Source organism: Pelodiscus sinensis, chromosome 6 (assembly GCF_052426305.1).
Source record: "Pelodiscus sinensis isolate ZL-2025 chromosome 6, ASM5242630v1, whole genome shotgun sequence".
Taxonomy (NCBI): Eukaryota; Metazoa; Chordata; order Testudines; family Trionychidae; genus Pelodiscus; species Pelodiscus sinensis.
The window spans coordinates 449532-588945 of record NC_143057.1 but is presented as its reverse complement, the minus strand read 5'-3'; the positions used below and the strand labels follow the sequence as shown (position 1 = coordinate 588945).

At 59.7% G+C, this 139414-nt stretch overlaps 2 protein-coding genes across 3 annotated transcripts in view; both read left to right on the top strand.

Moving 5' to 3' along the window:
- TBC1D2 (TBC1 domain family member 2) overlaps window positions 1-36801 on the top strand; it is a 47665-nt gene extending 10864 nt beyond the window's left edge. Inside the window, exons 2-15 of one of the 2 annotated variants that reach the window (XR_012898877.2) lie at window positions 3074-3494; window positions 4452-4599; window positions 5188-5302; window positions 10133-10269; window positions 10867-11054; window positions 11849-12235; window positions 15381-15491; window positions 16858-17045; window positions 21135-21611; window positions 23668-23788; window positions 29262-29447; window positions 33237-33358; window positions 35211-35473; window positions 36504-36801. Coding sequence is in view for 1 of the 2 variants with exons in the window: in XM_075914996.2 (XP_075771111.2) it covers window positions 3099-3494; window positions 4452-4599; window positions 5188-5302; window positions 10133-10269; window positions 10867-11054; window positions 11849-12235; window positions 15381-15491; window positions 16858-17045; window positions 21135-21611; window positions 23668-23788; window positions 29262-29447; window positions 33237-33358; window positions 35211-35412 (2778 nt within the window). In the remaining variant the exon portion in view is untranslated. Of the gene's footprint in view, window positions 1-3073; window positions 3495-4451; window positions 4600-5187; window positions 5303-10132; window positions 10270-10866; window positions 11055-11848; window positions 12236-15380; window positions 15492-16857; window positions 17046-21134; window positions 21612-23667; window positions 23789-29261; window positions 29448-33236; window positions 33359-35210 lie in introns of both variants that reach the window. The other variant, XM_075914996.2, reaches the window with a different exon arrangement.
- Window positions 36802-50956: 14155 nt separating this feature from the next.
- CORO2A (coronin 2A) lies at window positions 50957-125768 on the top strand. The gene is made up of 12 exons (XM_075914999.2): window positions 50957-51323; window positions 93600-93800; window positions 103223-103339; window positions 107122-107271; window positions 112935-113114; window positions 113403-113519; window positions 114138-114242; window positions 118118-118214; window positions 120735-120847; window positions 121267-121357; window positions 121589-121860; window positions 124776-125768. Exons 2-12 carry the CDS (start codon window positions 93600-93602, stop codon window positions 124905-124907), a joined length of 1575 nt encoding a protein of 524 aa, XP_075771114.2. The 5' UTR covers window positions 50957-51323; the 3' UTR covers window positions 124908-125768.
- The last annotated feature ends 13646 nt before the right edge of the window (window positions 125769-139414 follow it).

Here is a 139414-nt window from a genome sequence, read left to right as displayed (position 1 = left end):
CTGCCCTCCCGCCCAGCCAGCCCTGCCCTGCGATCTCCCCCAGCCAGCCCCACTGCCCTCCCCCCCGGCCAGCCCTGCCCTGCGATCTCCCCCAGCCAGCCCCACTGCCCTCCCCCCCGGCCAGCCCTGCCCTGCGATCTCCCCCAGCCAGCCCCACTGCCCTCCCCCCCGGCCAGCCCTGCCCTGCGATCTCCCCCAGCCAGCCTCAGTGCCCCCGCCAGCTGGTTCCCATCCCCGCAATCTCCCCTGGCCAGCCCTGCTTCCACCGGCTGGTTCCCCTCCCTATCTCCCCACAGCACCTCCACTGCCCTGACCCTGCTTCCCTGCGGCCCATATCCAGCCCCTCCTCCCCCCTCCACAGCCAGCAGTAAGAGCTCACCTGGTAGCCCTCACTATGCCTCTGCCGGGAGCCTGACACATACGGCTGCTGAGGGCTTGGGGAACCCGGCGCTCACGGACAGTCTGGGAGCTGGGGCACCCTGGCAGCCACTCTGAGGCCCGGTATTTTTTTCACGCAGCCCGGTACTGGCCGCGGCCATAGTTTGGGAAACGCTGGACCAAAGCCATTGTCAGAATTCCTTTTGTTCCTAATACATATTTTTAAATTCCTTATTGCCCTTAACTCTGCTGACTTGTACTTTCACCTCCTCTCTAAAGCACGTTGGTTTTTAATCCCTGTGATCTCTTTCCTCATGTGGTTTTTAGGAAGATGCTCTTCAATAATTACACATTGTCATTCATATTTTTCTGTTTACATTCTTCCTCCCGGCTGAGTTGGCTCATAAATGTTTTTGGTTTGTGAAACTAGCCCTATTGCAGCACCATGTAAATATCGTAGCAGTCTGGATTTTATTCATTGTGATCAAGTCATGATTGCTCCTACTTAAGCTACCCTATAGGTAATTCTCTGTTATGTTAATTGACTTCCATTGTATTACCCACAATGCTTCTTTTATACTTTGAGAGATGCATATCTTACCGCCTGTCTGAAAGAAAGCTGCTTATATCTTTGGCTGGTGAGAGATTTTGAAACCTATTTTCTGTACGTACACAGAAGTCTTTCAGTGTCATTTGGGCATGTGTCCTGCAATGATTCTGAAGCCCAATATGGCATAAACTGCTAGCAGAGCTGTGCTATGTGACATCATTTTGGGGAGATACCACGTGCCAGTGGACCTGATGTGTAGTGAGTGTGTCAGGCCTGGTAAGCGTTGCTGTGAAGCAGTGAACTCTCTGATGGTCTGCACTAAGGGATTCTTCGGGTCACAGTCCACCCGTGAACCTGTCGACAGTCCCACCTGCAGTGATGCCGTGGGACGGGATGGAACGTGGACAGTCTCTTCCCTGGACTCTCTTCCAGCTGACTGGCTGCTCCCTGCAAACCGGACCCATCATTCCCTTTCTCTTCCTGAGAATACAGCAAGTCCTCTGCGTCTCTGACCAGATCTTGGTGTTTGGCTGCCTCACAGCTCTGTAGAGCTCAACTAGCTGAGCTTCCTTCAGCCACTCATGATGCATTTTCCCCGCCTCACTCTCTCGCTCTTCACAGTTGCTTTCCCCTAAAGAGATGAGACTTTTTTCCGTGTGCGTTTTCCTTTAGGGTATTTCCTTTTGCTACTACTGGCCCTTGGGCAATTCACACCATTCAGGTACTTACACGCAGCTCAGAAAGGGTATGGCAGGAAGTTGCAGCCTCTGCCACATTCAGACTTGTCGAGAGGCTGCGCTTCGTGTGTTTGCTTCTAACGCTCGCCATGCCATGGTTAGGGATGCAGGAGAGTAGCCAATTAGTCGACTACCCGCATTCTCCTCTCCCCCCTTGCCGCCTCCATTTCAGAGGCAGCAAGGGGGGAGGGAAGCAGGAGCCGGTGGGGGGGGGGGAGCCGGCTTAAAAGCCAGTTCCCCCAGCACTGTCTCGGCTCCCCCCGCCTCTGTCAGAGGCAGCGGAGGGTAGGGGAGGCCGCTCTGGCAGCAGCCCCTGTTGGCAGGGGGCCTCAACTTCCTGCTGGGACTGTCTGCGGACAGAGGCTGCTTTGTGGGCAGCAGCACCTGTCTGCAGGACCCCCAGTGGGGAGCTGGGACCCCCAGGGGACTGGGGTTGCTACCAGCTGGGCAGGCCAGTGGGGGACCGGACCCCGCTGGAGCTCTGCAATTTAAAGCACAGCAGGAGCCGGGGGGAAGGCTGCTCAGCTCCTATTGCCTTTTAAATTGCAGAGCCCCAGCAGGGCTGGTCCAGCGCGAGCGGAAATCCCGTGGGCGGAGCTATTTTAGCAAGGCAGTAATGGGACAGCCCTAGTCTCTCCTCTTGCCCCTCTCTGACTCCGTGGCATCAGGAGCCGGAAGGCGCATGGATGCTGGAGAAGGGGAAGGAGAGAGCCGTGGCGGGGGGGTTAAAGTCAGTGGGATGTGCTGGGGACACGTCACCCCTGGGAAGGAAGGAAGTGATGAGGGGGAGGCAGCAACTTCCATGTGAGGCGCGATGAGCAAAACAGGGACTTGTCATCTTGGAAAAGAGGCAGCGAAGGGGAGCGATGACCGAGGTCTGCAGAACCATGGTGGGTGTGGAGACAGGAAATCTGGACACGCTGTTTCCTCCTAATGAAAGGAACCGGCAGCCGGGGTAAAACAGGAAAAAGGAAATATTGTTTCACATAATGCACAACCCGTGCTTTGCCTGAGGGTATTGTCAAGCCAAGATTATGACAGAGGTAAAAAAGAGAACTTAGATATAGGGCAGGTCCGCCAACGGCTGTTAGTCAGGATGGGTAGGGATGGTGTCGCTGGCCTGTCAGAGCTGGGGATGGGTGACGGGTGGGTCACTTGATGATTGCTGGTTCTGTTCACGCCCTCTGAAGCAGCTGACACTGACCGCTGCCGGCAGACCGGTCCCTGGGCTAGATCCTGTGTCTGACCCAGGCTCGCTGTCCTTATGCTACTGTAGGTGAATGGATGCAGGAGCTAAAGTGTAACGCTCCAGTTTGCAAATATTGGCCCATTACAAAGCTATTCTCAACCGTGTGTTGTTACCCTTATAGGTTCCCTAGTAAGTTTCCCCTTGCAATTCTAATTCCAGGTTTAGGAGATCTTTCCTGGAAGCGATGGGAGAGAGAGCTGAAAGTGGAAAGTGTCCCCTGGCTGGAATTCCAGGCAAGCCAGATGAGTCACATTCGGATGATGACATCAATAATGCAGACGCAGCGAAAGAAAGAGCTGTATTGTTGAGAAATGCACAGCTCAATCCTGGCAGAGAGGGGCCCAGAAAAAAACTCTGTGGCTATTTAAATAAACTTGGGGCCAAGGGGCCAATGAAGGCCTGGAAGTCTCGCTGGTTCTTTTACGATGAACGCAACTGTCACTTACTGTACTGCAGGACAGCTCAGGATGTTAGCCCTTTGGGGAGCATCGATCTCTCCGGCGCTAGTTTTGATTGCAAGGCGGAAGCAGACGAGGGGGTTTTTGAAATCAGAACCCCAAGCCGCGTGTTTATCCTTAAGGTGAGCACCCTGTCTTCTAACAACTGCTGCTGGCTCTTGTGCAATGGAGCAGCTAATGCTGCAGCTGTCAATATGAACGAGCGTGCGTTAAAATGACTCAGGTAACAATTCCATAGCAAGGATTAAGCACGGGCATGAAAGCAGGCTGGCCTGTAGCTTTTGGGCCTGATTCTCCCGCTGATGTTGATGCAAAACCAAGGTAACTCAACTGGCTTCACTGGGACCAGAATTGGACATGGAGTTCAAAAAGAAAGTTAAGTCAAGAGCAGTTAAAGTCCAGGATGTAACATTTCTACTACAGCACTGAGCCGTCCTGGCTTGAGGGGAACTGGACGCTCACTGTGACTATCTAGGGAGAGATGAAAGGCCCTGCCCAGCCCTGTTAACGACAGTAGCGTTGGCTGGAGTTTGTCTGCCAGAATTGTGCCCAAAGGGCCAAGAACGTGTGCAGTGCATCCACGTTTACCTCCGGCGATAGCGCTGGGTGGGGTGTCTTTCCCCACCTGGATTGAGGAAAGGGCTCCTGGGTTTGTGAGAACACAGGGACACCCGGCCTGGCCTGACGCTCAAATTCCAGTCTCTGGGGGAGGCCTCTGGCAAAGAGCAATGGATTGCTAAGTGAGAAAGCAGAGTGAGGATGCAGCCTTTGCAAACTAACTCCCGCAGCTTCTGACTCCCTCGGCATCCCTCTCTGCCCAATGCAGCCGGCCCAGAAACTGTCAGCTATGGCAGGCTTGTCCTTCCGCACGAGAGGTACTTTGGAGACCAGCCATCCACCGTAGCAGACAGCCCGGGCTATGCCGGGAGACCAGGGTTTAGGATTTGCGTGGGGGCGTGGTGCTGCCCACCGTCAGGAGGACTAGAGTAGGGAAGTTGTGATCAGCTCTCAGGGACCTCACAGCGGGCTGCAGCCGGCACGTCAGAGATCCATGTCAAACGTGTTTTGTGTGACCGTAGGCAGTGAGCCGGCAGGCCAGCATGTACTGGCTGCAGCAGCTGCAGATGAAGCGTTGGGAGTTTTGCAATCCTCAGCCTGGGCTTCCTGTGGATGCGGTCGCTGCGGCAGCCCTGCCTGGGAAGAATGAACCTCTGCTCAGTGAAGCAAGTAGGTGCTAAGCAGCAGCTAGTTCCTTACTGGGCCCACTTCTCAGAGCTGGCCCGGCAGTGTCAAACGGGCACCCCTCCAAGTGCCAGATCTGAGCCGTGCTGCGCTCCTGCACCGCTTACGGGCTGGCTCCATGCCCAGCTGGAGCTCCGGCTGGCTAAGGGGTGACTGGGGCCAAAGGCATTCACATTATTATCTCCTATTTTTACCCTGAACCAAGCCCCTTGTGTGACACGCTTCTTACACGCCCTTCCCGTGGTGGCCAGCTCTGGAGGGGCTGCCGGGCCTGCTTCCAGGTGTGCATCCCGCTGGCACAGCTAAGTGAGACGGAACGCGTGGACGAGGTGCTAATTCCCCGTGCTAAGCCGCCTGCTCCATCTCCCAGCTAGCCGGGCCCCAGCTCCTTGCCCCGAGCGCTGTGTAGTGTGAGAGCGTGGCCCCTAAAAGAGCTCGCCTCCCGCCTTGTCTCACTACCAAACGAGGAAGGCTGGCTGGTGTGTGCTGGTCTGTCTTGGCGAGCTGTGCGGGCCGAGGTGACCAGACTTAGTGCCTAATACAAACAGGCAGTCTGAGCCATTTCTCTTGTAGTGCTCACTGCCGGTGAGGAGTTCCTGCCCCCTGTGAAAACCCCTACGGACGTGGGAGGTATGAAGGCAACCCCCCTGCAGAACCTCTCCCTCAAGCATCCGTGGACCGAAATCCAGTAAGTAGCCGTGGTGCGGTGGGTGGGTGGCTGCAGCACGAGATGGGGAAAGCCTTCGGGCAGGGCGGTGGGACTCCCGCGGCGGGGCGAGTCCCTCACAGTGGGGCGCAGGCACTCGGCAGCATTTCCGTCCCCTCTCGGGCGTCCTGGCCAGTGCGTCTCAGCAGCAGGTCTCCAGCCGGGGCTTCTCCAGACGCCAGTGACCGCCAGCCCTTCGCACAGCTGCTGACAGTGCTGTCTGCGGGCAGCGCCACTGAGTGCAGCAAGAGCCCGCTCAGGCCCCTGGCATCTCCCCGCTGATGGCAGGTGCACTGGGCACGTGCAGAAGTCAGCCCTGGCGGTGGCCCCAGAGGCTAACCCTGAAAGGGGCTGAGCAAGTGTGTAATTCCCAGCGTTTGCGCAGCTCCGCGTGGCACCGCTCAGTGCTCACAGGGCATAAGGACATAAGAACGGCCGTACGGGTCAGACCAAAGGTCCATCCAGCCCAGTAGCCTGTCTGCCGACAGTGGCCAGCACCAGGTGCCCCAGAGAGGGTGGACCGAAGACAACGATCAAGCGATTTGTCTCCTGCCATCCCTCTCCAGCCTCTGAAACAGAGGCCAAGGACACCATTTTATCCCCTGGCTAATAGCCTTTTATGGACCTAACCTCCATGAATTTATCCAGCTTCTCTTTAAACTCTATTATAGTCCTAGCCTTCACCGCCTCCTCTGGCAAGGAGTTCCACAGGTTGACTACACGCTGTGTGAAGAAGAACTTTCTTTTATTAGTTTTAAACCTGCTACCCATTAATTTCATTTGGTGTCCTCTAGTTCTTCTATTTAGGGAACTAATAAATAACTTTTCTTTATCGGCCCTCTCCACACCACTCATGATTTTATAGACCTCTATCATATCCCCCCTCAGTCTCCTCTTTTCTAAACTGAAGTCCCAGTCGCTTTAACCTCTCCTCATATGGGACCCGTTCCAAACCCCTAATCATTTTAGTTGCCCTTTTCTGAACCCTTTCCAAGGCCAAAATATCTTTTTTGAGGTGAGGAGACCACATCTGTACACAGTATTCAAGATGTGGGCGTACCATAGTTTTATACAGGGGCAGTAAGATATTCTGGGTCTTATTTTCTATCCCTTTCCTAATAATTCCTAGCATCCTATTTGCCTTTTTGACCACCGATGCACACTGTGTGGAAGTTTTCAGAGAACTGTCCACGATGATGCCAAGATCTCTTTCCTGATTTGTCGTAGCCAAATTAGCCCCCATCATACTGTACGTATAGTTGGGGTTATTTTTCCCGATGTGCATTACTTTACACTTATCCACATTAAATTTCATTTGCCATTTTGTTGCCCAATCACTCAGTTTGGTGAGATCTTCTTGGAGTCCCTCACAGTCTGCTTCTGTCTTGACTATCCTAAACAGTTTGGTATCATCTGCAAACTTTACTACCTCACTGCTTACCCCTTTCTCCAGATCATTTATGAATACATTGAATAGGATTGGTCCCAGGACTGACCTTTGGGGGACACCACTAGTTACCCCTCTCCAATCTGAAAATTTCCCATTTATTCCTACCCGTTGTTTCAGTGGCTCAGGCCAGGACACGCAGCTCCTTGCGGGACCGAGCCCCAAATGCCCGTGGGTAGAGCCCTGCAAGTCGGTGGGCAGCCGCGGCTCATTTTACAGCTGTGGATGTAACATTGTGTGTCCACGCAGGGCTCTGCCCAGGGACTTCTAGCCTCTGCAAGAGCCTGATCCAGCTCCCATCACAGTTTGTGGAGAGGCTCCCGCTGGCTAAGGTGAGAACCGAATCAGGCCCTGCCTCTCCAAGTGCTGATCCAGCAACGTGCGCACGCCCATCGCAGTCCAACTTGGTGAGTGCTTTGGGAGTCAGGACCCCGTGCTCTGCATTGGAATTGGCTGCCATAAGCACCAAAGCCACTCGTGTTGACAACCAGCACTGGTAATGGCCCCGGTGGCTAACAGCGCCAGCCAGCCCGCTGGGACCACACGCCTGGAAGGAGAAAGCTGCACATGCAGGCCAGGACATGCTGATGCATTTCTCAGGCACGGCAGCTCAGCTAGGGCGCTTACTGCGGAAACAGACACTCTCTTAGGAGCCCAAGGGTGGACGTGTGTCCTTAGATCTTCTCTCCGCAAACGGAGCCACTGCTACATGGCTTGTTTCTCCCTGTCCTTCCAAAGCACCTCCTCTGGCATAGCCAGCTACCAGCGTCTGGATGAGTCTAGTGTGACCACATCCACAGACCCACGCGTTGTTCTTAATGTGGCCAGGACAGATTGGCACAAACCAGGGAATGTGCAAGTGCAGTGCAGGGGAGACAGAGAGAGGGACTGGGCTTTGCGGCTGTATGTGCCTTACCGGTCCTTTCTGCCTCCGTCACCAGCACAACAGTCACTTGCAGGACAGACTAGGGGACAGATCCTCTGTTGGATGAATTCTCAGAGCTTCAGGGGTGCCAGCCGGGATCCGGCCCCACTGCCGCCTGTGGAGCTAGAGCCGATTGACACCAGCCGGGGTCTGGCCCCACTGCCGCCTGTGGAGCTAGAGCCGATTGACACCAGCCGGGATCCGGCCCCACTGCCGCCTGTGGAGCTAGAGCCGATTGACACCAGCTGGGATCCGGCCCCACTGCCGCCTGTGGAGCTAGAGCCGATTGACACCAGCCGGGATCTGGCCCCACTGCCGCCTGTGGAGCTAGAGCCGATTGACACCAGCTGGGATCTGGCCCCACTGCCGCCTGTGGAGCTAGAGCCGATTGACACCAGCCGGGATCTGGCCCCACTGCCGCCTGTGGAGCTAGAGCCGATTGACACCAGCCGGGATCCGGCCCCACTGCCGCCTGTGGAGCTAGAGCCGATTGACACCAGCCGGGATCCGGCCCCACTGCCGCCTGTGGAGCTAGAGCCGATTGACACCAGCCGGGATCCGGCCCCACTGCCGCCTGTGGAGCTAGAGCCGATTGACACCAGCCGGGATCTGGCCCCACTGCCGCCTGTGGAGCTAGAGCCGATTGACACCAGCTGGGATCTGGCCCCACTGCCGCCTGTGGAGCTAGAGCCGATTGACACCAGCCGGGATCCGGCCCCACTGCCGCCTGTGGAGCTAGAGCCGATTGACACCAGCCGGGATCCGGCCCCACTGCCGCCTGTGGAGCTAGAGCCGATTGACACCAGCCGGGATCCGGCCCCACTGCCGCCTGTGGAGCTAGAGCCGATTGACACCAGCCGGGATCCGGCCCCACTGCCGCCTGTGGAGCTAGAGCCGATTGACACCAGCCGGGATCTGGCCCCACTGCCGCCTGTGGAGCTAGAGCCGATTGACACCAGCCGGGATCCGGCCCCACTGCCGCCTGTGGAGCTAGAGCCGATTGACACCAGCCGGGATCCGGCCCCACTGCCGCCTGTGGAGCTAGAGCCGATTGACACCAGCCGGGATCCGGCCCCACTGCCGCCTGTGGAGCTAGAGCCGATTGACACCAGCCGGGATCCGGCCCCACTGCCGCCTGTGGAGCTAGAGCCGATTGACACCAGCCGGGATCCGGCCCCACTGCCGCCTGTGGAGCTAGAGCCGATTGACACCAGCCGGGATCCGGCCCCACTGCCGCCTGTGGAGCTAGAGCCGATTGACACCAGCCGGGATCCGGCCCCACTGCCGCCTGTGGAGCTAGAGCCGATTGACACCAGCCGGGATCCGGCCCCACTGCCGCCTGTGGAGCTAGAGCCGATTGACACCAGCCGGGATCCGGCCCCACTGCCGCCTGTGGAGCTAGAGCCGATTGACACCAGCCGGGATCCGGCCCCACTGCCGCCTGTGGAGCTAGAGCCGATTGACACCAGCCGGGATCCGGCCCCACTGCCGCCTGTGGAGCTAGAGCCGATTGACACCAGCCGGGATCCGGCCCCACTGCCGCCTGTGGAGCTAGAGCCGATTGACACCAGCTGGGATCCGGCCCCACTGCCACCTGTGGAGCTAGAGCCGATTGACACCAGCTGGGATCCGGCCCCACTGCCGCCTGTGGAGCTAGAGCCGATTGACACCAGCTGGGATCCGGCCCCACTGCCGCCTGTGGAGCTAGAGCCGATTGACACCAGCTGGGATCCGGCCCCACTGCCGCCTGTGGAGCTAGAGCCGATTGACACCAGCTGGGATCCGGCCCCACTGCCACCTGTGGAGCTAGAGCCGATTGACACCAGCCGGGATCCGGCCCCACTGCCGCCTGTGGAGCTAGAGCCGATTGACACCAGCCGGGATCCGGCCCCACTGCCGCCTGTGGAGCTAGAGCCGATTGACACCAGCCGGGATCCGGCCCCACTGCCGCCTGTGGAGCTAGAGCCGATTGACACCTCCCAGTCACACCCTCCCCCAACTCTTCTCTGTCTAAGGCCATGTCTTCACTCCGGGGAAGCCACAATCGTTCTTCCAGAGTTTGATTTAGCAGGTCTAATTAAGACCTGCAAAATCAAACTCAGAAGGCGTCCCCGTTGGCGCCAGTTCGGCCTTTGCTCCCGCCGGCTCCCGCCGGTCAGTTCTGCCTTTGCTCCCGCCGGCCTCCGGCTGTGGGAATGGCGGGGAAAGTCGAATCAAAGGACGTCAACTCTGCTGCATAATGAATGTGGCTGGCGTTGCGTATCTTTAGTCAACCTTCCCCTGTAGTGTAGACCTGGCCTTACTTTGTTTTCTTTCCTGTCTATGGAAGTCTGGGGGAGAGCAGAATGCCCTGCCTGGCACTCCAGGGAAGTCAGCGATCTGGCTGGCCGCGGGGACCACGGCTCCCTTGTCCTTGGGCTTCCTGTGAGTGTCTTTTCAGAAATACAATCTCCAGTATCTGTGGCGCCAGGCAGCCCCCGGGGAGCAGCAGGAGCGTCTGCAGCGCTGAGGAGCTCGCGGGGCACCCCGGGCCTCTGGCGGAGGAAGGAGAGGTCGAAGGGGAGGCGGAGTGTCCAGGTACTTTCTCCTCGCTGCACTTGGTGGCCTGTGTCCCAGCCTGGGCGCTGTGGTGGGGGAGGGGGTTCTTCGGGAGGGTTGCAATGTGCTCCCGGGACACAGCCCCAGGGCTCCTCGCATGGCCTGGGGCATCACAGTGCAGGGTGTCCACGCGCTGCTCCCCTGGCTGGCACAGCCCTTTGAAACCACGGCGCAGGGCCGGGCCCGGGCCCATTCTGCCATTTGCAGCAGGGGTACCCTGGCAGCACGTTCCTAGGGGCTTCATTTCCCTCTGCCCTCGTTCCAAGCAGAAACCCTCCGCTGGCCGCCAGGCTTTGCTTGGCAGCTGGTCTTCCCGCTGCATGGCCATTTCCGGCTCGCCCCAGCTGGCTCTGCGGAGTCCAGTGGACACCGGCTGGGGTCCGGTCCTGTCGACTCCATTGTAGCTGCAGCCCATTGGCCCCCCCGACTGCACGTGAGCCTGGCGAGGCCGGCGGGTCTACATTAGAGACAGCGGTTCAGCTGGAGCTGGGATTCTGTCACGCTACCGCTGGCCATTAAGTTGGGGGCTGGTTTCACAGAAGTGAATGACGCCTCCCCCTTCCCCGTCTCCCCCAGTCAGGGAGCAGGCCCGCGAGGACAGCCAGGCTGGGCCCAGGTCACACTGGCCTAGGAAAGGCAAGTGGCTGAGCAGTGGTTTCCCTGCCTTTGCTGAGGGGCTGGCTCGGGAGAGACGCTCCCCTGACAAGGTGGCTGTTCTGCAGCAGCAGGTCCTGACTCTCACCGAAGAAGTCAAGTCTCAGAAGGTAAGGCCGGCCTGGGGGCGTGCTCCAGAGCCCAGCAAAGCCGTTGGGATGGCTCCAGAGCCCCCAGCGAGCTGGACCCAGCCCTGGCCTAGGCGCTCGCACGTGCACTTCTTGGCGTGCCGCTTGCAGGCGGGTCATTGGTTCCCCGGTGAGGTCCCAGGCAGCTGTTCCCAGGCGGGGCAGGAGAAGGCTCTCGGCTCTCCGGGAGGTCAGTGTTGTGACCCCGCTCGGCTCGGGAGAGCTCGCCTGGGCTCTCGGGTGTCCGTGAGACAAGAAGCAGGCCCATGCTGGGCAGTTGGCTCCCTCCTTCGTTTACGTGGCATTCTCCCAGGGCGGGTAGGCTCTCTCCCTGGCCACGTGCCACGAGTCGGAGCCTGCTCCAGGGAGGCGCCGTGACAAGGGGAGTGTCAGTAGCCACGGAGCCAGCACACGGCCCCCTGCCCTGCCAGCGCCCCCCACATGAGCAGCAAGGTCTCTGCAGCCAGTCGGCCCCCAGGAAGGTGCCTGTGGAAACCCAGGGCCAGGTGGGCAGCACAGCATCTCCAGCGTGGTGCAGCCACAGGCCTTGGAGCACGCAGTCCCCTCTGTGGTGGGAGCTCCCAGGGCAGGCTGGCAGCACGGCCCCCACGTTATGGACACCCGGGAATTGCTGGTCGTTCTCCGACACTGCCAAAGGCCCTGGTCCCAGCAGCAGGCAGACGCCCCTCGCGAGTTCCCCGCCCCTCCGCCATTCCAAGCCAGGGCTGTGTGGCGGGCGAGGCATGTGTGTGACACGCGGCTCCATGTGCCCCCAGGAGCTGGCGAGGCTTCTCCACAAGGCTCTGGAGGCTGCGCAGCAGGAGAAGAGAGTGTCCAGCACCTACCTGGCTGCTGCAGAAGATAAGGACCGGCTGGAGCTGGTGCGCCACAAAGTGAGGCACATCGTGGAGCTCAGCAGCCGGCTGGAGGCGCTGGAGGCGGAGAAGAAGGAGCTGGCGCACAGCCTGGCTCTGAGGGACAGCCGTGTGGAGGAGCTGCAGAGCCACGTGCAGCTTCTTATGGACAAGAACCAGGCCAAGCAGCAGGTCGTCCTGAAGCTCTCGGAGCAGATAGCCCTGGGTCTGCTTGCGCCGGTGCAGGAGGCCAGTGCTGTTGCCACGGAGACCTGGTGCAAGCAGCAGGAGGAGATTGAGCATCTGAAGGTGCGGAGGCGGGCGCAGCCGCGTCAGCAGCAGACGGGATCTCAGTATCTGCGGGAGCTGGCTGGGAGGGGCGTGTGCTTTGCTGGCCCAAGCTCGGGCAGTTTGCACGGGCGGGGCCGGCTCCGGCCTGCGCGTTCAGGGTTTGTCTAATTCAAGCAATGGGGAAGTGGCAGTCAGGGCACCATTTCAGATTTTGGTAGGGGCTGGGATCGGGATGGGGGGCGGGAGAAGAGCGAGAGCGTGGGAGGGCAGACTGAGGACAGCGGCTTCAGCAGTTACTGAGCATGCTCAGTGCAAGTGGGGGGGGCTGACCCTGCCCACCCTCCCCCCCCACACTTGACACCTCTTTCCCGGACTCCTAAGGCTCTGGGAAACTCTAGGTTTTTGGCAGATAACTTAGCAATTAGCTGGCAGGAGCACTGATCTAATTCCTATATGAGAGAAACTTAAGTCAGTTTTAGACCCGCTCGTCTCTAATGCTGACATTTCTGATAGCTTGTGGCAAGTCACTCAAGAGACACGGGTCAGCCTTAAAATCGTACTCTGTCTATTTTAGAAAATGCATTTGTGTGTTCAAGAGCTCCTCCTAAACGGTAGGAGCTAGGGTCCCCACGCTGGGCAGGCAGCTCCCTCTTATCATCACTTAAAGCAAGAGCAGGCTTTTTGTTGTGCCAGTACAATGGGATGTGCCTGGAATTGGATTGTTTCTCATAAACTGGAACGGGAGGGATCAGGTAGGAGGGAATGGCCAGAGATGGGGGCCGGGACCAGCGGGGGTGAGAAAGGGACAGCTGTCTACTATGTATTTCAGAAAGCTTGTGTGTCTATTTGTTTTGTCTGTCTGTCTGTCCCCCAGCCGGGGAACATGCACCCCTCCCCTGGCTGTGCCCACCCCAGCCATGGCCAGGCACTTCTCACCTCCCCCAGCTCCTGCAGTGCGAGAAGGCGGAGGTTGTCCTCTCCCTAGGGCAGCCAGGTACTGACCCCCTCCTCCCCAGCCCCACCCGAGAGCAATGAGTTCAGTGAAGAAACACAAAAGTGCTTTGAGTTCAGGGCCCGAGTGGCACTGGCGAAATCTAGTTTGGAATTGTGATCCTGTGGCGACGGGCAGAACTTGTGGACTGTCTCCGCTCTGGGAGGGCCAGTGGGTGACAGCAGGGGCAGATACATCTGGGCTCTTTATAAGAAGAGCAGAGCAGCCAGACGGGGTCAGACCAACGGTCCATCCAGCCCGGTGTCCCGTCTGCCCAGAGCGGCAAGGCCAGGTGCCCCGGAGGGAGGAACACAGCAGGGAATCAGCACGTGATCTATTTCCTGTCGCCCAGCTGGCAAAGAGACATTGGGGACACCAGCCCTGCCCATGCTGGCTGACAGTCACTGGTGGACCTGTTCTCCTTGAGCTTATTCTGTTCTTATTGGAACGCTGTTACGGGTTAGGCCTTGCCAGCCTCTCCTGACAGAGCTCCACAGGTTGACACTGAAGAAATAATTTGTCTTGTTTGGTTTAAATCCGCTGCCTATAAATGTCGTGAGCTTCTTGTGTTATGCTAGTGAAGGAAGAAACAACCTTTACTTACTCTAGTTTTCCAAGATTTCCTAGCACTCTGACATAGCCCTCCATCCCTTACTCATTTCTTCTCCAAGCTGAACAGTCCCAGACTTGCGAATCTCTCCTCGTATCAAAACAAGTGATCCTGTAGCATTTTACAGACTAACAAAACTAGACAGACTCATGAGAGTTGATGGGTAAAACCCCACGTCCTCGGGTGAATTGGAGTCGTGTGTCATATCCAGTGTCTCCTCATATGTTAGCTGTTCCTTACCCCGTCTCATTTCCGTGGCTGGTCTCTGGGCTTTTTCCAAATCCAGTGTAATGTTTAGCTGGGGTGACCAGACCTGCACGCAGTGCTCAAGGCATGGGCGTACCATGCTTTTCTATAGAGGCAAGATGATATTTTCTGTCTCATTCTCTGTCCCTTTCCTAATGGTTCCCAATATCCCGTTAGCTTTGTAGATTGCCACTGCACATTGAGCAGATGTTGTCAGGGAACTATCCATAATAATTCCAAGATGGCTTTCTTGAGTGGTCACGGCTATTTCAGACCCCATCATGTTTGTGCGTGTAGTTGGGTTTGTATTTTTCCACGTGCATTACTTTGCAGTTATCAGCGCTGAATTCTGCCTCTCCTTGTGTTGCCCAGTCACCCAGGTTTGTAGCAGTGACTTTTGGGCTTAACTATTTTCAGTAATTTTGTATCCTCTGCAGATTTTGCCACCTCCCTGTTTACCCCTTTCTATGAGAAGTTTAACAGCGGTGGTCCAAATGCGGCTCCCTAGAGCACCCCACTATTTACTCCTGTCTTTTCAGTGGAGTACCCAGCAGTGTTTTCATGAGGAATCACAAGCCTTTTGTTACCTGACTCACTTGTTTCTAAGCCCCATTTCTAAATAAGCTCCCTGCCCCCAAGGCAAAGCTGCAAGCAGCTCAAACTCTGTGGCAGTTAAGAACTGCCTCCGGAGCTAGGGCATGTTCTTAAAGCAGACCTCAAGTGTGAGATCCAGGGGTTCAGACTTTAGGGGGAGTTATTGGCCTCCCTAGCCCCCCAATACATGGCACCCTGGATGGCAGCCTAGAGCTTGTTTTGCCTGACTCAGCTGAGTCATCCTCCATCCAGCCCCGAGCTCTTCCTCTAGGACTGCCTTGATTCAGCCTACCTCTGCGTGAACAACGTTTCTCCTCGCAGCCTGGCTCAGCAGGCAGGTCCCAGCTCCATCTGTGCGGTTCTAAGGGCCGAGACGCACTGCAGCCAACAGTGGCCTTTTGTTGCCTGTGTTGACAGGGTGTTTGCTGGTGCCTAGAATGTTTCAGGCCTGAGTTTTTAGAAGTGAACAAACCCCAGATCTGGCTGCTGCCTGTCGTCTTGCAGCTTTCCCCAAGCGTTATGCTTGTTACAGGGCAGAGTTAAGGTGGTTTGGGGGCCCTGACTCTGCATTCCAGAACTGAGCGTGTGTGGTTTTCTTTTTAGTTTCGCTTTAAGTTTATGTTGCTGGGACTCTGAGGCTTTTGGGCGCCCACTCTGTGATGTATTTTACCTTGAATTATGGAGCCATCCTCATACTGGTGTGCCTGCTCTGCTATTGACAGGATGACTTAATTGCCTTCAGAACTCAGAACCAGTTCCTCAACTCGGAGATCCACCAGGTCACGGAGCTCTGGAGACGCGCTGCTGAGAGGGAGAAGGCCCTGCGGATGCAGGTGAGCTGTGGAGAGCAGTGGCAACTAGTCCCTGGTTTAGTTACTGGAACCGGTGCAGGGGTTTCCTTTCCTCCCGGGCCCTGGTCCCGATGCACAGTAATCGACGAGAGTCGTCTTCTCTCGATGGACTCCCCTCGCCCCTTCCCCAGCACGGGCTCCCTGCTCACCGCCCCGCGCAGCAGACAAGCAGACGCTGAGTTCTGTTCGGGCGCAGCGTTAGTAGAGCTGGGGCCTTGCAGAGTTAAAGTTTGGCTCCCCTACGAATTGCAGCTCCAGGCCAGACACAACGTAGCGTCTGGTGGGGCGCTGGGGTGCGCGGAGGCAAAGGCCCAGTCCAAGCTCCATCTGCTCCAACAGCCTGTTGCCAACAAGGCCGGTGCGAGGACGATGCTTCACGGAAGCTCAGCTGCCCACAGGGAAAGGCCCCTTCAGCCCCCAGGAGTAAGAGAACACAAGAGCGGCCAGGCGGGGTCAGACCCAAGGCCCATCCGGCCCAGGGTCCTGTCGGGTGCCCCAGGGGGAGTGAACGGAACCGGGAATCCTCCCGGGATCCCGCCCCAGTCGCCCCTTCCCAGCCCCTGGCAGACAGAGACCAGGGACACCCTCCGGCCCAGCCTGGCTAAGGGCCATCGCTGGCCCTGCCTCCATGAACCCACCTAGCTCCTGAACCCGTTACTCTTGGGCCTCCACGGCCTCCTGCGCCCGGCGCTCCAGGCTGGGGGTCGTGTCCCTTCCGGCGCACTGGTGTGTGTCTGAGCCACTGCGGTCGTAGCTCTGGACGCCCACTAGCCACCGAGACACCTGGCCCTTCCCGCAGCCTGCTGAGCCTGTGGCCTCGGCGCCAGTGGCGTAGTGATCACCCCTCTTCCTCCCTCCCCCTCCCCCTTCTCTTCCCCCCTCCCTCCTCCCCTTCTCTTCCTCCTTCCCCCCTCCCTCCTCCCCTTCTCTTCCTCCCTCCCCCCTCCCCCTTCTCTTCCTCCCTCCCCCCCCCTCCCGCCCCTCGCACACACTCCCCCTCCCCCTTCTCTTCCTCCCTCCCCCCCCTCCCGCCCCTCGCACACACTCCCCTGTGGCGTCCTGCTTTGCCACGCACCAGCGCCCAGCTCACCAGCCCTCGCCTGCCCCGGCTGAACTGCAGGGAACTACGGCCAGCGCCCGGGCTGCTCTCCCTGCCACTCCCCCACTGCAGTGGCCTTGCTGTGGCTGCTCCCCCGCCAGCGCGCTCCGTGGCGCACCACTGACTCAGGGGCCCCCAGGGCGGGGATTCCAGGGCAAGGGCAGGCAACGTGGCTGCTGGCCAGGTCGGGGCTGTCGGTCCTGTGCATCCGCAGCACAGCCCTGCTGACGGCCCCTCGCTCTCTCCCAGTGCACGCGGCTGCAAGCCCACGGCTGCCAGGTGGAGAGCAAGTACCTGATGGCGCTGCGCAGGCTGCAGGAGGCCTCCCCCGGCCTGGCCAGCGGGCACGCGGAGCTGGTGAAGAGCCTGGTCCAGGAGGCGCTGCAGTGGGATGCAGAGGAGGGCGCGGCAGAGGCTCTTCAGCTGAACCCTGTCAGGTGAGGGGCCAGCCACTGCTCCCGTAGGGCGCCGCTCCGGGCAGGGTGAGTGCAGAGGGGCCCCGGCTCCGAGCAGGCCCGCGGTGGCTCCTGCCAGGTGTGCAGAGGTGGCCTGGCTGGCTGTTCAGTGCAAAAGGTCCGTGGTCTCTGGGGGCGGGTGGCAGGACGGGCAGCGAGTGACGGGCCACAGGCCAAGTTGGGGAGCGGGACAAGCTATTTCCCATGGCGGGTGGGGAAGCCCTGGGCTGGTTCCCTGGGGCCGGGGGCAATCTCCAGCCCTGGAGGTGTGCAAGTCCCGGCTTGACCAAGCCCTGGCTGGGCTGCTTGCGTTGGGGCTGGCCTGGCCTGTCTCCGGGGTCTCTGGATCTGCACATCTCCCACGGCCCGGTTTCCGGCAGGGCTGGCCGCTCAGGGCTACAGATGCAGGAGTGGGAGGACGCATCCCAAACCCAAAGCACTCCCCGTCCGCTGCGATGTAGCCGGGCTGTGCGGTAAACCCAGTGGGCCCCAGCGTGGTGCCCGCCGAGTGACCAGGGCTGGCCCGAGCCATTCCTGCACCCTGGGCACCCGGCAGCCCCAAAGGGTGGGGACCACTGGGTTAGCCGGACAGGGGCTGTCAGAAATGCTGTTCTCTGAGCTCACCTCACCACCAAGGTTGCTCCCCTCGCCCTGCCCACCTTGGGGAGCGCTGCCGAGCCAGGTGCTTCTCCGCCTTCCCAGCGGGCTGCACTGCGCAGGCTCCCAGCATCTCCCCCGGTTAGTGGTGGAAAGGGGGCTGGACGCAGATATGCAGCAGGGCACAGAAGCTGTCACTGTGTCCTTCGGGGCCCAGCCCTCGGGCGACTGCCATTCCAGGCCCGTGGGAAGTAGGGATGTAAAACAGCAGGGGATTAGTCCACTACTCATAACCCTGGGATTCCCGGGTAGTCGAGTCAACCACTCCCACTTCCCCCTGCCCCACTACCTCTGTATCGGAGAGGGGAGCAGGAGCCTGTGCTGGGAGAAGGGCGCGGGGAGGCCGTAGCGCTGCGGTTCTGCCTTTTACATGTAGCAAGAGCCGGGACCTCCCCGCACTGCGGCTCTGCGGTTAAACGTGGGGGGAGCCGGGCCGTCCAGACCTCCCTGCGCCACGGCTCTGCGGTTAAACGTGGGGGGAGCCGGGCCGTCCGGACCTCCCCGCACCGCAGCTCTGCGGTTAAACGTGGGGGGAGCCGGGCCGTCCGGACCTCCCCGCACTGCGGCTCTGCGGTTAAACGTGGGGGGAGCCGGGCCGTCCAGACCTCCCCGCGCCGCGGCTCTGCGGTTAAACGTGGGGGGAGCCGGGCCGTCCGGACCTCCCCGCACCGCGGCTCTGCGGTTCAACGTGGGGGGAGCCGGGCCGTCCAGACCTCCCCGCACCGCGGCTCTGCGGTTAAACGTGGGGGGAGCCGGGCCGTCCAGACCTCCCCGCACCGCGGCTCTGCGGTTAAACGTGGGGGGAGCCGGGCCGTCCGGACCTCCCCGCGCCGCGGCTCTGCGGTTAAACGTGGGGGGAGCCGGGCCGTCCGGACCTCCCCGCACCGCGGCTCTGCGGTTAAACGTGGGGGGAGCCGGGCCGTCCGGACCTCCCGGCACCGCGGCTCTGCGGTTAAACGTGGGGGGACCTGGGCCGTCCGGACCTCCCCGCGCCGCGGCTCTGCGGTTAAACGTGGGGGGAGCCGGGCCGTCCGGACCTCCCCGCGCCGCGGCTCTGCGGTTAAACGTGGGGGGAGCCGGGCCGTCCGGACCTCCCCGCACTGCGGCTCTGCGGTTAAACGTGGGGGGAGCCGGGCCGTCCAGACCTCCCCGCACTGCGGCTCTGCGGTTAAACGTGGGGGGAGCCGGGCCGTCCGGACCTCCCCGTGCCGCGGCTCTGCGGTTAAACGTGGGGGGAGCCGGGCCGTCCGGACCTCCCCGCGCCGCGGCTCTGCGGTTAAATGTGGGGGGAGCCGGGCCGTCCCGGCCTCCCCGCGCCGCGGCTCTGCGGTTGAACGTGGGGGTAGCCGGGCCGTCCGGACCTCCTTGCGCCGCGGCTCTGCGGTTAAACGTGGGGGGAGCTGGGCCGTCCGGACCTCCCCGCGCCGCGGCACTGCGGTTAAACGTGGGGGGAGCCGGGCCGTCCGGACCTCCCCGCGCCGCGGCTCTGCGGTTAAACGTGGGGGGAGCCGGGCCGTCCGGACCTCCCCGCGCCGCGGCTCTGCGGTTAAACGTGGGGGGAGCCGGGCCGTCCGGACCTCCCGGCGCTGGGCTCTGCGGTTAAACGTGGGGGGAGCCGGGCCGTCCGGACCTCCCCGTGCCGCGGCTCTGCGGTTGAACGTGGGGGTAGCCGGGCAGTCTGGACCTCCCGGCGCTGGGCTCTGCGGTTAAACGTGGGGGGAGCCGGGCCGTCCGGACCTCCCCGTGCCGCGGCTCTGCGGTTGAACGTGGGGGTAGCCGGGCAGTCTGGACCTCCCGGCGCTGGGCTCTGCGGTTGAACGTGGGGGTAGCCGGGCAGTCTGGACCTCCCGGTGCTGGGCTCTGCGGTTGAACGTGGAGGTAGCCGGGCAGTCCGGACCTCCCGGCGCTGGGCTCTGCGGTTGAACGTGGGGGGAGCCGGGCAGTCTGGACCTCCTGGCGCTGGGCTCTGCGGTTAAACGTGGGGGTAGCCGGGCTGTCCGGACCTCCCGGCGCTGGGCTCTGCGGTTGAACGTGGGGGTAGCCAGGCTGTCCGGACCTCCCGGCGCTGGGCTCTGCGGTTAAACGTGGGGGTAGCCGGGCCGTCCGGACCTCCCGGCGCTGGGCTCTGCGGTTGAACGTGGGGGTAGCCAGGCTGTCCGGACCTCCCGGCGCTGGGCTCTGCGGTTAAACGTGGGGGGAGCCGGGCTGTCCGGACCTCCCGGCGCTGGGCTCTGTGGTTCAATGTGGCAGGAGCCGGGTTGCCTGCATGCCTGGCTTCTACTCCATTTAACTTGCAGAACCGCAGCGGCCCCTTAACAACTAATTCACAAGTTGTGTCGAGTCCACGATTAGTCGTTTACTTGCATCCTGAACGTGAAGCAGCAGTTGAGCTGAGAGCGGCCGCTCCTGGACTCCCTGCCCAGCTCTCCAAGCCCGTCTCCAGGTGGAACGAGGGGCAGCGTCTGACCAGCCGGGGTGCTGCTGCAGGGGCAGCTCCTAGAATCACGGGGCTGGTTTTAATCACTCCTTAAGGCCGAGCTGGAACTGCTGTGGCGGGCAGGCTGGCTGGCTACCCCAGCGCAGCCCGAAGGCCTCAAGCCAGGGTCAGTGAAGGGGGGTCTGGGCCAAAGCCAGGCTGTGGAGGGGACACGTCGTCCGTGAGCTGGAGCTGGGTGTTGTCCGCGGTGGGTGGGGAGGATGCGGGGGATGAGCAGAGGCCAGGAGGAAGCGTCAGGATGGTCTGTCTCCACTACAGCTCAGCCAGGCTGTGAGCAGCAGGTGAGCCCAGCCCAGGTGTGAGCAGCCGCACTGCAGCACCCTCGAGTGGCCAGGCCCTCGCCGGGGGCCCTGTGCCTCACTCGGGCTTCGGGGGCTTAGCCCGTGGGTCTTGGTGCCGGGGGACTGTGGCAGAACTTGTCTGCCCTGAGAAGGCGGCAGGGCCCTGGGGGCCACCGGCACTTGAGCGGGTTGGTCTGTGTCCTCCCTGCAACAGGCTGGGTGAAAGCGGCTCGCGATCCCTAGCCCGGGCCGGCCTGGCTGGGTGCAAGGGAGGGGTTATGTGTCCAGGAGATCAGTACCGTACCTTTGGCAAATGCCTGTCTGGTGGTTCAGCTTGTCAGCTGCTGGGGAAGACCGTGGGCCTGCTGTGCCCTCTTCCTGGGCAAGGCTGGCACGGTGATTTGGGGGCATGGAAGGACGGGGCGCAGCGTTGGTGCTTGGGATTCAGGAAGCAGAGACTCCGGACGAGGCCAAAGCTGGCTTTCTCGCAGGCGCTGCCCGGGCGGGCGGGCGGGCGGGGAAAGGGCGGCGGGGCGAGACGTGGGCAGCGTAGCCTCCTCTGACCCCGCTTGCCCTGCGTACCTGTCTGTCCAGCATCTCGCGTGAGTTGCAGCCCTGGTCTCTCTGCCCCTCCAGGGAGTGTGACGACTACGGGTTCCTCACCGTTCCCGAATACGAGGTTGAGGACTGGAAGCTTCTGGCTAAAATCCAGGCCCTGGAGATCAGATCTAACCACCTGCTGAGCCACGCGGCGGTGGAGAAGCCTCTCCGCGAGAGGTGGGCCGCCCTGGCTGACCTCAGCCCCTCCGCAGAGCTGAAGGGCCTGATCCGCTGTGGCATCCCCGCGGAGCACCGCCGCAGGGTCTGGAGATGGGTGGTGAACCGGCACCTGGCCCAGCGCCACCCCGGCAAGCACTACGAGAGGCTGCTGCAGCGGGGCGAGGGCACGGAGCACCCCGCCTCCCGGCAGATCGAGCTGGACCTGCCTCGCACCCTGACCAACAACCGGCATTTCACGTCCCCCTCCTCCCGGCTCATCCCCAAGCTCCGAAGGGTGCTGCTGGCCTTCTCCTTGGAGAACCCCGCCATCGGCTACTGCCAGGGCCTGAACAGGTGAGGCTGGGCGTGCACCGCCGGCGCGGCAAGCAAGGCGGCTCGCCGGGGCTCAGATACCCCAGCACAGCAGCCAGAGGGGCCCGCAGGGGGAAGTGGGTGGGCTTTTCCGCGCAGAGGGGGGCCGTCTCCCTGCCGGGGGAGGCCGGGACGGCGGATGTGGGGTGAAGGAAATGGCTCCTGTGGGCCGTGGAGGGCAGTGTCGCCCTGCCCTCGCACCACTGCAAATGCTCCTTGAAACACTTTCCAGCCCCTGCCGGAGATCCCGAACAGGAGACAGCGCCGGCGCCTTTCCCGTGCGAGGTCCGACTGCGGCTTCCCTCTGGGCTGGGAGCGCTGCTGAGGGGAGGTCCCAGTCTGACCGGCCGCAGGTGGTGCTGGGGGGGCGCTGGCATTCCGGTGGAGCCAGCACGGGGGCCGTGTCGTCTCGGGCTCGTCGGCCACATGGCCCCTCCCAGGAGCAGGGTGAGGAAGGCCGGGGAGGCTGGACGTGGCGGCTTGGCAGCCGGGATGGCCTGGCTCCACTGTCCTTGCTCTGCGCTTTCTGCCTGCCCCCCTGTGCCCGCCAGCCCCTGTGCCCACGCCATGGGAAGGGCCAGGCCTGGAGCGGGGCGATGACCGAGGCTTGCCACGCGTGGGGCACGGCTGTGCTGGTGGCTCTCCCCTCGTGGCGTAGCTACTGGGAAGCACCGCGCCTCCCCTTCCCGCCCCCAGCTGTGTGTGCTGTGCCCAGCGCGTGGCTGCCGAGGGCTGGCTGGTGTGCTCGACAGGCCTGGGGCTCTGCAGGCTGCCCCTGGAAGGCCCTGTCCAGCGCACAGCACCATCCGCTCCCCTGAGGCTGAGCCGAGCGGAGGGGCAGGGCCGAGGCGATGGGAGGGAAGGGGCGGGGGTGAATGGGGGCTGGGAGAGGCAAGGCCCCAGCCCTGCTCCTTCTGCCCGTGGCCCGGCTCCCCACGGGCGCCAAGCCCAACCCCTGTCGCCGGGGCAAGCCTCCAGCCCCCTGCAGAGCTCCCCGGCTCAGAGCACGGGTGGCAGGCGGCCCCAGCCTCAGCAGTGCCGAAGCCCAGTGGCCCTCCTGGAGCTGGAGGCAGAATGCGGGTGGGTCGTGCATCCCAGGTTGTGAAGGCAGGGCCCCCCCGCCCGCTGCCCGAGGAGGGAAGTGGAGCCCTGCCCTGATGCGAGTGCAACGCCGCTGCTTGGCCCTGCCTGGCCTCTAGTGCCTGCTCTGGAGTCGGCTCCCCCAGCCCTGCTCTCGGGGAGAGGCGCGCTCACTGCCTGCCTGGAGATCCAGAGCTCTCTTACCCCTCAGGTGTGAGTCGGTGTTTATTACAGGCCGTTAGTCAGCCTAGATTGGCGGTTTGGCTGTATCACAAGTGGTGAAAGTAACTTCAGACTTCCTGCGGGTCCTGTCCTGCTGCAACGCGGGTCCCTGCCAGCTCTTTTGGGAGCTCCCTGCTGGCGTTAGCCAAGCTCGCGCAGCTCTCGCTGGAACAGCCACCAGGGCGCCCGCATCCTGTCCCCTCTGCCTAACACTGCAGGCTGCTGTAGCAGGAATGGATCGAGTAGAAGGAAATGCAGCTGTACACTCTCTGTCCTACGGTGCTGGGCTGTGTGACTGTGCGACATGTATAAATCAACTGTATTTGTAAATGTACAAGGGAGTGCTGCACCTGTGCACGTCAGCGTCCCCTACCCTCGGGTATGTGAAATACTGGGCCCGATCCTGCAGCAGAGGACTTGTCAGCCCTAAAGAGAGTAGGACGTTAACGGGTAGCTAGTTAACCGGTGTCCCAGCGGGGCTCAGTGGGTCCCACCCCGTCCCACAGGATCCCACTTAAATGCTAACTGGGATTTTACATCCCTAAAAGGTGGTAACTGGAAATTCAAAGAGCTCTACAACCAGGCAACACACACAAGCCACACAATTGATTTAATGCAAAACCTGAAGCCAGAAGACCAAAGCCTGCCAAGAATCTCTGATTGGCCCCCCAGTGCTGCTGCAGGTGGGTCCAGCTCACAGGTGATGCCCTTTGTCTCATGGTGGCTGTCCATACAGGTTGGCAGCCATCGCTCTCCTGGTCCTAGAAGAGGAGGAAAGTGCATTCTGGTGCCTGGTTCACATTGTGGAGAATCTGATGCCGGTGGATTACTACAGCAGCATGTTGCTAGCGTCACAGGTGAGCAGGGGATCCAGCTGCATCGGGGTGTGCGCACTGTTAAAGGACATAGTCAACTCTCGCAGCCTGTCCCCTGGCAGAATGCTGGGTGCTGTGCAACCCTCCGGTGGGAGCCAAAGTCAGGGTTCCTTGGCACCACTGGCATAGCGCCCGTGAGAGTCTGACCCTTGCTGCCCAGCAAATCCTTGGGACTCGCACAAGTTGGAACCATAGAGGATCAGGATTGGCAGAGACCTCAGCAGGTCACCGAGTCCAGCCCCTCCCAAAGCAGGGCCGACCCAACTCAATCAACCCGGCCAGGGCTTGGTCAAGCCGGGACTTAAACACCTCTAGGGATGGAGACTCCACCCCTCCCTCGGGAACCCAGCCCAGCGCTTCCCCCCCCCAGAGAAATAGTTTTTCCTACTAACCAACCTAGACTCTCCCACCACAACTTGAGCCCATTGCTCCTCGTTCTGCATCCATCACTACTGAGAACAGCCTCTCTCCAGCCTCTTTGGAACCTCCCTTCAGGGAGTTGAAGGCTGCTCTCCAGTCCCCGCTCTGTCTTTCCTTCTGCAGGCTAAGTAAGCCCAGTTCCCTCAGCCCCTCCTCATAGGTCATGTGCCCCCTAATCATTTTCCCTGCCCTCCGTTGGCCTCTCCAATTTGTCCACATCCTTTCTGTGATGGGGAGCCAAACTGGCTGCAGCACTCCAGATGTGCAGAATAGGGGGTGATGGTTTCCCTTGCTGTGCTGGCAACGCTCCGGCTAGTGCAGCCCAGTATGATTGCTGCAGGGCCTGTAGCAAGGACTCTGCACGTGTCCTTGTTTGAACGTCTTGAGATTTCTGGTGGCTCAATGTGCCTAGGTCACTCTGCAGCCTGTCCCGGCCCTCCAGCGTCCCTACCTCTCCCCAGCTCAGTGTCATCCGCAAACGTGCTGAGGGCGCAGCCCAGCCCCTCCTCCAGCCATTAATGAAGATGTGGAACAAAACCGGCCCCAGGGCCAGACGCTGGGACACTTGGCTTGGCACCGGCTGCCAGCTACACATCAAACTGTGGATCATTATCCATGGAGCCCAACGGTCTAGCCAGCTCTGTCCAGCTCACCATCCATTCAGCTCAGCCACGCTTCTGTAACGTGCTGCCAAGAATATTGTAGGCTGGATGGACCCTTGGCCTGACCCAGTGCGGCCGGTCTTATGATTTTGGTGTTGCTATACCCTGGCTGGCAAAGCTCTGCCGTAGCCAAGGTACGTCATGCCCACAGCCAGGTATCCCCCACAGGAGCCAGGCAGGGCACTCAGAGGAGACACTCAGGCTCCGCCCCTGGCTGTGCTTTCTCCTCAGCGGTACCTTCTCCGACCAGGGGTCTCCGGCCCCGCCCCGCCTGTCCCAGAGCAGCTCGAGGGATTCTTGGAGCGCACCGCTGCACTCTGGTGGCAGCAGAACCTTGTGCTGGTCTGGAGCCGCCCGCAGACGTTTTCACAGCCGAGTCCAAGGTCCCGCGGCACCTTCCACTGGACGCTTGTCTGTCGGCAGTGGAGGGCAGTTCCAGGGGTTTCCCCCACCCAGTCCCCGTGGCCCCTAAAGCCAGACAGTCTGACGCCATTTCTCTAAGCACCACTGTCTGCCTCAGCGTCACGCACCGCGGCAACCCTGGCGTGCTTGGGGTATTCCTCCTCCCACTCCTGGAGTTGTAGGGCTGGGCCTGCAGCAGCCACAGGACTCGAGCCAATGTCTCGCCGGTAACGGGGAAAGGGGAAGGCGCCGGCGCCTTACTGGGTCCCTTTACCACTTTGTGCTTCTGGCACAGATCACAGCTCCTGCAACCATCTCTCAGTTCCAAAAAGCGAAGACCCGCAGAAATGCAGCTTCAGCTCCACACACGCCAGCCAGACGCCCTCCACACACGCCAGCCAGACGCCCTCCACACACGTCAGCCAGACGCCCTCCACACGCGCCAGCCAGACGCCCTCCACACGCGCCAGCCAGACGCCCTCCACACACGTCAGCCAGACGCCCTCCACACACGCCAGCCAGACGCCCTCCACACGCGCCAGCCAGACGCCCTCCACACGCGCCAGCCAGACGCCCTCCACACGCGCCAGCCAGACGCCCTCCACACGCGCCAGCCAGACGCCCTCCACACACGTCAGCCAGACGCCCTCCACACACGCCAGCCAGACGCCCTCCACACACGCCAGCCAGACGCCCTCCACACACGTCAGCCAGACGCCCTCCACACGCGCCAGCCAGACGCCCTCCACACGCGCCAGCCAGACGCCCTCCACACGCGCCAGCCAGACGCCCTCCACACGCGCCAGCCAGACGCCCTCCACACGCGCCAGCCAGACGCCCTCCACACGCGCCAGCCAGACGCCCTCCACACACGCCAGCCAGACGCCCTCCACACGCGCCAGCCAGACGCCCTCCACACGCGCCAGCCAGACGCCCTCCACACGCGCCAGCCAGACGCCCTCCACACACGTCAGCCAGACGCCCTCCACACACGTCAGCCAGACGCCCTCCACACGCGTCAGCCAGACGCCCTCCACACGCGCCAGCCAGACGCCCTCCACACGCGCCAGCCAGACGCCCTCCACACGCGCCAGCCAGACGCCCTCCACACGCGTCAGCCAGACGCCCTCCACACGCGCCAGCCAGACGCCCTCCACACGCGCCAGCCAGACGCCCTCCACACGCGCCAGCCAGACGCCCTCCACACGCGCCAGCCAGACGCCCTCCACACGCGCCAGCCAGACGCCCTCCACACGCGCCAGCCTGCGCTAACTTCAGCAAGTCGCTCCAGTCCTCAGGGATTGCAGGCTGCTTGAGCTCCCCCATGAGGAGGTTCCCCCACAGGAGAGTCGCTACACAGCAGCCTGTTTTGCATGAAATCTCCCCAGCTGGGACTGGATTCTAGCCCCGTTCTTGGCCCTTCCTAGTGGGATATCATTTCCCTCTGGGGCCACTGAAATACTAGGCTGCTCCCGTTCGGGCAAAAGTCCTTTTGCACAAAAGGGCCAGTGTAGACAGCTCAGATTTGTTTTGCGCAAAAAATCCCTGATGACGAAAATGGCGATTGGGGCTTTTTTGCGGAAAAGCGTCCTGCCAATCTAGACGCTCTTTTCCGAAAATGCTTTTAACAGAAAACTTTTCCATTAAAAGCATTTGCGGGAAATCATGCCAGTCTAGACGTAGCCCTGAAAACACAGAGAAAATCTCTGGGCACAGTGTGAGCTAGTAAAGGGGGAGGGGAGGCAGAGATTCAAACAAAGCAGTTCAAACCCAAACCACAAAATAAAGAAAAGTTACCCTGAACGTGACTAGGTCTACTTCTCCTTGTACTCCCAGTCCCCTCTCTGCTCAGTCCACTCCCTGCTCCCCATTCCTCAGGGACACGGCGTCCTGCCTGGGTTTCCATCGCCCTGTGCCTCCCGACTCCTGGTTTCTCTCCCGCACCGCGAGCAGGCAGGGAACCTAGACCCAGTTCAGATTTCAACCCACTGTCCGGAGTGTTTCTCCAGCCCCCGGCCAGCCCCTTTGCTGACTACCTGAATGTGACCCCTTGCCCCCGTGCTGGTCAGCGCTCCTCCTGCCCATTGCAGCCTCCCTTACTGCCGTCTCCCGTGACCCACGGAGCCCGATGGTCCAGCCAGCCTCAGAACCATACTTCCCTTGGGATCTGGCTGTGACGGGACCTTGATAAGGCATAGTTACTCTGCTATTTCCAACCCAATGGCAACAGAAGTGAAATCCAGGACCCCGACCAGCGTATCCCCTTCAAACCCTCCCCATTCCGCTGGGATTCTGGCTGTGGGCAGTTCTCTGGCCGACTCCGAGAGAGCTACAACAGTGACCCTTTCACCTGGCCGCGCAGGTTCCGACCTGCCACGATGTCCCTTGACGAAAGTAATGAGAGCGCCCATATCGCACCATCTCTTGCATTCAATCCCATTGCGCTCCATGGATTTCTCACTTCCCTTTTACGCCTCAGTCCAAGCATGATCTGTACCAGGGCCGGCCCGAGGCACTCTGGCGCCCCGGGCACGGGTGTGTGGCGCCACCCCCGGGCGCATGCGCGGACCCACCCAGGGAGCGGGCCCACCCCCGGGGCGCACAGCGCACGGCCCAAGTCCGGCCCAGTGGTTGCTGCTGGCGCGCGCGCCGGGCCGTGTAGAGCCCCATGGCTGTGGGGGGAAGGGCGTTGCTGGCCAGCGCAGCGGGAGCCGGGCGCGCGCCGCCTGATGGCAGCTGTAAGGGATGCCGGGCGCCTCTTACAGCTGCCGTGAAGCGCCCCCCATCAGTTGGAGCCCTGGGCAGCTGCCCGGCTCGCCCATGCCTCTGTCCGGTCAGTCCCTTCCCTGAGTCGGCAGAGATCAGAGGCATTTACATCCGCAGTGGCTGCGCTGGACTGAGGATGGCAGTGTTGGCGTTCATTGGGTCAGCCTGTGTGTTCAGAGCAGGGCTACTCAACTCTGGAAGCCCCGGGGCCACGATGATACTCACAGCACATGCCGAGGGCCGCACCTTAAGAGTGGTTGCATGGACATGCAAATATATGCAAATATATGCAAATATCTTATTGCACACTGACGGGCATGAATACAAAGATTAAGGCAGGACTACACAACACTCAGGCCCATTTCAGTCAGTTCTGCTGGTACTAATCAAATGCAACATTGACCCGATTTCTACCCTGTGACAGCACTTGGACTGAGCAATGTAACGACTAAAGCGCATCTCAGCAGAGGACCATCCCATTGACGCCTTTTAGTTCTGGCTCCCGCCCTCGGGCTGCGTGTTGAGCCCCGTGTCAATCCAAACTGCACCGCGGGCCGCAAACAATGGGCCACGGGCCACGTGTTGAGTAGCCCTGGTTGAGTCCCAGGATTGGCGTGTGTTGTGTTCTTGGCGTGTTTATCAGATTCAGACCCTCTGCCGCCTCCGCCGTCGGGCTGCCCAGGCTCAGCTGTGCTCGGTGCTGCCTGAAGAGCTCTTGGCAGTCCCAGCAGGGCAGTGGCAGAGACCCTGCCTCCCGCACGCAGCCGCCGCCAGGGCCCGGGAGAAGGATCCACATGCAGCCAGCCCTGAGACTCAGCAGCTTGGGCTGGGGAGGCCCAGCAGGGAAGCTGTGGCCGCAGACGGGGCTGGGTGGGTCTTTCGGGGAGTGTCAGGTACGCCCAGCAGGAGGGTGCAGGAACCGGCGCTGCCAGGCCATGCTGGGGGCCCCGTGCTGGCAGCTCTTCAGCCCTCTGGGAACGAGTGTGCCGGGGGGGGGGTACGAACTCGGCCTGCCCTGCTCACGCCAGGCAGGGCCTCGGGCTCCCCTGCATGGCCCTCGGGCTGCCGGCCTGTGGAGCACGGCGCTGCCCCAGCACAGCACTGACGTCCCAGGCCAGCCTGCCCCGCAGCTCACGAGGGAGGAGGCAGAGCCCGGCCAACCACGCACCTGCCCTGGCTCACGGCCTCCTGCTTCTCAATCCCAGGTGGATCAAAGGGTCTTCAAAGACTTCCTGTGGGAAAAGCTGCCCAGGCTGGCGGCTCACCTGGAGCGGCACCGCATTGACGTCTCGCTGATCACCTTCAACTGGTTCCTGGTGGCCTTCGTCGACAGCCTGGCCAGCGACATCCTCCTGCGCGTCTGGGACGCCTTCCTGTACGAGGGGACGAAGGTAGGAGCCCCGAGCCGCGCCCGCCTGGAGGGGACACGCGCAGGGCACACGGGTTCAGAGCCGCGCCCGCCTGGAGGGGACACGCGCAGGGCACGCGGGTTCAGAGCCGCGCCCGCCTGGAGGGGACACGCGCAGGGCACGCGGGTTCAGAGCCGCGCCCGCCTGGAGGGGACACGCGCAGGGCACACGGGTTCAGAGCCGCGCCCGCCTGGAGGGGACACGCGCAGGGCACACGGGTTCAGAGCCGCGCCCGCCTGGAGGGGACACGCGCAGGGCACGCGGGTTCAGAGCCGCGCCCGCCTGGAGGGGACACGCGCAGGGCACGCGGGTTCAGAGCCGCGCCCGCCTGGAGGGGACACGTGCGGCGGGCACACGGGTTCAGAGCCGCGCCCGCCTGGAGGGGACACGCGCAGGGCACACGGGTTCAGAGCCGCGCCCGCCTGGAGGGGACACGCGCGGCAGGCACATAGGTTCAGAGCCGCGCCCGCCTGGAGGGGACACGCGCAGCAGGCACATGGGTTCAGAGCCGCGCCCGCCTGGAGGGGACACGCGCAGGGCACGCAGGTTCAGAGCCGCGCCCGTCTGGAGGGGAGACGCGCAGCGGGCACGCGGGTTCAGAGCCGCGCCCGCCTGGAGGGGACACGCGCAGCGGGCACACGGGTTCAGAGCCGCGCCCGCCTGGAGGGGACGCGCAGCGGGCACGCGGGTTCAGAGCCGCGCCCGCCTGGAGGGGACGCGCGCGGCGGGCACGCGGGTTCAGAGCCGCGCCCGCCTGGAGGGGACACGCGCGGCGGGCACGCGGGTTCAGAGCCGCGCCCGCCTGGAGGGGACACGCGCGGCGGGCACGCGGGTTCAGAGCCGCGCCCGCCTGGAGGGGACACGCACGGCGGGCACGCGGGTTCAGAGCCGCGCCCGCCTGGAGGGGACACGCGCGGCGGGCACGCGGGTTCAGAGCCGCGCCCGCCTGGAGGGGACACGCGCGGCGGGCACACGGGTTCAGAGCCGCGCCCGCCCGGAGGGGAGACGCGCAGCGGGCACGCGGGTTCAGAGCCGCGCCCGCCCGGAGGGGACACGCGCGGCGGGCACGCGGGTTCAGAGCCGCGCCCGCCCGGAGGGGACACGCGCGGCGAGCACGCGGGTTCAGAGCCGCGCCCACCCGGAGGGGACACGCGCGGCAGGCACGCGGGTTCAGAGCCGCGCCCACCCAGAGGGGACATGCGCAGCGGGCACGCGGGTTCAGAGCTGCGCCTGCCCGGAGGGGACACGCGCGGCGGGCACACCCTGCGCCCCTCCCCTCGCACACGGCACCACGCACCCCCCTCGCCCTGGCACCCTGCGCCCCTCCCCTCGCACACGGCACCACGCACCCCTCACCCTGGCACCCTGCGCCCCTCCCCTCGCACACGGCACCACGCACCCCTCGCCCTGGCACCCTGCGCCCCTCCCCTCGCACACGGCACCACGCACCCCCCTCGCCCTGGCACCCTGCGCCCCTCCCCTCGCACACGGCACCACGCACCCCTCGGCCTGACACCCTGCGCCCCTCCCCTCGCACACGGCACCACGCACCCCTCGCCCTGGCACCCTGCACCCCTCCCCTCGCACACGGCACCACGCACCCCTCGCCCTGGCACCCTGCGCCCCTCCCCTCGCACACGGCACCACGCACCCCCCTCGGCCTGGCATCCTGCGCCCCTCCCCTCGCACACGGCACCACGCACCCCTCACCCTGGCACCCTGCGCCCCTCCCCTCGCACACGGCACCACGCACCCCTCGCCCTGGCACCCTGCACCCCTCCCCTCGCACACAGCACCACGCACCCCTCGCCCTGGCACCCTGCACCCCTCCCCTCGCACATGGCACCACGCACCCCTCGCCCTGGCACCCTGCACCCCTCCCCTCGCACACGGCACCACGCACCCCTCGCCCTGGAACCCTGCGCCCCTCCCCTCGCACACGGCACCACGCACCCCTCGGCCTGGCATCCTGCGCCCTTCCCCTCGCACACGGCACCGAGCACCCCTCGCCCTGGCACCCTGCGCCCCTCCCCTCGCACACGGCACCACGCACCCCTCGCCCTGGCACCCTGCGCCCCTCCCCTCGCACACGGCACCGAGCACCCCTCGTCCTGGCACCCTGCGCCCCTCCCCTCGCACACGGCACCGCGCACCCCTCGCCCTGGCACCCTGCGCCCCTCCCCTCGCACACGGCACCACGCACCCCTCGCCCTGGCACCCTGCGCCCTTCCCCTCGCACACGGCACCACGCACCCCTCGCCCTGGCACCCTGCGCCCTTCCCCTCGCACACGGCACCACGCACCCCTCGCCCTGGCACCCTGCGCCCCTCCCCTCGCACACGGCACCACGCACCCCTCGCCCTGGCACCCTGCGCCCTTCCCCTCGCACACGGCACCACGCACCCCTCGCCCTGGCACCCTGCGCCCCTCCCCTCGCACACGGCACCACGCACCCCTCGCCCTGGCACCCTGCGCCCCTCCCCTCGCACACGGCACCGCGCACCCCCCTCGCCCTGGCACTCTGCGCCCCTCCCCTCACACACGGCACCACGCACCCCTCGCCCTGGCACCCTGCACCCCTCCCCTCGCACACGGCACCGAGCACCCCCCTCGCCCTGACACCCTGCGCCCCTCCCCTCGCACACGGCACCACGCACCCCTCGCCCTGGCACCCTGCACCCCTCCCCTCGCACACGGCTCCACGCACCCCTCGCCCTGGCACCCTGCGCCCCTCCCCTCGCACACGGCACCACGCACCCCTCGCCCTGGCACCCTGCGCCCCTCCCCTCGCACACGGCACCACGCACCCCCCTCGGCCTGGCACCCTGCGCCCCTCCCCTCGCACACGGCACCACGCACCCCCCTCGGCCTGGCACCCTGCGCCCCTCCCCTCGCACATGGCACCACGCACCCCCCTCGGCCTGGCATCCTGCGCCCTTCCCCTCGCACACGGCACCACGCACCCCTTGCCCTGGCACCCTGCGCCCCTCCCCTCGCACACGGCACCACGCACCCCCCTCGGCCTGGCACCCTGCGCCCCTCCCCTCGCACACGGCACCGAGCACCCCTCGCCCTGGCACCCTGCGCCCCTCCCCTCGCACACGGCACCGAGCACCCCTCGCCCTGGCACCCTGCGCCCCTCCCCTCGCACATGGCACCGAGCACCCCTCGCCCTGGCACCCTGCGCCCCTCCCCTCGCACACGGCACCACGCACCCCTCGGCCTGGCATCCTGCGCCCCTCCCCTCGCACACGGCACCACGCACCCCTCGCCCTGGCACCCTGCGCCCCTCCCCTCGCACACGGCACCACGCACCCCTCGGCCTGGCATCCTGTGCCCCTCCCCTCGCACACGGCACCACGCACCCCTCGCCCTGGCACCCTGCGCCCTTCCCCTCGCACACGGCACCGAGCACCCCTCGCCCTGGCACCCTGCGCACCTCCCCTCGCACACGGCACCGCGCACCCCCGTTGCCCTGGCACCTTGTCGGTGCTGGGGCAGCCGGGCCCACTCCTCTCGCAGCTAAACCTCCCCTCCGCCTCCCACCAGCCCTCTGAGCTCCCCCTGCAGCCCTGCCCCAAGGTCCCTGCTCCATCTCCCCTCTTGCTTCTGGAGCAACAGGCTCTTCTGGGGCTGTCTTGGGTTGGGAAGAGGAGGCGTGGGGCTCTCCCCTCGTGCGCAGCACGTCCCATAGTGCATCCGTGCCGGAGCTCCTGGGCCGTGGGCGGAGGCCGGGCGCTGAGCCCGCTGAGCCCATCTCAACTTGTGCAGGTGATTTTCCGCTACGCTCTTGCCATCTTCAAGTACAACGAAGAGGCGATCGTGCGGCTGCAGGACGGCGCGGAGATCTACCAGTACCTGCGCGTTTTCACCCGCACCATCGGAGACGGCAGGTGAGCCGAGCTGCCCCCGGCCGCCGGCGTGCACGGCTGTTCAGAGCGGCGCCTGCGGGGCGGGGAGGAGCGGCCACTGGCCACGTGCCCAGAAGCCCCCCAGCGCCTCCCCCCAGGCAGAGCCCGGAGGGCCAGTGGCGGGACAGCCGGGCCGGGGTCCCCTTGGTCCTGCTAGTCGCGCAGTGGAGCGTGCACTGCGGGCGCTGACGGAGGCAGGGTTTGGGGGGAACCTCTCCCGAAACAGGGCCTCAGACAAGTCCCACCGCGAGGCGCCCTGGGACATGCCTCTGAGCCTGCTCGGGGCCAGGCCCAGCCCCTCCCAGCAGCCAGTGCCCACCTGGAGAGACGCCCCCAGGCTCCTTCCCCTGCTGGGGCAGAGACTCTCGACGCTGCACGAGGGGGGGCTGACACCCGCGGCTGATTGGCCCTTGGGTGGGGGTCTCCTGGCCTGCCGGTGCCAGGCTACGAGCTGCCCACTGTGCTCCAAGGCCAGGGCAGGAGGGGCGGCGTTCTCGCACACTAGGACCGTGGGATGCTAAATATCGCTTCACGGAATAGTCGCCTACTCGACTCGTCTGTAGTCCCCGGGGGGGGCCGGCAGCCAGTGGGTGCCAGGCGGGAGCCGGTCTGCGACGGGGACCAGTTTAAAAACCAGCTCCCCTTGTGGCCCGGCTGCCTGGCACCTCGCGGTGCTGTCCCTGGGACAGAGGCAGCCGCATGGGGTGGCAGCAGCCCCTGCCTGGAGGGGGGCTGAGCTCTGGGACCTGGTGTGAACCAGAACTCGGGCTGAGCCGGGGTCCCCGCCTGGCTCCTCATGCACGTCAAGGGCAGAGCTGCAGCGGGTGGGTCCTGGGCCTGGTGTGAGCAGGACTGAGCCGGGGTCTCCGACTGGCTCCTCATGCACGTCCAGGGCAGAGCTGCAGGGGGTGGGTCCTGGGCCCGGCGTGAGCAGGACTGAGCCGACGTCCAGGGCAGAGCTGCGGCGGGGTGGGTCCTGGGCCCGGCGTGAGCAGGACTGAGCCGACGTCCAGGGCAGAGCTGCGGCGGGTGGGCCCTGGGCCCGGCGTGAGCAGGACTGAGCCGACGTCCAGGGCAGAGCTGCAGCGGGGTGGGTCCTGGGCCCGGCGTGAGCAGGACTGAGCCGACGTCCAGGGCAGAGCTGCGGCGGGTGGGCTCCGGGCCCGGCGTGAGCAGGACTGAGCCGGCTGCTGACCAACGTGCTGGCGGCAGGCGCGCAGTCCCTAGCAGTAACTGAGAAGGGGGGCGTCTGGGTTAGTCGGGTGACCGGCCGCCCTGGTGCAGCTGGGAGGGGCACACAGCCGAGCACCGTTCGCCAATGGGCCCGGTTAACCCCTCGGTCACACACAGCAGCAAGAGGGGGAGGGGGCTGAGAGGCAGGAGCTGGCTCCCACGGAGCTGCCTGCTCATCACTGCCCCGCCCCCGCTGCCCCCACATGGGTATGGGGGGGAGCTGGGGCTCGCGAGGAGCCAATTTAAGACCACCCCCCCGCCCCCATCAAGCACTAGCTCCCGTGCAGCCGCCTGGCCCCCCACCTGGCTGCTGTCTCATACAGAGGCAGCCGCGCCGGGGAAGAGCCAGCTGGAGAGATGGCTTCCCACAAGCACCGGGTCCCCCCAGCCCTCGCGGGAAAGCCGCTGCTAGTGCAGAGGAGGAGGCCGTGCAGCCGGAGAAGGAGCTGCTGGCTTATTTCTGTGTCCCAGGCTCCCTGCGAGCCCCGGCTCCCGCCTCTGCCCCGTGTGTAGACGTGTCTGGTGGACCCGGCAGCAGACGCGCGTGGGCGTGTCGCTTGCCGAGTGCCGCGCGGCTGAGCCCACTGGTCCTCTCCCGCAGGAAGCTGATGGGCATCGCCTTCCATGACATGAACCCCTTCCCGATGAAGGGGCTGCAGAGCCGGCGCGCCGCACACCGGGAGCAGCTGGAGGCAGAGCTGCGCCAGCTGGAGCGGATCCGAGCGCAGTATGTGGCACAGCGAGCCGAGCAGGCAGCCTTGCCCCTGGACGGAGCTGCCAGTGAGGAGGAGGAGGAGATGTAGCCCAGCTTATTGCTGCGTCCCTGGCCCGACGCTCCGCACAGAAGAGATGGGAACTCCGGAGGTGAGCAGGCTCCGTGCAGCGGGTACTCCCAGAGGCTCTGTGGAGCTCAGCTGGGAGGCCTGTGTCCTGCCCACGCCTCCCAGCACTCAGCTGCAGGCTTGGAGCCATCGCTGGGCCTGCTTTGGGAAGGTCCCGTCTCCCTCGCTGAACTGGCCCATCCGTTCCACCCCGCCCTCCTAGACAAGGGCCCCGCCTGCAGGCCGTAGACCAGAGCAATTCACAAGGTCCTCGGCCTGCTCCAAGCCGGTAAACGAACCGCTCGGTCACTAACGCTTTGGCCTCATGCTACTTCAGTTCTGAGTTCCCTGCGGGTTTTCCCTCTTTCCCATCACTCTGATACACATCTTAGTTTGCAATAAGTTGCTGTGCGCAGTATTGTCCATCTACATACATAAGAAACAATCCGCGTGGCCCGCTGCAGGTTGTGCTTAGGGTCACGTGTGCACAATAAGGTGGGAAACTAAGCATCACAGGATGCTTATTGATTGATAGTACCTAGCATTGTTACAAGGAGAAGAAAAATTGTTCTTGTTGACCTCTGAGGACAGGACAAGCAGCAATGGGCTTAAACTGCAGCAAGGGAGGTTTAGCGTGGACATTAGGAAAAAGTTCCTGCCTGTAAAGGTGGTTAAACGCTGGAATAAGTTGCCCAGGGAGGTTTAACTTCCATTTTTTAAACGATGCCTTTTGATCTCTCCCTGTTTCTTCAGCATGGTCCAGAATGGCAGTTGTCCCTTTGACTTTTTGGCTTGATTTCCCAGCAGTGAGACAACCTATTCACCACTCGGCTCTATGTGCTCAATAGAACTGGTCCAAATATTCCTGTCAAAAATGGGGGGGTTTTCAAAATGATTTTTTAATTGGAGACGGTTGCTTTGGCACCAGTTTTCAATGGCCAAATGCAAATTGAAATAATACAGACATTTTCATTTGGAATGAAATGTGGGTTTTTTCAAATCCTGACAAATTGTGAACAATGTAAATCTTCTTTATTCCCCTTCCACTCTTTTTTCTCCTCTTTTGCCACTAGATGTAATAATATGAACAATGTCCACAGTTTTCAGCTTTGAAAAAAAGAGACGGGACAGTCAAAGGAACATTGGAGGGCTCTAACTCTGCAACTTCTCAACAAGGGAGAAATTGTGGATGAATTCTGAAGTCAGTCAAAAAAACCCAAGAGAAAAAGGTTACAGTGAATGTAGATGTTCATCTATTGTACTCGGGGGGAAAGGAGAAATTGGTAGAAATAGGAAAAAGCTAGTCTCTGAAATCTTGAAAAATCTTGTGTTTTCAGCAGTGGAATAAAAATGAAAATTTTGAATCACTTGCATGATTCTGGGAGGCCAGACGCTTGAATTGTGAACTTTTGCAGTTGGCAATTTTGACCACAAGAGCATCCCTATGCTAGAAGGCAGGGGTGTGCCTGGTACCACGCAGAGCGTTCTAGCTGGCCTGACCGCACCATGCAGCTACACTACAGAGGTTTTTTTTAGAAAAACAGCCGTTTTTCTGAAAAAATGTCAATTATGTCCACACCTCAATCGCGTTCTTCTGAAAGAAAATCGAAAGCGCAGAGGGGTTTTCCTGGCATTGGTAATCCTCATTCTACGAGGAAGAAGCCTTTTTGTGGAAGAGCTCTTTCGGAAAAAGGCGTCTGTGGATGGGGATGAGGGAGTTCTCTGGGAAGAAGAGGAAATAGGAGAAAGCACAGGCGGCCACTCTGTCCATAGCAATCACAGCTGACGTGCGCGATAGCGTCCATTCAGTGTGGGGACACTCTTTCGAAGCAGCAGATCTTTTTTTGATGTGCGTTGGTAGTGTGGGCGCGCTCTGTTGGAAGAAGTTTTTCTGGGAGATCTCTTCCAAAAAAGCTTGTTCCCAAAAAAGCCTGTAGTCTAGACACAGCCTCCCTCTGGCTGTACTCTGTATCTAAATGGTGTCGTTGGAAAACTAAGAACCGACCATGCCCATTCTGGCGTGATGCCTGTTTGCTCAGCCCACAAAAGACTACAGCGCTGTGCTGGGATTGAGACCAAACTGTGTCCAAGCCAGGCATGTTGGGCGAGTTGATAGCAGCACTTTTCCACACAAAGGAATGAGGTTCCCCTTGCTTGACTGTGTTGCCCGTGTAAATGATGCCGCGTGTGCCCAAAGCCGAGGAAATGCCCTCGCTTCATGCCAGCGGGAGAGCAAGTGGAGGGAAAGGTCACTTAACAGTCTCCACAGCGGACGGAGCCAGCGCCTGGGGGAAGCCTCTGGAAGCAGGGGAAGCACTCGGTGAGAGACTGCTCCGAGCTTTCCTGGACTGTCCAGAGAGGGCAGAGACCCCCAGCCCAGCCACGACTGGAACAATAAGACTGGGGAGGAAACGCCCTTGCCCCAGGACTGTCGCGTGCTCCGTTGGACCCTAGCCTGGAACGCCTGGCTTTGCTCATTTGTACGTCACCCTTCTGTTTGTATCCCTGAGACCTGAGCGCACTTAAAACTGCTCTTTGGAATCGAAGAAACGGTTTCTCTGTGTCCGAATGAGCCGGGTGCTTTCCTTCACTGGCGTGAGTGTTAGCTCCAGGCAGGAGCACAAGCCGCCGTTGCTGTCTCTTGAAAGAAGCAGGAAACGTCACCTCTGGGAGCGCTCCAGGAGCGCGTTGGGCACGGCAGGGAGATGGCTTTGGGGAACGTTGGGATTGAGGAGTGTGGGGTCACTGCAGATAGTTATTGGGCAGTGGAAGTCCGGGCGTCTGCATGCTGGTCTCCAGGCTGTGCATGGCCAAGCCACAGCACTGAAGGAAGCCAGGGTGACAGGGCCGCTGGTAACAGAGCCCACCGTAGGTCTGGGTTGCACCCCAAAGTGTGACAGCGATTAGGGGTGTTACAGACGGTGGAACTGCATGAAATCCTAGTGGTCACACGACTGTTCGCTAGTCCCCAGGGGTGGGCCCGGCAGCCAGGGAACCCCGTCACCCCACGTTGCTACCTCTGGATCAGAGGCAGCAGCGTGGGGCGGCAGGCAGCAGCCAGTTTAAAAACCAGCTCTCTGCATAACAGCTGCCTGCCGCTCTGCTGCTGCCTCTGCGTGTCCCCCCCCCCCCCCCCGTGGCAGCAGCCTCTGTTCATGGGCAGCTCGGACCCCCTGCAGACCGGCTGCTGTGGACCAACCTCTGTCCTTGGCTGTCCCAGGCTCGCCGCAGATAGAGGCTGCTCTGTGGATGGCAGAGCAGCCTCTGTCCGTGGGGGGGTCCGACCCCCTCCTGCAGACAGAGCTTGCTTCGCAGCAGCCTCTGATAGAGGCAGCAGCATGGGGGGGGAGGGCAAGTGGGTCTGTGGGGCTGGCGTACACAGGGAGCCTGCTTGAAAGCTGGCTTCCCGCACATATCGGCTCTCGCCTGCCCCCTCACCCTCCGCGCTGCCGCCTCCTTTCAGAGCCAGGAGGGGGAGCAGGCAGATCCAGTGCTTGTGGGGAGCCTGCTTCACGCCAGCTCCTCGTGGCTCCCCGCCCTTGCTGCCTGACACAGAGCCAGGAGGGGGGAGCAGGCAGATCCAGTGCTAGTGGGGAGCCTGCTTCACGCCAGCTCCTCGTGGCTCCCCACCCTTGCTGCCTGACACAGAGCCAGGAGGGGGGAGCAGGCAGATCCAGTGCTAGTGGGGAGCCTGCTTCACGCCAGCTCCTCGTGGCTCCCCGCCCTTGCTGCCTGACACAGAGCCAGCAAGTGGGTGCGTGTAGTCCACAAGATTAAGCGAGAAGCCGAAGCTTCTCGGTTATTCGTGTTGTCGTCTGAAGATGGGCGGCCGTTCAGCCTGCCCGCCTGCCTGCATTACACGAGTCCTGGGGCCCGCTCGGTGGCCTTCCCTTGGCCTCCAGAAAGTCACTCGTTTGGCAGCTAGCGAGTGTTGAAAGCAACCGCTCCCGCTTCATCGTGCTGCTTGGTTTTGGGCCCACGTCCAAAGCTTTCCGTAAACTCCTCCGGGGCCTTGCTGCAGCACCGCAGGCAGGCTCCCGGGTGGACGCTCGTGATGGTCCATCCGTCCACCCTCGGCCTAGAACGGGGACCAAGAGCACGTGCAGGATCCTGCTCTCCAGCCTCTGCTAGGCCCCGTGTCTGTCTGCTCTCGCCCCTGCAGCGGGTGCCGCTGGCTCTCCTGCTGCTCCCCCCGGCACCCGCCTGGCGAGCTGCTGGTGCCAAGGGAGACGGGCCACGCCCAGAGCCAGAAGCGCCAGGCTGTGGAGCGATTGGAGCCCTGCCGCCCTGCATTAATCATTCACTTCTCCACGTGGACTTTGCTGTTTGCTAGTCATGCTGCCAGAGCAGCCAGGCGCCGGGGGAAGGGTCTTGCTACCCGAGAGCCTGGGTGCAGCTACTAAGGGCCTGTCTCTCCACTGGCCGTGCTCCAGCTGCGGTGTGTCCTGTCGCTGCAGGGAGGGGCTGCGGCGGTGAGGGAGACGCTGGAGACGTGAGCTCAGCAGGGCCGGGAGACGGCCAGAATGCTGCTGCGTCCCCTGGCGCTGAGGCTGCTGCAGCCGCTCTCTGCAGCGTGGCACCGCCCTTAGTCGTTCTCAGCGCAGCTCAGCCTGCCGGCTGCCCCGGGACACTTCCCTGCCAGGGCTCCGCGGAGCGGTCTCTTTGGAATCAGCTGGGTCTGGAGCAGGACCCTGCATGAACACGGGCAGACACGCCAGCCCCTGCTGCTTGCTGCCCTCCGAGAGACGGGCGCAAAGAAATCCCGTAGACGAGGGCTCGGAAAAGCCCGGCTGCTGTGTGTGTACCACACACCTAGTGCACGTGGTACCTAGGCCACAGCAACAGTGGGGTCAAGAGCCCTCGGCAGCCAGGGAGTAGAGGCCCCTGTACCCAGGTTCAAATCTGCCCGGGGGCGGTTACATGTGCATTTCCCACCAGACTGCGTCCCGAGGCCACAGCCAGCCCAGGCTGCGCCACCACAGCTGCCTCTGGCCTCCCCATCAGCTGCTTGCACCCGAGGGCACCTTGTCCGGCGAGCAGTGCGACCCGGCCTGCAGCGGGCAGGGAGTGGCTCGTGGCTCTCTGAATGGCTTCCTTGCCCAGGGCGGGGCCTGGCTGCCCCTCGGGCAGCATGCTCAGGAGTCCTGGCCTCGCGCTCTGGAAGCGAGTGATGCGACTGCAAAGAGGGAGATCTGGTTTGCTTTCTGCAATGAATATTGGAAGGGCCTTGGTCGTGCAGTGGGAGCGTCTCGCACGGAGCCGTGAGCCTGGACTGAACCGCGTCGGCGCCAAGGGCCCCACAGCCACAGGGGCTCTGCTGGTTGATGCAGTTGGGGGTTCAGGGTTCAACCGGAACAGTCGTCTCTGGTAGCTCTTGGGGCCTAGCCCCATGGCCTGTCCCAACGGGTGGCACGTGCTTTGTGACCGTGCCCTGTGCCGCGGGGGGTCACCCTGCCGACAGCCTCCTCTGGAAACGGGCAGGCCCACCCGTTGGCTGGCGTTTGGACTCAGTGCTGAGGAGGGATCCAGACTCCTGTAGTTTCAAAGGGCGATGCGTGGGGGCTGTTTGGGAGCTGCCCAACGTCTGCGTGACCAGCCGTGGGTAGCGAGGCCCTGCGGGCGTGCCTGGTGTTCCCAGCGCCATCCACGCTTGGCCGCCGGTCGTTGGGGTCTGGTAGGCAGCTCTGTGCCGTGCTCCCTAGATAGACGCCCGTCGCGCAGGCTGAGGAGTAATTTTCACAGGTGCCACTTGATGAATGTTGGTACGTGGTGTCGGGCCGGCTCCCGGCCCCCAAGCGGGAGGGCCTTGAATGGAAGGGGTGGGGCTGGGGCTAGGGGGGGGCAGTTTGTGCGTGGTGGGCGCGGAGACGGGCGAGTGTGGCGCACGGGGGTGCTCGTGACAGAGCGAGGGCTGGCCATTGCAGCGTGCGGATCCGCAAGAGGCCACGCTTTGCCCCTGGCAACAGGGCTGCTGCCTGCTGCGGACCAAGCACTGAAACCTCAGGAGCAGCCGGCCTCTTCAGACAGGCTCCCCTGAGTGCTGGAGCAGCCCCCGGCCTGCAGAGATGGGGCACGAGGGCAGGAGACCAGCCTGTCTGTGCATGCGCACCCTGGGCCAGGCTGTGCTCGCCGAGGGCAGCAGCCCCGAGGGGCAGGGTCTCCCGCCCTGCGCGTGGGATGTGGCCCAGGACCCGCGCCGGCCGGGGCTGGGCTGCTGGGCGCCGTTTAAGGATCTTCTTGTACCCTGGCGAAGGCCCTGCCAGCCTGAGCGTTGCCTCTCCCCAGGGCCAGCTTGAGCCGTTCCTGCGCCCTGGGCAGCGGGCGCACAACGCCTGCGTGGCCCCCCGGTGTGCGGCGCCCCTTGCAGCTGCCACCAGGTGCCCCATAGGTTAGCCCCCCCAATCCAGCCCTGCCTCTCCCCTCGTGCTGACACTGCCGGGGGAGCCGCAGGAGCGACGCTGCGAGCTGGAGCCGCGGGCGGGCGGCGGGATTCGCTCCCCACCGTGTCCCTTCAGCACAGCCGGCAGGGGAGTCCCCAGCACCGGGCTCCTGGCAGGGGAGCCGAGCCTCTGAGCCGGCCCCTGCTCTGGTGGTGAGACGTGCTGACCAGCTCTGTGCTCAGGCTGTGCACTTGCACGGTGGCCTGGGCGGCGGCTGCCCCCTCGTGCACCGGATCCTTCGTGCGTCAAGGCGCCAGGGCAGGATGCTGCCTCGTGCCGCCATCCTGACAGTTGCCTGGCACAGCAGCCGGTTGCGGCTGATGCTTGGGGCGGCATCACACAAGGATGCCCCCGGCTGCTGAGAGCAGAGCAGCACCGTGGTGCGATCCCAGCGCTCGCAGGGTGGCAAAGCGCCATCCCTCGGGCTCTGCGTGCGGTGCCCGGGCGCAGACACGTGCACACCCCTGTGGGGTCGAGCCCTGCAGCCAGCCCCGTGTCTGCAGCTCCCACGCGTGTTCCCAGACCAGGCCAGGCTCCAGAGTCCAGACAAGGGCAGCACGTTTGCACCCAGATCTGCCTCCTCGCACTGCGGGAACCGAGCGCAATGCACACGATCCAGCTGGGCGATGGAGCATGGCAGGGCCCCCCGAGGCCCATCCCTACGCTGGCGGGGAGTGTGTGGAGTGCCAGCTGCTCCTCAGGGCTCGCGGGAGCAGAGCGCTGGCTCTGGGGCAGGCAGACCATGGCTAGGTGCCAACTTTCCACTTGCACAGAAACCAGCCCCTTGCCCCCCCCTCTGCTACACTCACTCCACCCCGCTCCCTCTTGCCTGCTCTCCCTGCTCTCTGGGCTGGCTCGGGGGCAGGGGTGAGGGCTCCAGGGGCTGGTGGGCCTCGGGATGAGAGGTGCCAAGTGCAGGCGGGGGCCAAGGTGAGTCGATGAGTTGGGATGCCAGAGGGGGAAGGGCTCTGGGGAGGGGCCATGCACGAGGGATTTTGGGGTGCAGCGGGAGGCTCTGGACTGGGACTGAGGGGGTGTGTGAGGGCTCTGGGGAGGGGCCATGCACGAGGGATTTTGGGGTGCAGCGGGAGGCTCTGGACTGGGACTGAGGGGGTGTGTGAGGGCTCTGGGGAGGGGCCATGCACGAGGGATTTTGGGGTGCAGCGGGAGGCTCTGGACTGGGACTGACGGGGTGTGTGGGAGGGCTCTGGGGAGGGGCCATGCACGAGGGATTTTGGGGTGCAGCGGGAGGCTCTGGACTGGGACTGAGGGGGTGTGTGAGGGCTCTGGGGAGGGATGGGGTGGGGATGAGGGATTCGGGATGCAGGAGAGGGCTTTAAACTGGGACCGAGGGCTACGTCTAGACTGCAGACTTCTTGCGCAAGAAGCTTTTGTCAGAAGAGATCTTGTGCAGAAACTTCTTGTGCGAGAGCACGTCCACACTACAAAAGCACATGGAGAAAGCGATGCACTTTTGCACAAGAGAGCGTCCAGACTGCATGGATGCTCTCCTCCAAGTGAGCTCTGATTGCTGTGCACAGAACGGCCACCAGGGCACCCGTGCTTTTTCCTCTTCCCTGCACACACCCCGCTCTGCAACAGCGCTCCTGGGGAGGAAGGCTCTTCCTCGTGGAACGAGGGAAAACTCCTCTGCGCTCTCAGGGTTTTGTGCAGAAACATGCTCGAGGTGTGGACGCTGCGCAAACTTTCTTTGGAAAAACTCTCTAGTGTAGACAGCCAGGGGTTTGGAGGTGGGAGGAGGACTCGGGCTGGGGCACAGGGCTGGACTGCAAGGGGGCTCGGAGATACTGGCTCTAGGCAGAGCTTACCTCAAGCAGCTCCAGGCAGCAGCAGGTCCCCCCTCTGGCTCCTTCGTGACCGCACGGCCAGTCCGCAGGCACCTCCCCCGCAGCTCCCACTGGCATTCAGGGCAGAGGCAGGCTGTGGAGCCTCCCAGGTGCTCCTACACATAGGAGTTGTGGGGGGCAGGGGGACATGCCAACTACCCCCCTAGAGCAATAGGCTTGCAGGGAGCTACCGCCCCTGCTGTGCTGCCCATCGGACAGTGCTGACCAGAGCCAAAAACCGGACACCTGGGCATCCTGCTCACGCACCAGGCATTGCATGCTGTGGAGCTGGGACCAGATGGCCTTTGCACTCTTGCACCTTCCAGGCACCCTAGCAGGCGCGGTGCGAGGGGAGGCGGCTGTTCTGTGTTCAGGTGCAAGAAATCGAGGGCTCAAGCTGCAGTCGGGGTACAGCAGCATCAGTCAGTTTTCAATGGAGCAATGTCCGTTTTCACCACCTGAGGGTCTGGCCTAGACTTTCATCCACTTGTGGGTGTCAAAAGTCAAGCCAGGAAAGTATCCGGTGCAGAATGGAAACGTCCCCAGTAGCTGTGCACTTTCATGTGTGTGTCTGACTGGCAGCTCTGCCCCTGCCCTGCCATTCCTGGGAGCGGAGATGTGCCGCTGTGAATCGTAATAGCACCTTTCACCTCAAGACCTTCAGGTGCTCCACAGACCTAGGTTACGTGTCCCAGCCCTGGGACTCCCCACCCAGTACCTCAGATGTTTGGCATCCTCTGTGCGTGATCCTCGCATCAGACTCCGAAGGGCAGCATGGACCTGGGCAAGCGAGAGGGGATCAGACCCAGCAGGGCAGCACGGACGCGCTGGGGGAGTCATAGGGCCTCGCAGGCGCCCTGGGCAAGGGAGAGGGGATCAGACCCAGCAGGGCAGCACGGACGCGCTGGGGGAGTCATAGGGCCTCGCAGGCGCCCTGGGCAAGGGAGAGGGGATCAGACCCAGCAGGGCAGCACGGACGCACTGGGGGAGTCATAGGGCCTCGCAGGCGCCCTGGGCAAGCGAGAGGGGATCAGACCCAGCAGGGCAGCACGGACGCGCTGGGGGAGGCAGTAGGGCCTCGCAGGCGCCCTGGGCAAGCGAGAGGGGATCAGACCCAGCAGGGCAGCACGGACGCGCTGGGGGAGTCATAGGGCCTCGCAGGCGCCCTGGGCAAGGGAGAGGGGATCAGACCCAGCAGGGCAGCACGGACGCGCTGGGGGAGTCATAGGGCCTCGCAGGCGCCCTGGGCAAGGGAGAGGGGATCAGACCCAGCAGGGCAGCACGGACGCACTGGGGGAGTCAGTAGGGCCTCGCAGGCGCCCTGGGCAAGGGAGAGGGGATCAGACCCAGCAGGGCAGCACGGACGCGCTGGGGGAGTCATAGGGCCTCGCAGGCGCCCTGGGCAAGGGAGAGGGGATCAGACCCAGCAGGGCAGCACGGACGCGCTGGGGGAGTCAGTAGGGCCTCGCAGGCGCCCTGGGCAAGGGAGAGGGGATCAGACCCAGCAGGGCAGCACGGACGCGCTGGGGGAGTCAGTAGGGCCTCGCAGGCGCCCTGGGCAAGGGAGAGGGGATCAGACCCAGCAGGGCAGCACGGACGCGCTGGGGAGTCAGTAGGGCCTCGCAGGCGCCCTGGGCAAGGGAGAGGGGATCAGACCCAGCAGGGCAGCACGGACGCGCTGGGGGAGTCATAGGGCCTCGCAGGCGCCCTGGGCAAGGGAGAGGGGATCAGACCCAGCAGGGCAGCACGGACGCACTGGGGGAGTCATAGGGCCTCGCAGGCGCCCTGGGCAAGGGAGAGGGGATCAGACCCAGCAGGGCAGCACGGACGCGCTGGGGGAGTCAGTAGGGCCTCGCAGGCGCCCTGGGCAAGGGAGAGGGGATCAGACCCAGCAGGGCAGCACGGACGCGCTGGGGAGTCAGTGGGGCCTCGCAGGCGCCCTGGGCAAGGGAGAGGGGATCAGACCCGGCAGGGCAGCACTGATGCGCTGGGGGAGTCAGTAGGGCCTCGCAGGCGCCCTGGGCAAGGGAGAGGGGATCAGACCCGGCAGGGCAGCACGGACGCGCTGGGGGAGTCAGTAGGGCCTCGCAGGCGCCCTGGGCAAGGGAGAGGGGATCAGACCCAGCAGGGCAGCACGGACGCGCTGGGGGAGTCAGTAGGGCCTCGCAGGCGCCCTGGGCAAGGGAGAGGGGATCAGACCCAGCAGGGCAGCACGGACGCGCTGGGGGAGTCATAGGGCCTCGCAGGCGCCCTGGGCAAGGGAGAGGGGATCAGACCCAGCAGGGCAGCACGGACGCGCTGGGGGAGTCATAGGGCCTCGCAGGCGCCCTGGGCAAGGGAGAGGGGATCAGACCCAGCAGGGCAGCACGGACGCGCTGGGGGAGTCATAGGGCCTCGCAGGCGCCCTGGGCAAGGGAGAGGGGATCAGACCCAGCAGGGCAGCACGGACGCGCTGGGGGAGGCAGTAGGGCCTCGCAGGCGCCCTGGGCAAGGGAGAGGGGATCAGACCCAGCAGGGCAGCACGGACGCGCTGGGGGAGTCATAGGGCCTCGCAGGCGCCCTGGGCAAGGGAGAGGGGATCAGACCCAGCAGGGCAGCACGGACGCACTGGGGGAGTCATAGGGCCTCGCAGGCGCCCTGGGCAAGGGAGAGGGGATCAGACCCAGCAGGGCAGCACGGACGCGCTGGGGAGTCAGTAGGGCCTCGCAGGCGCCCTGGGCAAGGGAGAGGGGATCAGACCCATCAGGGCAGCACGGACGCGCTGGGGAGTCAGTAGGGCCTCGCAGGCGCCCTGGGCAAGGGAGAGGGGATCAGACCCAGCAGGGCAGCACGGACGCACTGGGGGAGGCAGTAGGGCCTCGCAGGCGCCCTGGGCAAGGGAGAGGGGATCAGACCCAGCAGGGCAGCACGGACGCGCTGGGGAGTCAGTAGGGCCTCGCAGGCGCCCTGGGCAAGCGAGAGGGGATCAGACCCATCAGGGCAGCACGGACGCGCTGGGGAGTCAGTAGGGCCTCGCAGGCGCCCTGGGCAAGGGAGAGGGGATCAGACCCAGCAGGGCAGCACGGACGCACTGGGGGAGTCATAGGGCCTCGCAGGCGCCCTGGGCAAGGGAGAGGGGATCAGACCCAGCAGGGCAGCACGGACGCGCTGGGGGAGGCAGTAGGGCCTCGCAGGCGCCCTGGGCAAGGGAGAGGGGATCAGACCCAGCAGGGCAGCACGGACGCGCTGGGGGAGTCATAGGGCCTCGCAGGCGCCCTGGGCAAGGGAGAGGGGATCAGACCCAGCAGGGCAGCACGGACGCGCTGGGGAGTCAGTAGGGCCTCGCAGGCGCCCTGGGCAAGGGAGAGGGGATCAGACCCAGCAGGGCAGCACGGACGCGCTGGGGGAGTCAGTAGGGCCTCGCAGGCGCCCTGGGCAAGGGAGAGGGGATCAGACCCAGCAGGGCAGCACGGACGCGCTGGGGGAGTCATAGGGCCTCGCAGGCGCCCTGGGCAAGGGAGAGGGGATCAGACCCAGCAGGGCAGCACGGACGCGCTGGGGGAGTCATAGGGCCTCGCAGGCGCCCTGGGCAAGGGAGAGGGGATCAGACCCAGCAGGGCAGCACGGACGCGCTGGGGAGTCAGTGGGGCCTCGCAGGCGCCCTGGGCAAGGGAGAGCAGGACTGGGCCCAGCTCAGCCCCACAACTGCCCCAGGTAAGTGAGAGCAGGATCAGGCCTCGCATGGACCCATGCACAAAAGCAGGGCAGGGCCGAGTGGTGCTGCCCCGCGCCCCAGGCGAGCTGAGCAGCGTGCGCGAGACACACGCTAGTGCACAGTCCCCCACGCACGCGACGCGGCGCTCGCTCCTTTTGAGTCAATAGCTGGAGATTCAGAAGAGCTTCACTCGGACATTCCAGGAGACACCAATATACTCGGCCCAGGCCTAGCTGGGCAAGCCACTGTCCCGGCTGTGTCCTGTGTCACCGTGGAGACGACAGGCCCACTGCTAGAGACCCAGGGATGCCACCCAGCTGGTATTTGAGCAGCTGGGCAGGTTTTCAGGGAGTTGCCAGAAAATAATGTAATCTGCTGGGTTTTAATGTGGGCCTGAAGACTTGCATCACTGCCCCAACACACCGGGCCAGCTAATGATCAAAGCACCTGTGCTCAGCGAGCCGTGCTGCCGTGTCCCTGCTACCACTGGGGATGCCATACGAGATCAGAGCTGGGGGAAACGCGCAGCCGTCGGCCTGTCCACTCACAAGCACTTGCAGCGGGGGTGGCAGAGTTGACTCGTGGTTGGGGCTATGGCCGCCTTGCCCTGGCTTTTTGATTGCTTTGTTGCATTTCAAAGATGGTAACCCATTCTGCATATGCACAAAGGGAAGAGGAGGCTACCTGGGTGTGTTTCTGTGACAGCGCGTGGGGGTCCCCCGCCTCCTGCACCCCCGTAATGGCACGGACAGACTCCGCCAGCCAGTAGAACAGAGGGAGTTTATTGCTTCTCCAGGATACAGCCCAGCACAGATGGAATCTGGTTCCAGGGCAGGCCTAGGATGCCTCAGCCCCCTTGAGATGGGGGAGCCTGGGCCCCTAAATTCCAGCCTGTTGCTGAGGCTGCTTCCTCCATGATCCCCTGACAGAAACTAACTCCCTCTCCTCCAGCCCTGCCCCCAGCCAGGGGCGGCATCCACCTTCCTTTGTTCCTCTCCCTGGGGGGTAGCTGGTCAGACAGGTTGAGAGACCCTCTTTGCATAGTATCCGAGGGGTAGCCGTGTTAGTCTGAATCTGCAAAAGCGACGAGGAGTCCTGTGGCACCTTATAGACTAACTGAAGTGTAGGAGCATAAGCTTTCGTGGGCAAAGACCCACTTCGTCAGATGCATCTGACGAAGTGGGTCTTTGCCCACGAAAGCTTATGCTCCTACACTTCAGTTAGTCTATAAGGTGCCACAGGACTCCTCGCCTCTTTGCATAATGACTCACCCCCTGCCCTGCTGGGCCGTGCTGCAGCCAGCAGCCAGCAGCCAGTGGGGGTCACTCACAGCCCACTGCCCAGCACAGCAACCAGCAAGGTACCCCCACTACGTCACAGTTTCCATATGTGAACGCTTGACGGTCAAAAAATTATAGGTTTGCCCAAAAAGGAGCAGGATTTGATCAAAAGTACACTCACGAATTTAAACCACACTAGCCAAATTTGTGGCCCTGCATTGTCCTAGTAGCAGGCAAGACTTTTTAAAAATGTGTGCTGTGCTGCCGGGAGCTGTACTGTGGGCCTCGGGAAAAGATGTGACTTGTTATCTGGGAAGTGAACTGAACGGTGTAACTAGCAGAGCAGTGTCTGCACGGGCAGGAATTCCTTCTGTACCAGCGGGGAAACCCCTCACTCCAAGTATGTATTTCATCATTCTGAATACTGTTAACTGACAGTAACGTAGCGTTATGTAAGAACCCTCTTCCCGGCACTTGTTGGCTGGCAGGACAGTGATTTTCTCCCAGCACTTTCTCACAAAGTCTGGTTTCCATGTTCTTTCAGAACTTTCATTGTTTTATGAATTACTTTTGCATTAGGTCCTAGATTTGTCTGTTTTCTGCACAGTTCTCAGTGCGTCCTGATGACGATGAACTATTGATTAATGTAGCTGACCCCTTTATCCAAGGCAAGAGGTGGGTTAAAACACGTGACATACCAGGTCCACCAACGAGGGACGGCAAAGCCACGGAGCCAGAGACCCTTTACAACTCCACCAGAGTACTGCCACAGCACACGCCAGGCAGCTGTGAGCGCTGTGGGGTGGGGACGGCACTGAGGGCTGGCTGCCCCAAGCCCGCCCCTTCCACGAATAACGGGCCAGCCCCGCTCGCCCAAGGGCCTAGCAAGGCTCTCACCCCATGGTGACAGTTACACAGACACAAACCCACACCTTACATCACATACAGAAGTATTTGTGCTCGGTGAGAATGCGGCAGCACTCACTGGATTAAGAAGCTGTGCTATCGGATGTTGCCAAAACCCAGCTGTGAGAGTCCCTGTCTCGAGCAGACCTGGCACACCACTTGTGATTGTGTTATCCACCAAAACTCAACTGCCACACTAGGGACACAGACAGTTACCCGGTTCCTAGGGCTCAAGGTGTAACCCTGTTCATATGCAGAGCCGCCCTGGCCAGTTCATAGGGCTCGGGGCATCTCCCTGCAGGTTTGCACAGTCTTTTGCCAGTGAAAGAGCCTCACTCCGAACAGCCTTACTCTGTTTATGATCATTGCCAAGCAAGCAGCGTGTCACGCTAAGCCCGCAGCCCCATGCTTAGCAACCTGATGAAGGCAGGCAGACTTCCCGCGGGCCAGGCAGGCCAGTCTCACGGGATTCTAGCTGCTGCCTGTAACAGTTGTGCAGAGGAGCCTGCAGCGCTGGTCTTAGGCTGTCTTTTGGAGGCGAGTTCTTCAGCCACGTCTTTCTGTTCGGCTGGTTTCCTCCTTGGGCCCAGTTTATAGAGCGACATTTGAGGGCCACGTGGCTAGACCGTAACCAATTACTTTACAAAAACTTTACTAACCAATTATAACCTAGTGTGACAATTACCTAGCCAGTCCCATCCCACCACCTTCGCTTATTCACACCTAGAAGAACGGGGGCCGGGAGCGCACACAATCTACGAGCCTGCCCCAGGCTCTGGAGTGTCGCTCTCCGGCCAAGACCCACGTCAGGAAGTGGCTCTGTTTTCTTTGGGGTTTTTGTGCTTGGCCCCTGACTGATTGTTCTGTGGGTCAGCGCCCCCCCCGTTCCCCGCCCCTGTTTCTCTTTAACCCTCCTGAGATCTGTTTCCTTATCTGGTGATAGTGGGGGCAGCCTGTTGTAATGCGATGTCCATGGAATGCGAGGGGAGACGCCCTGCTTCAGGGCTGCTGCTCTCCAGTCTGGCTGCAGGTGAAGGCCTTGGCCCTCCCATAGGCTCCGGGAGAAGGCTGTGCGCGTCCTAAGCCACTGGCCTTGCCTCTCATTCTGAGCTCTCCCGTGAGGACAACGCGCCCTGGCATTGTCAGGTGCAGCAGGGCCACAGGAATCCCCCCCCAGCAAGGGCAGGATCGGGCCCCTCAGCGACGCACGGACACCGGGGGCTGAGTCGAGCCAGCAGGACTGGGCGGGAGGGAGATGGCGACCCCGCAGCAGGTAGGGCTCAGCGGGCCGGCTGCCTACGCTGGGGGCAGGACCCGGGGGAGGGAGCCGTTTGCAGCCGGGATCGAAGCGGTGTCGCACCGGGGTGGGCGCGGCGAGGTGTGAAGGGTCCATGTGCGCGGCGGGCGCAGGGACCCCCTGGCCCCAGCCAGCCCCGCACCTGCCCCGCACGGCCGAGGGGAGCGGCCCCGGGGTGCGTGCGCTGCGGGAGCCGAGACTTTGGCCAGGTGCGGGCCCGGCTCCTCCCACCGCCTCACTGCGCAAGGCGGCGGCTCCCTGCGGACCGGCTGCCGGCGCACAAAGGGTCCGGGAGCCGCGCCCAGGCCGGGGATCCCCGCGCCTCCCCGGCCCGCCCCGCGCCCCTGCCTGCTGCGGCCGCCGGGCTGAGCAGCGAGCGGGGCAGACGCCGCAGAGGGAGCCGGGCGGCTCTGCCCGGCCGCCGCAGAGGTAGGGCCCCGCCGCCGGGAGGGGGACGCACCTGCCGATGCCGGAGCCGCTGCTGCGCTTCCTCGCCCACTGGCGCTCGGCGCGGGGTCTCGGACGCGCAGCGGCTGCGCTGGCGCCGGGGCGGGGAGAGCGGGGCCAGGCTCGGGGGCGAAGGCAAAACGTGCCGCGCTCTCCAGTCACCGGCGCCGGGCCCCGGAGCAGCGGCCCCTGCGCGGCGCGGGGAGGAGCGGAGCCGTCGGGCGCGGAGGGGCTGTGCCCCGGCTCGGCTGCAGGCTGGCAGGGCTCCGGGCAGCGCTTCGGGGATCTCCCCTCCCCCAGTCGGGGCAGGGCTCCCTGGTCCGGGCCTGCAGGGGCAGCGCCTGGGAGTAGTGGCTGGGGCCTGGGCTCCCACCCCCGGAGCTGTCCTTGTCTGCAGGGACCAAGTGGCCCGCCAGCGCCGGCTCCCCGCATGGGGCTGCGCGCTCCCACCCCCGCCTGGCACCCCCCGAAGCAACTGGCCCCACCCCGTCCCCTTGGGTAGCCACTGCCTTGCTGGGGTTGGGGTTGGGAAGGTCTGAGTGGCTTGTCCCTTGGGGTCCCTTGGGGGAGGGAAGCTGCTTTGGAAATGGGGTGGTCTCGGGCGAGGTTCTGTAGGGCCTGGGACCGTCGCCCTGCCTTGGGTCGTGAGACCCCCTCCTGGTGCTGGCGAAAGCTGCTCCCTATAGCACCAGGAGGGGGTGCTGGACAGGCGGGTGCTCTGTGACTGGGGGGCCTGTTTCCGCTCCTCCCTTGTCACGTATCCGGGCAGAGTTCCTCTGGGCGGCTCCACTGGCTCCATCCGCAGCTTCGAGGAGCAGCGGGCGCTGCCTGGGGCTCCCAGCTCGGCGGCCCCGTCCGGTTCCCTCGTTCTAAGCCTTTGACCTGCACCCTAGACCCTGTTTTATATTAATTGTCCCAAGGAATCAGTTGAGCCCCAGGTCCAGTCGTCCCTCCTGCAAGGCGGGGGGAGGGGCTTTTAGAAGTGGGCGGGCTGACGCCGGCCTGCTCCTGGGATTTCAAATGGTGCCTTGGATCGCCCTTAGCGTGTGCAATGCAAGGAGGCCGTCAGCCTGGGACACGCCTGTGCTGAGCCCCCACGCTGCGGGAAGTGTCTGCTGCCCCCCAGAGGCGGGGACTGACTGGGGCATCCCCCGAATGCCACTTCCCACTCACCACCTGCTGATTACTCTGGGGCGCCCATGCCCTGGTTCTTGGTTGAGCGCTGCATGTATGGGTCTAGGCTGAGTGAGCAGCGCAGCACCACAGGCCTCCCCTCGCTGTGCACGTGTCCAGTGACGGTCTGGGACACGTGGGTGGACAGGTGTGTGTGCGCACTAACGACACGCTTGCTCTCCCGGTCGGGGTGAAGGCCGATGCTCTCGGGCGTGCGTGGCCCGGCGTGCGTGTGGGAGGAGAGCTGTGTGGGACGCGTGTGGGAGGAGAGCTGTGTGGGACGCGTGTGGGAGGAGAGCTGTGTGGGACGTGTGTGGGTGGACAGGTGTGTGCACACTAACGACACGCTTGCTCTCCCGGTCGGGGTGAAGGCCGATGCTCTCAGGCGGGCGTGGCCCGGCGTGCGCGTGCGGAGTGCAGTACCTGCACTAGCATTTCAGCCCTGGACTCCAGACTCGGGGCGGGCTCCCAGGGACATACCCTGCAGGCTGCTGCTCACCCACGGGGTGGATGGAGGAGCTGCGGAGAGCCGTGGCTCGGGCCGCCGGATCGGACTGCGTGTAGCACAGTATTCTTGCGTGGCAGGTCCCAGTCATGCAGCTGGCCCTTGGCCCCGGGGCCTGCTGCTCCTGGGCCCTGTCTTGCTTTGGGGGGGACTCCAGCCTCAGGCTCTCTAGGGTGTTCAGGTGGGTCTCGGGAAGCAGAGCGATGGGCTGCCCCACCGGTCCCAGCTGCGAGCCAGCTGTTACCTGTCTGGGGCCGGGCCAGCCACTGCTGTTACCCACGTGGATTTCTGGCCCAGGTTTGGCTCAGTGACCGTGGCTCAGTGCGGGTCACCCCCCAAGGAGCTGTACCGGCCTGGGAGTATAGCTCACCCCATGGCTTGTGGGAGGCAGAGGCACGGGGTGAGCAGCCGACTGGCCCAGGGCAGTGCAGCAGCTGTGCGGGCACGAAGTCCAGGCAGAGCTTGAAGGATGCGAGGGGCAAGCTGGGCTCAGGCTGCCCCCCAGGCTGGCGGTGAGCACCTTCCCGCACTGTGTAGTTAACCCCAGAGCCCCTTGTGGGTTCCAGCCAGTCCGGCCTCCCAGGTGCTGCCTGTTGGGTGCCGCTTGCTGCTGTTTCTCATAGGAGGGAGCCACTTGCTGGCAGTTTGGAATCCAGCTCAGAGCTGCCTGGTGACACGTGTGGAGGCAGGAGACCTGGTGTCTAACTCAGTCCCCCTGAGTGAGGGCAGGCGCCCCCCCCAGCTGTTCTAAGGGCTCCGGTGCAGTAGCAGCTCGTGCTGCCTGCTGAGCAGTGCTGCGCGCCACGGAGATGACGAGCGGAGCTGGGTGATATTGACAAGTGCTGTAGTCAGGACAAGGGCGTTCCTGCCTGCGGCAGAGCGTGCTGGCAGGAGGAGGGGGGACTTATCGAACGCTCTTGGGCCCGGGCAGCAGGGCCACATGCAGCCCGAGGGAGTTGGCCCTGCCACAGTTTGAACCAGCGGCTCCAGGGACTCTGCGTGCCCTCCCCAGTGCTTGGAACACTAAGCAGTCCCCTGTGGCATACCTAGAGACATGCGCCTGCTGCTGGTGCACCCTGGGCTGGAAGGAGCCTGGCCTGGCAAGTGCTGCTAGCAGCTGTTCGAGGCGCCAGGCCCTGCCGTGGTGGCAGGCGTGAGGGTGCTCGGCACGGTGCAGGATCAGGCTCCTGGGGCCGTTCTGGGTGGGGGGTGCCTGGCGGGGCTGGGCTTTGCCACACTCCGTTCCCAGGGCAAGGTTAGCTCTTGGAAGGCTCCAGGCATCTGTGGAAGATCTCAGCCCTGGGTGTCTGGAGGCAGGGTTGGGTGGCAAGAGTAAAGACTCCTGCATTGTCTGTGGAGGGAGTGGTCGCTCTGTCCCTTACCAGGCCGTGCTCTTCGGGGTTCTTCCTCCGGGTAATTTCAAGTAACCTTTTATTGTAGCCCTCTCCGGACCTAATCCAGTTCGCCCCTGCGAGCCCTTGGGCTTCACGAGAGCTGCAGGAGCACAAGGGTGGGCAGAATATTGCCCGTGGGTTTCCGGCAGACCTAGGAAGGGTTCCGGCTGCCGCCGTTGTTCCATCCGTAGCCCTGTAGCGATGGTTTGGAGGCACAGGGAGGGGATGTACTTTAACCCAGTTCCGGGTTATTTGCAACAGGCTCACTCAGCAAGTTAACATGATTGGAGAACACGCTCCAGATCCATTGATGGAAGTCATTTGAAATTCATCCCGGCCAGGAGGATGTACCAGCAACTGTCCCCCCGCCCGTGCAAAGAGCTGCTGTGCCACCCCCCCCCCCCCGAAATCCCTGGAAAGGCCCCGGGCCCAGCCGTCTGTGTGCACAAACCCTCTGCTCCCGCTAGTTGAGCCATTCGTCTGTCTACACTGTGGCCCCAGCCTGGATCCAGAGCTGGGTGTGCCAGTGCTGTGTGTGTGGGGACTGCAGGCCAGATGCAGCTGCAGTGCGAGCATAGTGCGTCCTGATGCTGCTTCCTAGTTACGTGGACTCGGAGATGGTGCCCCCGCCCCTAGTCGAGGTGCATTCGAGAGCCCCAAGGCTTCCCAGCTGCCTGCCTGTGTCACTGTGCTGAGGGACGCCCCAGTGGGACCTGGCGCTGAGCACAGCTGGTCAGAAGCATGGACACGCGTCTCATAACACGTCCACCTCCAGAACTGGAGGAGTTGCTCCTTTGACCTGCTGCGTCACTGAGCTGCCGGCTTGGGCTCTCAGCTCACCTGCGCTGCAGAGCTGCCGTGGGGCGGAGCTCAGGAAAGAGCCCCCACAGCAGCCTGATCTCTTCCCTGAGGAGCCAAGTTCTGGGAGAGCTGGAGCCACAGGGTGTTGGCTGGCGTTGCTGGATGGTGTGTTTGGCAGTCGGTGCAGCGGGCAAGGTGAACCTGGGGAGGGCTTGCTGGGGCTCAGGCACCATTGTGCCATGGGGCACCCACAAGGCTGTGCTTCCTGCTTACTCAGCGAGCTCCTTGGGATAGACGTCCATGTTAGGCTGGCGGCCAGCCGGCACAGTGATTGGCGCAACTGAAATGTGGAGGCAGAAATTGATCTATTTGTTTTTTGGACTCTGTTGTAGTGTTGGCCTTCACACTATCCTCTGGCAAGGAGTTCCACAGGTTGGCTGTGTGTTGTGTGACAAACTTCCTTTTGTTTGCTTTAAACCTGCTGCCTATGAATTTCATTTGACTCTTTATTGTTGTATTTATGAGAAGGAGTAAGCAACACTTCCTCATTCACTTTCTCCAGGCCAGCCATGATTTTATAGACCTTTATCATATCACCCCATAGTCATCTCTTTTCGAGCTGAAAAGGCCACTTTTATTCTCTCCCCATACAAAAGCCATTCCATGCCCCTAATCGTTCTTGTTTCCCTTTTCTGACCATTTCCACTGCTAATATCTTGTTTGCAGATGGGGAGCCACAGCTGCACGCAGTTTGAGGAGTGGGCGTACTATGGGTGTATGCTGGGGGATGCGCTGTTTTCTGTGTTGTGTTTATCCCTTTCGTAATTCTGCCCAGCATAGGGATGAGAATGTTGAACTGGTTGGGGCGGGAGCAGGCAGGGTGCTTCTCCAGCCCCTCCCCCCCCCAACTCCCTTAATCTGTTCACCAGTTAACCAATGAAATGGGGTTTTACATCCTCAGCGGAACGTGCTGTTCCCTTTTGGACTGCTGTTGCTCATGGAGTAAGTGTTTTCATCAACCACCCGCAGTGCCTGCAAGATCTGTGTCTTGAGCGGTAACAGCGAATTTACCCCCATCGCTGGGGTCACGGTTTTCAATGTGCGTTACTTTGCATTGATCACCACTGAACCTCATCTGGAAGAAAGTGCTACAGTGGGGCTGCCGAGGCGTTTCCCTGCTGTGCAGAGGCTGGGAGTGAGCAGCAGGGGATGGATCACTTGCAGGTTGCCTGTCACTCCCTCTGGGGCACCTGGCATTGGCCGCTGTCCAAAGGCAAGTGGCTGGGCTAGATGGGCCTTTGGTCTGACCCAGTTCTCAGGGATCCTTGTCCCCAAGTGCAGGAAGCTGGCAGTCTTGGCAAAGGCCAGGCAGCTTTCCATATGCTGCGCCAGGAGATGTGGTGAGGGGCTGACGCTGAGCCATGGAGTGAGGGGCGGGGCAGGAACAGTTGTGCTGTCCTGAACAGAGTCCGAAGAATTCATAGTAAGTAAGCGGAGACGCTCCCTGCGCCGCGGTCCCTTGCCGTGTTCGGGGGCGAAGTCTGGCCTGTGCTGCAGCAGTGTAATGCAGGTGCCTTGGTGGCCTTGCAGAGCGTGACAGTCTCCTTCTTGCAGGACAGTGTGTGTGTGGCGGGGGGCGGCTGCGCAGCCCTGAGATGAAGGGGAAAGACGGGGCCTGCTTAACGCCGCGTGGAACCTCGGTAAGGGTGTTAAAATGCGGCTAATCGCCTACTCGATGGACTAGTCAGTAGGCGCGTCCGCATTGCCCCTTCGCCATGTGCGAAACCCCAGCGGGGCTCTTGCGCATTTCAAAGCCACGGAGCCGGGGTGAGTGGGGGACTGTCCGTGCTAGGGGCTCCCCTGCCCCTTTAATCGCAGAGGCAGCCGTGTCAAACGGGCAGGGCCAGCACAGCTGATCAGCTGCATGGCCGCTGTCCCTTGGAAGCTGCCACCTCCACGCGATTCAAAGGGGCGGCAGGGGAGCCCGGGCTCTGCTGAGCACTCCCCAGCCGCCCCCAAGCTCTCTGCCAACCGGGATCAGCTGGGGAGCCCCCAGGTTCCACGTGGCACTTCCCTGGAACCCAGAAACGCGGAGGGGATTCCCCAGCTGCCCCCGGGCTCCAGGGCTGCCCCTTTGAATCCCCGCAGAGCCGGTGTTTAAAGGGGCAGCCCTGCACAGCTGATCCCGGGCTCCAGGGCTGCCCCTTTGAATCCCCGCAGAGCCGGTGTTTAAAGGGGCAGCCCTGCACAGCTGATCCCGGGCTCCAGGGCTGCCCCTTTGAATCCCCGCAGAGCCGGTGTTTAAAGGGGCAGCCCTGCACAGCTGATCCCGGGCTCCAGGGCTGCCCCTTTGAATCCCCGCAGAGCCGGTGTTTAAAGGGGCAGCCCTGCACAGCTGATCCCGGGCTCCAGGGCTGCCCCTTTTAATCCCCACAGAGCCGGTGTTTAAAGGGGCAGCCCTGCACAGCTGATCCCGGGCTCCAGGGCTGCCCCTTTGAATCTCCACAGAGGCAGTGTTTAAAGGGGCAGCCTGCTGCACAGCTGATCCCGGGCTCCAGGGCTGCCCCTTTGAATCCCTGCAGAGCCGGTGTTTAAAGGGGCAGCCCTGCACAGCTGATCCCGGGCTCCAGGGCTGCCCCTTTGAATCCCCACAGAGCCGGTGTTTAAAGGGGCAGCCCTGCACAGCTGATCCCGGGCTCCAGGGCTGCCCCTTTGAATCCCCGCAGAGCCGGTGTTTAAAGGGGCAGCCCTGCACAGCTGATCCCGGGCTCCGCTGTGCAGGTGCCGCCTTGGGGTTTCACAGGAAATCGACGAGTCCTTTGCACCCTTGGCTCTTGGTGCCCGGCAGCGAGCCCAGCGGCTTTCAGGCCTGCTAGGTGGCTGATGGGCAGGAATTCTCCGTCGCGGCTTCCCTCGTGTTCCCTGCTCAGCACCCTCCAGGCAGCGCGGGGCAGCGCCGCACTCTGGAGTCTGGGTGGGGGGTGGGGGCCGCGAGCCGCGGCGATGGTCCCAGGGAGCGCCGGCGCTCAGTGACCTTAAAGCCAACTGGTTCCAAGACCGCTTGTGGCTCAAGAGCTTGGCTGCCATTGGGCCCCAAGGGGAGTGCGCGGCGCTGGGCTCCAGCCCTGCTGAACATCTGTGAGGCGAGCTGATGCCGGGAGAATCCGCGTCCTGCTTCGGGGTGCAGACTGTCCCTGTCGTGGGGCCAGGAGGGCGTTCCACACCCTGCCCGTCCTGCTTCGTGGGCAGGGAGACTTACTGCTGGGGCTGCTCAGCGATCCCTCCCCGGGGGTGTCGGGCAGGCGGGTGCGGAGTCGGTGTGACCCTTTTGCCCCATGCCGAGGAGGAAGACGTGGGGCTAGGCAGTGACGGGGCTCTGCTCCGACGGCGGCTGTCTCTAGTGTCCGCCTGCTGCAGCGCCTTTGCTCCTGGGCCAGGCACGAAGCGCAGCCGTGGGGTGTGTTGGGCGCAGGGTGTGCGGGAGGTGCCTGGGCGGGGGTCTCGTGGCGCCGGAAGGGTTAGCGAGTGTTGCAAACAGAAGGAGAGTGGCACGGGGAATGCCATGGCCACAGCAGATGGTGCCCAGCTGGTTCTCTGCCCTGAAGGCCCCTGTGTGCGCCAATCACGTGTACCCTCTCCACAGCCCTTGGCAGCAGGAACTAACCCGTCCTTGGAGTTCAGCTGCAGAGACGGGGCTGCCTGTGGTCACCCAACGAGCCCGGCTCATTGGCTGTGTAGCACTGTCCTGCCAAAGGGGAAGGCTTCTCCCGGAGTAGCCCTGGTGTTCGGGACAACTGGCCCAATTGGCTGCGTGTGTTGTGCTGAAGGAGCTCAGTTCTGGGCTTACGCTCCCCCCCCTCCCCCCCCGAAAGACACAGCTGAGAGTTTCTCGCATACCTGGCTAGGACCAAGTACCACAGAACATGATAAGAGAGGAAATTGAGCTGAAACTTCCAGGCTTTATTATATGGTACCCTGAACCCTCATGCAAAGTCCATGGAAACTGATTAGATAGCTGCCCGGGAGGCAGTAGGGGCTGTGCAGCCCCACTGAACTGCGCGGGACCCTGGGGGTGAGGCGGAGGGAGCCTCTGGCTGGGTTTTATGACAGGCAAAGCAAGCCAGCTAGATAACGTTAATATCCCTGAAACTCAAACACAGGGCCAGCCCTTTCACCGCCGCTCAGTGCAATCTGGGGGGTGGATTGCAGAACCGGGGTCATGGGCCTGGGTTGGAAGCCGGGATAACGGCCTGTTCTGCAGCACTGTTGCTGTCCGATTCCAGACAGGCGGCTGCGCAGAGGCCCTTACAGTCCACTGGGGACATCACGCAGCTAGAGACTAGAACAGAGACCCAGTGGGGAGGGAGTTGGGAAAAGAAGGGGAGCCTGAACCCCAGCAACACATGGAAAGGGCTGGATCTCTGGCTCCAGGCCTGCTGTTAATACCCACGGGATGGAGCTCCCTTGCAGCCAGTTTGGAGACTCCAGCCTGTTGCTTTTAGACAGACAGACAGGGCTTCTGCACAGCTTCTAACGCATGTGACGTAGTGGGGGGGTACCTTGCTGCACAGCCCAGCAGGGCAGGGGATGAGTCATTATCCAAGGGGGCTCCGAACCTGTCCGACCAGTTATCTCCCAGGGAGCGGAACAATGGGAAGAAGGGGAGTGGAGCCCTGGCTGGGGGCAGGGCTGGAAGTGCGGGAGTTCGTTTCTGTCTGGGAGCATGGCGGAGACAGCCTAGGGGAAGGGGCTGGGACTTAGGGGCCCAGGCTCCCCCATCTCAAGGGGGGCTGAGGCACCTTAGGCCTTCCCTGTAACCAGATGACATCTGTGCTGTGCTGTATCCTGGAGAAGCAATAAACTCCCCTGTTCTACTGGCTGGGGGAGTCTGTCTGTGCCATTACGGGGGTGCAGGAGACGGGGGACCCCAACGCGCCGTCACACGTGGGACTGATGAAGTGGGCTGCAGCACACTACAGCTTGTGCCCAAATAGCTGTGTGGGGTCGGTAAGGTGCTGTTACACTCACACGCCTACCCCTCGGAAATGCATCACACGATCGCTCCGCTCCAGTCACCTCTTGGACCACGTGTGTTTCTCCTCGGGCTAAATCAAGAATCCCCCCTCCCCCGTGTGTCCCGGGGCTAGCTGCTCCAAGAGGCTAATGATGCTTTCTCTCTCGTTCCATCCTCTGATGATACGGCCCCATCGCTAGGAGAGTAGCTGACCTCCTCCATTAGTACTGGGCTTTCTGTTTCTGTAGCATCGTTACTTCCCCTGAGCACTTCACTGCCGCTGTCTCTGTCTGGGCGCACCCCTGCCTGCGAGGAGGCCGGGTGTTTCTGTGGCATTAAGTGCGCCCAGGCCAGGCTAGAGATTTGCTCCCTAGTCGCGGTAGCTGTGGACCCTTTGCTGCTGTCCCTAAGGACGGTGATGGTAATGTGCAGCATAGACGCCTGGGCTTAGCTGGGCTCTTTCTGACCTGCTCACAGTGACTGAGGGCTCTTCTGTGAGGCTGTGGATTAGCATGAGATCACTGTACAGGCAATTAGCAAGTGCAATCAATTGCTCATTGGCGCTCCACCTCCTCCACGTTTTGCTGTTCGTATCCTCCCTGCTACTCTCCTCTCTAAAGCAGAGACCGTTCAACGGGAAGAGCCAAAGGCTTCGTGGTCTGTGCTGTGAGCACAGCATTTCTGTGAACTCTGATCTCATCCCTGACCCCTCTGAGCGTGACAGCTCAGCCGATCCAGCGCAAGCAAATGGAACGGGGCCAGTTTCACCCTGGCTGGAACGAATGGGGCAAGGTGCCCTCTCGGTTCCGCAGGGTAAAACCAGACTGATGGTTGATGGCGGGCGTTCACGTTGCTGAGCCCCAGCAGAGAGTGAATTTGTTCCTCTTGTAAGGAAGAAAGGTTGGTTGGGATTCTCCTGGGGCCTAGGAGGTCACACCACTGCGGTTCTCAGGCAACAGGCTGTCGGGCTGTGCAGTCAGCCTGCTTTAGCCCTGCTGCCCCGCTGGGCTGTTAGCCTGAAATCCCTCAGTCGGGGCGATCGAATCTGAGAGGCATGGCAACCCCCCCCCCCTCGCTGTGGAGAGAGCAATGTACCAGACCCCCCACGTCCCGCGAGCCACGCCGCTTCAGGTGGAACACGTGGCACCAATTTCTTGGCAACAGAAGAATAGACGGTTGCACCGGTTCTGCTGAATGGTGCGTCGCAAAGCAGGTTAACGCACCAATACAACAAAATGGCAGTCTGAGCTCTCGAGCCCGGAGCGGGTTTGAATCGAGAGCGTCTCACCCGTAGCTGCTACACGCGGTCCCCACGCCTCCTCCACAGCAGGCTGCTCTTGCTGCCTGAGACCTCTCTCCGCTCACTCTTCGGCCCTCGGTGTTTCCGGGGGGGCCCGGTGGTGATTCACTTCCCCCTTTTCATATTTTCCTGTGTGACGGGACTTTTGTTTCTAGCCAAGCTCCCCCTGGTTTGTGGGAAAATACAGGCGTTAAAATGGGGTCTGGGGTCACCTCAAGTCACATGCCTTGATCAGTCGTGGGAGCCATTATCCACACCCTGGCTGAAGCAGCCGCAGGTGAGGGTTAGGGGTGTAACTAACGGGCGGGTGTGTAACTGCTGGTTTTAGCGGTTACCCATTTTATGTGGGGGTGGGAGGAGGCAGGAGCCAGTCAAGAGGCAGCAGCATGAGGGGAGATGTGCACGGGGAGTCGGCTTGAACGCTGCTTCCTTTGTGTGCTGTCTCCCACCTACGCCCCCCCCAGCACCATCTCCTGCTCCTCCCCCACCCCCTGCCTCCGTGGGAGGCAGCAAGGGGGGAGTAGGCAGCTCCATGGAACTGACAGGCAGACAGCTGGCTTGAAAGCTGCTTCCCTGCGTGTCTCAGCTCCGGCCCATCTTCCCTTCGCTGCTGCCTCTGATACAGAGGCGGCAATGGAGGGGCGAGGAGCAGCTGGCTCCATAGGAGTCGAGCCAGTATGCGACGGGAGTCTGCTTGAAAGCCAACTTACTGCACGTACTGGCTCCCGCCTGCCCCCCGCCCCTCCACACTGCTGCCTCTGTGGGCCTGGCTCCCGCCTGCCCCCCGCCCCTCCACACTGCTGCCTCTGTGGGCCTGGCTCCCGCCTGCCCCCCGCGCCTCCACACTGCTGCCTCTGTGGGCCTGGCTCCCGCCTGCCCCCCGCCCCTCCACACTGCTGCCTCCATGGGCCTGGCTCCCGCCTGGCCCCCGCCCCTCCACACTGCTGCCTCCGTGGGCCTGGCTCCCGCCTGCCCCCCGCCCCTCCACGCTGCTGCCTCCGTGGGCCTGGCTCCCGCCTGCCCCCCGCCCCTCCACACTGCTGCCTCTGTGGGCCTGGCTCCCGCCTGGCCCCCGCCCCTCCACGCTGCTGCCTCTGTGGGCCTGGCTCCCGCCTGCCCCCCGCCCCTCCACACTGCTGCCTCTGTGGGCCTGGCTCCCGCCTGCCCCCCGCCCCTCCACGCTGCTGCCTCCGTGGGCCTGGCTCCCGCCTGCCCCCCGCCCCTCCACGCTGCTGCCTCTGTGGGCCTGGCTCCCGCCTGGCCCCCGCCCCTCCACGCTGCTGCCTCTGTGGGCCTGGCTCCCGCCTGCCCCCCGCCCCTCCACACTGCTGCCTCTGTGGGCCTGGCTCCCGCCTGCCCCCCGCCCCTCCACACTGCTGCCTCTGTGGGCCTGGCTCCCGCCTGCCCCCCGCCCCTCCACACTGCTGCCTCTGTGGGCCTGGCTCCCGCCTGCCCCCCGCCCCTCCACACTGCTGCCTCTGTGGGCCTGGCTCCCGCCTGCCCCCCCCGCCCCTCCACACTGCTGCCTCTGTGGGCCTGGCTCCCGCCTGCCCCCCGCCCCTCCACGCTGCTGCCTCTGTGGGCCTGGCTCCCGCCTGGCCCCCGCCCCTCCACGCTGCTGCCTCTGTGGGCCTGGCTCCCGCCTGCCCCCCGCCCCTCCACGCTGCTGCCTCTGTGGGCCTGGCTCCCGCCTGCTCCCCGCCCCTCCACGCTGCTGCCTCTGTGGGCCTGGCTCCCGCCTGCCCCCCGCCCCTCCACACTGCTGCCTCTGTGGGCCTGGCTCCCGCCTGCTCCCCGCCCCTCCACGCTGCTGCCTCTGTGGGCCTGGCTCCCGCCTGCCCCCCGCCCCTCCACGCTGCTGCCTCTGTGGGCCTGGCTCCCGCCTGCTCCCCTATGCTGCTGCCTCCGTGGGAGGGGGCGGGCAGCTCCAGAGGAGCTGGCACTCCCAGGGAGCTGGCTCTCCACGGAGAGGGGCAGCCAGGGAAGGTGCCGGTGGTAGTTGGGGTTAGCCAAGAAGCCCAGGCTTATTGGTGAGCTGGGGGAATGGCTACACGCTCACATCCCGGTGAGGGTAAGTTTCCCATGGCCCGTTCAAGTGGAATAGGCCGTTTAAGCTTTGTGGGGTTTCTCCGGAGCAGGCACACCCGGAATACAGATGCGTGGGCAGTATTGAACGTGCATCTACAAATGGCGCATGCATGCCAATGGGATAATCCCGGTCAGCACCCGTTGGCTCGGCTGTGGACACCACGTGACTTGTGTACAGCGCACCACAGCCCAGTCGTAGCGCTGCGGCGTCACCCCCTGGCGTACTGCCGGAGTGAGCCCCGCTCCCGGGGCTGCCCGCTTCCAAACGGTGACGGCCACACGCTGCTCCCCCCAGAGCGCAGCTCCAGGAAGGCGGCTGTGTGCACCCTAAGGGTCTGCATCCCACCGCCCAGTGCTGGTTCCCCAGCCCCAGAAGGGACGGCCTGCCCTGTGAGTGCCCGGTGAGCACCTGAGTTACTCAGAATGTCCTTCAGGGTGACACAGGAAAAAGAGGAGCCGGCAGCGTGAGGCCGCTGCTCCAGGTGGACTTTTGGAGATTGTCAGGGCACCGATCAATGCAGTCCACTCCGCAAGCAAGTCCCGACAGAGCATTTCCCTGGCCAAGATGCTGCTGTGGGAGGGGATTTTATGCCGCTCTCAAGGTGAACAAACTTCTGGGAACCGGGTCTGCTGTTCCGCATTTATGGCTCTCGTCACTGTAAATCTTTATTGCCAATGACTGAGCTTGTGGGCTGCTGTGAGAACAAATAAGCATGTGTGGTATTTACTGCTCCGGCTTCTTGAGTGTGATGCATTTTTCCAACCTAATTGGGACCAAAAGCTCTTGTTAATTGCATATTCCCAGCTAACCTGTGCTCTCCTCAGCCACAGCTGATCTACGAGCCCTGCTCTTGGGGAAGCGAATGGGACTTTGCCTTTTGCGTGCAACAGGATCCTGAATTCTCTGTATCGTAACAGGGGAAGCTGGGGGCAAGGAGGGTTTTGTCCCATTTCTGTGCAGTGCATGGTAGAATGGGCCCCCACACCACTGACTGGGTGTGTCTGTGCAGTGAGACAGTGGGGGCCCCCACACCACGGACTGGGTGTGTCTGTGCAGTGAGACAGTGGGGGCCCCCACACCATGGACTGGGTGTGTCTGTGCAGTGAGACAGTGGGGGCCCCCACACCATGGACTGGGTGTGTCTGTGCAGTGAGACAGTGGGGGCCCCCAATCCCTGACTGGGCCTGTGTTGTTACCTGCGCAAAATACTCTCTCTAGGGGCCCCCTCCCTTGCCCGTTCCTAGGGCTCGGGTGTAACCCTCCCCGTGTAGGCCCCCTCCCTTGCCCGTTCCTAGGGCTCGGGCGTAACCCTCCCCGTGTAGGCCCCCTCCCTTGCCTGTTTTCCCAGTCTGTCTATCTGCTGCTGCCCGTTTGGGCCCAGTCCTGCTTTCCTCTCTGCTCTGTCCCTTCCCATAGACATGGACTTTGTCCCAGTAACCATTTAGCAAGGAGCATGGGCTCCTCAGCTAGTCCCCGCCCTTCTGGTCCCTTCTCTCTCATTGCTCTGGGTGGTCATTCTGTAGCGACCATTTCTGGCCAAAGGCACAGGTACTGTGCTGCTTCCTGTGCTAGACTCTGAGGCTATGTCTACTCTGCCACCCTAGTTTGAAGTAGGGTGGCTAATGTAGGCATTTGAACTTGCTCATGACGCCTGGGATTTAAATCTCCCAGGCTTTATTTGCATGTTCTCAGGCGCCGCCATTTTTAAATGCCCCGTAGTTTGAACTACCTGTCCGCGGCTACACGCGCCATGGACTAGGTAGCTTGAATTAAAGCTCCTAATTCGAACTACCGTTACTCCTCCTGCAATGCGTAACCTTTCCAATTCAGGCACCCGCCTGCAGCCTTTTGCAGGCTCAGGTGTGACCTCACACGGCGCGGGTATGCGGGGTCTGTTACCAGTGAAAGAGCCATGCACAGTAATATCCTACTTCATCTCTAGTGATTAACAACCATCACAAAAGGTGCACCCAGTGCTCACCATTCTCAAGGAGACAGATGAGGTCAGGTCCATGTGGGGGACTCCAGTTCCAGCACGGTTCATTGGCACAGGGTTGAGATCTTGGAGCTGTGGCCTGGAATTAGTTCCCCAAAGAATTTCCTTTTGGGCCCCAGTTTATATAATGAAACCCGAGTCCTGCATAGATCTACTTGAACAAATTATTTTACTGTAATTTTACTAACCAGTCGTAACCTATATTAACAGAGTTACCTAACCAATCGTACCCCACCACCTTAATTGATTTACACCTAGCAAAATTAATTATACAGCAGACAGAAACAATCAAAAACCAGCCAGGGATCGTACAGACAGACGATAGGAAGCTGAGGACCATAATCAGAGAATGAGGATCCTGCAGCCGTAGCTATTGGTAAGCAGTTTCTTGCTAGACAAAATGGTGTTAAACTAAGTTCTCTCTATTCATCTTGAGGTCTGTTTCTGTGCCTGGTGACAGTGGGGGCCATTAGGACGGGATCTCCTTTAGACAGCTGGGGGTGATGCTATTTTGATGCAATTTAGCTGGAAAGTGAGTCTGTGCCTTCAAGCTTTACAGTTAATGGCGGCTGCTTTCGGCCTTCTACGATGGTTACAGACCTTCCAATATGGCTGCAGAAGAAAACATGTTGGTGCAGCGTCTGCAATAACACCGGGTACAGTGGGCGCCACCAATTCCTGCCCGCATCTTTAATAACGTCCGGTGCAATAGGGGTCCCTGACTGCCTGTGTAGACCAGGGGTGTTAAAATGCAGGGAGCTGTCCAGCCCTGCTATGGAGACCGGTCCACTCTCTGGTGAGCAAATGCTTCTCGGATCCTCGACAAGCTAGTCGACTAGTCGCTCCCCTCCACTCCCTGCTGCCTCTATCACAGTGGGGCGGCGCGGGGGGAGGGGGGGGCTTCAAAGCAGCAGCACTGCTTGCAGCCTGGGGCCAGACCCCTGGTTCCACATGGTGCTGCCGCTCTGAAACACTGTGCGCGGCCCAGGGCCAGCTGGGGTGACCCCAGGTTGCACGCGGCGTTTCGCAGCAGCACCGCGTTGAGCCTGAGAGCTGAGCCCGGGCTCTGTGCGGCACTGTCACCTTTTGAAGCCCTGGGGCTCTTGCTAGACTTCAAAGGCAGAGGCACCTTCTCGACTAATGGAAGAGTCGATGCAAAATGCATCGGTTAGTCACTATTCAACATCCTTAGTCCAGAGGCCGCAGTGCAGGGCCACTCCCCAGGAGCCACCTGTCCCCGTTGGAGCATTTGCTGGTTTAAAGGGTTCCACGCCGACATCCCTGGTTTACACTGTGCTTGGTACAGTGGGACCCCTCGAATCCCTGACTTGGGCTAGTGTCTAGTTCAGTGGGGCTCCCGACCCCTGGCTGGGTCTGTCTGTACAGCACCTGGTCCTGTGGGGCCCCCAATCCTTAATTGGGCCGGTGTCCATAATAACACACACCCGGTGCAATGGAACCCTGCTCTGGGCCTGACGGTCTGTTCCCATATGCTCTGGCTCTACAGAGGACACCCACTGTGCTTTTGGGCCCGTATTTATACAGCGCCTGGTGCAATGGGGCTCCCCACCCCTCACTGCCCCTTGTTCAAACGGGTACTGCGATGAATTACTATTGCATTCCCTGTATTCACATTCTTCTGCCCTGATTTTCTGTGCCCCATGTCAGTGTCACAGAACTGGAAGGGACCTTAAGAGGTCATCAAGTCCAGTCCCTGCACTCGGGGCAGGACCCAGCACTGCCTATCATGCCTGACCGGTGTCTGTCCAACATGCTCTCTGAAATCTCCACCGATAGAGATTCCACACCCTCCCTAGGCAATGGATTGCAATGGTGAACCACCATGGCAGGAAGTTTTCCCTAATGTCCAGTCTAAACCTCCTTTGTTGCAATTTAAGCCCATTGCTTCTTGCTCTATCCCCAGAGGATAAGAATAATTTTAGGTACTTAAAAGCTGTTCTGTTCCTTCTCAGTCTTCTCTTCACCAGACTCAGCAATTCCCGTGCTTTTCAGCTGTCCCCATGCTCTCTAGACCTTTACTCATTTTTGTTGCTTTTCTCGGGACCTTCTCCAAGTTCTCCCCATCTTTCCTGGCCGCGGTGCCCAGCAGCAGACGCAGCACTCCAGCTGAGACCTCACCAGAGCTCGGGATGGGAGCAGCTAGTCACATTGGCTTGTCAGAGAGCTGACACGCTAGTCGACTAGTCGCTTCTCCCCCGCCTCGCTGACTCTGTGAGAGGGAGGGGAAGTGGAGGGGACGCTTCAAAGCGGCAGAGCCCAGTACCAGACCCTGGTCTCCAGGCGGTGCTGCCATTTTGCAATGCCGTGTGCAGTCCAGGGCAGCTGGGGACTCCCCCGCTGGCCCCGTGCTCCCTGGAAGTGGACAACGGCCCTGGGGCTGTGGGGAGAATTCCTACTTGTGTCTTGCTTGCTGTGCTCTGGTTACTGCTACAACCGTCATCCTGGGATGTAGCATCGCGCCACTGACTCCTGCGCAGCTCGCAGCCCACTAGGAGCCCAACGTCCCTTTCTGCAGGACTCCTTCCACCGAAGTCGTTTCCCGTCTCGTATGTGTGCAGCTGGCTGCTCCTTCCTAAGGGGAGCACTTTGCATTGGTCCTTCCACTGTGCGGACGCTTGCAGATGGCGAGTGTGGGGAAGGCACACGGGGGATATAATAGTGATCTTTCAGCAGTGTCACTGATGAGTGTCATCCGGCAGTTCTTACAATGTATGGTATTGAGAGAGAGAAAACGTGTATAGGCCCTCCGGAAAGTGGTTCCCAGACTGGTCTGAATTGTATAGGATAAAATAGCCACTGTATGAACGAAACCAGACCAGTGGAGCAGAATGAAATGTCAGCCTGGCCTGGCCCCACTCTGATCTGTGTTTCGCTGGTGACACTGACGTGAGTGGAGTTACTCGGTTTAGTTCCACTCGAGGACGTGGCCCACTGTGCTGGTGTAAATGTGTGAGCCTGGTCTCTTGGCACTGCCCAGGATAAAGGTAACTGCAGGGTGGCGAATGCTTCTGGGCCTTGGATCGGCGCCTGATGCCATGGCAATGAGAAAATATTGTATTAAGCCCTGGTGAACATTGAACCCTGCAGATAAACACTTGTTCGCTAATGAGAGCTTGCAGGAAACGTGCACCTAGACACGTAATTAGCTGGAGAACTGGCGGTGCCCACGGGCGCTCCTGATCCCATCCACACGTTGAGTTAGTCTCTAAGGTGCCACGCTCCTGCTCGCTGTTTCTAAAGTTACAGCGTGACCTGGCTCCCCTCGGAGACTTGGAAAGCAGCCAAGTCTTTACTGTGCATATAGTCAACCCCAGGGCTTTGATTCCCTCGCACTTGCCGTACACGTCGTGAGCACCCTGGCCCGCCAGTGCGGAACAGTGGGGCACGTGTTAGCTTCATTGGCTCCAAGTCTCATGAGTGGTGTCACAGGCAAGCACAGAGCTCTTTCCACGCCCGAGTCACCCCCTTCCCGCCTGCCCTGCCCCTGCGTCTGATTGGTGCAGCTCTTAAGGCTAATGTTGTTTGCTCAGGTCCTGAGCCAAAACCCACTGGAGCTGGTCTTCCCATTGATTGCAGTGGGTGCGGGCTCAGGCCCTGCAATCTGTCCGGCTCACTACCTGCATTGGATTCAGAGTGTGTCAGAACTCATCTTGTGCCTACAAGTTGCTTGTTGGAACAGCCGCTCTGCTGGTTGTATTGTCTCCTAGCGCGCGGTTCTGCACCGCTGCCAGCTGAACGCAGGAACACTTGCCAGGAAGTGGGCACATTCTACTCTCGCTTGCACAGACGCAACCCCAGTCAAAGCTGCGTGGGTACATGGGTGCCAGTGAGAGGAGGGTTTGGCCCAGTGCAGTAGAACCTCAGAGTTACAAACAGCGTGGCAGTGGAAGTTGTTTCGAACTCGGAAAGTTCATAACTGACCAGACATTGTGGTGGTTCTTTCAGACTTTTACAACTGACCACTGGCTTAATACCACTTTGAAACGTTACGGTTCAGAAGAGAAGTGCTGCTGTTACCCATCTTGATGTAAATGACACCAGCACAGAACCAGTTCCATGCCCTATTGAACGTGTGTTAAACTCTTCCTTTATTTTGTAATATTTTGCATTTAACGCAGCACTGTGCTGGATTTGCTTCTGTTGGTCTCTGCTGGTTCCTGATTGCATACGTCTGCTTCCAGATGAGTAGGGCCGTACCAAATTCATGATCCAGTTTGGTCAACTTCCTGGTCGTAAGATTTTAAAACCAGGAAATGTCAGGGTTTCAGCAATTTCTCTCTAAAATGTCATAGGTGATAATTGTAGGGCTCCTTGTCCAGAAAGGAGCTGAGTGTGGTGCCAGGTGACTGCAGACAGAGCTCTGGCCAGCGGCAGAGCAGAAGGAAGGATGGCGTGGAACGGTGTTGCCACCCTTACTTACGTGCTGCTGCTTTCAGAGTTGGGCCTTCGGTCAGCAGCTACTGCTCTGGCCATCCAGCCGGCCTTAACGGAGCCTGCCTTAGCTCTGCTGCCGCACCAGACTGGTAGCCCCGTGATCTCCTGGTTTCACTGAAGTGGTCTCAGGAGAGCATGTGATTCCAGCAGACTCCTGTCACAATGATCAGCCTTCCCTAATATTTTGTGGAATACTTTCCATTTCAGGCTGTGCTGTGGCCCTCCCCTGCTTCAGAGAGGCTGCTCCTAGTACAGCCCATCATACCTGGGAGCTTGCCCAGGCAGCTCGAGAGCAGGAGCGCTGCTTTCATGGAATGGTGTGCGCCTTCCTGCAAGGGGCCCATTACAAACCGGAGGCCGTTAAGGGGCAGGGCCAGGAAGCGGTGGGAGAATTCACCTTAGGAGAGATTTAGATCACCATCAGACATGGCTTCCTCCGCTTACATGGGGAGCCGGAGCAGGTGACCATGCTCCCCTGCCTGCGATGGAGCCGTTGCTCCAGAGAAGGACGCGCTTCTAGCGAAAGAGCTAGCTCAGACAGTGCTGGGGGGGGGGGGGAGGGAGGCCATCAGGCCTGGCAGCTTGAGATGGCTCCTTGCTGTCCGTGCTGCAGTGTGTGAGTCTCTTACCCAGGCAGGGATGTGTCGTGGGGGAGGGTACAGGGGAAAGCGGGGACGTGGCTGCCGGCAGGACACGGAAGGGCACGTGTAGCTTCAGGCACGTGCTTACGCCTGATTGACTTCAGTGGAATGTGCTTAGGTGCTTTGCGAATCGGGGCCCAATGCGAAACAGAGCTGCAGAGCAAGTTCTCCCTGGCCTGCGTGGGGCAGCCGGAGAGGTGCTGGGAGGGTGCGTAAGAGGGAATGACAAAGGGGAAGAGGGTTCTGCCCCATAGTTCTCGGTGCACAGTGCTCTGATGATGACACTTAAAGGAGGATTAGTAGGGCCAACGCGCTGCTCAGGAAAGCAGACGCCACACCAAGAACTTCGCGGTGCTTCGGGGAGAGCTGGCTAGTCCGGTCCGCCCCGGGAGTAGCCAGGCAGCCACCACCAGCTTCCCCAGTGCTGGAGCTGGCAAGAGCAGGCGGCTTGCTGGGGGGCTGTACTGAGCCACCCCCCGGCCCACCATGGCCATGTGTAAGGGTCCTTACACTGACTTTTCAAGTGGGCTGCCCTGGCACCATGAAATGCAGAACTTGGCCTTGGCCTGACTGTCCTCTTGCTGATCAGCTGTAACTCATGAGCTAGACTTGGCAGCGATTTCGCTGTGCTGGGAACTTTCTGGCCATGTCTGCGTGGACCCGGGGAGAGGTGCTTGTGGAAGCCATATGCTTGCGGTAGCACCTTCCAGGTGAAGTTTGCTTGCTTCCTAGCTCAGTGCTGACACGCTGTCCCTGCCAGTCTAGAGGAGGCCGGGCACACTGGGAGCGAGGTTTGCCCCAGGGACTTGTCAGTGCTACACGTGGCCATGAAAAGGCAGAGCTACTCTTCTGTCCCAGCTCAGTAGGGTGGGGGGAGAGCCCTGGCAAGAGACAGGGCCCCATCCTGTCTGTATGGATCCCACAGGCCACTCTGGGTGGTGCTCCGGTGAGCTGGCCTCGCGCAGCCCTCCTTGATGGGTGGGGTGCCCACAGCCTCCGCAGAAGGGAGACCCGGAAGTCAGGCGTCGAGACTTGCCCCAGGAATCAGTGCTTTGTGCCAGAGATGGATATCTGGCTCTCCAGACGGGCCTGTCCCTTCTTGCTCCAGCAGGAAACTGGCTGGGGAGCAGCTGAGCAGCAGCGGAGCGGTAACCATTTCGGATTGATCCTGGCTCAGCGGGTGACTGGCGCATGGCACCAGACTCGTGGCTGGGCTCTGGGCAGAAAACCAGCCCTTCTCGTGTTGAAAACGTGCCCCCTCTGTCTGCCCGTGCCCCCGGCGGCGTGGGGGAAGGGGCTGGGCGTGGCCGGGCCTTTCGTGGAGCATGTAGGAAAGGCTAGAATGGCTGAGGCCCCGTAGTCCTTGAGATAAGACCAGGCAGCTTTCTCCTGGTGGTGGCACTGGTGCGAGCCCACCAGCTCTCTGCTGCTGCAGATCCGTGACGCCACGTGTGGCTATTGGGCCGGTTGCGCGTGGCTAGTTGGCCCTGCCTCGGGGCTGGTGGCCAGCGTGGCCGCGTGCGTGTTGGCAGAGGAGCAGACAGGTGGCTCACTGCAGGGCTCGTTCCCCTGACTGACGGTTGCCCATTTCCAGGGGAGCAGCAGGGTGTGACGCTGTTGCTGCCGCGCTGGGCTGGCCTTTGACAGCCACAGCAGCACGGCTGCAGCGCGGACTCGGCTCAGGAGCCCCGCTCCGGCAGAGCCCCCCCCGCCGGGAAGGATGGTGTGGGACGGGGTCTCTCCCCTTCTGCAGAGCTGTGCCCCGGGGCTGCCGCTGCCGCTCGCTGGCTGCCCCGCTGTGACGCAGAATGGCCTGGCGTGGTGTCGCTACGCGGAGCTGCTGCTGCGACCGGCAGGGCGACTGGGTGCCCGGACAGCCGTTGGCACTCCCTGGCCGTCCAGCTGTGAAGTGAGTGACAATACTGCAGCCTCCTGGCATCTCTTGGGCCAGCCCCCCGTCTGAGAAGCGCTAGGCTCCCTCCTGAAAGCGATACGCCGCCAGGCGGGGCGGGGGCCGCTAACCCCCACAAAGATCAGTCGGGGGAAGAAAAAACCAAACTCACCGAGCTGGCCCAACTGAGGAGGAGGGAGACCCTCCTCACGACCCTCGGACGCCTGAGCTGGGGCCCAGGCTAGTAGATGTCGTGTGCTCCAGCCTCATGGCAAGGGGTGGGACGGGGCTGGAGCGTCAGCCCGGGCTCTCCAGATCTGGGGACAGTCCTGCGCCTCGGTGGCCGGCTCCAAGCAAGCCGGGGGCCGGGCCCTGAGATTCCCCACCCCTGCTCTGAGGCAAAAGCACACGTGCACTGTAGTTTGTGATGGATTTACACATGCTGCTCGGAGCATCAGTCTTCTGCTACCTACCTATCCGGCAAGTCTGCCTACATAACCCATTGACACACCCTTGCTGTCTGCTCCCCTCACGTCGCATCGCTCAGGGTGCTCAGCAGGGTATGCGTAGGGGGCATGCGAGGAAGGCGGGAGAGTTTCTTTTCACCTCTCCTGTGAAGGTGAATAGTTTAACACAGACTCAGAAGGGACCGCCATGATCAGCAGTCTGATCTCTGCACGCAGAGCAATCCCCAAGTTACTGGGCTGAGGCCCTGGCTAAGAAAACCTGGCAGGTAGTGAGTAGTCCCAGTGACTCATGTGGCATTGGTAGTGGGACAAAGCACCAGGCAAACCAGGTCAGCCCTGCAGGGCGTTCCTTTGCGTCCTGCCTGCCAGTCGTATAAAGGACTGGGGAGAAAAACGTGGGAGGGTTTGACAGTTTCACCTGAGTAATTTTAATGTCCACTTCCTGCTCGTGGGCCCCGTCTCGGCAGCAGCGACAGAAGGCCCAAGGCTGGAAAAGGCAGAGGGAGGCACCATGTTAGAAATGTTAAATCCGGGAGAGCTGCAGACTAGTAAAAGCAGGACAGGCAAATCATGCGGTTCGGGGGAGCTGAGTTAGTCTGTAACAGGAAAACGTAACGAACAACGAACGGTCCGGTAGCACTTTGCAGACTAACCGGCCAGGTCGGTGGATCGTGCGCTGTCGTGGGCACCGCCCGCTTCTCCAGATGACCGGAGTGTTGGGGAGTCACTTTCCAAAGGAAAAGAAACACGCAGCCCCTGTATCCTGTAAACGGAGTGACCTGGCTGGGACCGTTCCTGATGGCCATGAGACAGCATTTCCTGGAAGGAGTCTTAACAGAGACTTCTCTGCTGAAATGCTTTAGGCGAAAATGGGACGCTGGATCCTCCTCCTGGGGTGGGCAGTGGGTCAGGGTGCTAGCTGCTGGCGAGCTGCTGCCGCTCTAGTCACCTGTGCCGCCTCAGGTGCAGATGCTTGCAGTTCCCAGGCAAAGGGAGCCGCAAGGAGCGGTGCAGACGGGTACACCACCTCCCAGTGCTCCCGTTGGCCGGGAACAGCGATCCGCAGCCAGTGGAGCTGCCAGCGCCCGTACTTGCGGTGGCACAGGGAAATACTACAGCAGCCGCCCGCCCAGGGCTAGCCCTGGAGAACCCATCGAGCCCACGGGCTGTGGGGGAGTAAAAGCCACTTTCCGTGTCAGCCAAGGAAGCCTGGGACTTGCCTGCGATTCGGGCACCAGAACCTCTCCAGCTGTTGTGACTCAGCCTCTCCGCTTGGATTTGGGGCTAAGGATGTAGCTGTGCTGTGTGGGGATAGCGCCCTGAGCGGTGGTGCGTGGGAACGGCTTGGGGATGAGAAGCGCAGTCTGCGTGGGGCACCGGGCTCGGCGTGGGGATAGCGCCCTGAGCGGTGGTGCCTGGGAACGGCTTGGGGATGAGAAGCGCAGTCTGTGTGGGGCACCTGGCTCCGCGTGGGGATAGCGCCCTGAGCGGTGGTGCCTGGGAACGGCTTGGGGATGAGAAGCGCAGTCTGTGTGGGGCACCGGGCTCGGCGTGGGGATAGCGCCCTGAGCGGTGGGGCCTGGGAACGGCTGGGGGATGAGAAGCGCAGTCTGTGTGGGGCACCGGGCTCGGCGTGGGGATAGCGCCCTGAGCGGTGGGGCCTGGGAACGGCTTGGGGATGAGAAGCGCAGTCTGCGTGGGGCGCCGGGCTCCGCGTGGGGATAGCGCCCTGAGCGGTGGTGCCTGGGAACGGCTTGGGGATGAGAAGCGCAGTCTGCGTGGGGCACCGGGCTCCGCGTGGGGATAGCGCCCTGAGCGGTGGTGCCTGGGAACGGCTTGGGGATGAGAAGCGCAGTCTGTGTGGGGCACCGGGCTCGGCGTGGGGATAGCGCCCTGAGCGGTGGTGCCTGGGAACGGCTTGGGGATGAGAAGCGCAGTCTGTGTGGGGCACCGGGCTCCGCGTGGGGATAGCGCCCTGAGCGGTGGGGCCTGGGAACGGCTTGGGGATGAGAAGCGCAGTCTGCGTGGGGCACCGGGCTCCGCGTGGGGATAGCGCCCTGAGCGGTGGGGCCTGGGAACGGCTTGGGGATGAGAAGCGCAGTCTGCGTGGGGCACCGGGCTCCGCGTGGGGATAGCGCCCTGAGCGGTGGGGCCTGGGAACGGCTTGGGGATGAGAAGCGCAGTCTGCGTGGGGCACCGGGCTCCGCGTGGGGATAGCGCCCTGAGCGGTGGGGCCTGGGAACGGCTTGGGGATGAGAAGCGCAGTCTGTGTGGGGCACCGGGCTCCGCGTGGGGATAGCGCCCTGAGCGGTGGGGCCTGGGAACGGCTTGGGGATGAGAAGCGCAGTCTGCGTGGGGCACGGGGCTCCGCGTGGGGATAGCGCCCTGAGCGGTGGTGTCTGGGAACGGCTTGGGGATGAGAAGCGCAGTCTGCGTGGGGCGCCGGGCTCCGCGTGGGGATAGCGCCCTGAGCGGTGGTGCCTGGGAACGGCTTGGGGATGAGAAGCGCAGTCTGCGTGGGGCGCCGGGCTCCGCGTGGGAATAGCGCCCTGAGCGGTGGTGCCTGGGAACGGCTTGGGGATGAGAAGCGCAGTCTGCGTGGGGCGCCGGGCTCCGCGTGGGGATAGCGCCCTGAGCGGTGGTGCCTGGGAACGGCTTGGGGATGAGAAGCGCAGTCTGCGTGGGGCGCCGGGCTCGGCGTGGGGATAGCGCCCTGAGCGGTGGGGCCTGGGAACGGCTTGGGGATGAGAAGCGCAGTCTGCGTGGGGCGCCGGGCTCGGCGTGGGGATAGCGCCCTGAGCGGTGGTGCCTGGGAACGGCTTGGGGATGAGAAGCGCAGTCTGCGTGGGGCGCCGGGCTCCGCGTGGGGATAGCGCCCTGAGCGGTGGTGCCTGGGAACGGCTTGGGGATGAGAAGCGCAGTCTGCGTGGGGCGCCGGGCTCCGCGTGGGGATAGCGCCCTGAGCGGTGGTGCCTGGGAACGGCTTGGGGATGAGAAGCGCAGTCTGTGTGGGGAACCGGGCTCCGCGTGGGGATAGCGCCCTGAGCGGTGGTGTCTGGGAACGGCTTGGGGATGAGAAGCGCAGTCTGTGTGGGGCACCTGGCTCCGCGTGGGGATAGCGCCCTGAGCGGTGGTGTCTGGGAACGGCTTGGGGATGAGAAGCGCAGTCTGTGTGGGGCACCGGGCTCCGCGTGGGGATAGCGCCCTGAGCGGTGGTGCCTTGGAACGGCTTGGGGATGAGAAGCGCAGTCTGTGTGGGGCACCTGGCTCCGCGTGGGGATAGCGCCCTGAGCGGTGGTGCCTTGGAACGGCTTGGGGATGAGAAGCGCAGTCTGTGTGGGGCACCGGGCTCCGCGTGGGGATAGCGCCCTGAGCGGTGGTGCCTGGGAACGGCTTGGGGATGAGAAGCGCAGTCTGCGTGGGGCACCGGGCTCCGCGTGGGGATAGCGCCCTGAGCGGTGGGGCCTGGGAACGGCTGGGGGATGAGAAGCGCAGTCTGCGTGGGGCACCGGGCTCCGCGTGGGGATAGCGCCCTGAGCGGTGGTGCCTGGGAACGGCTTGGGGATGAGAAGCGCAGTCTGAGTGGGGCACCGGGCTCGGCGTGGGGATAGCGCCGTGAGCGGTGGTGCCTGGGAACGGCTTGGGGATGAGAAGCGCAGTCTGCGTGGGGCACCGGGCTCGGCGTGGGGATAGCGCCCTGAGCGGTGGTGTCTGGGAACGGCTTGGGGATGAGAAGCGCAGTCTGCGTGGGGCGCCGGGCTCGGCGTGGGGATAGCGCCGTGAGCGGTGGTGCCTGGGAACGGCTTGGGGATGAGAAGCGCAGTCTGCGTGGGGCGCCGGGCTCGGCGTGGGGATAGCGCCCTGAGCGGTGGTGCCTGGGAACGGCTTGGGGATGAGAAGCGCAGTCTGCGTGGGGCGCCGGGCTCCGCGTGGGGATAGCGCCCTGAGCGGTGGTGCCTGGGAACGGCTTGGGGATGAGAAGCGCAGTCTGTGTGGGGAACCGGGCTCCGCGTGGGGATAGCGCCCTGAGCGGTGGTGTCTGGGAACGGCTTGGGGATGAGAAGCGCAGTCTGCGTGGGGCACCTGGCTCCGCGTGGGGATAGCGCCCTGAGCGGTGGTGTCTGGGAACGGCTTGGGCATGAGAAGCGCAGTCTGTGTGGGGCACCGGGCTCCGCGTGGGGATAGCGCCCTGAGCGGTGGTGCCTTGGAACGGCTTGGGGATGAGAAGCGCAGTCTGTGTGGGGCACCTGGCTCCGCGTGGGGATAGCGCCCTGAGCGGTGGTGCCTGGGAACGGCTTGGGGATGAGAAGCGCAGTCTGTGTGGGGCACCGGGCTCCGCGTGGGGATAGCGCCCTGAGCGGTGGTGCCTGGGAACGGCTTGGGGATGAGAAGCGCAGTCTGCGTGGGGCACCGGGCTCCGCGTGGGGATAGCGCCCTGAGCGGTGGGGCCTGGGAACGGCTGGGGGATGAGAAGCGCAGTCTGCGTGGGGCACCGGGCTCCGCGTGGGGATAGCGCCCTGAGCGGTGGTGCCTGGGAACGGCTTGGGGATGAGAAGCGCAGTCTGCGTGGGGCGCCGGGCTCCGCGTGGGGATAGCGCCCTGAGCGGTGGTGCCTGGGAACGGCTTGGGGATGAGAAGCGCAGTCTGTGTGGGGCACCTGGCTCCGCGTGGGGATAGCGCCCTGAGCGGTGGTGCCTTGGAACGGCTTGGGGATGAGAAGCGCAGTCTGTGTGGGGCACCGGGCTCCGCGTGGGGATAGCGCCCTGAGCGGTGGTGCCTGGGAACGGCTTGGGGATGAGAAGCGCAGTCTGCCTGGGGCGCCGGGCTCCGCGCGGGGATAGCGCCCTGAGCGGTGGTGCCTGGGAACGGCTTGGGGATGAGAAGCGCAGGCTGTGTGGGGCGCCGGGCTCGGCGTGGGGATAGCGCCCTGAGCGGTGGGGCCTGGGAACGGCTTGGGGATGAGAAGCGCAGTCTGCGTGGGGCACCGGGCTCCGCGTGGGGATAGCGCCCTGAGCGGTGGGGCCTGGGAACGGTTTGGGGATGAGAAGCGCAGTCTGTGTGGGGCGCCGGGCTCGGCGTGGGGATAGCGCCCTGAGCGGTGGTGTCTGGGAACGGCTTGGGGATGAGAAGCGCAGTCTGCGTGGGGCGCCGGGCTCGGCGTGGGGATAGCGCCCTGAGCGGTGGTGCCTGGGAACGGCTTGGGGATGAGAAGCGCAGTCTGTGTGGGGCGCCGGGCTCGGCGTGGGGATAGCGCCCTGAGCGGTGGTGCCTGGGAACGGCTTGGGGATGAGAAGCGCAGTCTGTGTGGGGCGCCGGGCTCGGCGTGGGGATAGCGCCCTGAGCGGTGGTGCCTGGGAACGGCTTGGGGATGAGAAGCGCAGTCTGCGTGGGGCGCCGGGCTCGGCGTGGGGATAGCGCCCTGAGCGGTGGGGCCTGGGAACGGCTTGGGGATGAGAAGCGCAGTCTGTGTGGGGCGCCGGGCTCGGCGTGGGGATAGCGCCCTGAGCGGTGGTGCCTGGGAACGGCTTGGGGATGAGAAGCGCAGTCTGTGTGGGGCGCCGGGCTCCGCGTGGGGATAGCGCCCTGAGCGGTGGTGCCTGGGAACGGCTTGGGGATGAGAAGCGCAGTCTGAGTGGGGCGCCGGGCTCCGCGTGGGGATAGCGCCCTGAGCGGTGGTGCCTGGGAACGGCTTGGGGATGAGAAGCGCAGTCTGTGTGGGGCGCCGGGCTCGGCGTGGGGATAGCGCCCTGAGCGGTGGTGCCTGGGAACGGCTTGGGGATGAGAAGCGCAGTCTGCGTGGGGCGCCGGGCTCGGCGTGGGGATAGCGCCCTGAGCGGTGGTGTCTGGGAACGGCTTGGGGATGAGAAGCGCAGTCTGCGTGGGGCACCGAGCTCCGCGTGGGGATAGCGCCCTGAGCGGTGGTGCCTGGGAACGGCTTGGGGATGAGAAGCGCAGTCTGCGTGGGGCGCCGGGCTCCGCGTGGGGATAGCGCCCTGAGCGGTGGGGCCTGGGAACGGCTTGGGGATGAGAAGCGCAGTCTGCGTGGGGCGCCGGGCTCCGCGTGGGGATAGCGCCCTGAGCGGTGCCTGGGAACGGCTGGGGGATGAGAAGCGCAGTCTGTGTGGGGCACCGGGCTCCGCGTGGGGATAGCGCCCTGAGCGGTGGGGCCTGGGAACGGCTGGGGGATGAGAAGCGCAGTCTGCCTTCCGGCCCTTGTTTGGGTCAGGGCAGACAGGAAGACTAGCAGGGGCTGATGGAGTTTCCATTGGGCGATGGGCACTGCGCTCCCAGACTCAGCTGTTCCCAACCGGGCCCCTGCTGATGACAGAGCCCAGAATGGGGGCCGCAGGCCACCCTGCCTGTGCCCCACAGCCCACGCCCTGGTTGGAGGGCAGGTAACCCGAGGGTCTGGGCGATGGGGTTCAGGGCTAGCGCTAGTCTTGGCAGCCCCAGGAGAGCGAGGCTGGTGCGTTCTGGGCGTCTGGCCCACAGGCTGAGGTCCCCGGCCCTGACCAATGTGTTGGCCGGAGGCCTGGTTGACTCACCAGACGGTGCAGGAAGAGGGACGCCACAGGGGGCCGGGCCCTTGCGCTGCCTGTGGGAGTTGGGATCCCACAGCACTTTGCAGGCCTGTGCTCACTGGCTCCTTTTCCCTCGGCCGGCTGCTGCCCATCCTCCTCCGCCCAAGCGGGGGGCTTCTCCAGGCCCACGGGCAAGTGCAGCGCGGGCCGGGCCCGGCGAAGGAAGCCGGCGTATTCGGCACAGCCCGCCTGCCGGGAGGCTGCTAGTCTCAGGTGCAGCAGGCGCCGGCTCCCTGCGGCCGGAGGGAAAGGAGCCCGGGCTGACAGCATGGCCGACGGGGAGGGGCGGTGCGAGGCCGCGGCCTCCCTGCTAGCCTGCCAGGTCCCCCGAGGGGCTCTCCCAGCAGGGAGACTGTTCCACCCAGCCCCCGGGGGGCAGGCCCGCGCCCCAGGGGCAGGACCGTACATGCGCCGTGTGCCCAGGGGCGACCCTGTGCTCTCTAGGGGGGCAGACCCACGCCCCAGGGGCAGGACCGTACATGCGCCGTGTGCCCAGGGGCGACCCTGTGCTCTCTAGGGGGGCAGGCCCGTGCATGCGCCGTGTGCCCAGGGGCGACCCTGTGCTCTCTAGGGGGGCAGGCCCACGCCCCAGGGGCAGGCCCGTACATGCGCCGTGTGCTCAGGGGCGACCCTGTGCTCTCTAGGGGGGCAGGCCCGTACATGTGCCATGCGCCCAGGGGCGACCCTGTGCTCTCTAGGGGGGTGTGACGTAGTGGGGGTACTTGCTGGGCTGTGGTGACCCCTGCTGTCTGGAGCAAGACCCAGCAGGGAAAACCTCGCTAGGCAGAGGTAGTGCCAAACTTGTTGAACCAGTGGCCAGACACCCCCCATGGAGAGGAACAAAGGAAGGTGGATGCTGCCCTGGCTGGGGGGCAGGGCTGCAAGGGAATTTAGTTAGTTACTGTGGGAGAGCATGGAGGAGAGCCTAGGAGAAGGGGCTGGAGTTTAGGGGCCCAGTCTCCCCCATCTCAAGGGGGCCTGAGGCATCCTAGCCCAGCTCTGTGACCAGATTACATCTGTGCTGTGCTGTATCCTGGAGAGGCAATAAACTTCCTCTATTCCACCGGCTGGTGAAGTCTGTTTGTGCCATTTCGGGGTGCAGGAGACGGGGAACCCCCAACGCGCCGTCACACTGGTGTCAGAAGTGGGATGCACTGCACCCCGTGGATGGAGCTTCCAGCGGCAAGCGACAAGGCGCAGTAGAAGCAAGAGCCCTGGAGCCAGGCGTGCTGGAGACAGAGCAAAGCGGTTCCTGGGAATCGTGGGGCGCTGCAGCACTAGACTGGTGAGTCTGCACCGAGGGGCCCAGCGGGCAGATGGCCTACGCCCGACTCTTGAAGGCAGAGCTGGTGGGGCTGTGCAGAGAGAGGGGCTTGCCTGTGCAGAAAGCAACCAAGGCCCAGCTGATTGCCCAGCTGGAAGATAATGACCAGCCACAGGGCCAGGATCTTGTCCCCAGGGGAAGCAGCCAGACCCCCCCTGACAGTGTGTCAGGCTCAGAGAGGGGGAGGAGCGCTGGAACCCAACGGGAAGATGAGACAGCGTCTCCCGGGAGGCCTGCAAGCCGTAGCCCATCTAGGGCAGGGGCCAGCCCAGCGGAGCTGCGGCGGCTGGAGATCCAGCTGCGGATCAGGGAATTGGAAGTAGAGGACCGAGAGAAGGACCGCCAGGACCGAGAGAGGGAGCGCCAAGATCGAGAGAAGGAGCGCCAAGATCGAGAGAGGCAGCGGCAGCATGAGCTGGCCATGGCAGAGCGGAGAACCGGCGGGGCACCGGCTGCGCCAAGTGCGGATGGGCCCCAGGGTCCCAGGACTGCCAGACGCTTGGAGAGGCTCGTGGTGGCCCAACTGAAGGACATGGGTGACATAGACGGGTTCCTCAGTGCCTTTGAGAGGGCCTGTGGACTGCAACGGGTCCCCCCAGCTGACTGGCTGCAGGAGCTCATCCCCGCACTGAGCCAGGAGGCGGCCGGAGTGCTCAGTCAGCTGGAGGACCTACAGTCAGGGGATTACAACCGAGTCAAGGAGGCCCTGCTGCACAAGTTCGGGCTGACCCCCGAGATGTACAGGAAGAAGTTCCGGGGGGTACAGAAAGGGCCACGGGAGACCTATGTGGACCTGGCCTCCCGCCTGGCGCAATACTGCCGCAAGTGGGTGTCTGGAGTTGGAGCCCAGACCGCAGAGGAGCTGCTCAAGCTGGTCATGATGGAGCAGTTCTATGAAGCGTGCCCACCCAAACTGAGGCTGTGGCTCAAGGACCGGAGACCAGAGAACCCCCAGGAGGCCGGGAGACTGGCGGATGAGTTCACGGAGAGCCGGTCCGGGTGTGAACGGGAGTCCCGGAGAGAAAGGGAACCGCGCAGAGACCGGATCTCGGCTGAGCGACGGAGGGAGTCAACTACGGGGCGAGACCAAGGAACAGGTCGTCTGCGCCCCAGAGAACCAGCCAGGGCCTGGACAGAGACAGCCCAAAGCCTAACTTGCCATCGCTGTGGGCAAAAAGGCCACAAGAGGGCTCAGTGCACCAGGTCCCAGGACCGGGGACTTTCCAGGGTTAACTGGCTGGGGCGGGAGGAAGGGCAGGCTGCCCCAGAGGCAGGGGCTGGCAGGCAAACCTCAGCTCAGAGAGAGGGGAAGAATGCTCAGTGCACCTCCCCTGGGAGGTCTGATTCTCAGGAGGCCGATTTCTCCGTGTACCGGGTGGGGGCAGGACGGCCCCTGCGGAGCGAGTGCCTCATACCCCTGGAGGTGGATGGTAGGAAGGTGATGGGCTTCTGGGACACGGGGGCGGAGGTGACTCTGGCCCGATCCGACATAGTGGCCCCGGAGCGGATACTACCCCACACGCAGCTGACCCTGAAGGGCATAGACGGGTCCCTGTTTAAGGTGCCTGTAGCCAGGGTGCATCTGAAATGGGGGGCCAAGGAGGGCCTCAAGGAAGTGGGGGTGCACCCGCACTTGCCCACCGAGGTGCTGATGGGGAATGACCTAGAGGAGTGGCCCCATGAATCCCAGCGGGCTCTAGTCACTACCCGGAGCCAGAGCCAGCGGGGGGCTGACAACGTGGGTCCAGAGAAGGACTCCTGGCAGCGTCCTCAGGGTCCCATCCCAGTGGACACGGGGTCCAGCCAGGCTGGGACTCCGGACCTAGGCAGAGGTGGGGGACAGGTCCCGATCCCTGCCTCAGCGGCTGAATTCCAGGCTGAGGTGCAGGCAGACCCCTCCTTGCAGAGGCTGAGGGACCAGGCTGGCCTCCGTGCAGCTCAGCCCCGGGGGAGAGGTGGCCAGGAGAGATTCCTGCGGGAGCGTGGGCTCCTGTTCCGTGAGTGGCTCCCCCCCAGGAAGGCGAGGGCATGGGGGGTCCAGCGGCAGCTGGTCGTCCCCCGAAAGTATCGCCTCGGGCTGCTGTATTTGGCCCACGATGTCCCCGTTGGGGGCCACCGGGGGATCCGGAGCACCCGGCTGAAGCTGCTCCAGCACTTCTATTGGCCGGGAATCTTTACAGCCGTGCAGCGGTACTGCCGGTCCTGTGACTCCTGCCAGAGGGGCGGGAAGGCCCAAGACAGGAGGAAAGCGGCTTGGGGGTCTCTACCCCAGATAGACCCTCTGGGCTTGCTGAGAGAGTTATGGGAGGGGAAGACCTCCCTGGATGGAGCTTCGGGGGTGGAAGCCGCCCTGGTTGTCCAGAGAAGGCTCACTGGGCTCATGGCCCCGGCCCGAGAGACCCTGGCCAGAGATCAAGGCCAGCGGAAGGGTGGGTGTGACCCCCGAGGACAGGCCTGCGCCAGTCGCCCTGGAGCGGGGCGGCGAGTGGACAGAGGGAAGCCAGCTCATGTGGGGCCTTGCCACGGCCGGCCTGAGTCAAGGGGAGCACCCATGTCCCCGGGGCGGGTTCCCACGCAGAGGACCCGAACTTCCCTAGGTCACGAGCGGAGTGACCCTGCTCAGTTCGCTCTCGGAGGGGGGAGAACTGTGACGTAGTGGGGGTACTTGCTGGGCTGTGGTGACCCCTGCTGTCTGGAGCAAGACCCAGCAGGGAAAACCTCGCTAGGCAGAGGTAAGGACAAACTTGTTGAACCAGTGGCCAGACACCCCCCATGGAGAGGAACAAAGGAAGGTGGAATGCTGCCCTGGCTGGGGGGCAGGGCTGCAAGGGAATTTAGTTAGTTATTGTGGGAGAGCATGGAGGAGACAGCCTAGGAGAAGGGGCTGGAGTTTAGGGGCCCAGTCTCCCCCATCTCAAGGGGGCCTGAGGCATCCTAGCCCAGCTCTGTGACCAGATTACATCTGTGCTGTGCTGTATCCTGGAGAGGCAATAAACTTCCTCTATTCCACCGGCTGATGCAGTCTGTTTGTGACATCTCGGGGTGCAGGAGACGGGGAACCCCCAACGCACCGTCACAGGGGGCAGGCCCGTACATGCGCCGTGTGCCCTGGGGCGACCCTGTGCTCTCTAGGGGGGCAGGCCCGTGCCCCAGGGGCAGGCCCGTGCATGCGCCGTGCGCCCAGGGGTGGTGCTGCACACCCGGGCCCAGGGTGCCAAACTGGCCCGGGCCGGCCCTGCCCAGGGGGTTTCTCTCCCGGGGGTTTAAGCCCCGCTCACTGCAGTGTGAGCGTCACAGATGCATTTCTAGTCGCACAGGCGCAAGTGCTGAGCACACCAAGCCACGCTGAGCGAGCAGGCTGCCCTGTCTGTGCATGGCCGCGCGCAGCCGGCTCTGCTTTAAAGCCTGGTCCACGCTGCGCCCGAGCCACGCCTGCCTGGAGCCCAGCCCACGGCACGGCGATTGCTGCTGGTTTTCTCTGCCTGCCAGCAGCGAGCTCACCACTTGCAGAGTTCACTGTCCCGCAGACACTGGCCGCGCGCACGTCCCGAGCAGACCACACCCGGCATCTCCTACCTCCGGCGCTGACCTTTGGGAGCTAGATTCAGCTCCGTGCGGTGTTGGGAGTGCCGAGGGTGCTCTGGCAGTGCCTGCAGCACTGGGCATGGGGCAGGAGAATTTGGACCCGGCCACGTTCTAACCAGCAAAACGCCCAGTGCCTGAAGAGGAACCGTGCACAGAACCGGCAGGGTCTCCGGATGCAGCCCCTAGGCCTTCGGGTTGGCATGGGGAGCTCACCCGTATTGCACTTTGCTCGAGGGATCTTACATTTCGGTGAATCAGCTAATGGAGGAGTCGGAATTCCCATTGGTGAGGGGGCACTTGCTATCCTGTTGCCTCTCTTCCTTTGAAATGTCCAGGAGCCACGGGCAGCTCTCGTACCTATCGAGGGGGAGGAGCAGCAGTCGGGACCGGCGAGAGCAGAACTGTTTCAGTCCCCGCTCACGCCATCTCCCCACTGCCCCCTGCGGAAACGGTGCTGGGGGGAACCAGATTTTAAGCTGGCTCCCCCCAGCACCTGCTCCTGCTCCCCCCCACCCCCGCGCCTCTCTCTGACTCACTAGCTTATCGGGTGCTCGACTAGTCCAGGCCACTGAGACAGGACCAAGCGTAGGTCAGCCGCATAGGCCCGCATGGCCCGGACAGCATGGGTTCACCGCTGGATTAGCCCCTCTAGAGGAGGCCCCAGTCTGGGCTTCACTGCACACAGATGAGGGGCGAACGGTTAACCTGTACCGGGTGATGCTTTCTGGCCACGCTAGCCCAGCTGCAGCTGGAGCACCCCACCGCCAGCTCCCCTTTTAATTGGTTACCTGCTTAGACGTTGTGGTTGTAAGACAAATGAAGATGTCAGAAGGTGACTAGGGTGCAGTCAGGCTACTGGGCTCGCTGCAGTTGCAGTAATTACAGTGGTGAGAGATGAGCGAATCCCAGGAACTACGGACCAGTCAGCCTCACCTCCGTTCTGGAGCAGGCTGAAGCATTTGGAGGAGAGGGAGGTGATCCAGATCTGCCTCAGGAGGCGCGGGCACTGCAGTGGATGTGGGGCAGCTTGACGTTAGCAGGTTTGATACAGTCTCCCGCTGCGGCCAGCAAGCTGAAGAGTCCAGCTTGTGAATGGCCTAGAAGGCCGATAGGAAGCTGGTGAGATTGGTGGGCTCCGCAGCGCGCTGAGTGGCCAGATGTCCATTGGCAGAGAGTATCGAGGAGTGTCCCAGGGCTTGGGGGCTGAACCCTCAGCAAGGTCGTGGATGACACTGAATGGGTGGGGAAGGGGTCAGTGTGTTGGAGGGCAGGGATGGGGGCAGAGTGACCTATTGGTGGATTGAGCCAAAAGAAACGTGCTGAGGTTCAACAAGGACAAGTGCGGAGTGCGCACGGAGGACAGAAGAATCCCAAGCATGGCGACAGGCTGGGGACCACAACAAGGATGTGGAGTAACTGGAGAGAGTCCATCGATGGGCATTGAAAACGATCAGGTGGCTGGGGGAGGCTAAGGCACCTGGGCTTACTGATTCCGCAGAAGAGCGAGGGGGATTTGATAGCGCTGACTAGATCACTAGCTGTCTAAGTACAAGTCACCACCCAGAAGTGGTGCTGGGTCTCGTTGGTGCAGGATGATCAGGTGATGAGTGGGGTGCTAAGGCAGCTCCCCGTCTGGCATCACAGATTGCACTGTGCCCTAGCAGCGGCCAGCGGCAAGCCCAGCTCCCAGGTTGGAGGAGGAGAGCGCACAGGGCTCTGCATGCTGCCCCTTCCCCAAACTAGCTTCGCACGCCCATTGGCTGGGCACCTGCTGCTGGCTGCTTAAAATCATAGAACCCTAGAACGGCTAGGGACCTCGAGGGGTGATCGAGTCCAGTCCCCTGCCCTCACGGCAAGACCCAGCACCGTCTAGACCAGGCATGTCCAAAGTCCGGCCCGCGGGCCAATTGTGGCCCGTGTTCCGGTTTAATACGGCCCCACAGGTAATTTGGCAATATCTATCTTTTATGGTCCCCAACGAATCCGTATGTATTGAGATGAATACATTGTAAAATCTCAGTTAATGTCAGTTGGTCTAAATCAGTTATAAATATATTTGGACACAACATGTATACTTGGTGTTATGTTCCTGTTCATATTTTTTGAACTTAAAAGTTAACAGACAACCTTTATTACCAATAATATGTCATGTACTTTACAATGTTCCTGACATATATTTCAGCTTCCTGGATTTTTTTTTCATCTGGCCTTCAGATATGAAAGGCAGAGTGATTTAACACCTGTTTAGATTTGTCAGCCATGTGACGAAATGAAAAGTATGCCGTTTGCAATAAACTTTGCGTAAAATAGTTAATTTGCATTTAATTTTAATGGTTCAAAGAATGTCAGGCAAAATGGTCGGCCCTCACGCTTGTTCACTTCATCAAATCTGGCCCTCTTTGAAAAAAGTTTGGACACCCCTGGTCTAGACCATCCCTGGCAGGTGTCTGTCTAACCGGCCCTTAACTATTTCCATAACCTCCCTGGGCAACTTATTCCAGAGTTTAACCACCCTGACAGGCAGGAAGCTTTTCCTAACGTCCAACCTAAACCTCCCTTGCTGCAATTTAAGCCCATTGCTGCTTGTTCTATCCTCAGAGGCCAAGGGAAACAATTTGCCCCCCTCCACCCTGTGACACCCTTTTAGACACCTGAAAACTGCTATCATGTCCCCCCTCAGTCTTCTCTTTTTCAGACTAAACAATCCCAGTTCCTTCAGCCTTGCCTCATAGCTCATGTTCTCTAGACCTTCCATCATTCTTGTTGCTATTTTCTGGACCTTCTCCAATTTCTCCACATCTTTCCAACACTTGAATTGAGGCCTGATCAGCGCAGAGTAGAGCGGAAGAATGACTTCTCCTGTCTTGCTCACAACACTCCTGTTCATTCATCCCAGAATCATGTTTGCTTTTTTTTTGCAACAGTGAAACACCATTTAGCTTGTGGTCCACTATGATCCCTTTCTGCCGTACTCCTTCCTAGACAGTCGCTTCCCATTCTGTATGTGTGCAACTGATTGTTCCTTCCTAAGTGGAGCACTTTGTATTTGTCTTTATTAAACTTCATCCTGTTTACCTCAGACCATTTCTCTAACTTGTCCAGATCATTTTGAATTATGACCCATCCTCCAAAGCAGTCGCAACCCCTCCCAGCTTAGTGGTATCTGCCAACTTAATAAGCGTACTTTCTATGCCAATATCTAAATCATTGATGGAGATATTGGACAGAACTGGTCCCAAATCAGACCCATGCGGAACCCCACTTATTAAACCCTTCCAGCATGATTGTGAACCGTTAATAACTACTCTCTGAAAATAGTTATCCTGCCAGTTATGCACCCACATTATAGTAGCCCCGTCTAGGTTGTATTTGCCTAGTTTATTGATAAGAATATCATGCAAGACCGTATCAAACGCCTTACAAAAGTCTAGGTATACCACATCCACCGCTTCTCCCTTATCCACAAGATTCGTTATCCTATCAAAGAAAGCTATCAGATTGGTTTGATATGATTTGTTCTTTACAAATCCATGCTGGCTGTTTCCTATCACCTTATTATCTTCCAGGTGTTTGCAGATGAATTCCTTAATCACTTGCTCCATTATCTTGAGCCCACCTTGAGATGGGGGGTGGCTGGGTCCTACAATCCCAGCTCCCCTCCCTAGCTCCTTCTCCCCTGTTTCCCAGACCAAAACTACAACTCTCTTCCAGCCCCCCTCCCAGCCAGGGCTCCACTCTGCCTTCTTCTCATTGTTCCGCTCCCTGGGAGATAACTGGTCAGACAGGTTCAGAGCCCCCTTGGATAATGACTCATCCCCTGCCCTGCTGGGCCGTGCTGCAGCCAGCAGCCAGTGGAGGTCACCCACAGCCCACTGCCCAGCATAGCAACCAGCAAGGTACCCCCACTACGTCACACCCCCTCCTTTATCTCTGCTATTATAGCCATGTTCCTTCCCATTTCTGACCCATCTCCCAGGTCTCCATGTTTTTCACTTACTTGTGGGCTTTGGTCACCTGCCCCTGTAGAACCTCATTTAAAGCCTCCTCACTAGGCTAGCCAGTCTGCATCCAAATAGGGTCTTCCCTTTCCTCAAGAGGTGACCCCATCCCTGCTGAGCAGTCCTTCCTGGAATAGCATCCCGTGGTCAAGGAAGCCAAAGCCCTCCTGGTGACACCATCTCCACAGCCAGGCTGCACCTCCAGGATGCACCTGTCTCTGCCTGGGCCCTGACCTTCGACAGGCAGGATGGAAGAGAATACCACCTGCGCCCCAGACTCCTTCACCCGTACCCCAGAGCCCTGGAGTCACACCTGACAGTATCATTAGCGCCCACGTGGATGAGTGGCTTGGGGCAGTCGTCAGAGGGCTGGATAATCCCTGACACTGCCTCCGTCATGTCTCGGATACGGGCCCCCGGCAGGCAGCACCTCCCGAGAGGGCATGTCAAGGCAACAGATGGGCACCTCCGTCCCCCTCAGAAGGGAGTCTCCAACACCACTCCCCTGTTTCCTCCTTGCAGTGGTGGCAGCAGACCACCCAGCCTTGGGGGTACGAGGCCTTTCCTCTTCTACTGAAGGGGGTGATTCCTTATCTCCCCTATCCAGGACATCTCCAGATCCCCTGGGCCACTCCAGAACCCACCCCCCTTATGCTATCTTCCTAATGCTGGAGCCTGCTCCATCCCTATGGCATCTGGTGGTGTCCCCCCGCTGCCTGGGTAGGTGGAGGGGAGGTAGGACTTAAGACCACCACCCTGTGCTCCCCAGGTGAATACCTTATCCCCAGGCCACTCTAGAACCCACCCACCCTGACACCCCCAAAGCCAGAGGGCCCACCCCCCAAGCTCTCATCCTGAGCCCCACCCCACAGTCCTCACTCTAGTTAAATCAGGTTCGGCTGCAGCCATCAACAATTCACTTCCACTGGGTCATGAGAATGGAAAGTTTGAAACCCACAGGAGCAGAGGGTGGGACGCCAGCCACAGGGACATGCCCAGGCTGGACAGGAATGAGTGGTGGAGCCGCGCTGCTGCTCTGTTTATAAGGATGTGTGGGGTGGTGAAGAGAAGATGGTTATAAGGCTTCCCGCCGTGCTTTGGGGCAAATATACCTCAGAACGTAGGACGTTTTTAGGTGTCACAATCCAATTGGTTTTGTTTAAGCACCATCTTTAAGGGCCCACAGTTAATCATGCGTGATCTGGGGCAAAGATGCCGCAGCAGCTGTTCTGAACTCTGGGGCTCAGAGTTGCTGTTGGGGGTTGATCTTTTCTCTTGGCTTCATGTCCAATAACGTCAGATTTTCAGACCCTGTTACTGCAGCAGCACTGCCCAATCCCCAGTCCTTTCCCAGCCAGGAGTGTCAACCTGGGCGCCGGAGCAGCAGAGCTCAAGCCCTGCATGGGATGTGAATGTGCTTAGCTCAAGGGCTTCAAACGCGTTAGTGAAAACGTGGCCTGATTCCCTAAAGCCCGGAGCCCCCAGCGGCTCCTGCCGCCCTCCGAAGGGGTTTGCTGAGCACTCAGCACTTGTGACCGCAGGATCCCATTTGTAGGTGTCTAAATATGGATTTAGGACTGAGGGGCAGCTCATCCACGTGGGCTAGTGAGCGGCCTGCGAGACCGTTGTCACCACGACGTCCTCCTGGGATGGCCAGCGTTGCTCCCCGCGCTCACAGACCTAGAGTTTGCGGGATGCCGCTGGAGGCGTTGCAGCGCTGGGATTGGCTGCAGAGCGCGCGCCCGGCTCTCCCAGGCAGTGCTGTGTGCGATCAGCCCGCCCCTCGTGTCGCTTGCACTTGCTGGAGGCGTGTCACTTCACTAATACCTGGCGTCCCTGCACGTGGGCAGCAGTAACACAAAAGGTCTCGTGGGCCACACCTGAACCCCAGTGGGCCGCAAGTCGCCCACTACTGATTGCAGAGCTCCACTGGACATTGTAGCTTTCAGATCTGAGCCCCAAGGTCATCCCATTGTGGGCACTGGGGACAGAGGGGAAATTCCCCTGCTTTGAGCACTAGCCACCAAGCAGGCGCCTGGCTGTGGGTGTGAGCTGATCTCCCCCAGGACAGTGTCCTGCTGCCAGCAGTGTGGCGAGGTCCCGAATGCTGCACGTGGCTTGACTGAAAAGATGCAGGTGGCACCGGTCCCATGTGCCGCGCAGAGGGGCAGCGCGCAGAGGGGCAGCGCGCACGTCTCAGCCAGCTCCCCAAAGTCGGGCTCTGCAGGTGGCGGTGAACCAGCACATGCTGCAGCCTCTGCTGCTCATGGCTCTGGAGGGCAGAGGGTGCTGCAGGGGCCGGGCAGTGTTTTGACTCTCCCTGTTGAAGACCCTGAGTGTTCTCCACCCCGGTGCGGGGCTGGATCCGCCGTCTGGCAGCAGCATAAGGAATCGGAGGGAAGAGCATTTCCAAAGACCCAGAGTGAATTAGGCCGGTGACTCCGTGGGATTTGGCCTTCCGTGTCACTGAGAGCAGGGCGGGCGCCGGGAGAGTCAAATGCCACCCAGCCCGCAGGGACAGTCACGTGGCGGCACTAGTCAGGCACGTCTTCTCGGGAGTGGTACTTGACTCAAGCCCTTGATCTTGGGGAGACTTTGACTTTCACTCCCGCAGTGCAGTGGAAAGTATCGAGCTGTGCACTCCACGCCCGTTTCCACAAGCGCGCGCTCGCTCGCTCGCTCGCTGCTTCCAGCCCCGCTGACCTCGGGCAAGCCAGCATTCGCACTGGCCGGAGCACAGCCGCCTGGCAAAGCGCCCGATCACCATGCCATGATGGGTTTTTAAATAACCCGCCAACAAGCACTGTCACTGCCAATGACGAAGCATTTTACTGGCCACGTCGGCAGCTTTTCCCTCGCAGCCTGTCTCTGTGCAGGGCGGGGAGCCCCCAGCCCCCTGGGCCAGATCCAGCGTCTTGGGGAGAAGCGCTGCCCCGCCCGCTGTCGCTCACCCTGCCCCAGCTGTGGGGTGTGGTGCTAGAAACCACTGCTGGGAGGGTTTCCCTGCTGCTCCCATTGGCCAGATTTCAGCCAGTGGGGGCAATGGGGAGCAGAGGGAGCACAGAGCTAGGTAAACCCCCCCACTCCCCTCTTGACCAGCCCCTGCATCCCCATCTCTCACCCGCACCCCGTTCTCCCTCCCAGTTCTCCCAGCCCTGGTCTGCTCCTGCCCCTCCTGCCCCTCAGCCCGCTCCTGCAGCTCCCCCCAGCCAGGCCTCCACTCTCAGCCCTTTCCAGCACCCTACCTCCCACCCTCACCCCCATCCCTATCCCACTCCCTGGCAACCCCTCCTTTTGGCCTCAAAATCTCCTAAATCTACTGGGACCCCAAAAGAGTTCATCTGGCCTGTGGGAAGCCTGAAGCTTGGTCCTCCCTGCCGCCCCTCCCCTCCCCGCATGGGGCTGGGCGCCAGGGGAGCGAGGTTTCTCCGTTGGGAGCCACATGAGTGAGGGTTTAGAGGGGGGTTGTTTGTTTGTGGGGTGGGGGAGGGTTGCCTCTCACTTGTGTGGCCCCCAGTTGATTTTTCTGTAGATTGGTGGCCCCCGACCCAAATGATAATTCGGGCAGTTAATCACAGCCCCATGTCTCCAGACCGCCGTAGGACGGTTACTTGACGCTTCTGGATACTTGGTGCAGTTGAGATGCGATACTTTTGTACTTTCACTCCAGCAGTTTTCCAGAAGGATACTTTGACTTTTACTCAATTATATTTTTTTCAAAGTAGCAGTACTATGACTCTAGTAACTTTTGGGGTGCTTTTTCCACCACTGCTTCCAGCTGATTAGCAGAGCGCTCACAGACAACAGCATGTCTTCCTACTGGTAGTGCGCCTTCGTACATGCCTTGGTGCACATGACATTTATTCTGCACATAGATGGAGAATACAAGAGGGAACGCTAGAATGCAGAAGAGTGCAGCGGCTGTCTGTGCTGAGCTGAGCTGCCGGGCGCTTGGAGTCAGGGTGTGGCTGCATGGTTAGGCCAGGCTGACTGTGCTGACGGCCTTGGGAAAGCTGGGGGGGGGCAGTAAGGTACAGGGAGAAGGGCCCCGGGGTGGTCTGAAAGAGGAAAGGGGGCGAGGCTACTCGAAGAGAGGAAACTAGCCGCAGGGGCATGTTTGCACCGACCCAGCGGTTTGGAGACACGTGCACTGGGCATGTTTGGAGGGTTTGTAAATGTGTGAGACATGGGGGGGCTGTCCACTCTGAGCCTTCACTGGTTGCTGTGCTTGGGCTGGGGGGGACCCCTACTGGCCTGTGTCTGTAAGTACTGCCCAGCGGGGGCACCCAGAGGGCCCTCCTCACATAGACCGTGGCCCAACCAGCTCTCACCTGCCTGACAGGGAAGGGGTCTGAACAAGGAAGCGTGTGGCTTGGAGAAGGGGCAGTCTTGGCTGGGCAAACATGAAGAGAAGAGACTGAGCCGAGTGCTGGGGGTTCAGGGGCCTGTGCCCCCTGCCTCAAGGAGTCTAAGGCTGCCTGGCCCTGACTCCTATATCCACATCGCGCCTAGGCTGGGCTGTATCCTGGCTGGAGTCTCCTCTTGCTGCAGACGGGGTGCAGGGTCGGGGGTACCCGGCGCACCGACACACCGTGTAACCGCTCCTCTCCCCCGTTGCCGCCTTCACCAGCTCCTGTCCGCGTTCTCTCCTCCTGATACAGCGGCAGCAGCGCAGTGTGGGGAGAGGGTCTTGCATGTAACCGTGAAGTCGAACCATTCAATTATGCGTCCAGTCACGTCCCTGATGGGTACTGAGGACTGAGCGCGCTGGGCTGAGTTGCAAACCCACGCCCATGGCCAGGAGGAAGGGGATCTCCCTGCCAGGGTTCCCTGTCAGCTGTGCGTGTGTGACTGACTGCTCAGGAGAGAGTCGCGTGCTGCCCAGCTGATTAGCAGAGCGCCCACAGCTAGGTTTTGTTTGGACCGGTGGTGCACACGCACAGGCCTCGGTGCACATCACACAGTTGGTTCTGCACGTGGGTGGAAGACAGTAGCGAGCGCCTGGGTCCCTGCCTCACTGCCCGTCTTGTTTTGGCTGCTGCAGATGTCATGGCACCCTCAGTACCGGAGTTCCAAATTTCGCCACGTCTACGGCCGGCCTGCTAGCAAGGAGAAGTGTTACGACTGCGTCCCCATCACCTCCAGCGTGCACGACAACCACTTCTGCACCGTCAACCCCCGCTTCATTGCTGTGGTGACAGAATGCGCCGGGGGCGGGGCCTTCCTCGTGATTCCCATCAGTCAGGTGAGCAAGGGCGCAGGGCACGGTCTGCCCCTTCCCGAGCTATCCCCTGCGGGAGGGAGCAGCAGGGATCCCAGAGGGTTGGGACCACAATGGAAATGCTGGTTATTGCTGCTGCCTGTTTCACAAAATGCCTGGTAGGGCCAGAGGCTCTTTGGGACAAGGGACCATCTGTTGCATGGTTGTAACTTAGGCCTGCTGTAAACAACTGCTTGGGAAATGAGTCTTGGGTGGAAGCTAGAGGCATGGAGGTAAGTGTAACGGTGGGTAGGTTCCGGTTGTGACGGACGGGCCGTGTCTGGGCACAGCTGAGGGCGTCCGCTCAGGGCGAACTGCTCGAATCCGGGGCTACTTACAGCCCCCGACTGGCGACCTCTCCACACAGGCCACAAACCAGTCCCACAGAGCGCTCCAGCAACCTGCCTGAAGCCTCCCGAGCAAAACCCCTCCGACACCCCAGCAATATCCGTGCCCCAGATGGCCCCGGGCCTCATACACAGGTGGGGGGTCCTAGCACCCAATCCCACCTACCCCGAACAAGTTCTGTCCGGTTCCAAGAAACCAGCCACAGAGCCCTGGTCAATTTACCCTCTGGATCTTACCCACAAATCACGCTGGGCCAATCCTTTAGAATCTATATCTAAAGGTTTATTATTACAGGAAAGAAAAGCATGAGAGTAAGGTTATTAAAGTACAGTACGTTACATGCACCGAATCTCCCAGTTCTCGATGCAGGCTCTAGCAGAGATGTTGCAGCTGCTGGTTTAAAAGTTCTTATTGCACATCCTACGATCAGGATGGGTTCACAGGTCTTCCGGGCTCTTCGATCCCTGCAGTGCTGCCTCTGGGATGAAGTGCTGAGCTGAGAACAAAATGGCATCGACCGCATGGCCTCTTTATACCTCCTTCCTGGCCTCTTCTGGTCTCAGCCGGTCACCTGGTCCTCAGCCTCTCTCTGCTGGCAGCTCTTGGGTCTCCGCCCTCCTACTTTAGGTGTGTCTTTGGGCCATCAAGGGCCATTGTTCCACAGGGCTTCACTACTCAGCCTGTCCATAGCAATGCTCAACCACATTCACAGAAATATTCAGCTTCCACACAGATTACAGATTCCTACCTACACACATAGACATTATACACTCACATAAATAGCGTACATAAGATCAACAAACAATAATCTCCCATTCAATACCCCACATGGCTCCCCCCATACCAATTTCTGGGGCCAACACCCCCACCTAGGGGTGCAGCAGCGATCTGGCTGCTTCCCTCCAATTCAGCAACGTGACACCGGTACACAGTAGTGGAGATGTGGCCATAGAGCTGCACATCCACCAAGGTGATCTATGCCATCAAGTGCCAGCAATGCCCCTCTGCCGTGTATATTGGCCAGACTGTCCAGTCTGGCTATGGGAGAGGGTTAATGGACGCAAATCAAATATCTGAAAAGGCAACACACAGAAACCTGTTGGAGAACATTGTAACTTGCCCGAGCACTCGCTAATGGATCTAAAAGTGATATTACAAAGCAGCTTCAAAAACCTGCTGGAGGGAGTAGCTGCAGAACTTGGTTTTATTGTTTTATTTACAAGTTTGACACTTGTAATCAAGGTCCAAACAAAGACCTGACCTGGATGGGGTTGTTACATTCAACCCTAATGGCATAAAAAACTAAGCACTGGGTACTAAGATCCTACTCTATTAGCCTCATTTAGCATGGATACTCTAATTGACAAGATTTTTTTCTCTATTTTTTCCCTTCTCTTTCCCTTCCCATCCTCTCTCTTTCTCTATTTGTACTCTGGACCCTTTAACTCCAGTCATCTGAAGAAGTGGGTTGTGCCCAAGAAAGCTCATGCTACCATCTACATTTCTTGTTAGTCTCTAAGGTGCTGCAGAACCATTTGTTGCTTTTAATTTTTTTCTGTTACAGGCTAACACAGCTACCCCTCTAGATCCATAGCATAATACTGCCCACATCAGGTGGAAAAGTTGAAGTCCCTTTGTTGTTCTTTTGTTCTGCTTTTTGTTTCTGGGAGGATATCATCAATACAATGTCACCATCTTCTTTTTAAAAGAAGAACACTAAAAAATAAACATTACAAAACAGGTAAATGGCGGTTGAAAATAGCAACTAAGCCAGCTTTTGTTGCTCAATTCCATCTTACTGATCCACTGTAATTTGTTATAGGGGGAAGTATTTGATTTTGGAGAAAGAATGTAACAATCCCCCAAGTTGAACTTGAGCATGCCAGTTCCAATCTGGAAGGCAGGTGCTAGATTACCTGTATGAGTATTAGGTACGCTTCATAGAACACTAGAACTGGAAGGGACCTCGAGAAGTCATTGAGTCCAGTCCCCTTCCCTCATCATAGAATCATAGAATAATAGGACTGGAAGGGACCTCGAGAGGTCATCGAGTCCAGCCCCCCGCCCTCAAGGCAGGACCAAGCTCCGTCTACACCATCCCTGACAGATGTCTATCCAACCTGTTCTTAAATATCTCCAGAGAGGGAGATTCCATCACCTCCCTTGGCAATTTATTCCAATATTTGACCACCCTGACAGTTAGGAATTTTTTCCTAATGTCCAATCTAAACCTCCCCTGCTGCACTTTAAGCCCATTACTCCTTGTCCTGTCCTCAGAAACCAAGAGGAACAAATTTTCTCCTTCCTCCTTGTGACACCCTTTTAGATATTTGAAAACCACTATCATGTCCCCCCTTAATCTTCTTTTTTCCAAACTAAACAAGCCCAGTTCATGAAGCCTGGCTTCATAGGTCATGTTCTCTAAACCTTTAAACATTCTTGTCGCTCTTCTCTGTACCCTTTCCAATTTCTCCACATCTTTCTTGAAATGTGGCACCCAGAACTGGACACAGTACTCCAGCTGAGGCCTAACTAGTGCAGAGTAGAGCGGCAGAATGACTTCACGAGTTTTGCTTACAACACACCTGTTGATACAACCTAGAATCATATTTGCTTTTTTTGCAACAGCATCACACTGTTGACTCATATTCAACTTGTGGTCCACTATGACCCCTAGATCCCTTTCTGCCATGCTCCTTCCTAGACAGTCGCTTCCCATCTTGTATGTATGGAACTGACTGTTCCTTCCTAAGTGGAGCACTTGGCATTTCTCTTTATTAAACCTCATCCTGTTTACCTCTGACCATTTCTCTAACTTGCTAAGGTCATTTTGAATTATGTCCCTCTCCTCCAAAGAAGTTGCAACCCCACCCAGTTTGGTATCATCTGCAAACTTAATAAGCGTATTCTCTATCCCAATATCTACATCATGGCAGGACCCAGTACTGTCTAGACCATCCCTGACAGATGTCTGTCTAACTTGCTGTTAAATATATCCAGGAATGGAGATATTCCACAACCTCCCTGGGCAATTTATTCCAGTGTTTAACCACCCTGACAGGCAGGAACTTTTTCCTAATGTCCAACCTAAACCTCCCTTGCTGCAATTTAAGCCCGTTGCTTCTTGTTCTATCCTCAGAGGCCAAGATGAAAAAGTTTTCTCCCTCCTCCTTGTGACACCTTTTTAGATACCTGAAAACTGCTATCATGTCCCCCCTCAGTCTTTTTTTCCAAACTAAACAAACCCAATTCTTTCAGCCTTCCTTCATAGGTCATGTTCTCTAGACCTTTAATCATTTTTGTTACCCATCTCTGGACCTTCTTCAATTTCTCCACATCTTTCTTGAAATGTGGTTCCCAGACCTGGCCAGAATACGCCAATTGAGGCCTAATCAGTGCAGAGTAGAGGGGAAGAATGACTTCTCATGTCTTCCTCACAACACTCTTGTTAATGCATCCCTGAATAATGTTTGCTTTTTTTTGCAACAGCATCACACTGTTGACTCATTTAGCTTGTCATCCACTATGACCCCTAGATCCCTTTCTGCAGTACTCCTTCCTAGACAGTCGCCTCCGATTCTGTCTGTATGTGTGAAACTGATTGTTCCTTCCCAAAGTGGAGCACTTTGCATTTGTCTTTATTAAACTTCATCCTATTTATCTCAGACCATTTCTCCAGTTTGTCCAGATCGTTTTGAATTATGACCGTATCCTCCAAACCAGTTGCAACTGCTCCCAGCTTGGTATCATCTGCAAACTTAATAAGCGTACTCTCTATGCCAATATCTAAATGGTTGATGAAGATATTGAACAGAACTGGTCCCAAAACAGACCCGTGTGAAACCCCATTTGTTCTGCCCTTCCAGCATGATTGTGAACTATTAATAACTACTCTCTGAGAATGGATATCCAGCCAGTTATGCACCCACCTTATAGTAGCCCCTTCTAAGTTGTATTTGCCTAGTTTATTGATAAGAATATCACATGAGACCGTATCAAACGCCTTACTAAAGTCTAGGTATACCACATCCACCGCTTCTCCCTTATCTACAAGACTTGCTATCCTATCAAAGAAAGCTAACGGGTTGGTTTGACGTGATTTGTTCTTTACAAATCCATGTTGGCTGTTCCCTATCACCTTATTATCTTCCAGGTGTTTGCAGATGATTCCTTCATTACTTGCTCCATTATCTTCCCGGGCACAGAAGTTAAACTGACCGGTGTGTAGATTCCTGGGTTGTTCTTATTTCCCTTTTTATAGATGGGCACTATGTCTGCCCTTTTCCAGTCTTCTAGTATCTCTCCCGACTTCCAAGACTTTTCAGAGATGATAGCTAAGGGCTCAGATACCTCCTCTCTCAGCTCCTTGAGTATTCTAGGATGCATTTCATCAGGCTCTGGTGACTTGCAGGCATCTAACTTTTCTAAGTGATTTTTAACGTGTTCGTTTTTTATTCTATCTTCTAAACGTACCCTCGTCCCACTAGCATTCGCTATATTAGGCATTCCTTCATCAGACTTCTCGGTGAAGACCGAAACAAAGAAGCCATTAAGCATCTCTGCCATTTCCAAGTTTCCTGTTACTGTTTCTCCCTCCTCACTGAGCAGTGGGCCTATCCTGTCCTTGGTCTTCCTCTTGCTTCTAATGTATTTATAGAATGTCTTCTTGTTTCCCTTTATTCCGGTAGCTAGTTTGAGCTCATTTTGTGCCTTTGCCTCTCTAATCTTGGCCCTGTATTCCTGTGTTGTTTGCCTATATTCATCCTTTGTAATTTGTCCTACTCTCCATTTCTATATGACTCCTTTTTTATTTTTAGATCATGCAAGATCTCGTGGTTAAGCCAAAGCGGTCTTTTGCCATATTTTCTATCTTTACTATGCAGCAGAATAGCTTGCTTTTGGGCCCTTAACAATGTCCCTTTGAAAAACTGCCAACTCTCTTTAGTAGTTTTTCCCCTCAGTCTTGCTTCCCATGGGACCTTACCTACCAGCTCTCTGAGCTTATCAAAATCCGCCTTCCTGAAATTCATAGTCTCTGTTTTGCTGTTCTCCCTTCTACCCTTCCTTAGAATCATGAACTCTGATTTCATGATCACTTTCACCCAAGCTGCCTTCCATTTGGATATTGTCCACCAGTTCCTCCTTATTTGTTAAAATCTAATCTAGAACAGCTTCCCCTCTGGTAGCTTTTCCAACCTTCTGAAGTACAAAGTCTCCAATCACCTATTGAACCATCTTGTTAGTCTGTACAGGGCTACATCGTCCTGTGTTTTGTTTCAGCTACACCAGACTAACACGCCTACATTTCTATCAAGAACTTATTGGATAGTTTGTGCCCCAATGTGTTAACTTCCCAACATACGTCTGGATAGTTGAAATCCATCACCACCAAAACCTGCGCTTTGGATGATTTTGTTAGTTGTTTAGAAAAAGCCTCAACCAGCTCTTCTACCTGGGTAGGTGGCCTGTAGTAGACTTTGTTTTTAACCCCTTCTAGCCTAACCCAGAGACTCTCAACACTTCTGTCTCCTGTGTCCATCTCCACCTCAGTCCAAGTGTGTACATTTTTAATATACAAGGCAACACCTTCTCCCTTTTCCCCCACCTGTCCTTCCTGAGCAAGCTGTACCCTTCTATACCAGTATTCCAATCATGTGTGTTATCCCACCAAGTCTCTGTGGCATCAACTATATCAGAGCTGTGTTTGTTTATTAGTACTTCCAGTTCTTCCTGCTTATTACCATGCTTCTTGCATTTGCATGTAAGCATCTAACGTACTGATTTGATCTTGCCTGCCAGTTCTGCCTTGCCCCCTCCTTTATCTCTGCTATTATAGCCCATGCTCCCTCCCATTTCTGACCCTCTCCCGGGTCTCCATGTTCTTCACTTACCTGTGGCTTTGGTTTGGAAGGGAAAAGCCCATTTCTGCTCCTGCGCCTGTGGAAACAGAATATTGTACCGAGGGCTGCCCTGGCCTGCTCCCTCCTGGCGGCACCACACCCCTCTCTTGCGAGGCTTCGGACAAACATCGTTCACTCTGCCCACCCAATTCCTTCTTGGGAGCTGCAGTCCCAAGCCAGCAGCTTCCCAGTCCTGCCTGGGAATGACTTCTGTGGGTGAGATCTGGGCCTACTCCCTGGGCACACCTGTTCCCCGCTTCCAGCACCAGCCCCTCCCGGCAGCCAGCTCCCCACACACAGCCTGGCTACCGCTCCCCCCTCCCTTTCTGTGGGAATGCTGGGAAATGTGGTCCCTGGCTCCAGAGCCGGCTTTCTAGGCAGGGAGCTGGCCAAGGAACTACAGCTCCCAGGCTGCCTTGGGTTCCCCATCGTGCCCTGCAAACTCCCACTGCACAGTGCCACGGTGGGGGGGGAGAGGTGGGGGCCCTTCTGAGCTTGGGCTGCTGCCAGGGAACGGGCTGCCAGGCGTGGCCAGGCGGGCGTGCTCTGCCAGCACGGCACAGCGCCTGTGCGGGGCGCTTGGCCTGGTCCCCAAGAGCACGTGCAGCTCGTCAAATTCTCTGGGGCAGGCTGTGCGCCACCCTGGCAGGGCAGGGATGGGAGCGAACCCCCTGCAGCGAGAGGCCTTCCCTCCTCCCAAGGGCATGCCAGGGGCAGGCTCCTCCAGTCCTCGAGCTCCGGCTCCCAGAAGTCTCTTGAGAGTGATGGGCTGGCTGTGCCGCAGGTGGAGGGAGCACAGGCTGGCTTGGCAGGAGACGTGCAGGGACAGGGCATGGCTCTCGTTTCCAGTAGTTCTCTCGTGCCAGTCCCCCGCCCGCCTGTGCAGTGCACAGACCCTCCGAGCCAGAGACAAGCGCTGGCGCTCCCGGACTGAAGGCCACTCACCACAACCTCTCTCCCCACCTTCAGTGACCCAGGAGGGCCATGCTCCTCAGGGCAGGGCCAGGCACTGGCTCACTAACCCTACCGATTTGGTCTGGGTGAAGAGATGGCTTCCCCAAGCAACAGCGATCTCCAGCTCGAGGGACCTGCTTCTGACCAACCCCGCCCCCCATCCCGTAAATCTGTGCAGCGTTAGTAAGGAAAGCAGAGTCCGGAGCTGCCGGGGCAGGTGCAGCCTTCCCTGTTGTGTGAGGTCCACGCAGTGTGAATGAATGACACCGTTCCTGTTGAGGAGACGCCTCAGGGCACATGCTGCAGAAGCAGCATTGCAAGCTGAGAGGCAGACACGGCCTTCGTTTGTGCTGGATACCCTGGTGAATCCAGACCAGCTAGGGGCTGTGTCTGCCCTGCGAACTGGGGCGCCTCGCAATGCACTGCTGCCGTGTTCCGCGTGCGGGAAATGCGCAGACTGCGTGCGGGAAATGCGCAGACCGCGTGCCGGTCACCCCTGGACTCTCCTGTAGAGCTGCAGTTCCTAGTCCAGCAATTGTGAACTGAGCAGCCTATCAGCAGCTCCAGGCACGCTCTTGGTTACTTGGGGCTGGGTGGTTCCACTACACTCCCAGTCCCAGTTTTTCCCTCAAACACGTGTTCTGCACTGTTCATCCTTCTGCTGGACAGTTGAGGTATTATGGGGCCTTTGCTCCTGTAAGGGGTCAATAGCCGACAGTTTGGGTAACTACAGTTAAAGTCACAAACAGCTCAGTGTAAACCCAGCACGGAGTTAGTTTAGATGAACAATTCAGATGAGTTTATTTAACAACAAAGAACTAGATCTTGTGAATACCAATGTAAGTCCGAAAAGGTTCCACTTCATCTGCGCAATTAACCTAGCTGAAGTTGCATTTCTTAATTCAGCCTTGTCCCATAGTGTAGTCGGACCCTTAGAAGCAACGAATGGTCTTGCAGCACCTGTTTGTTTGATCATTTTTTCCAGCTACATACTCAAATGGCTTCCCCTCTGAGTCATTATTACTCTGCGAGGCATTGCCAGTGGCTCTGGGCCAGGGGTGGGCAATCATTTTTAATGGGGGGGGCCACTCCAAGATTTGGGAAGTGGTCAGCAGCTGCACGTCTGGGACAGAGGTTGGGTGCAGAAGGGAGTTTGGGGTAGAGGACTGAAGTGCAGGAGGGGATGCGGGGTCGGAGAGGGAGCTTGGGTGAAGGAGGGGGCAGGGGCTTGGGGTGCAGGGTCTGGGAGGAGGTGTGGGTGCAGGAGAGGATTGTGACCTGGGGAAGGGGCTTTAGGAGGGGGTGCAGGGTCTGGGACGGAGGTGGGGAGAGAAGTACAGAAGGTTTGGGGCGGTGACCTGGGGCAGGAAGGGGTGGGTGGATACCAGACGCAGGCTCTGGTTGGGAGAAGCTTACCTAAATGGCTCCCAGCCAGCAGCCCTGCAGGAACCTGAGGCTGCTGCAGTCCCAGTCTGCTCCATGTGTTCTGTTCCGGCAAGAAGGGGAGGAAGGAGCTTTGCATGCTGCTTCTGCCTCCAGCAAAAAGTCTCCGCTCCTATTGGCTGGAAACTGGCCCATGGGAGCCGAGAGGTTTTGACAGTGCGCTGAGTGTCTCCCAGCGTCCAGAGCAGAGAGCAGCCCGCTGTACAAAGTGGTGTGAGCTGCTCTGTGGTCGGGGCCCAGCGAAGTGACCAAGGGCCGGAGCTGGTTCGCTGGCCACGTCTTGCCCAGCCCTGCTCTAGATGCTGCCCTGTTCCTCAGCCCCACGAGTCCCTTCTCCTGTAGCAAGCAGCTGTGCCACTGTGGCACTTGCGATGGAGACTCACTAAGCCCCTGGCAGAGAGCTCCCTCCCGTCTGCTCAATAACTGCACCTCTGCGGGAGAGGAGCGATGCCAGCAGGAAAAGCTTTCCTGGCCACAGAGCGCCGTCTCCACTGCCTGTTGAACGGGGGAACAAGCTTGCGCAGGGGGTGGCTTTTCCACACCATGAGCCACGTCAATAGCACAGGCCTGCCCTGAGCTACGGGGTACGTGGCTGTAAGGCAGCGTGGGCCCGTTCCCTTAGACAGAGCGCTCCAATAGCATCGTGCCATGTGAGATGCCAAGGAGCGTAGCTCGGGTCATCTGAGGCCACCTGCACGGAGGCCCCTGCTCTTGAGTGGCCAGTGGCCTTCCTGACCTGCCCCGACTTGCTGTGCTTTTCAGACTGGCAAGCTGGACCCTCACTACCCCAGGGTGTGCGGGCACAAAGGGAACGTCCTCGACATCAAGTGGAGCCCTTTTGACGACTTTGTCATCGCTTCCTGCTCTGAGGATGCCACGGTAAGTCCCCCGGCTCACGCGGGCCTCAGCTCACGGGCGCTTTGTGTGGGGACAACACGCACAACCCCGAGCCAGGGCCCCCGGGCGAGGGGCTCGTCTCCCTGGGCAGGGCCACCCAGCAGCGGCCTTCCACGGAGTCCGTGGGCTTCCATCTGAACAAGAGACAATCCGAATTCTGAGACCCGGACCTGAAAACAGCCTGTCTGGGTGATTGCTCCATGCCACAGCGCTCAGAGCAGCAGCTCCACGTGGCCAGGGCGACTCGCGTCAGAAGCCTGGCAGAGGCTGCTCTGCTGTGGCTGCTCCTCCAATGGAGGAGTGTTGCTGCTCGCAGCTGTAGGTGCCGACTGTGCACTCGGGGGCTGGAGCACCCATGGGGAACAGTTAGTGGGTGCTACTTGTGCACTGGCAGCCAAGTTCCCCTGCTGTTCTCCGCGCCGCAGTGCTTCTCGCCCTGCTGGCCACCTCATTGCCCTCCCTCCCAGCACTCCTGCCCACCGTGGACAGCAGCTTTGGGGGGGAAGGAGTGAAATGGGCGTGGGGCAAAGGCGGAGCAGGAGCAGGAGCTGGAAAAGGGTGGGGCGGGGTCGAGCACTCCCCGGCTAGATGGAAAGTTTGCGCCTGTGCTTTCAGCTGCTCTGGGTTAACAGGTAGAAGAGAGGGCAAAATCTGGCCCAAGCAAACATGGAGCTAGACTCCCTGCCACCCTCTTATTCCCACAGGCCCCACTGAAATGAACAGTGCCACTGGAGGAATAGCGTTCGCCTAGGGGACATTCAATCGGTTAAAATAGGGATTGGTAAATTCAATTCCAATGCAGGACAACACTTTTGCACACAGCACAGTTAGCCTGTGGAACTTACTGCCACATAATCCCAACTATATGTATAACATGATGGGGACTAAATGGAGCTATTACCACTCGAGAGACATTTTGGAGTCATTGGGGATAGTTCTGTGAAAACATCCACTCAGTGTGCAGCAGCAGTCAAAAAAGCAACCAGAATGTTAGGAGTTGTTAAAAAAGGGATAGGGAATGAGAATATTTTTTTGGCTCTATATTAATTCTATGTGCAGATGTGGTCGCTTCACCTCAAAAGAAGATCTCTTGCCATTGGAAAATGTTCAGAAAAGGGGCCACAAAGATGAGTAGGGGTCTGGAATGGTTGCCATATGAGGAGAAGCCAATAAGACTGGAACTTTTTAGCTTGGAAAAGACGACTAAGGGGGATAGGATTGAGGGCTCTAAAATCATGAATGGTGTAAAGAAAGTGACTAAAGAAAAGTGATTTACTTGTTCCCACAATGCAAGAATCATCAAGTGAAAACACAAGGAAGTTTTTCTTCACTTGGCTCAGTCAACCTGTGGAACTCCTTGCCAGAGGATGTTGTGAAGGCCGAGACTATAACAGGGTTCAAAAAAGAGCTGGATAGATTCCTGGAGGACAAGTACATCGATGGCTATGAGCCAGGGTGGACAGGAATAGTGTCCATTGTCTCTGTTCGTCAGAAGGTGGGAATGACCAAAGAGAATTAATCGCTTGATTCTGTTCATGGCATTGGCCACTATCAGCAGACAGGATACTGGGCTAGATGGACCTTTGATCTGACCCAGTGTGTCCGTTCTTATGTAAATTAGTATGTTTGAAAATATAGGAAAACCTCCAGAAATGCAATACATTTCTGATTCTGTTATTTAACAGTACAATTAAAACTGTGATTAATCGCAATTAATTTATTTGAGTTAATTGCATGAGTTAAATGTGATTGACAGCCCAAATACATACACACACACACACACACACACACACACACAGGAATGCACATGTGCCCAGGCAAGTATAGTCACAATCACTCACAAGCAGCTCGGTAGTGTTAATAAAACCGATTCCTTCCTCTTCCTACTGTCGTCTGCTGTGCACCCCAGAAGCAACTGCGCCAGTGCACTGTCGCTGTCTGGCGGGCGTCCTCTGCAGCCCTTTGCGTGTTGGGACGGGTGCTCTGCATACGACAGCTCAGGTTGGCTAGGGAGCTGACTCATTTCAGGTGAGCCTCTCTTTCTTGCCCGCGTAGTTTTGAGCCAGCAGGTTAGTGAAAGGGTGAGCCCAGAGCCAGGAGGCAAAAGGCTTTCACCGGACCTGAGCTCAGCGCTGCAGGAAGCCAAGAAAGATGATTTTAAACAAAAATCTGCCAGCTGGATCCCTTCCCTTCAGGATTTGATTTCTGAACACAGCGGGGCAGCCAACCCCAGGAAAGGAATTAAGGGGAGCTGAAACCAAGCTAGCTCCACCTTAGATCTTGTAGTAAGGGCTTTATCCCAGGAGGCATGATGTCCTACTCCCTGTTGGGGGCACATGACCCTCCCATCCCATCCGTGCACTTCTCCTCCCCTGCCTCTTCCTTGGCCATCTTCACCGCACAAGAGGGGTGGGCAGCTACAGAGCATCAAGAAGGAAGACGGTTGGGTAAAAACAAGCCCTGACTCATGTGCTGCTCTCTCCACAGTGCGCCTGGCTTTAGAGCGTATTGCACATCTCCATTCCGCGCCTGCGGACCATGGTGTGTGTTTGGTGTACAAATGAATGCAGGAAGGAACGCCTGGAATGGATTTGATTAACACTGTAGAGCTGCATTGCCTTCTTTCTGTGACTGTGTCTGTAGTTGGCACTGGTGACACTTTCTGGATTTGTTGCTGGTCACTTATTTTCCCTCTAGGGAAACCAAACAGTTGCTAAATCTAGTGACAGATGAATTAAAAGTGGATAACTGGCAGATCACAAAATGTAACTGAAGAGTTATCAATTCATTGGTTTGTTTCCAGGGTCTTACCCCACCTTATCTTGCTACTGTCCTGGAACCAGCTAACACTGCATAAACCATTAGCAAACAGGCCCTAGAGTGAGAGATTCAGGAAGCTTGATCCATTTAGCTTAATAAAGAGAAGGCCGAGATGGCTTGTTTGCTGTCTGTAAGTACCTACATAGGGGACAACTATTCAATTATGGGTTCTTTAGTCTAGCAGAGAAAAGTATAATATAGTCCAATGGCTAGAAGTTGAAACTAGACAAATCAGACTTACATTTTTAACAGTCTGAGTACTGATCATTGGAACAGTTTACAAAGACATGTAGTAGATTTTCCATCACTGACCACTTTAAATAAAAAAACTGGAGGTTTTTCTTTCTCTGCTAGGAGTTGCTTTGAGGAAATTCTCTGGCCTGTATTATACAGGAAGTCAGATGAAATGATCACAATGATCTGGCTTTGGAATCTAACTAAAAGAGATGAAAGTCTCAGCCGTGAGTAAATTATATGATTCTTCTTCTACGACCCTTATGCAGATTGCGTCTTTGGTGTGAGGAGCTGACAATAGTTGGAAAATGCTGTATCAGGCATGAGAGCGCTTTCCTTTGCTGTGAGTTGTCTCTCTTCAGCTTGAGTTGAATTACATTCCCCTGGTGTGTGTCTCACCTATGGGCTCTAGTGGCTCTGAGTTCTGAGAGGAATCAAAGGTTTGGAATCTGCAGAGGGGCACGGAAGAGTCGTATAATGCAGCTTTCGTTCTTGCCAGGTAGTTAAAAGGGCAGGAGGAGAGAAACTGTGAAGACCTATTTAATGTCTGTGCATGTTACAGTCGTAACATCGCTGTGCCCCTGCAGTATCTAGATGCCACCCTTTGAGGGTATCCAGAGCTGGCTGCACTCACACACACTTGGCACTGATCTTGGTGACCGCTGACTGCGGAATAGCTGAGACACACACTGCTGCTGTCTGCTTTGCAGGTGAAGATCTGGGACATCCCCAAACATTTACTGACCAAGAACATCACCAGTGCAAGGAAGGAGCTCCTGGGCCACAGTCGAAGGGTGGGGCTCATTGAGTGGCACCCTACTGCCAACAACGTTCTCTTCAGTACTGGTTATGATTACAAGGTGAGCCAGCTTTGCCCTTGGGAGCAGACGCTCGTCTCCAGCCTGCTGTGGGGCGGAATGTGCAGCTGGGTCCAGGGGAGGAACCTGCGGGAGAGGGTGCTCATTGTGTTTGTATTCCTCCATGGAGTTGCTTGCTGCAACAGGCCCTGTACCGGGGTAGCACTCCCCTCTTGTGAGCACCCCCGCTGCTGGAGTGTGTGCGCCGGCGCGCTCAGCTCCGCCCTGCAGCCGAGTCGCACAGCAGCAGTGTGACACACCCCCCCTTCCAGGGCCCGTCTCAGTGCCCTCCGTCATGTCCCTCCAAGCCTGTTCCCCACTCCCAAGAGAGGGTGTGCCCCTCCCAGAAACAGGACCCTAACCCTTCCCTGGGGCTTGATCTGCAAGTCCCACCAAGTAGTTCTTGGCCCACCGCTGTGCGCAGTGCGGCTGCTCTCTTGGCCGGCCTGTCGAGTCCTGCGGCTCCTTTATAGAGCCAACATTGGCTGCTTCCTCCGCAGCAACTCTAGCCTGCTTGGAGGACTTCTCTGTTGCCTTTTTCGGGGTGGCGGGGACCTCAGGACCTGGCCCACCCCGTCAGGTCCTTGAAGGTGCATGAGGAGATCCCTCCTGGAGTCAGCACTGTCACGAGGCAGAAAACATAGAAGCAGGGTTTATACCACGGATGTAAAATCACCCTTAACCCCTTTGCTGTGGCCAGGCTGGACCGGCCCCTGCCCACAGCCCCGCTCCCAGACGGGCTGCTCTGGACGCCCGCAGGGGACATGGAGCTGCTGCAGCCCACACAAGGAGGATGGGTCCTTGCCCAGCCCAGGCGTGGTGAGGGAAGTCTGGCTCCTGGCTTTCCACCAGTCTCTCTCTCTCGGAAGAAATGTTTTCTCCAGGGCGGCCATGTTGTCGTTGTAAGCTGGGGCAAAGCATGCTGGGAAATAAGGGGAGTGGATAAATACAGGAAGTCCCCAACTTAGGAACCGGTTGTGTTCCAAACGTGTTGGTAAGTCGGCTGTTTGGAACCCGGAACACGTTTTCCTGGCAGTAGGTCGGTTCCCGGGCTAGCCCGCAGTGTAGCTATAGACTGTCTGTTTGCAATGAAAAACAGCAGCCGGCGCGTCCATTGGCCCTGGGCGCGGGTGCGTGCGGAGACGCAGGCTTCCTCCCAGCAGGGTGAGAAGGGACGTGGTGGTTCCGAAGGGCCTCCCCTGCGGGCTGACCCTGTCCTCCAGGCCTCGCCCGCCCCCTGCGGGCTAACCCCGTCCTCCGGCCTCGCCTGCCCCCTGCGGGCTGACCCCGTCCTCCGGGCCTCGCCTGCCCCCTGCGGGCTGACCCCGTCCTCCAGGCCTCGCCTGCCCCCTGCGGGCTGACCCCGTCCTCCGGCCTCGCCTGCCCCCTGCGGGCTGACCCCGTCCTCCAGGCCTCGCCTGCCCCCTGCGGGCTGACCCCGTCCTCCGGCCTCGCCTGCCCCCTGCGGGCTGACCCCGTCCTCCAGGCCTCGCCTGCCCCCTGCGGGCTGACCCCGTCCTCCGGCCTCGCCTGCCCCCTGCGGGCTGACCCCGTCCTCCGGCCTCGCCTGCCCCCTGCGGGCTGACCCCGCCCTCCAGGCCTCGCCCGCCCCCTGCGGGCTGACCCCGCCCTCCAGGCCTCGCCCGCCCCCTGCGGGCTGACCCCGTCCTCCAGCCCTCGCCCGCCCCCTGCGGGCTGACCCCATCCTCCAGGCCTCGCCCGCCCCCTGCGGGCTGACCCCGTCCTCCAGGCCTCCCTCCCCTGCGGGCTGACCCCGTCCTCCAGGCCTCGCCCGCCCCCTGCGGGCTGACCCCGTCCTCCAGGCCTCGCCTGCCCCCCCCTGCGGGCTGACCCCGTCCTCCAGGCCTCGCCCCCCCCCTGCGGGCTGACCCCGTCCTCCAGGCCTCCCTCCCCTGCGGGCTGACCCCGTCCTCCAGGCCTCGCCCGCCCCCTGCGGGCTGACCCCGTCCTCCAGGCCTCCCTCCCCTGCGGGCTGACCCCGTCCTCCAGGCCTCGCCTGCCCCCCCCTGCGGGCTGACCCCGTCCTCCAGGCCTCGCCTGCCCCCCCCTGCGGGCTGACCCCGTCCTCCAGGCCTCGCCTGCCCCCCCCTGCGGGCTGACCCCGTCCTCCAGGCCTCGCCTGCCCCCCCCTGCGGGCTGACCCCGTCCTCCAGGCCTCGCCCGCCCCCCTGCGGGCTGACCCCGTCCTCCAGGCCTCGCCCGCCCCCCTGCGGGCTGACCCCGTCCTCCAGGCCTCCCCCGCCCCCTGCGGGCTGACCCCGTCCTCCAGGCCTCGCCCGCCCCCTGCGGGCTGACCCCGTCCTCCGGGCCTCGCCCGCCCCCTGCGGGCTGACCCCGTCCTCCAGCCCTCGCCCGCCCCCTGCGGGCTGACCCCGTCCTCCGGGCCTCGCCCGCCCCCTGCGGGCTGACCCCGTCCTCCAGGCCTCGCCCGCCCCCTGCGGGCTGACCCCGTCCTCCAGGCCTCGCCCGCCCCCTGCGGGCTGACCCCGTCCTCCAGGCCTCGCCCGCCCCCTGCGGGCTGACCCCGTCCTCCGGGCCTCGCCCGCCCCCTGCGGGCTGACCCCGTCCTCCGGGCCTCGCCTGCCCTCCCCTGCGGGCTGACCCCGTCCTCCAGGCCTCCCCTGCCCCCTGCGGGCTGACCCCGTCCTCCGGGCCTCCCCCGCCCCCTGCGGGCTGACCCCGTCCTCCAGGCCTCGCCCGCCCCCTGCGGGCTGACCCCGTCCTCCGGGCCTCCCCCGCCCCCTGCGGGCTGACCCCGTCCTCCAGGCCTCGCCCGCCCCCTGCGGGCTGACCCCGTCCTCCAGCCCTCGCCCGCCCCCTGCGGGCTGACCCCGTCCTCCGGGCCTCGCCCGCCCCCTGCGGGCTGACCCCGTCCTCCAGGCCTCGCCCGCCCCCTGCGGGCTGACCCCGTCCTCCAGGCCTCGCCCGCCCCCTGCGGGCTGACCCCGTCCTCCAGGCCTCGCCCGCCCCCTGCGGGCTGACCCCGTCCTCCGGGCCTCGCCCGCCCCCTGCGGGCTGACCCCGTCCTCCGGGCCTCGCCCGCCCCCTGCGGGCTGACCCCGTCCTCCGGGCCTCCCCCGCCCCCTGCGGGCTGACCCCGTCCTCCGGGCCTCCCCCGCCCCCTGCGGGCTGACCCCGTCCTCCAGGCCTCGCCCGCCCCCTGCGGGCTGACCCCGTCCTCCGGGCCTCCCCCGCCCCCTGCGGGCTGACCCCGTCCTCCAGGCCTCGCCCGCCCCCTGCGGGCTGACCCCGTCCTCCAGGCCTCGCCCGCCCCCTGCGGGCTGACCCCGTCCTCCGGGCCTCGCCCGCCCCCTGCGGGCTGACCCCGTCCTCCGGGCCTCGCCCGCCCCCTGCGGGCTGACCCCGTCCTCCAGGCCTCGCCCGCCCCCTGCGGGCTGACCCCGTCCTCCAGGCCTCGCCTGCCCTGCGGGCTGACCCCGTCCTCCAGGCCTCGCCCGCCCCCCTGCGGGCTGACCCCGTCCTCCAGGCCTCGCCCGCCCCCTGCGGGCTGACCCCGTCCTCCAGGCCTCCCTCGCCCCCTGCGGGCTGACCCCGTCCTCCAGGCCTCCCTCGCCCCCTGCGGGCTGACCCCGTCCTCCGGGCCTCGCCCGCCCCCTGCGGGCTGACCCCGTCCTCCAGGCCTCGCCCGCCCCCTGCGGGCTGACCCCGTCCTCCAGGCCTCGCCTGCCCCCTGCGGGCTGCATCCAGGAGGTGGCAGGCACATGGAGGAGCTGGGGCAGCGATGCCTCCAAGCCTCTTTCCTTCTTTTCTCCAAGCTGACATTTTACTTAAAATCAGCCGGTTTGGGTAAGTGTTGAAATCCACAGGCCATGCGCCTCTCGCGCTCTCCGGCTGCTCCAAAACAAGCTGGCGCGGCTCCTCGGCGCGCCACTGCGGAGACACGGCTCTGAAGGGCTTGGTCACCGCGGGACTGGGGCCTGGTGTGGGGGGATACCACAGGCAGAGGGGTGTTGTGAGCAGTGCCCAAAGGAGCCTTTTGCAGTTCCCTGACTTCTAGTGCGACCCTCCCCCCTCTCCTCCCTCTCCCCTCCCCTCTCCTCTGCCCTCCCCTCCTCCTCCCCTCTCCTCTGCCCTCCCTCTCCTCCCCTCCCCTCCCCCCCTCTGCCCTCCCCTCCCCTCCCCTCCCCTGCCCTTCCCTCTCCTCTACCATCCCCTCCTCCTGCCCTCCCCTCCCCTCCCCTGCCCTCCCCTCTCCTCTACCATCCCCTCCTCCTCCCCTCCCCTCCCCTCTCCTCTGCCCTCCCCTCCCCTCCCCTCTCCTCTGCCATCCCCTCCCCTCTCCTCTGCCCTCCCCTCCTCCTCCCCTGCCCTCCCCTCTCCTCTGCCCTCCCCTCCTCCTCCCCTGCCCTCCCCTCCTCCTCCCCTGCCCTCCCCCCTCCTCCTCTCCCCTGCCCTCCCCTCCCCCTCTCCCCTGCCCTCCCCTCCCCTCCCTCTGCCCTCCCCTCCCCTCTCCTCTGCCCTCCCCTCCTCCTCCTCTGCCCTCCCCTCCTCCTCCCCTGCCCTCCCCTCCTCCTCCCCTGCCCTCCCCTCTCCTCGCCTCTGCCCTCCCCTCTCCTCTGCCATCCCCTCCTCCTCCCCTGCCCTCCCCTCTCCTCTGCCATCCCCTCCTCCCCTCTTCTCTCCTCCTCTAAGAGGCTGCACGTTGCATTCGGGGTGACTGCTGCCCTTACAGTCACAGCCCCGGGCAGCACGTGGCTCTAACATCTGGGGAGCGTGGCCTGAGCCGGTGGCCCCAGGTTCCTGCCTCTGCTTGGTCCCCCGCCCCGAGGCCCACGCTGCTGCACTCCCACTCTGACTTGGCCCCTCCTTTGACACCCTACTGCTCACCGAGTCCCTTCTCCTCCACTGCCCCCCCCAGCTCCTGCCACCCCCTCCCTCAGGACCCCCCACCAAGTTCTTTCCCATCCCCATGTAGACTCCTCTGTCTGCCCCGTGGGGGTGGAGATCCCAGCAGCAGGAGGGGGATGGGAGTGAGCATGTGCAGCAGAGAATGGGGGCGGGGAGGGGGGACTCAGAAGCCCCCAGCCCATGTTTCCGCCCCTGGAGAGCGGCGGGTTGGCGGCTGCACTGCGGGGCAGGTCCCTCGCCTGGCCCCCTGCACACTGGTCTAGGTGGGAGTGTAACCCCCGTAGCTGTGGAGCCGCCCAAGCGCAGGGAGCCGGGTCTGGTCTCACCGCTGCGGCGTGGCAGCCGCTGGCACTCAAGCGGGCCCGTGTGTGGAAGCAGCAGTCCCCCCACTGGGTGTGGTGCAGAAGCCGTGAAGAGTCACGCCCCAGTCACATGCACCTCCCCTTAGTCTGGCTGTGGGGCTGGTTCATGCTCGGTCAGCTCCACGGCAGCGTGTCTCCCCACAATGTCTCCGGGCCCGCCAAGGGCTCTGGAAATGAGACCATCTGGGCACGTGCCTCCACCCCCTGCAAGGCGCTGGGCTGAGCCTGTCCTCACAGGCCCCGGGAGGCCCTAGTGCTGCTGCTGTTTCTGTGGGGAAAGGGCTGTGAGTTCCCTGGGGCACGGCGCTCCAGCCCGTCCCTCCCATCCGTGCGGGGAGCAGCCCTGCAGCGTGGCCCTCGTACTTGCTGACGGCCTGGCCGGGCGTGAGGTGCTCAGATTTGTCTCTGTCCCAGATAATGGTCTGGAATCTGGACACGAAGGAGCCTGTCATTCAGAATCCAGTGAAGATAATTGGCTGCCACAAGGACGTGATCCTCTCCATGTCCTTCAACATGGACGGCAGCCTGCTAGCCACTGCCTGCCGGGACAGGAAGATACGGCTCCTTGAGCCGCGCTCAGGGGCACTCCTACAGGTACGCAGGGTTGAGTGGCTCCAGCCAGTCTGAGGCCTTGAGCTCTTCCTCTTCCCGGCCCCATGTCACTGGTGATGCCCTGGCTGCAGCAGGGGGAGCGGCCCGGCCCCACATCACCAGTGCTGCCCTGGCTTCACAGAGCCATATGTGGTGAGGCCGATGCACAGTATGATCCACGTTGGCTGGGCCTTCGGGAGAAGGGCGCGGTTATTTCCGTTTCTGCTCAGCAATCAGAGAGAAGTCTCCCTGCGTGCCCACGAGAGTGACGTGTTGTGTGTCTCCTTGCAGGAAGCCAGCTCCAAGTCTCACCGAGTCAATAAAGTTTTGTTTCTAGGAAACATGAAAAAGCTGCTCTCTACTGGAACATCCCGCTGGAACAACAGGCAAATTGCACTGTGGGACCAGGTGAGTGAGAGGCAGTCGCAGGCAGCCTCGAATTTCTCACCACACTGTCACTGCCACAAGTTCAGTTGTAGCCCAAGTTGCAGGCAGACAGTGCGGTAAGAATTCACCCAGCCACAGGCTCGGTTTTCTACCATCGAAGAGATGCTGGATGCAGGGGTGGCCCATGACTATAGGCGGACTCAGCTGCCGCCCAGGGCACCCAATGCTGACGTCACTCCATTGACGGCCCTGCAGGCGGGGGTGCCTATCACACGTCCCGCCTGGGGCGCCAGCTGCCGCCCAGGGCACCCAATGCTGACGTCACTCCATTGACGGCCCTGCAGGCGGGGGTGCCTATCACACGTCCCGCCTCTGACTGCTCCTGGCTGAGTGGAGAGGTTTGACAGGAGCTGGGTACCGGCAGCAGGCAGATGGGAGCAGCTTGTCTACACTCCATACCCACAATGAGAAGTGTAAGGGGACATCAGTGTGTGTCTCTTTGCATGACTGAGCACAGGCCCCTTCCAGAACTTCCGACCCTCAGTCCAGGGGAGCAGCAGTGGGACTCGCGTAGGGTCAGGTGTTGCTGGGCACTAAGATTCTGAGCGTGGCTGTTTCTCTCTCCTTTGACATGCTCAGGGGGATCTTTCTGTGCCTTTAGTTGAGGAGGATCTGGATGGCTCCTCGGGGCTGCTCTTCCCATTCTACGATGCTGACACACACATGCTGTATGTGGTGGGCAAGGTAAGGGCCGTTTCTTTGAATTCACATGAACACCTGCCTTCTGTTCCCAGTTACACTGCTTGTATGCCACCGCCTTCAGTGGAATTACGGCGCCAGACAGTGCGGGAGGGGCACCGCTAGGAACCAGAGTGTAGGCAATGGTGTCTGCTGCTGGTGCAGATGTGCACAGAGATGGGGGTGCTGAGCTGGAGGAAGGCGGGCACAAGAGACATGGCAGGCAGGCAGGAGAAAAGGTGGCTTGGGGGTGTCATTTGAGCTCCTCGCCTCAGGTGCCAAAATGTTGTGGGCCGGCCCTGATAGCATCAAAGGATTTCAGTAGAACCACGGCACAAGCAGCCCCCGGTCCAAGATTCAGAGACGAAAGGAAGCTGAAAATGGAATAAACCTGTCAACTAAACCTGCTAGTTCATCTGTAGATGGGCACCTTTTGGTTCTCACAAAGATCACAGGCAACATACATGGGGGTCATCACTCCTGTTTGCAGCACTTGCCCACGTAACCAGGAGACTTTTCATGATCTAAAAATCAGAAAGGAATCCTATAAAAAGTGGAAACTGGGTCACATTACAATGGATGAATACAAGCAAACAACACAAGTATGCAGGGCAAGATTAGAAAGGCAAAGGCACAAAATGAGCTCACACTAGCTACAGACATAATGGGCAACAAGACGACATTCTACAAATAACATTAGAAGCAAGAGGAAGACCAAGGACAGGATAGGCCCATTGCTCAGCGAGAAGGAAGAAGCAGTAACAGGAAACTTGGAAATGGCAGAGATGCTTCATGACTTCGTTTCGGTCTTCACCGAGAAGTCTGATGAAGGAATGCCTTATATAGTGAATGCTAGTGGGAAGGGAGTAGGTTTAGAAGATAAAATAAAAAACAAACAAGTTAAAAATGACTTAGAAAAGTCACCAGGGCCTGATGAAATGCATCCTAGAATACTCAAGGAGCTGATAGGGGAGGTATCTGAGCCCTTAGCTATCATCTCTGAAAAGTCTTGGAAGTCGGGAGAGATTCCAGAAGACTGGAAAAGGGCAAATCTAGTGCCCATCTATAAAGAGGGAAATAAGAACAACCCAGGAAACTACAGATCAGTCAGTTTAACTTCTGTGCCAGGGAAGATAATGGAGCAAGTAATGAAGGAAATCATCTGCAAACACTTGGAAGATAATAAGGTGATAGGGAACAGCCAGCATGGATTTGTAAAGAACAAATCCCGTCAAACCAACTCGATAGCTTTCTTTGATAGGATAACGAATCTTGTGGATAAGGAAGAAGCGGTGGATGTGGTATACCTAGACTTTAGTAAGGCGTTTGATATGGTCTCACGTGATCTTCTTATCAATAAACAAGGGAAATACAATTTAGATGGGGCTACTATAAGGTGGGTGCATAACTGGCTGGATAACCATTCTCCAAGAGTAGTTATTAATGGTTCACAATCATGCTGGAAGGGCATAACCAGTGGGGTTTCACACGGGTCTGTTTTGGGACCAGTTCTGTTCAATATCTTCATCAACGATTTAGATATTGGCATAGAGAGTACGCTTATTAAGTTTGCAGATGATACCAAGCTGGGAGGGGTTGCAACTGCTTTGGAGGATAGGGACATAATTCAAAGCAATCTGGACAAATTGGAGAAATGGTCTGAGGCAAATAGGATGAAGTTCAATAAGGAGAAATGCGAAGTGCTCCACTTAGGAAGGAACAATCCGTTACGCACACACACAGAATGGGAAGCGACTGTCTAGGAAGGAGAACGGCAGAAAGGGAGCTTGGGGTCATAGTGGATCACAAGCTAAATATGAGTCAACAGTGTGATGCTGTTGCAAAACAAGCAAACATGATTGTGTGATGCATTAACAGGTGTGTTGTGAGCAAGACACGAGAAGTCATTCTTCCGCTCTACTCTGTGCTGATTAGGACTCAGTTGGAGTATTGTTCTGGGTACCACATTTCCAGAAATTTGTGGAGAAATTGGAGAGGGTCCAGAAGAGAGCAATGAGAATGATGGAAGGTCTAGAGAACATGAGCTATGAGGCAAGGCTGAAGGAACTGGGCTTGTTTACCTTTTGAAAAGAGAAGACTGAGGGGGGACGTGATAGTGGTTTTCAGGTGTCTACAAGGGTGTCACAGGGAGGAGGGGGGGAAATTGTTCTCCTTGGCCTCTGAGGACAGGACAAGAAGCAATGGGCTTAAACTGCAGCAAGGGAGGTTTAGGTTGGACATTAGGAAAAAGTTCCTGCCTGTCATGGTGGTGAAACACTGGAATAAATTGCCCAGGGAGGTTGTGGAATCTCCATCTCTGGAGATATTTAAGAGCAGGTTAAACAGACACCTGTCAGGGATGGTCTAGATGGTTCTGGTCCTGCCATGAGGGCAGGGGACTGGACTCGACCTCTCGAGGTCCCTCCCCGTTGTAGTGCTCTAGGGTTCTATGTAATGAGTTCAGTGGCTGTAGCAAAGGAACCGTAGCGTGGGTCCGCATAGAACACTGAAAGGTTTGCATGTAGCATCCACTTACTCAGAGGAGCTTAGTTTAGTCAGAGGAGTGCTGACGGCCCAGTTGGTAGCAAATGGGAACTGTGCTTGTTAACTGGCAGGCGGAAGTGAGGATGCCTGTGCAGTATCTAGTGTGGTGAGCACTAGATGTTCTCCTGTCTGGCTCATTATAAACAGGCAGACTTTCATGTATTGACCTGAAAGTTCCCACAGTGCTCCTCTCTAGCTCTTTAATCCTCAGCCCGCAGCCCTGACCCTGCACAAACTCGCCTAGCGCTAGGCAGGTGAAATGCAACATGAGCAGAGTGCTCGCTGAGTCAGGGCCTAGTGTGCTGAGGCCTGGCCGCTTCTGCTCTCTTCCTTGCTGAGACCGAGCCAAGCCGTGGGGCTGTGTCTAGCCACGACACGCCCAGGCAGCGGGCAGCCCCCAGAAAGGGGCGCTACTGGACATCTAGGGATGGAAGGGAAGGGCCAGATACTAGACTATCGGTATTTTTCCAACCTGCTCTTAAAACCGCAGTGACAGGGATTCCACAGCCGCCTTTGGAAGCCTGTTCCAGCTGAACTCATTTTCTAATTGGAGAGTTGTTACTAATATCTGCTCCAAATCTGCCTTGCAGCAGGCTGCACCCCTTACTTCTTGTCCTACCTGCAGAAGACATGGAGGACAATGAATCAGGTTTTTTGGTAACCCCCTTAACATGTGAAATCTGTGATCAGGTCCCTCCTCAGCCTTTTGCAAGAGTGAAACACGCCTGGTTTCTGGAAGCTTTCCTCGCAGGTCAGGTTTTCTCCCCCTTTGTGCGTTACCCAGAGTTACTCACAGTACTCCAGCAGAGGCCTCAGTGCTGCACAGAGAGACCGTTCCCTCCTGTCTTACACATGATGCTTCTGTGAATATGCCCCGGAATATTGGCCTGTTCCACAACTGCTTCACGTTGTTGACTCGTATTCAAATTGTGGTCGACTGTAACCCTGCTGATCCATTTAAGCAGCTACCATCATTCACCACCTCGCCAGTTACTCACCTTTCTGTAGTTGTGCTTTGGAATTTTCCCTCCTAACTACAGTAACGTAAATCCACGATGCACCTTCACCCGGAGCACGGGGTTCCGTTCCGGTCACCCTCTCTTGAGAAGGACGTCACAGAAATAAAAGGGGTTCAGAGACCAGTGGAGGGAAAATAGATCAGAAGCCTAGGAAGGGCTTTGATATGGAAGAAGACTGGAAAGATTGGGCTGGCTTAGTGTAGAGATGAACCAAATCTAGGGTGGTAGGCTAGAGCCTTAAAAGTGCAATGGACATGATAGAGCAGGACACCGGGTGACCTCTCCTGCCGCAGGGGCTAAGCGCTGTCTTGTCTCTAGGGCGATGGGAACATCCGGTACTATGAGATCAGCGCCGAGAGGCCACACCTGACCTACCTGATGGAATTCCGCTCCCCTCTGCCACAGAAGGGAATCGGTGAGTTGGCAGCACATATTGCTCACCTCGCTGGGAGCCCGATCCTGCACGCGGAGCGTGGGCCTGGCCCACAGCGTCATGGGGTCTGGTGAGAGGACTGGGGCCCAGGTCTGTTACATGGCGTAACACGCCGACGTCCGCACACCGACCCCACCGCTGAGCCTCCCAATTGCCTGGCTCAGGCTCTGGAGCCGTTCCTTTGACTCGGGAGTGTGACAGGGATGAATTTAAACAAGTGCAGCGTCTGCCAGTGGAAGCCACAAGCCCTGCTCTGATGCGATTTAGATTTCTAGTGGCAAAGTAGGTCTCAGATCCCTAAGCGCCCAAGCGAGGAGAGGCTCTTATGACCGTCCGTCAGCTAGTGTTTGATCTGTTCAGTATGTGCCATGTTGATTTTGTAGAGTGCATTAGAAAAGCATCTGGTACCGAGTGTAACACCTCGCACAGCTCCCAATACGCCAGCACAATTCACTTCATCAGCCTAACTTGTCACCTCACCAAGAAACGCTGCCGCACTTGTTGCCAATACCTTCCCTGCAGGGCTCCCAATGTCGTCCCCTGCCCGGGGGCAGCACACGGGACGACCCCAGAGTCAGCTCAGTGTGAGACCAGGAGCAGTCGCCTTCGAATCACGAGGCAGGAGGATTTATGAGTATGGACAGGAAATGACGCGACAGTTCTCCAGGGCCAGAGGGGGCTCCATTGACCGAGGCCCACGTCCAGCCCCAGCTGAACCAGGGCAGAGCCATGTGGCTGCGCAGGTGCCAGCCTGCCCCACCTTGCTGCTGGGGGGTGTTGTTCTCGTCACTCCCGCAAACAGCTAGTAGCTGCCTGTGCCTGGCATGACTGTTGCACCCACCCCGCTCCTGCCCCTCTGCTGTGGTCTGAAGCAAACCGGGACCGGCTGTTTGTTCTGCACTGCCGGGGCGGGGCGGGGCCCGCACGGTTCTGCACCCTGCGGGCTGGGCCGAGCCTGCGCACGTGGGGCGGGGTGCAGACTGACCGGGCTGCTTCGTGGCTTTCTTTGAGCCTGCTCTCTGCTCCCTGGAGCACTGCCTGAGTCTGAGCCGTCACCTCTGGTGCAGCTGAACAAGTCTCGCGCAGCGCAGGGCCAGGAGGGCTCCCGTTCAGCACTCGGCCGTCGTGGGAGCTTTGTCTCTGTGCCGAGATTGCGCGAGGCCACGTGCTTCTTGGGGGGTGCCACCCAAGTTCTAACTCTCTCCCTTTCCCCCTGCCACCCCCCACCCCTCACCCGCCTCTGCTGACCTGGCTCCTGCCCCTCAGCCCGTCTGGGACCTGCCCCACTTCCCCTGCGCCAGCCCTTCTCTTCCCCCTGTGCCCACCCCTGCTCATCCCTCCTTCTACCCACCTGCCCTGCCTCTCCCCTCTCTCCTCTGGTGCCCGTCCCTCCCCTCCACGTGTCCGCCCTTCTGCTTCATCCTGGCACCCGCATCTTCCCTTACCCTGCCCCCTCCTGGGTCCTCCCCTGCCCTCCCAGCACCTGCCCCCCTACCCTCTTCCTCCCCGCTGCCCACCCCCTCACCACGCTCTGCGCCCTCACACATGACTTGCTCCAACCTCTGCCTTCCTCATGCCCACCCTCCTTTCATCCCCTATTCTCCAGGTCCCCTCTCCTCTTCCTTCCTCTTGCCCTCTTTGCCCCTCCCCTCTCCTTTCCCAGCATCCCCCGTCCCCTCCCATTCCACCCCCAATGACACCTTCCCACCCCTGCTCCTCCTGCCCTTTTCCGCATTGTCTCCTCTTGGCCCCCTGACATTTGTCTCTCCCCCACCCCGCCCCGCCCCTTGGTATCTGCCCCTCCCCCCCCAGCACAAGCCCCATTCTCTCCTCACCCACCTTCCCCTTAGTTCCCCCCTGCCCCTTCCCTCCCCTTCTGCCATCCTGACACCTGCACCTGCAGGCAAGGCTGCGTGGTGGGTGGCTGCTCTGTGCGCCAGGGCTCGCGCCAGGGCCCCAGTGCTATTTTTAGTACTGTGGTTCTGGCCCCAGCAGCCACTCCTGGGGTGCACAGTTACCCGCCACCAGGACAACTGGGGCTGCAGCTGTGCACTCTGCTGAGGGGGTGGGCAGGAATGAAATTCTTGGTGTGCGCCTTCCCGGGAGCCCTGGTGCCGGCTGCTGGCTGCTGTGCGGGGATGTTGAGCTCCTTGACCTGAATGTGCTCTTATGCGCCGGGTGCAAATCAGGGTGAAATGCCCTTCTAATGATTGCAGCGGCACCAGTGTAAAACAGAGGAGTGAAAGGCGTCATCCCGAGGTTTGCGTTGGGACCCTTGGCCAGAGTCCCTGGTGCAAATCTGGCGAGGCTGAAGGCGAGGCCGGTCTCTGGTGAAAATCGGCCGATCTGTCAGTGGGCTTGTAGCTCACAAAACCTCCTGATGCAAGCAGGGGCAGTGCTTAGTGGCAGCAGACTGCAGTTCTGTTTGCTAGAAGCCCAGCCGCGGCTCTGCCTCTGGGCCTGTTACGAACCCGCCTGCCATTCCCTCTGCTCTCCCCTCAGGAATCATGCCAAAGAGGGGCCTTGACGTGTCGTCGTGCGAGATCTTCCGGTTCTACAAACTGATCCCAGGCAAAAGCCTGATTGAGCCTGTGTCTATGATTGTGCCTCGCCGGGTAGGTGTGCGTCCGCAGCCCCTCGCTTGCCGCCGCAGAGCACACTACTGGGCGGGGGCAGGGGCAGGGACAGGGCAGAGTTCCTTTGCGAGCTCTGGGGAGCCTGCCAGAGAAGGGAGCTGGCTGGGAGAGGCGGTGCCGCCTTTGCGGAGGAACGCAGCGCTGGCTGGGGACGTTGGGGCATAACCGGGGCACGCTGGGAGATCAGCTTGGTGGGCAAGGCCCCAGCAGTCACCGGGTTCGGGATCACCTGCCGAGGGGGTCAGAGGCCCTGGATAAAGCCAAGCGTGGGAAGGAGAGTCCTGCCTGGGCTGCAGGGAGCTTGTGGAGGGTGGCTGCTCCCACCGTCCTCAGCTGAAAGGGGCTGTATTCCGAGGCAGGGCAGAGCAGCTGTGACTCTGGGCTGTCTGTGTTTGCAGTCGGAGTCCTACCAGGAAGACATTTACCCGATGACAGCGGGAGCCCAGCCAGCGCTCTCAGCACAGGAATGGCTGAATGGAATAAATAAAGGTCAGGCCTGCGGCACGTGGACAGTCAGATGTTGATTGGATTTCCTGGGCTATGCAAACAGTGCCCTGAGGGAAATTCTATCAATACAAAATGAGTACTCCTGGGTCAAAGCCATCTCTCGTGTGCTTCTCTTGAGCCTGATTCTTTGAACCTGCAGCTTTCTTGTGTGTTGCTCAGTGCTGATCTATACGCTCTGTAGGGCTGCTAACCATTCACCTGCTTGCCTTGTAGGTCCCATCCTAGTATCTTTGAGACCAGGTTCCGAAATCCTGAGTTCCCTGCCACAGTTTCCCGAGAGAGAACCGTCGCTGCAGCCCACGGAATCAAACTGGTACCGGGACAGGACAGAGAGGATGGTAGCAAAGGAAATTCAGAAGCTGAGTGGGACCCAAGAAAAGAGAAGCCAGAGAAAAGTGGCAGAAAGACTCCAGGAAGACAGACACTCGCGGCTTTCCAATGGCTTGGACTTATTCGAGTGCCCTCCACCCAAAACTGAGAACGAGGTCTGGCTGCGGGGAAGCGTGGGGGATGTGGGGAGAGCTGCACACTGCTGGCAGGGAGTGCAAACTGGGAAATGCAGTGCCAAGGGGCGGCAGAGAGAGCTCTGGGTGCATTAGCAGAGCTAAAGAAACCCACCACTTCAGTGCCAGCACGCCAGGCACACAACTAGCACTGGCCTAGGCTTGTCCGTGGCCCCATGCCCAGGCGCTCTCAGGCAAAAGGAACGGTTACCATCCCCAGTGGGAGCAGAGAGGCTGAGCCTGGTCTTCACTACAGAGTTAGAACCCCAGAGCGGGCAGAGACCTCAGAAGGTCAAGTCCAGCCCCCGGCTCTAGGCAGGACCAATCCCAACTAAATCAACCCGGCCAGGGCTGTGTCAAGCCGACACTTAAACACCTCTAGGGATGGGGAGTCCACCCCTCCCTCGGGACCCCAGCCCAGCGCTTCCCACCCACCTAGTAAAATAGTTTTCCCTAATATCCAACCTGGACCTCTCCCACCACAACTTGAGCCCATTGCTCCTTGTTCTGCATCTGTCACTACTGAGAACAGCCTCTCTCCATCCTCTTTGGAACCCCCCTTCAGGAAGTTGCAGGCTGCTCTCAAATTCCCCCTCACTCTTCTCTTCTGCAGACTAAATAAGCCCAAGTGTTCCAGCCCCCTAATCATTTTAGTTGCCCTCCGCTGGACCCTCTCCAATGCGTCCACATCCTTTGTGTAGTGGGGGGCCCAGAACTGGACACAATACTCCAGGGCTACATCTACACTGGCATGATTTTCCGAAAATGCTTTTAACTGAAAAGTTTTCCGTTAAAAGCATTTTCGGAAAATCGCGTCTAGATTGGCAGGACACTTTTCCGCAAAAGCACTTTTTGTGGAAAAGCGTCCATGGCCAATCTAGACGCAGTTTTCCGCAAAAATCCCTGATCGCCATTTTCGCAATCGGGGCTTTTTTGCGGAAAACAGTACTGCGCTGTCTACACTGGCCCTTTTGCACAGAAGTCTTTCGGAAAAAGACTTTTGCCCAAACGGGAGCAGCATAGTATTTCTGGAAAAGCACTGACAATCTTACATGAGATCGTCAGTGCTTTTCCGGAAATTCAAGTGGCCAGTGTAGACAGCTGGCAAGTTTTTCCGCAAAAGCAGATGATTTTGCGGAAAAACTTGCCAGTCTAGACACAGCCCAGATGTGGCCTCACCAGAGCCGAATAAAGAGGAATAATCACTTCTCTAGATCTGCTGGCAATGCTCCTCCTAATGAACCCTCGTATACCATTAGCCTTCTTGGCTACAAGGGCACGCTCTTGACTCAATCCAGCTTCTCATCCACTGTAACCCCCAGGTCCTTTTCTGCTGAACTTCTATTTAGCCAGTCAGTCCCCAGCCTGTAACAATGCTTGGGATTCTTCCGTCCCAAGTTCAGGACTCTACACTTGTCCTTGTTGAACCTCTTCAGATTTCTTTTGGCCCAATCTACTAATCTGTCTAGGTCACTCTGGACCCTGTCCCTTCCTTCCATCATATCTACTTCTTCCCCCAGCTTAGTGTCATCGGCAAATTTGCTGAGGGTGCAATCCATCCCCTCATCCAAGTCATTAATAAAGATGTTGAACAAAACCGGCCCCAGAACCAATCCTTGCAGCACTCCGCTAGAAACTGACCGCCAACCCGACTGCGCTCAGGGGCCGGAGAAACAGCTCGGATAGGCTGATGCAGATGCAGGCCGTAGTGCTGTACACTGTGGTGTAAACGCTCTGTTACTTACGTTGCCTGCTGGCTGTCAGCCCTGGGCAGGACTCGTAACTGGAGCCCCTCGCCAACTCCAGAGCACACAGCAGGGAACCTGCCAGAAGTGAAATTGACGTTCTTGTCAGTTTCATGGCTGCTGTGATTTCACATTTGGTCTTTGGCTGTCAGCCCTTGAGGTTGGGGAGTGGGTGGGCCTCCAGCTGTGAGCCCTTTGCAGCTGTCGGTGCCCCCACACTAGTTGGTGCACGCTCTGCTGCAGAGGGCACGTTGTCATCAGAAGGCAGGTAGTGCCAAGAACCGAGTGAATGTTTGCAGAGGCTGTGGGTGGAGCTAACAAGTTGACGTAACTGTATAGTGTGGCTCTGCCCTCAATGGAAATGCAGCTCCCTCTGATGTAACTTGCCCACTCCGCATCCGTGAGAGGCATAACGCTACAGTTGAGGCAGTTAAGTTGACACAGTGTAGACCACTGCATTGCTTACATTGACCATGGCTGCCTTGTAGAGATGTCCCGCAATGCCCCAATGGGCTGTTGGATGAATGCCAGTGCTCCTGGTGAGGATGCACACCACCTTGGATATTTACAAGTGATTTAATTTCTTGAGTGGCCGCACACTTACAGAACATAGGTCAACTTAATTGTGTGTGTTGACTTGCCCTGAGTGGATTACTGTCACCTTGGCTGGGGGTGCAGGGTGGAAAGAAATGCATATTCTTTCCTTTCCTTTCCTGTATGTTAGGACACAGGGCTTTGCTGGAACAACGATTGGGGCCTGATGTGGCCAAGGGGCCTCGTCAACGCTGTCAGGTCTGGGTCAGTTTCTAGGTGCAGTGAGAGGCTGGGCACCCTGTCGTATGCTGTAGATCAGTGTTTCTTAAACTGTGTTCCGTGACAGTCAGAGGTGTGCTGCAGAGAACAACAGAGTTCAAAATGGCCACCCTTAAAGGGGGAGGCAACCTTTTTATTTTATTTTTTTTCTCAATACCTTTCCCCCCAACCACCACCACCCTTTTTTCCCCTCAACAAAAAATCCTTGGTGTTCCTCATTTAAAAAAAATTGTTTGGTGTTCCTCAGTCTTAAAAGGTTTAAGAAACACTGCTGTAGAGCTGTTCAAGTGCATCATGCTTAGCACAACAGAAATGGACCGGATGCTTTTTGTTTTACAGCTGTTGCAGATGTTTTACCGACAGCAGGAAGAAATCCGGAGACTGCGCGAGCTGGTTAACCAGAGGGACGTCCAAATCACACAGCTAGAACTGGAGATCAAGAACATCCGTGTGGACTCGGTCAGGCACTGAGGGGACCGGCCCACGCTGCAGCCATGGCAAACATTGTGCCGGCAGTAGACACCCTGCTGCCTCGTGAGAACAGCTCTTGGCATGGTTTTGCGTGGGGGGAAAAGGAAGTGGATGCAGCGTAAACCTACCCTGATCCCGGATCGCAGCTTGCCTGCTGTCCTGGGTGCGGCATGAGGATCTGCTTGGCTGCTCCACCACGTGCTGCCAGCCAGTTCTCTTATTGCAGCTGCTCCCAGGTTACCGGGGCTTCTAGAGCTGCACCCAAGCCGGAGGAGACTGCGGCTGTTTCAGTGCAGACAGGTTCTGGTCTGCAGCCTTCTTGAGACTTCCCTGGGTGCTGCGGGCATGTGGCTATAAGCAAGGGACTCACTGCTAACTCCCCAGGGCAGTCTGTGCTTGGACTGCAACTGCAGTGGCCCTGCCCTTCATGGCAGCTGGAAGGCTGCCAGTGCCAGACTGTACGGAGTGCGGAGCCCTTATCTCCAGGAAACCGGCACGATGCTCGCAGGGAAGCTGGTCCCTGCTGCACCTCTTCCCCCGGTCTGCAGACGCGAGGCTGCCTGCTGTCAGTTGAGGGCTCAGGTTCCCAGAAGATTGGGAGTGTTAGTGATGAAGGCAGATGGGCACTGAAAATCTCTCTCTGCCCCCTGCACAAGGGCTGGGTCAGGGAGTGTCCCGGCCATAAAGCCAGTACCAGATACCTGGACAGGCTCTGCCTAGCTCCACAATGTTGTCTTGGGTGTGTTCTCAATCTCCACCTCTCTAAAGTGAGGTTAATATCCCCCTGCCGCTCCCTCCTCTGGCTGCTTATTAGCACTTCACATGCCACTGTAGTACTGCGCTGCTGCACCGGGCTCTGTACGACTGCATTGCACTGCAGTGGATGCTGTAGGCCCACGCTGCACCGGGCTCTGTACGACTGCATTGCACTGCAGTGGAAGCTGTAGGCCCACGCTGCACCGGGCTCTGTACGACTGTATTGCACTGCAGTGGATGCTGTAGGCCCACGCTGCACCGGGCTCTGTACGACTGCATTGCACTGCAGTGGATGCTGTAGGCCCACACTGCACCGGGCTCTGTACGACTGCATTGCACTGCAGTGGATGCTGTAGGCCCACACTGCACCGGGCTCTGTACGACTGCATTGCACTGCAGTGGAAGCTGTAGGCCCACGCTGCACCGGGCTCTGTACGACTGCATTGCACTGCAGTGGATGCTGTAGGCCCACGCTGCACCGGGCTCTGTACGACTGCATTGCACTGCAGTGGATGCTGTAGGCCCACGCTGCACCGGGCTCTGTACGACTGCATTGCACTGCAGTGGATGCTGTAGGCCCACACTGCACCGGGCTCTGTACGACTGTATTGCACTGCAGTGGATGCTGTAGGCCCACACTGCACCGGGCTCTGTACGACTGTATTGCACTGCAGTGGATGCTGTAGGCCCACGCTGCACCGGGCTCTGTACGACTGTATTGCACTGCAGTGGATGCTGTAGGCCCACACTGCACCGGGCTCTGTACGACTGTATTGCACTGCAGTGGAAGCTGTAGGCCCACACTGCACCGGGCTCTGTACGACTGTATTGCACTGCAGTGGAAGCTGTAGGCCCACGCTGCACCGGGCTCTGTACGACTGCATTGCACTGCAGTGGATGCTGTAGGCCCACGCTGCACCGGGCTCTGTACGACTGTATTGCACTGCAGTGGATGCTGTAGGCCCACGCTGCACCGGGCTCTGTACGACTGTATTGCACTGCAGTGGAAGCTGTAGGCCCACGCTGCACCGGGCTCTGTACGACTGTATTGCACTGCAGTGGATGCTGTAGGCCCACGCTGCACCGGGCTCTGTACGACTGCATTGCACTGCAGTGGAAGCTGTAGGCCCACGCTGCACCGGGCTCTGTACGACTGTATTGCACTGCAGTGGATGCTGTAGGCCCACGCTGCACCGGGCTCTGTACGACTGTATTGCACTGCAGTGGATGCTGTAGGCCCACGCTGCACCGGGCTCTGTACGACTGTATTGCACTGCAGTGGAAGCTGTAGGCCCACGCTGCACCGGGCTCTGTACGACTGCATTGCACTGCAGTGGAAGCTGTAGGCCCACGCTGCACCGGGCTCTGTACGACTGCATTGCACTGCAGTGGAAGCTGTAGGCCCACGCTGCACCGGGCTCTGTACGACTGTATTGCACTGCAGTGGATGCTGTAGGCCCACGCTGCACCGGGCTCTGTACGACTGTATTGCACTGCAGTGGATGCTGTAGGCCCACGCTGCACCGGGCTCTGTACGACTGTATTGCACTGCAGTGGATGCTGTAGGCCCACGCTGCACCGGGCTCTGTACGACTGTATTGCACTGCAGTGGAAGCTGTAGGCCCACGCTGCACCGGGCTCTGTACGACTGCATTGCACTGCAGTGGAAGCTGTAGGCCCACGCTGCACCGGGCTCTGTACGACTGCATTGCACTGCAGTGGAAGCTGTAGGCCCACGCTGCACCGGGCTCTGTACGACTGTATTGCACTGCAGTGGATGCTGTAGGCCCACGCTGCACCGGGCTCTGTACGACTGTATTGCACTGCAGTGGATGCTGTAGGCCCACGCTGCACCGGGCTCTGTACGACTGTATTGCACTGCAGTGGATGCTGTAGGCCCACGTTGCACCGGGCTCTGTACGACTGCATTGCACTGCAGTGGATGCTGTAGGCCCACGCTGCACCGGGCTCTGTACGACTGTATTGCACTGCAGTGGATGCTGTAGGCCCACGCTGCACCGGGCTCTGTACGACTGTATTGCACTGCAGTGGATGCTGTAGGCCCACGCTGCACCGGGCTCTGTACGACTGTATTGCACTGCAGTGGATGCTGTAGGCCCACGCTGCACCGGGCTCTGTACGACTGTATTGCACTGCAGTGGATGCTGTAGGCCCACACTGCACCGGGCTCTGTACGACTGTATTGCACTGCAGTGGATGCTGTAGGCCCACACTGCACCGGGCTCTGTACGACTGTATTGCACTGCAGTGGATGCTGTAGGCCCACGCTGCACCGGGCTCTGTACAACTGTATTGCACTGCAGTGGATGCTGTAGGCCCACGCTGCACCGGGCTCTGTACGACTGCATTGCACTGCAGTGGATGCGGCACCGGGCTCTGTACGACTGCATTGCACTGCAGTGGAAGCTGTAGGCCCACGTTGCACCAGGTTATGTACGATTGTAGTGGAAGCTGTAGGCCCACGTTGCACCGGGCTCTGTACAACTGCATTGCACTGCAGTGGATGCGGCACCGGGCTCTGTACGACTGCATTGCACTGCAGTGGATGCGGCACCGGGCTCTGTACGACTGTATTGCACTGCAGTGGATGCTGTAGGCCCACGCTGCACCGGGCTCTGTACGACTGTATTGCACTGCAGTGGATGCTGTAGGCCCACGTTGCACTGGGCTCTGTACGACTGTATTGCACTGCAGTGGATGCTGTAGGCCCACGTTGCACCGGGCTCTGTACGACTGTATTGCACTGCAGTGGATGCTGTAGGCCCACGCTGCACCGGGCTCTGTACGACTGCATTGCACTGCAGTGGAAGCTGTAGGCCCACGCTGCACCGGGCTCTGTACGACTGCATTGCACTGCAGTGGAAGCTGTAGGCCCACGCTGCACCGGGCTCTGTACGACTGTATTGCACTGCAGTGGATGCTGTAGGCCCACGCTGCACCGGGCTCTGTACGACTGTATTGCACTGCAGTGGATGCTGTAGGCCCACGCTGCACCGGGCTCTGTACGACTGTATTGCACTGCAGTGGATGCTGTAGGCCCACGTTGCACCGGGCTCTGTACGACTGCATTGCACTGCAGTGGATGCTGTAGGCCCACGCTGCACCGGGCTCTGTACGACTGTATTGCACTGCAGTGGATGCTGTAGGCCCACGCTGCACCGGGCTCTGTACGACTGTATTGCACTGCAGTGGATGCTGTAGGCCCACGCTGCACCGGGCTCTGTACGACTGTATTGCACTGCAGTGGATGCTGTAGGCCCACGCTGCACCGGGCTCTGTACGACTGTATTGCACTGCAGTGGATGCTGTAGGCCCACGCTGCACCGGGCTCTGTACGACTGTATTGCACTGCAGTGGATGCTGTAGGCCCACACTGCACCGGGCTCTGTACGACTGTATTGCACTGCAGTGGATGCTGTAGGCCCACACTGCACCGGGCTCTGTACGACTGTATTGCACTGCAGTGGATGCTGTAGGCCCACGCTGCACCGGGCTCTGTACAACTGTATTGCACTGCAGTGGATGCTGTAGGCCCACGCTGCACCGGGCTCTGTACGACTGCATTGCACTGCAGTGGATGCGGCACCGGGCTCTGTACGACTGCATTGCACTGCAGTGGAAGCTGTAGGCCCACGTTGCACCAGGTTATGTACGATTGTAGTGGAAGCTGTAGGCCCACGTTGCACCGGGCTCTGTACAACTGCATTGCACTGCAGTGGATGCGGCACCGGGCTCTGTACGACTGCATTGCACTGCAGTGGATGCGGCACCGGGCTCTGTACGACTGTATTGCACTGCAGTGGATGCTGTAGGCCCACGCTGCACCGGGCTCTGTACGACTGTATTGCACTGCAGTGGATGCTGTAGGCCCACGTTGCACTGGGCTCTGTACGACTGTATTGCACTGCAGTGGATGCTGTAGGCCCACGTTGCACCGGGCTCTGTACGACTGTATTGCACTGCAGTGGATGCTGTAGGCCCACGCTGCACCGGGCTCTGTACGACTGCATTGCACTGCAGTGGAAGCTGTAGGCCCACGCTGCACCGGGCTCTGTACGACTGTATTGCACTGTAGTGGAAGCTGCACCGGGCTCTGTAAAACTGCAGTGGATGCTGTAGGCCCACGCTGCACTGATCGTGGTGCTATAGGCCTGCATTGCACTGGGCACCACTGACTTACACTGCGATACACTGCACTGCACACAGGGAATAGGGTCATAAAGTCACATTGCCTCTGGCATAAATCTGTTGGGACCAGCTGGAGACTTGGGCCTGCTTGCCCCAAACAGCCTAATTCTGGCTCCAACCTTCCCATTAAATAAGCTTGCAGCCCTGGCCTGTTTCTGCCTGGTCTCTTCCCCTCCCTGTACATGCCAAACCTGCTGCCATCTCTTCACAATCTCCGCTTTGCCCATGCCTCTTGGTTTCTCCGGTACGTGAGAGTTAAAGAAGAACTGCAGCGTGCCCCCCCCCCCTTAGCTGTGCTGCAGGGAGAGTTCACCCAGCCCCATGCAGCTCCCAAGAAGTGCCCATAACCGCATGTGCTAAAGCCAGTCACACGCTTCCTCGAGTCACTGTACACAGGGCCCTCCTGGGGCAGGGGAGCAGTGTTCTTCGACTAGTGCCCCTAGAATGCTCCACTGCACATGCACGTGCACCTCCAGCTATTGATCAGAGATTTTCCCTTAGCAGTGCCTGTCTGTGACCGCCTTGTGCGCTTTGCACCTTGTGGAGTGAGTGCCCCCACGGTATAAGGCTGTGCCGGCTCAGTTCCTTCTCTGCCACTATGGCCTCAGATGGATAGCTGCCTGGTGCGTAGCTCATTGTGCTCACATTACAAAATAACCACCGCAGTAATTAAATCAGCTGTTGGCGTCCAGAGCATCCTCCTCCTGTGTGTGCTCACCAGGAGAGCTGGCACTGACCAAAGTGGGGCATTGTGAAGCAGACACAGCTGCATGGAGTTGATCACCAGGAGCTCCCTGTCTCAGAGCTGACAGCTGGAGAACACGCCATCCCCAGCAGAAGCCAGAGTGGAAATGTGAAATAATAGCAGCCCGTGAAACTGACGAGAATGTCAGTTTCATTGCTGGTAGGCTCCCTGATGTAAAATTGAGCCCCACAGAGACAGACAGTTGGGCTGTCAGCCCTGGGGTGGGGATGGGGGCTCCACCTGTGATCCCCACCCAAGGCTGACAGTCGACAGGCAGTGTATTAACAGTTTGCACACAGACCCTGTGTCTTCCTAATTACATCGGCATCCGTACTACGCCTCTCACGAAGGTAAAGTTATTAGACTGATGTAGTGGGTGACGGGCACCGGTGGGAATGCCACTGAAGTCTGGACTCTTAGAGATAGGTCAGAGTGAGCGGCCTTATGTTGACCTGCCTCTGTAGCATAGGCTAGACCCGATATACTATTTGTGTAGAATTAGATAGCTGTGAGAGGTTGAGCTTTTCCTTTTTCTCTGGGTAGTTTATCTGGCCTAGCTGGGCATGCCTGGCTTGGCAAGTTGCAAATGTTGCCACCCTTGTCGGGAAGCTAGTCTGATCAGCACCACCAGACACGCTTAAGTCTGCCCATTGTTTAGGAGCACGTATCTCCCAAAAGTGTAATTTTGTTCTTGGCTCTGAAATCTAGAGCACAGAAAACTCAGTGGACCAAACTGAAGCTGCTGCCAATTGAGCTGTCCTTTGGACCCACCTCTTAGGTCAGGAGACATCCCATCCCATACACCTGTCTCTGGGCAGCTCCAGTGCTCCTTCACATTTGGCGGGGATCTCTCCCAGGAAGGGGAAGACCTTGAAAGGTTCCTGGGAAGCTCCAAGAAGAGGAGGTTGGCCTGCCAGCCCAAACTAGCTCCCAAGAAGTCCTGAACTCCCACTAGGTCTACAGTATCAGATGCCTTGACTTCTTCACTCAGTATTGTGGAGGCAAAACACTTCCTTCACGGAGAGATCCTGGAGCACTTCAAAGAACCCTGGCGCCAGTACCCTCTGTGAGAGACAGGGAGGTACGGGACATACGCTGCTCCGGAACAGCACCATCCGCGTTGGACTTGCTCATGGTCACGTCCCACGTGGCTCAGTCGATGCTGACAAAACAAAAGCCTCCAGCACCAGCGCTCGTGTCTCTAAACCGACAGTCCTGTCCACGCCCCTGCAGCAGCACCAGCGCTCGTGTCTCTAAACCGACAGTCCTGTCCACGCCCCTGCAGCAGCACCAGCGCTCGTGTCTCTAAACCGACAGTCCTGTCCACGCCCCTGCAGCAGCACCAGCGCTCGTGTCTCTAAACCGACAGTCCTGTCCACGCCCCTGCAGCAGCACCAGCGCTCATGTCTCTAAACCGACAGTCCTGTCCATGCCCCTGCAGCAGCAGCAGCGACTCGCTCGGTGGAGGAATTCCATTCTGCCAGGAATGTGTCAGCTGCGCAAGCCAGAGTCGCCACTGCTTATGGGTACGGACGACTCAATACAGAGACCCCAGTCTTGGGATTACCATCCCTTCCCAGGACCGCAGGACCCTCCACGCACCCCAAGCCCTTTGCAGGACATTGGGTTGGTCGTCTCCTTATCGGTGCAAGGGGCCTCGCCGCAACAGCAAAGGACCCAGACGTTCACCAGAATCCTTGCCCATGTCAGGCAAAGTGGATCAGTCCTGGGAATCACCCCCCTCCTGTATGGTCCTCCGCACTGGCCAGACTGGCACCTTGGATGACGTATTGGCAGCAATTTGTCTGGCCGCCAGTTCCCCCATTAGGAGAGTAAGGCCACACAGCCCCCTGCACCAAACCCCGACACAGAGACCTCTGAGGAGCAGGAGGCTAGAGTGGAGGAGCCTCCACCTCTTTCATGTTTGACTGCAGATGAGACGGTCGTGCTGTTCCCTCCACCGAGGGGTTTGTGCCCGTCCCAGGTCCTGGGGAAGAGGGTGACTGACGCTCTCCAGACACACCCCACCATCTTCTGGACATGCTGCAGTCAGGACTGCACCCGCCCAGATCGCACTACCCGTCAAGTAAGCGTTCCTGGGTCAGCAAAGACCGTGTCGGGACTTCTGCCACCAGCCTGCACTTTTGTTTTCCCACCGTCTGGTTCCCTTGTGACAAATGCTGTAAATGAGACGGGTAAACAGCATTATTACAGGTCTGCTCCTAACGATGAGCGGCAGGAAAGGTTCGACCTTGTGGGATGAAATGCATGTCATCGGCAACTCGCAAGCATTGGACTGTGAGCTGTCAGGCAATTGTGGCCAAGTGCGATTATACAAATGACATGTATCCTCTATTGAAGGTCTGTCTTGCCCAGGAGCATAGGGAATGCTTCCAGGCCATGATTACATAAGGTCAGTAATGAGCCAGAACTTCTCTTCCAGTGTCTTTAGGTACTGCTGCTAGATCCATTTGCATGCAGGGTGTTGTGACTCTAGTTGGGGTTTCTGAGAGAGATTCAGAATATGTAGTGGCCTCCCACTTGACAGTCAAAAGCTCAGTTGGCTAGTTTTCACAGAACCACCAAACCTGCTAGAAAGACAGGGGTTCCAGATGAAACAAGCATCTTGAGTACCCAGTTGTCATTAAAACAGTTCGACCTCCTCCCTCAGCTCTAGTCTGCAAGCTAGCAAATGTTTACCCAGCTCTCCTTTTTTCAAGCCCAACCTCCCATTTCAGACAGGCCTCGTGGCGTGTTACAACAGACAGTTGGGTCAGGAAGGTTATAACAAATGGGGATATTCCATCCACTTCGCCTCAGTCCACTCCGCCCATCTCCAGGGACCCCTTTCACAAGACTATAGTGAGCCAAGAGGCACACTCCCTTCTTTGTTCAGGAGCAACAGAACATATCCCATCCCCCCATGGGAGGAAAAGGCTTTTCCTCAGTCTTATTTCATGCCAAAGAAGCATGGAGGTCGGGCTCTGACCTCAGATCTAAAGATAACTGACCCCATTTATAGAGTCTCGGAAGTTCAGGTTGGTGACACTGACAGCAGTAATTCCATCTTTAGAGGCAGGAGATTGTTTTCAGCATTGACCTATAGGGATGCCTATTTCCACATGATACATCCTGCACACGAGAGACCCATGTTTCCATGATGGGACAAGATTATTTTCAATTCTGAGCACTTCCCTTTGGTCTCTCGTTGCCCCCCAGGTGTTCTCAGATATTCTAGCTGTAATAGCTGTTTACCTGTGACAAGAAGCAATTTTAATTTTTGCATATCTCCACCTCCAGCAGACAGCTCTCTCTCTTGCAGGAGTTGGATTTCCAGCTACCATGAAGCATAGAATCATAGAACCATAGAGCTGGAAGAGACCTCAGAAAGTCAAGTCCAGCCCCCTGCTCTAGGCAGGACCAATCACAACTCAATCAACCCAGCCAGGGCTTTGTCAAGCCGAGACTTAAACACCTCTAGGGATGGAGACTCCACTACTTCCCTAGGGAACCCATTCCAGTGCTTCACCACTCTCCTAGGGAAATAGTTTTTCCTAATATCCAACCTGGACCTCTCCCACCACAACTTGAGCCCATTGCTCCTTGTTCTGCCATCTGTCACTACTGAGAACAGCCTCTCTCCAGCCTCTTTGGAACCTCCCTTCAGGAAGTTGAAGGCTGCTATCAAATCCACCCTCACTCTTTGCTTCTGCAGACTAAACAGACCCAACTCCATCAAGCCTCTCCTCATAAGTCATATGCTCCAGCCCCCTAATCATTTTGGTTGCCCTCCGCTGGACCCTCTCCAATGCGTCCACATCCTTTTTGTAGTGGGGGGCCAAGAACCGGACACACTACTCCAGATGTGGCCTCTCCAGAGCCGAATAAAGGGGAATAATGACATCTCTGGATCTGCTGGCAATGCTCCTCTTAATGCAACCTAATATGTCATTAGCCTTCTTGGCTACAAGGGCGCCCTGTTGACTCACATCCAGCTTCTCATCCACTGTAACCCCCAGGTCCCTTTCTGCAGAACTGCTACTTAACTGGTTAGTCCCCAGCTTGTAACTATGCTTGGGATTCTTCAAGCAGTCCAATTTAGCCCCTGTAGAGAGAATACAGTTCATAGGGGCATATTTACATCCATTTACATTGAGCTTTCTTTCCCAAGGACAGTCTCATAATTCAGTATCATCAGTTCAGGATAACTCAAGGTGGTCCCTGTACCTTTGGGCAGCTCCTGGGTTGCATGGCAGCTTGCATCTTGTTGACCAAGTACATTCGATTATGCCCCGGCTGCTCTCAAAACGGATTCAGGGGGCCTGTTCCTCAACCAAAGGAAAGACAAGTTACAGTCCCACTCTAGGGCCAGAACTTCCTGGTTTGGTGAAAGGATCAACTCAGCGTCTGTGCCGACATCCCTTTCCTCCAGCCAGCTCTGACACTAGCTGTGACAATGGGTGTGTCATGGCAGGGTGGGGTGCTCCCCTCCGGACCCTCACAGCTTGTCGCAGACAGTCACTTCAGGAAGTGGGTCTCAGGGCAGTTAGGAATTCCTGCCTTCCACTCGTGCCCTTCATCAAGGGCAGATCAATCAGGATCGTGACAGACAGTGGCAAAATGCCCTCCTTGTGTGCCAGAGCTAGAACGTGGTGACCCCAGTGCACAGCCCGTCTGGGGCACAGATCTCAGTCATTTCCCTTCTTGGAGCCCCGAATTCCACAACTGATGCTTCTCCAAGGTCTATGAAGAGAGTTGGACTCAACTTCTTCACAGGACAGCCAGAGACGGAGACTTCCCAAGGTGGACCTGTTCTCTGCAGTCAGCAGCAAGAAAGGGCCCCCTTTTCTGCTCCGGAGGGGGTTAGGTCACCTCTCTTTGGGATCCGCTTTTCTCTTTCCCTGGATGAAGGGCTTGTTTTATGCATCCCTCCAGCAACACTAATTCTCATTCCAGATTAACACGATCAGACAAGACAAGCACAACGTTTGGAGATTTGACCAGGCAAGCTTGGTTTCCTTACTTGCTTCATCTGTGTGTGCAGCTGACAGTCACGCTCACTGCTGTTCTTCCTCTCCCAGGATGCAGGTGGAATGCATCACCCCAATTTGCAGACCCTCTGTCTCCAGGCATGTTTCCCAGATGGTTCCCAGGATTAGAATCCACCTGCTCACAGGCGTCCAGCAAGCGTTACTAACCATGTATACTCCGCTTCAGAAGTCAACCTTAATTACAAACCTTCATAAATGGGAAAGGGTTCAATAGCTCTCATCAACATCGCCTCCAGTTCAATGGCCGGCATCAGCATCACCTCTTCATGCCTGAACCTTTGCCAGTTTGTCATCCTGGAGTGTTAGCTGGATTGAAATACATTGGGTTTATCAATTAGCTGCATTAAGATTCATCTGGTTGCTAGATCAAGTGTGCATTCACCATTAGAGGGGTTTTCTGTTTATGCTCCCCTAGTGTCTTCTACATTAAGGATTTTGGGAAACTTTACCTCCAGGTTAAGGATCCTGCTCTGCTTTGGGACCTCAACCTGATACTTAAATGCCTTATAGGACATCCACGTGAACCTATGGCATCCTGCTCCCTCATTTATCTATGAAGACAGCTTTTCTAGCAGCTGTCAGTCCGCCTGCAGGGTAGGAGAGATGGGAGCCTTTAAGGGCAGACGCTCCATTTTCGGTATTTTTTCAGGGACAAGGTCTTCTTGTGGCAGCATACAAAGTTTTCTCCTAGGGGCTGTCAGATTTCCATCTTAAACAAGTATATTCAGGTATCAATATTTTTCCTAACCGCAGTGTATGTAATAGTCATTTCCTTTTTACCTGGATAGGACCAAGCAATTTTGGAAATCACATAAATTGTCTGTCTCCATCAATCTAAGGGCATCCGTGATTTCTTCACAGAGATTGTTGAGAGGGTTTGTTGCTTGCCATGATGCAGCTGGTGCTTTGGCTCCCCAGACCGTGCTAGCGCACTCTGCAGGATCGCAAGCAAGCGTTGTACTCTGCAACATGCCAGTATCCAAGCGATACTACATGGGCATCAGTGCATACCAGTATTGTGCACTACGCCTTGGTCCATGCCATCAGATCAGATGTGGCTCTTGATTCTGCTGTGCTGTCTTCAGTCTTGGGCTTGCTTCCAAAATTCCCTTGTTGGGAGTCCCCGAAGTAGAACACCTCTCCTGTAAGGACATCACCTGCAGGAAATCGGGTTCTTTGAGAGGTGTCCCCCTGTGGGTGCTCCACTATTTGTTCATCCCTCTGCTCCAGAGTGTTCTTCACTGGACATGGGCAAGAGAAGGAACTACTGCTGGTTTGCCTGCACTGCTCTGCGCATTCTTGAGCGTGTCACGGCCTACGAAGTAGCACGGAGTTCACAAGCTGAACGACGCTGCTAATGGAAGTTTTCCAATCAAAGGCTCAAGAGGCAGGCAGCCCCTAGTAACACTCCCCTTGAAGAGCCAGCTAATGCGCAAGGTGAGTCATCCTTTCTTCATATGCTACAAGCTGCTTTCTGCTTCGCTTTCTCCTCTGTCTCCACATGATACTGTCATGCTGACAGCTGTTCTGTGTGGAGTGCCAATCGGAGAACACGCTTCCCTGCACTCTTCAGCATCACCATTCATTGCAGTAGTGGCAGTGAAGTAGCAGCCACGGCACAGATGGATATTTGCTCCTGTGACGGCCCGGACTGGATCTGGGCACCGCTGAGGGCATTAGCTCAGCGTGAATTGCTCAAATCCAGGGCTCCTTACAGCCCTCAACTGGAGACTGTTCCCAAACAGGCCACAAACCGGTCACACCGAGCGCTTCAGCTGCCAATCCAGCCAGAAGCCTCACGAGCAAAACCCCTCAGATACCCCAGCTCTCCCTGCGCCGCGATCAGCCCCGGGCCTGCCCACAGGTGAGAGGTTATAAAACCCGATCCCACCAGCTCCGAACAGATCCTCCCGGTCCCAAAGAACCAGCCACAGTCCCAGGCCAATTTACACTCTGGATCTTCCCCACAAGATCACGCTGGGCCAGTCCTTTAGAATCTACAATTGAAAGGTTTATTAATAAAGGAAAGAAAAGGTTGAGAGTGAGGTTGTTTAAGGAGAATACATGACAGACATCAATCACCCAGTTCTCGATGCAGGCTCTTAGCAGAGATGTTACAAACTGCTATCTTAAAAACCTCTGGTATATGTCCAATGTCAGGATGGGTCAGCAAATCCTTCCCGGCTCTCTGTCCTTCACAAGGCTGCATCTGGGATCACTAGCAAGATTGAAGACAAGATGGAGACAGCCTCGTGGCACTTTCATATCTCTGGTGTCTCCCAAACTGGAGCTGGTCAGCTGACCTGTCTGTGTTCCACATGCACTGGCTGGTCTCCAGGCTTCCAGACACATTCCTCAGGTGTGTGTTGACCACTCCGAGAGCCATTGTCCATGCAGCAGGGCAGTCAGCACAGCCAGGCATTAGCCAATCCTTCCTCACCATAGCCAGTCCAGGCCCATTGCTTCTTTCCAAACGGAGAACATTCCCAGGACCAGCACAGGGCCCATATCTGTAACTCCACATCACACAAGTACATGAGTAGCAGACACAGAATCAGTAGAGCACAAGCTTTCATTTGACACTTCACATGGCCCCCTTTGTTGAGCATTTGGGGCAAACACGCTCCCCCCCCCCCGTTGTGTGCAACAGTGATCTGTCTGCCCACTTTAAAATCCAGTAATGTGACACCCCCAAATCTGCATTCCCAAAGGTTAGGCTAGCTGCAGCTGGGTGTACTTTTTTAACCAAAAAATGTGATCTGTGTATCATTTATCAGCTCCATCTGAAAGCTTTGAAAATAAATTTCAATAACAGGCTTTCATGGAAACTTCCAGACATGCTTTGTGTGATAATCAATGTTTTCTGACCAGCTCTGATCAAAACTCGACCTGTCAAAAAGACAACCTTTTGGATAAAGTACAATGCCTTTTCGTTGTGGGTGTAATAGTGCAGTCAACTAAATTATTAACGGATAAACAGGTGCTTATCGGTTAATGCTACTGACTACACACAATGCTCCCGCCTCCTCCCTCAGCAAGTAAATCTTTTAGCAGGCTGGCTGACAGGCTGACTCCATGTTGGCTCATGCCAGGATCCGGCATCAACCCTCACACTGGCTCTTTAGTGCAGAGCTGCAGCAGGGGCAGTTGGCGGACCTGACACCAGCCAGCACTGAGTGGTACCTGAGCTACCCCCATCGATTAACTACACAATTAATGAACTGCACACTTCTTAACATCCCTACTTTTAATGTCAGCAGATTTTCTTTTCATTTTGGTGTTGTTTTTCATTCCAAATAAATGATTTAAATTATGTGCTAGCTAAAATTACAGGAAAATCATCTTGTGTCATATTATCGATTGTGCTTTTGTTTTATACATATGACCCAATAGTCTTGAAAATGATCAGGAAACACAGTTCTTAACAAATTATCCATGGACTTGTTGATTTCAGTGTTTACTTAAAAAGCAAACAGTTGCATTTATTGTTTACTGTAAGCCTTTCAGAGAACAACAAAAAAAAAAACCTGATCAGCACTTGAATATGATCTTTTAAATAATACCTCTATATGTCAATGTAGACATTTAAAGGCTTCATTCAGGAGTTGAAATATAGTTGTAAATCTTTTACAGAAAGAAACATGAAGTCAGACACTGGTTTATGCTTTATTAATCTGTGCCTAAATGTGTAAATGATAATTTTGACATTGTTTCTTAAATTCCTTGGATCTTTGTAAAACATGGGG

Excerpts from the sequence above, each read along its gene's own strand:
- CORO2A (XM_075914999.2), top strand. The coding sequence starts at position 93,600 with ATGTCATGGCACCCTCAGTACCGGAGTTCCAAATTTCGCCACGTCTAC. Across the intron at positions 103,340-107,121 it reads CCTGCTCTGAGGATGCCACG|GTGAAGATCTGGGACATCCC; the intron begins GTAAGTCCCCCG and ends TCTGCTTTGCAG. Across the intron at positions 121,358-121,588 it reads GCTGAATGGAATAAATAAAG|GTCCCATCCTAGTATCTTTG; the intron begins GTCAGGCCTGCG and ends CTTGCCTTGTAG.